Below are 144,179 nucleotides of genomic sequence, written 5' to 3' on the forward strand. Positions count from 1 at the left end.
TGTGAATCAGTTTGAGGCATTGTATCCGCTATTGTCTATCATTGTCTTAGATCAGTTCCTGTAAAGAGATTAAGTTGGAAGTTCCATAAATATAAGATGAGGATGTCCACAGAAGCCTTTAAAGATGGATATGTTTTTTTCTTGGAATTTGGCTATGTTGAATGCTAGGGATCTCCTGTTGCTATGCTTGGGTCTGAATTTCGGAAACACAGCTGCGAGTTATCCCCCTGAAACCAACCTTTAGCCGAGCTGAGTTCTGCAGGTATACTTCTGCCCCTAGCTGCTGAAAGGTGGCAAAGAGTCGTTGCAGCTTCCACCTGCACTCCAAAGTGGTATGGGCATGGTCTGGCCTCGTAAAGAAACTCACCACATAAAATTCTTTCTTAGCGGTCAGTCTTGCCAAGTCATAGAGAACTGGCGGAGTGACCAGCGTATGTTCTACCAACCTTCCTGACAGCCCCTTGTAGCTTTTTTTGCAGCCAGGCGTGCTCTACGGTTATCTATCTTCACCTCCTCCTGAAAGCTCTTAATTGATTATAGCACCACTTCTAAGGGAGGTTTATTCTGAAACCCCAGGCCGCCATCCATTGCGTTGGCAGAGATAGTGCAGTTTACCCATGAGCGAAAGGTTTGATCTGCAATAGTAGTAAGTTGCGAAGCCGAATAATCCCATCTTAACTCTCCAGCAGGGATCTTGTGCCTCTTTCTCCAACTTCTTTTCTTTATCTAATGTTTATTCTGTCCAGGGGACTTTGGGAAAGTTTCTGAATCAGATCTACTATTCCAGTTGCGCCTGCTTCATCACAGGAAGTGCTTTTGCTCAAGTCTGAAATTGCAGATTCGTCAGTTAGGGAATAGAATTTCTCCAGTATATCAGGTGTCTTAGGCAGATGTGGGGGGGTATTTCCAATTTCATTTCCTTGGTCCTTGCTGGGAAGGAATAATTCATTTTTAGCTATTTCTACATTTTTGTGGGTGCTTCTGCTGCCCATCTCGTAGACCACCAATAGAATTTCTAAAGATAGTCTCTTCACTTTCTAGTACTAAATTTAGAGTAGAGCCCGGTTGGAGTTTAGGCCCTGGTGCTACCTCAGGAGTTGATGTGATGGCCACAGCTGTAGGAGTAATTTGTTCATTCGGCCAGCCTTCCTCCTGCCTCTTTCTCCCTCAAGAGCCCTAAGCGTGCTTCCCTTCACTAGGCAAAAAATGTTAGTGATTAAGGGCTGGCAGTTGCCTAGGTCTCATGTAGTCATGGGCAGAGCTTTCTTAGTTGTTTCTAGCTTCTCAGTGTTATCGCCTTTTTCATTTTCTGCCCCCTTGGCCTTACCCCCACGTGTGTCAATCCACTTTCCCCGATTCTCTACAGTCATTGTGATGAGTTGGTTAATTACGGTTGCTGGAGGCAGAGAAGATTGTGCATTTTTACCTCTGGTTTTCTTCCCACCCCGTCTTGTCAACTTTACTTGATTTGTGTAGAGTACTCACTTAAAACTATGTTTCCTCTGCAAGCCGTTCTGCCTCAGTAGCCAGAAAGCAAGGAGCACATTCCGGGGCCAGCTGTGTTGCACAAACTAAGACAAAGGATTTTGCTTCTGAGCCAACAAAACCATGGGGTTTGCCGAGAGTATTCCCAACAGCTGCTCACCAAGATCGCACCGCAGGCCAGAAGATGTCAGTTATGCTGGATCAGGCAGCGTAGGTGCAGGAGGCGGCGGCGGTGCGAGTAGCTTGCATTCCTTGTGTATACCAGATTGAACATATCCACGCCCAGTAAAGATCACAATATGAAGGTATTTCATCTGCAGTTTGCTACGTGTCTCCGATGCGCTTTGCCGGGGCATTCTGTAGTTGTCTTGGTTATTTCGGGGGATTAGACCAGTAGAGTACCATGGGTGAGATGCTCACTCTGACGCCATCTTGTCCCTCATGGGTTCATCTCTCTATGTTTGTTGATGTGATAAGGTATATTGAGTAGTTATTGCTTAATATGGTTGCTACTTCTTCACAAGATCCTCCAATCCCTGGAACTAAATGATCTATTAACTTTGTGTACTGTTTTTGCCACTGATATTAATAATTTCCGTTTCTATGATATTTTAAGCTGTTCCATCCATTCCACAAAGACAATCCATCACTTTTATGTTGGTACTGTATGCAAAGAGAGAAAGGTGGAGTCTGTCAGTTTTTAATTTGTTGTTGTTGTACAACACAGACTGGTGCAAGACACTGATGCACACAGAGTCTATATGTGTGCTTGCAAAGCCTGATTTTGATTTAGAATATTGTGTTACTCAGTATATATAGGTACGTGTAGGGTATTAACCTTGACAATATAATAATAATAATCTTTATTTGGATATAAAATAATATCCTTAAAAGGAGCACCAACAACAATTCACATTGTAAAGGCTAAAAAACAAACATCCGTGGATAGATACAGGTTTTCCACATTGCGTTATGCAACATCCTATTGTGAACAATCCACATAACATTAAACAGAGCTTTAAAAGGTAGGAAGGTTGTGGTACCGTTGATTAGCAGTGTTGGGCTTGTAAAACAATCTAATGTTCGACAAATAATTACAAGTTTTAAAAAGTGAGATCAGATAAAAAATAGTAGAAATAGTTCAATAGCAGCAATTTGTGATAAAATACAGAAAAGTAAAAAGGAAAACTTTTTTTTTAGCAGCTTAAAAATAATGCAATTTAATTTAGGCTGTTGCCAACAAAAGGGGTACATACATAAAATTGCGGTATGCAAGGCGTATAAAGATGGTGAGGCCTATATTGAAAGCTGTGTTTTCTGGGCTTAAGGCCGCGATGATTGCCTGTCTGCAAGACCGGATGCCAAGCCTGTTCCACTCCGCTTTCAATTTACGTCTATGCTGTGACATGAATGCTGGACAAAGACAGACCACGTGCTCCAAAGTTTCAGCCGTCCTGCCGCAACCTCTGCACCACAAAACATCTGACGTACGACGCCAGCCTGGCAGATCTTTTAAAAATTGCCAGTCACCAAATCTAATGGCCATAAAGCTAAGTTTTAGATGCAGGTAGCAGGTGCAGGACAGATAGGTTGGGGGAGCTAACCGCCCGTACAAATTCATACTTGCTAAGTATGTGCGAATTTTGCGAATTCACAATTTGCGAATTTGCGAATTCGCGATCCGCAAAATTAGCGAATTTGTGCGAATTTGCGGATTTGGGGTTTTTTTGCGTGTTCGCGGAGCACTTTGCATGTTCGCAGGTTTTTTTTTGTGCAAGACCACTCGTTGTTGTGCCCTTCTGCCCTCTGCCCCACTCGTTTTTGTGCCACTCTGCCCTCTGCCCCACTCGTTTTTGTGCCTTTCTGCCCTCTGCCCCACTCGTTTTTGTGCCCTTCTGCCCACTGCCCCACTCGTTGTAGTGCCCTTCTGCCCTCTGCCACACTCGTTGTTGTGCCTTCTGCCCTCTGCCCCTCTCCTGTTTTATTTTAGAATGGCGCCGGCAAGCTTCCAGCGCCATTCTAAAATAGTTACTAAGTTAGCTTCATCAGCAAGCACTAATAGATAAAATAAAGCAGGTGCTTGAATTCAGTTAAACTCGAGCACCTGCTTCTATTAGTGCTTCCTGTTGAAGCTAACTTAGCTTCAACAGCAGCTTGCCGGCGCCATTCTAAAATAGTTACAAAAAAGTGACGTTACGGAGGCCCAAGGAGTCTCATAATTGAGGCCCTTAATTTCTAAGGCAGGGGCAAATTACTTATTTGAATAAAGAATCTTAGCAAACTCTATATTCCTAAGATGTAATACCCTAATTAATATTTTATTGGGAAGCCTTAAACAGTAGTGTTCAGTGCTCACATTCAACTCATCTAGGGCAGCCCACCACCATGATACGTGGGCGGGTCCTCATCAGGGCAGACTGATGATGAGACTGTGAATGTATAAGAAGGTAAGGTCCAAAGTTAGATGGCATAAACTATACTCACAGAGCAATGTAAAATTAACAATTTGGGACAATCATGGGACATGAAATGGTACAACAGGCCTCACCAGAATAGGGGGACCTATCTGAGTTGAATGTGGTCATTGAATAATACAGCTTAAAGCTTCCGAACAAAATATTAATTAGGGTATTTTAAGAAGTGACACATGTCATTTATTTTCCTTGAAGATTTTACAAACATTGATTGGCACAATCTGAAGTACACATATTTGCCAGAAACTGCTGTATACAAGGAACAGCCGTTGAATCATTTATAGCTGCAGGCCAACAGCAGATACTGTAATTGTTTGACAACTTGTAGAATAAAATATAGTATAGCCACTGTTTGAAAAATAATATGAATAAGAGGAATTGTTATGGTCGAGTGAGTATTGTACAGTTTGAGAAAGTGTCTGGTTAACTATCTTTGAAAAACAATTTATCAAGAAGGTTATTTTCATCATCCATTGTCACTATTTGGCTCCATCATGCCCATAATCATCTGTATGTTGTGATTTAGTTGTACTCTGTCGAAGGATGAGAGGATATGAGAGTCTGTAAGGCTGCAATAATAATGAAATGTAATGCTGATCTAGACTAGAATCACCTTCAATCCTCATCCACACAAACAAAGCCCTCCACAACACCAGACCAGCATACCTGAACAGCCGACTCAAATTCCAGGCACCCCAAAAGAGCCTACGATCATCCCGGCTCTCCTACGCCGTGATCCCCTGCGCCAGAAATACCAGATGAGGAGGCCGCTCCTTCTCCTTCATCGCGGCCAAAACCTAGAATGCCTACCACTCCACCTCAGACAGACAACATCACTCTCCATCTTCACGTGAAACCTCAAAACTTGGCTCTTCGACAGACCCCCCCTTGTTGGACTGGAACCTGTACCTCCCCTCCTCCCAAGCGCCTTGTGACCCATACAGGTGAGTAGTCGCGCTTAACAAACACATGGTTGATTGATTTATTGATAATGTTTTTTAGATGACATCTGAGCTTTATTTATACTGTATATGGAATGTTATGTAGATATTGATTTTGAATAATAAATGTATTTATTTTGATATTTACTGTGTCCTTGGTCATTGCAATTGATGCCCTAGCTTTACTAAGATGGATAGTACATATTAGGAATATAGAGTTGCCTTAGATTTGTTTACTGCATGATTCAGGCTTGTATGGAAATAGTAGAAAGAGTTTCACATGATATTTGCACCATTTTCAATAGTATCCCATCAGGGGATAAGTGACATTTTATTTCCTCTGGATCTTGAATAAGTTCCTAGCATCAAGTTATATCTGTCCACAAAACCCTGTACAAAACACAGCACAGCGGATAATGCTGCAAGCAAATGTGGCACAAATGTCATTTCCATGCTTGGAGTGAACTTTTCCTACTGGAGCAGGGTCAAGACTGATTTGCATATGACTTTGTCCAAACTGAGGTGGAATGGTGGGCAAAATAACAATGTGACAGAATGCTACCCCAAACAATTGCTAGTTGTTAAGACTCATTGCAAGCATTCTTCCCATCACCTTTTATGTGTTTAATGTATTGTGGTGTAGGTATGCACAGATGTGGGTACCTTGGTTGCTGTGCCACTGAATCCAAACATCATCTGGCTGACAAGCCCCAATCAGGGTTTAAACAGCCTGAGATTGATTGTGTTCCATTTCAGATAGAACCTTCTTTGATAGTTCAGTCTGGACTGTTCTTATTGGATCAGGGTCAAGAATAATGTGCATGATTTGCATATGACTAGGTCCAAACTGAGGGACATAGTGGACAAAAGAAAAAAGGGTTGTAATGCTACCCAAGCAATTGTCAATGGTTAAACTTATAGCACGCATTACTCCCATCGCCATTTGTGTGTTTGAGGTAAATCAATTGCCACCAGGCAAGCCGAGATCTCTAAATATTGCAGGCAGTAGTCAACTAGGGCATTGGAATAAATGCCTCCTTATTGCACATTGCCCTGGTGGAACTTAGAACAGCCAACTGGAGTCTTATTGACCCCAAAACCTTGACGTCTTCATACTTGGTTGTGAACTGATTTACCACAATCAGGATGCAAACAGGTTCTGATGTAATACTTAGTTGTCTATCAAACCGAGTTTAACAAGGTAAGTAATAGTTGGCCAATCAAACAGAACTGGGCCATGTAAGAGGAATAATCCCTAAAATTATTGGAGATCTCAGTTGGAGAAACAGCATCTCAGTTGCGGAAGCAGCCTAAAAGTCAAATGACTGTAAATAAAGTAAATAAATTAGAAACAATATTGGAGGTAAAGGGTACTCCAGTAAATATACTTTTACAAAGAAGAAGATGAATTGTCAATCCTGGCTAATATTTGGTGCAGTGCTTCAGCTTTTCCCATGGCTGACACTAGTGTGAAATGCAATTATGAGCTAAAATAGCGCAGAATGTCAATTGCAAGCTTAGATAGTGGTATTCAAGCCGAGTTTATATGTACCGCTTGCAGGGTTGATTAAATTCTACATTATTTGGACTTTGGGTATCAACAAGATGAGAGCCCAATGTGTTTCTTTCAAATCTTAGGGAAACTGAGTAGCTTTTATGCAGTGCAGTGCTGCAACCCACCTTGCTGCACTGCAGGAATGGGAAATGGCAGGAATGCTCTGTATTTACCATAATATAATGAATTCTTGTCATCTCCTTGCACTGGTGCTCTATTAGTACATGGGGGCCTGAGTTGTAAGCAGGATTTGTTGTCCTGCAGGAACCTTCCTAAATTAAAACAGTCGCCTGTGGCAGTTTTCTCTTTCTATGTGCACTGAGGAATGCGACACAAATAGAAAGATGTAAAATTGTGGAGAAATTAACATATTTCTCCTTATTAAGGCTCCCCTGGGTTGGCGTAGCATTTACATGCATTTCCCTGTTTAACATTGTTGGAAAATCTTGGAATTCACCAAAATCTATGAGTGGACACGTGGGAACATCTACAAACCACCCATGGAACGCCCCCCTGTGGAATGCCCCCCTAAGGCAAAGTAATGTAACACACCTATTTGCACTGTGTTGCGTTACTCTTTATATATGAAGCAACACAATGCCATGCTAGGTGGCTTTGTGTGGTTTGATAAATCAAACTTAGAAGTTGTGTCACTCTTGCGCTCCTTTGCATGCCACAATACAACTGCTGCAAAAATATATAGTACAGGTGGCCTATGCACACGTAGCCTTTGTCCGCAGCACAAATACTGCATGTCTAAGGTTCAAACATACATATACACAACATTATAATAGTGATCCAATGTTGCTTTCTCTCTTTGTTTAATGCAGATCAGATGCCCAGACGTATTTCGTCAAGGTAGAGACCCACAACTTCTACAGGGCTATTGGACAGATGGACTGCGTGGAGACCAATCTCTCCGCTGGTTGCACTTCCGTCCCGGCTGAAATGGGCGAGTGCCTCCAATAGATGGACATCAACTTGAAGTGTGGCTGGTGCCACGAGGAGTGAACCTGGTACAAGTGTGACCATGGTTTATGATATTGAAACATTTTTGGGACGTACATGAGTATTGTAGGGTATAATTCAGGAAGTTCTTAGTTAGTTAGTTAGCAAGAGACCGTAATGCTGCCCAAATGAGATGTCGATGCTGAATGCTGCAGAGCTTGGTATGCTGTTGGAGTGCGAGAGAAGCTGAAGAAGAATCGAATGCAGAACCACTTTATCTAAAATTAATTTACTTAGAAGAAGATTGCGGAAAAATCTTGAGGAGGAAGAGAGTATCAGAGAGGGTTTTTATGCAAGCGTCGGTGGTAGAGAGGTCATCTATCCTGTCCTGATTCCTTTGTCACTTGCTACTTTTCGGGGACCCTTCCCAGCTCTGTGGCCAGGGGGCTGGTTTTCACACCATCCTTGGTAATTATATTTTCGAGTATGTGCAGATGTGCTTTTTTCTCTATTCTCTCCTTTCTGAGCAAAGTCATTGCAGAGAATAATATACATTTGTTTTAACTGATTGATTAATTAAATCTTCCTTTCTATGAGTGACGGTGACTGTACTGTACTTCGTAAGTGGTTCACATGAAAATAATTTAGGTAAAGATTGAAGTTATTTCCATCAAATGCAAGTAAATTAGATTTATGTCATTTCACCATCAACTAGTTCAACTAATTTGGTACATTGACCAGAGGAAAGAACTTTTTGATCAGTGAAAGATTAGTTGAGAATGAGAAGAGACTAATCGAGAATGATAAAAAGTACAAACATTTGAACCCACGGATTATTTCCAGGTAGTGTGAATGTGTGTTTATGGGCCCAGGTGAGTATATAGTAATAGAGTACCTGTTGCTGGTAACCTACTGGATCAGTAGTCAACACTGATAAATAGCTCTATCTACAACCACAAATTAAAAAGCCTTTACCTCATATCAAGAAAATGAACATCCCAGTTAGAAAAGTGTTTTTTGTAGTCCTTGATCAAGAGTGTCATTGGCCTTAAGATGTAAAATAATATATCCCTACAGCTAGGGACCCATTAGGATGGTGGGCGGAACGCTCCGCCAGGCCGGCGGTAGACGCCGCTGGCCTGGCGGGGGCGATCTGCCCGCCATCTGTGCCAGAATGACCCCAGCCATATTACAATGGGAATTTTCAAATGCCTTTCCATGGGTGCATTAAGGCATGCTGAGTCTGCTCTGGGACCCGCAACTCCGGGGGGCTGGGGGTGCACATGGGGGGTACCTATGGTACCCCCCTGCATTACAAAGAACAACGTGGCAGGCACCACGCAGTGCCTATCACGTTGTGCTTTAAAATGCGCAACATGTATTTTTACCATTGCCGCCCGCCACAATGGTAAAAATACAGGATGCGCCCGCCACTGTGGCGGCCGCATCCTAATTTGTCCCACGGGCACCCTGTTCTTATGGCGGGCGGTCCTTGTCCACGATGGGATGGCGGGCGGACAAAGTCCGCCCGTCATCCTAATGGACCCCATAGTTGGGAAGTGTAATACAAACATATGGGAGAAGATGTGGTCTAACGGTCAGTGGTGCTGTTCTTGTAACTTGGGAACAGGGTTTGAGGCCTGGTGTTTGCTCACATTCCACTGATCTTGGGCAAAAAATGTCATGCCCCGAGCCTATATAAGGCGCGTTTAATACGTGAGGTCATAAGCAGTGCATTGTGGGGACATAAGTTAGAAGTTAGCTCAGGTAGCTGTAACTGACACATTTTACTGGTTTTCTATTAGGAAAATCTGAGCCTCAATGTACCTTTCCTGCAACCTTTGTTTTTTTTCTGTAAATTCCGAAGATTTTTCAAGATTTATTTTCTAATTAAAACAAACCAGCAACCTTAGTTTTTTTTAAGTGAATTCCCTTTAAAAAAAAGATATATATTATGTAAGGGGGGACATGTTGATAAAGGACCCAAAATAGCAGTAAATGAACTCCAGCTCAGGGACGGAGTGAGTCCAATTCCACACATATCCCTTGGCTGTTAGTACAACACCCTCTGTTACAAAATTATTGAAGGCAGCAGGGAAATAAAATAAAACCCGTAGGAAAAAATGCTGCATTAAATTAAATCAAATTAAATTAAATTATATAACATAGAAATATAAATCATTTCGATATAATATTTACAAATGTTCTAAATAGTGAGTGTTCTTGAATTTTAACATTCTTTATTAGCCATTTACATTTAAAAATGAATGTAACATTTTTTATTGAAATATAGGTAATTCATTTTTAATGAATTCTATATATCACTTTTACTAATAATTAATACATCATCAATATATAATTCTGTTCCTGTAGGTGGGCTTTTAGTTTTTCATTTAAATTGAGGAAAAATCAATGTAGAATAGTTACATTTTGAATTTAGACTAAGTTATTAATGCTGATGCCATTTCTTTATTACATCCTACATTTAAAATAATTATAACATTAATTTACAGTCATATTCAACATCAAAATACTTTTAATAATTTGATCAAATTCTACTTTTTTTACTTTCTTCTGTCCTTTACCATAGGAATATTTCCATCACAAGTGCAGGGATCTCCCTATAGTATTGTATTGGGAAAATCCAAAAAGTTTTTTAACTTATTTCAAAGAAAATTACAAAAAATATTTTTGTGTTAAATTCTATTGCAAATTTTTTTTTTTTATCATACAGTTAAAACTTTATACAAAAATGCTACAGCACTATTTGAATTAAATAATTAATCAATTAATTAATTTAAATATACTAAATTAAACTAATATTCTTTTGTTCAAAAACCTTTATTTCGGTCGTTGAGACCATAAAAGTATACAGAAATGACAAACATAACATTGTAAATATAAAGCAGACCGTACAATAAAACAACGTCTATTTAAACAAGGGCAAATTGACTGCGCATTCCAACATGACATTTCCATCAGTGAAAGTACCAGTGCAATAGTGGCGTACAAGACAAATGGAACAATACATGGGCAAAAATACCAGCTAACAATCAGTTAATTTAGTGAAAATCAGCTAGTGCATAACAAAATAATAACAATTAATAGAATAAATATTTAAAACTGGGAAAATCAGTTAAAATCATAGTTACGTATAAAAACAATTAAGAACTGTTCTCCATTATTATAACAGTAAAATAATCTATGCACTAGACACTTAAGTTGATATTGTTATCTGTTTGTTTTTCCTTTTCTAATAATGCCCATCTCCTCCGCCACTTTGCATTTAGAAATCGAGAGACAGAAAAGAAAATAGGCTTAGAGGGATCGTGCTTCAAAACTCTAAATGCCGCCTGGCAATGCACAAACCCCAAATTCCGACAAAACTGTATAAGCCAACATCGCCTTGCGACTTTATACCGGGACAAAAAAATATAACATGCATCTCTGACTCCTCCTGGTAATTACATGCTGGACACCCCCGTTGGGGCTATCCAGCCCATTTGGGAGTAAAGGCCCAAAGGGGTAAGGTGCTGTATCTGAACTGGACATATAGTTTCCTAGCTGAGAACGGCAGGATGTCATCCAGGAAGGTTTCTAATGTATACTCATCTTTTACGGTGAGAAATTCTGTGGTCAGATCACCTATATTCGGCTTGCATGAATGGCTTCCAGTTATTGAATTCGATAGGTTCTCACCAGCTCAGCTCGAGAGACTATAGAGCTACTTTCTTCGGGATTACTCCAGAGGGTTATGTTGCCTATCCTTACACATGTATCCCTTATATGTGCAAACCAATGAATTTTTTTTAGTACCCCTGGGAAGTCTAATAGCTCTTTAGTTTCTGCTTGGTACTCTACCAATTCCGGGGTCACCCACAGCCTACGCCAAATGGTTAAGGGTCTCAAAGCAACCTCATCTTCAATCGGGCAGATACCCAGGTCCAACCGCAAAGGGATTAATGGGGTGCTAAGCGGGAGGCCGAAAATTTGACTTAGGAAACTGTTCTCAACTTTGCTTAAAGGGGCAGGAGAAAAATGGCCCCAGAGTTCAGCCCCGTAAAACGTGTCTTCCCACGCCTGCGCCCTATAAATCTTTAATGATCGATTCCCTTGACAATTTAGCTATCCCCCACAGAAGTCTGGGCTAATTTTAACTTGGCTTTGGCTATTTGGGGCCCCCAATCCATATTTTCTGTAAGGGTAACACCCAAATTGTCAAATACAGGAACCCTATCCAGTGCAGTGCCATTTAGTTGGGGGTTTTGGCGTGTTTTCTTGGGTGGATTAACTACCATGAACTTGTATTTCATAGTGTTCATCTCCAAGCCCCTGTTATTATAGAAAATGACAAAACTGTCCAATATCCTCTGGATACCCATCAGTGACTTTGACAACAAGAGAGTGTCATCAGCGAACATTAATGCTGGAACCTTTGAGTTTGATAACTTGGGGGCATCATTGTCCTTGACCTCTGTAAGTTGGGCAATGAGTGCGTTGACAGAGAGGCAAAACAGGGTTGGTGCAAGCTCAGAACCCTGCCTCACTCCTCTGCCAACTGGGAGTCTGTTGGTTAATTCCCCCCCTTTTCCACATCTTACTCGAGCATAGTTGGCATCATGTAACTTAATAAGTATGCTAAGCAAGAAAGTGGAAATCCCCAGTTCTCTAAGCCCCCCCGGTAATATGATTCTGGGCACCAAATCAAAAGCCGTTTTCAGGTCCACAAACATCAATTAGAGGCTGCCACCCTCCAATTATACAGTTTTCCCTAAAATAAGTTGTAGTCTATATTTTTGGTCCACAGTAGAAGTTTTCTTCCTGAATCCGGCTTGGTAGGGGCTTATGACATCATTTTCTTGCATCCAGCCCTCGATCTAAGAGTACTTGTGCAAACAATTTTTAAGTGACATCGATCAAACTGATCAGTCTGTAATTTGCAGGTAGCAAGGGAGAGCCCTTTTTGAAGACTGGGACAATTTCTGCCCCAGCCCAAGTATGAGGGATCGGCATGCCATTCATAATGGCGCTAAATAGTGCACACAAATAGGGACCCCAGATGAATGGTTCTTCCCGGAATAAATCCCCTGGTAGCCTGTCTAAGCCAGGTGCTTTACCTGCTGGAAGTTTCTCAATTGCCTTAGTGACCTCAAGGAGGGTTATCCCAACAGCCACCTCGTCAACATGCTTAGGTGCAGTGGCAAGTGAGTCCACTACGAGACCGATGTCTACACCCAAGTCCCCTTGGGGAGTGCTATGGTTACTGGAACATTGATCGGTATCAATTTCTACTGTATACAACGCCCACTTTTTTTTATACACTAATATTATCCCACCTAAGGTAAATACTTATATTATTTATCATTTATTAAACATTGAAAATATTTAAATTAACTTTTTTTTTTACAAATTAATGTTAGATAAATTTTTTAATAAAAAGGAATTCATTTTTTTAATAACTTTATTCATATAGAGTTCTAGTTTAATTCACTGCCTCCTTTATTTTCTTTAAGAAGGTGTTGCAGTATCAGTGGTTTGCCATGTGTGGTGCAGGACCCAATTTTGCTCCTTTTTGGCAGTAGTAACTCATAGATTTGGTTCCACCCTGTTTCAGGGAGTGGAGACGTGAGTCTACACTATTAAGTAACTTTGAACTTCGGTTTTGCAAGTAGCCTAAAGTAGTAAGGTTACTCAAAAGTGTAGGAGTAACCTTACTTGTAATAGGCCCCACAGGACTGAAATATGTGCAGTTCTAGACTAATGCAGTACTGAAAAAATGTCAAGCTCATGGCATGGTCACCGGAAAGCTACCTTTTTGATCTCTTTATTAATGACACTAATGCTGTTGAGGCCCGCCACCCTGATTCAGCCGCTTCTGCATCTGAGTGTATTGTTCTCATTTTAGGGGCCTATTCTGATGTCGGATAGACCTAAGTCTGTCTGACATCGGCCAGGAGCTGCAACCGACTGACCTGCTGTCGTCGGTTACAGCCCTGCTAGTACGATGCAACCGAACAGGGTTCGGTCGCATTCGTATACCTTGCAATGCAAGCATGCTTTCCAACCAGAAAGCATGCTTGCAATGTAGAAAGCAGGGGTGCAGTTCATCCTTGCACCCGGTGGCCGGCACCCCAAGGTGCCTGCCGCCGGGTGCAGGGATCAACGGAGGGGCACCATCCGGCAACCTCACACCCATGGGGGCCCTGCTGGGGGCCCCCAGAGACAGCTAATGACTGCCTTTTCGTGCCCGACAGACCGGCTCAAAAAGGCCGTGAAAAGCTGCCATCGTACTCCCACAATCGCACAGAGGCTAACAGGGGAGTACTGGAGGATTTCCGGACTGCGGACAGGCTCTCCGAGCCTGTCGCTCGCAATCCGTAAATCCGAGTCAGATTCCTTCCCTAACGAGCCCATCGGAATGGCTCGGTCAGGAAGAAATCCAGCCGGCACTGACCGATTCGGTCGGAAGGGCTCCTAACATGGTTCAGAGCACTTCCGGACGATATCGGAATCGGCCCCTTCGTGTCCTGGGAGGTTGGGAACCAGCAAACCCATGCCTTCCAAAGCCTTAATAATTGCACTTACTAGCTTCATCAAATTCTGGCTTCGTGAAGGTTTGAAAAATATATCCCAAATGGATTTAACCGCTTTGAAATTCTGCTCAATAAATAACTTATTACAGATCATGCAATTTATTTCCAACATATGTGTTTTTTCAGAGCTTTATTCATATCTTTGTTCCTAAGGCTGTAAATTAGAGGATTAAAAATTGGGATGAAAGCAGTGTACACAATGGCAAGCAGCTTATCTTTATCTGGTGAATAGGAGGATGCAGGACGCACATACATGCAGATCAAATACACATACAGAACAGTGACAACAGAGAGGTGAGAGGTGCAGGTAGAGAAAGCCTTATGCCTCCCCTCAGGGGAGCAAATTTTTAGAATTACATGAATTATATAGATATAAGAAATAATAGTTATTGAAAAAGGAATGAGACCTGCAAATATAGCTTCAATAAGAATCAGAGATTCAATGTTATGTAGATCACTGCAGGAAATCTTCATCAGAGCAATGAGATCACAGAAGAAGTGGTTGATGAGTCTGGAGCCACAGAAGGACAATTGTGATCCCACAACAGCAAGGGGAAAAATGTTCAGAAAACCAAGCACCCAGGAAAAGGCTACCAGTAGTAGGCAGGATTGCTTGTTCATGATGTCAGTGTATCGTAAAGGGTGGTGGATGGCCACATAGTGATCGTAAGCCATGACAGCAAGGAGGTAACCTTCTCCGCAATTGAAATACAGAAAGAAGAACACTTGGGTTATGCAGCCAGCAAAGGATATAGTCCTGCTTTTTTCTATTTTATCTATGAAAATTGCCAATAGTTTTGGAAAGGTGAAATTTGTGCAAAAAATATCTAAAAAGGACAGGTTCTGGAGAAAGAAATACATTGGAGTTCTCAGGCAAGGATCCACAATTGCAATCACTATGATCAGAAGGTTTGCACACATGATTAAAAGGTATATAAATAGGGACACTATAAAAATCAGTGGCTTTAGCTTAGGTCTAACAAAGAAACCCACAATTATGAATTCGTTCAGGGTTGTTTGATTTTCCATGTTCTCTTCAGGCTTTATCTCCTGGGAAAAAAATGTAGAATGAAAATAAGAATTAAATTATTGACTGCATCATATGAAAAAAAGGTTTACTGTCATTCAAGTGTTAAAGAACTGAAGGTGCAGCTAGACATGAACTGCATCTGCATCTGCCTGATTCATCAACTGCACTTTGCAGCGCAATAAAACATTTAAAAAATGACAATTCACACAGTACGTTTAGAGCTTTATGCATCCACAGGACCTATACACATTTGTCTGGAGTTCTCCACCCTGACTGTAGAGACTCTGCAAATGCAAGTATAAGTAAGTCAGTTAAACATATATTTATTTAGACCCTGGTCTTTTAAAAAGAAGTTCTTAAAAACACAGTTAACAGATAAAATCCAAAATAAGTGACCCTCAATATCAAAACATAGTTCAAACGGAATTTATCCAAAAAATAAAAATCTACATATCAGGGGTTAAACATTTCTACTCACCATTCTTTTACAAATGTATCAATTTTACAGCATCCACAGATAATAAAAATCACCTCATAGCACACGTCCCGTCCATTAATCTAATTTCTACCAAAAGTGTAATCTCCTGCTCCTTATCCTTAATACTGTATTAATTAAAAACAGGTTTTAATAGTAACTTACAGTTATCTAAAAACCACGACAGTCCTCAAGGGTGTGAAGTAGGTCACCCCCCATGTTAAGGCCACATTTACAAGTATCATTTAACAAAATTCAACGAGCTTTGGATATCAGAACATGATTTACGCTGCATCTAAATCTCAGGAATCTTTGGTGCGTCTTTATGTTGAGAAGTTTCTTCAAACAGGGGAAGGCCTCATCTCCCATCCATGATTTTATTAGGTTGCAAACAGATTTCTTCTTCTTTAAATATATAGGATGCTCATCTCTGGAGGCTTGTTTTGTTGTTTTCTTCAACTCTGCCTTGCTCACGCCTATGTGATCAATACCATCTGCTGTTATAAGGTTTAAGTTTTAATTCACTACACTAATTAAGGATCCTCCCTCTAACTTCTTGTGGCCAGGTTGGCTTACTTTGCAATATCTCTCTTTTACATGGATGAGATGCTTTGTGAATTTCTTCACAATCTATGCATACCCATATTTTATCAACTCTGCATGTGATAAGTAAGTCCACCACGTCAGGCCCATTTCTACTCTGACTGCCTGGACCATTGGAGAAGAAAGGAGAGTAAGTATTATTTTTAGGCACCTTCCTTCTTCAAGGTCCTAGATTTATTTGACTCCTATGCTGACCGCCTTGTTCTCAAATAACTGACTCACCCTGTGATACATAGGCCTCACTCTTGTTGTGGTTGCCTTGGCAAACAGAGAAGACTCTTCAGTCAGTTTCCAGGCATTATTCTTTAGCCCTCCCCGGACGAAGGCGGGACCATCCCGATTGACTGGAGGGAGCTTTAGGCTACTTCAGGTTGCAGGAGGTTGGCGGTCGGGTCGACCAGCCTCAACTACAAAACCAGATACAGAGCGGTGTGTCAAAGGCATACCAAATGCAAGCCCGTCTGCGCCCATCTGCACCCGCCTGTCACCAGGTGTCACGAACCAAGACCAGACCACCGAAGTCGATGCTGTACCCAATGCCCACTCACCAGTGCACCACCCGATGGGCTAAAACACTTCTAGGCAGCACACCAGCAGGGGGGAAAGGGGCAGTGGAGAACAAGAGAGAGACAGCCTGGCGTCGTGATTGATGTTGAGCACACAGTGGAACAGCTGAGTTATGCGTTGTGCCTGTAGTGGAAATATAACCCTTTTAAGCATACATGTAAACTGCGTTATTTGGTACTTTAAATTAAATTCCTGCACCCAAATTACCTATTTTATCCAGGCCTTAGCGTCTCTCTGATATGAACTGCATTTAAAGAAAAATTTCAGTTTCCTGTTTTCTGAAAATACAAAACTGCCTATAACTCTACTTGGTCATTTACAGCTGTATTACATATTGTCAATTTTCTTAACCACTAAATACCTCTTCAACACACAGCTCTGTAGTTGTCCAACATCCTTTGTCCTAAATTTGAAACTAATAACGTCTTAGTTTCTAACTGAAAATATATTTGCAGACTAGTTGGGACTATAGACTCGAAAATTCAAAATACAAGAAGCTTGTCGATAGCAGTCTAAATTGGTGTGTACACATCTCACCACAGCTACGCTGGAACTTGATACAAAGTTGTCTTAACAGGCTGAATTCTGGGTTCTTGACTTGATCCAGAGATGCGGCGTTGAAATCCCACGTTTCGCATGCGTTTTCAGGAAACACTCACTCCGGAAGCTAAATGCTGTACGGGAATAGAAGTCGCAACAAGAGTCAGTGCTTCTGTTCCTATACCAAAACTATATCACAAACTCGAATATTTCAACGAGGAGCACAAAACTGAGACACCTTACTCAGGTGTGCTGATGGTTGAAGTGCGCAGTTAATTTTCAAACCAGGCATAATAAGCACCTGGAGGAGCGCGAGTCAAAAAAGACTAGAATGCTAACTCCTGCCTGAGAGGATGTCCGTCTCTGCCATGTTGGATTTCTGTAGAATTAAAATGCATTGTTTTAAAAAGAGTCTAGTCACCTTTAATTTGTTTCTCTTGCGCAAGGCCTTCTGATTTCTTTTCAAACTTGTTTTTCTACATTGTGCTTGCTTCTTGACTGGAACTGTTTGACAGATCATGACACCAGGAGCCAGGAACCCTGCTCTTTTGACCCCAGAGCAAGAAGTAGGTTCCAAAAGTGTATATACCAGCAGCGACCTACTGAAGCTAAGAGGTCAGTCACACACTGGGTGCAATCTACTCAAGCAAACAGAGACCATCAAAAACCTAGAGGGCCCTTTCGCACGCAGAGCCTGCAGGTTTCAGAGAAACATAACAGACCACATGTCAATCAAGCTGGGTAGTTGCATTGCTTTCGGACAGGCCGAAACAGCTATAGTTTTACAATAAATGGGTTGGTAGTAGCATTCCCTAAAGGGAAAGACCGTACTTCAAAAAGATTAAAGAGGCAGTGTGGCAAATTGATAAGTACATGCGTGAGTAGTAATCCAAAAGTAGGTATGTTGGGGTGCTAAGGTAACACTGAGCACCAACTACCAAACGTGCTATCGGCAAGTTACAAAGAAAATGCACCTGAACATTAAAAAAAAAGCTGTTAACGCACACCCTTACTAGTCACAATAAATCCAAAAAGCGTATAAACTAGTCAGATCCTAAAGTCCAATGGCGAGTTTAGTATATTCCACTCCCATAGAGGTTTTCAGAGGTACTCCATGAACATCATCCATAAAAAAAAAAATATTGATGTAAATAAAGTTCCCAGCAGCTATTCAAGCCAACACGTGTTTCGTCTGTACACATCCATATTCAGAGTTTCTCAAGGCAAGTTAGCTATGCTGTCAGCCAAAGGTCCACGACGCAAAGGGTCATCGGTATGTGTAGTCTATGGTATGCACTGTAAGTTCCTAACGCTAAGTCACAGCTCATTCAGAGATCCTGGTGAGTCAAAAAACTGTTGTGCGTTTTCAAGCATCAACGGTCACCCATGTATAGTTCTTACAGCCTGATTCATCAAGCCGAAATCGGCTCACAAAGGGCCAGATTCTGAGAATCTGGCCCTTTGCGAGTGCAATTTTTGCATTTGGGATTCATCATCCCAAATGCAAATAATCGCTATTACCGAAATCGCATATTTGCGAGGAATTGGATTTAAGGAATCTCTAAGTATCGGCTAATAGTTAAATGAGGACTGGTGTACATCAATAATGACGACATACTGAGTACCAGTCGTGTTTTGGACAGTTGTACGCGAGCAGTGCAGTGTGGACTAGTTCATCCTGTCAGGTGACGGACTTATCATGACTAGTTTGGGTTACGAGACTCTAATATCCAATAAACGCTTTTTGGATTTATTGTGACTAGTAAGGGTATGCGGTAACAGCTCTTTCATTAATGAAACTGCTATAGTAACCACATCCATCTTTAAAGAGACAGGACAGGAGTCAGGTAAAATCCACAAATTTTCCAGACAAGAGTGGAAAGGCTTTCTCTGTAACTTAAGATCACTTCCGAAACATGCTATAGAAATTTGGGATTTGCTTGTGTCGGAGAACCGGATTTAGGATTCCTGACTGAGACATGACTAAAACCTGGCTCTGCTCCTGCAAAAACCCCCCTTTTCTGAATCATTTTGTGCACCATAAGCGTGGAAGGGTATGCTCAGACATGAGTCCCTTGCTCACTGCACCATCAGGATTCAAGCAAGCCGGGCCGAAGACGGCTGTAATGCCAGAAACCGGTCCCCGGAAGCTTGTTTCCTTTCCAGTCAAAGAATTGGCTTGGTAGTTTGGTCTGCCCTGTTCCCATGATGCACTGGGCCAGGGAAAGACTAATTTGCATTAAGCCAGGTTCTGAGCTGGGATGGTGCAGTGAGCTAAAAAACGGTGATGGAGCAAGCCCTGATCTGTTGACTGGGTGGGAGTGTTCTGCTTAATTCAGATACTCTGTCCATCACCACCCCCTTTTCTGAATCGTTTTGTCCACCATAAGCGTGGAAGGGTATGCTCAGACATGAGTCCCTTGCTCACTGCACTATCAGGATTCAAGCAAGCCGGGCCGAAGACGGCTGTAATGCCAGAAACCGGTCCCTGGAAGCTTGTTTCCTTTCCAGTAAAAGAATTGGCTTGGTAGTTTGGTCTACCCTGTCCCCTTGATGCACTGGGCCAGGGACAGACTAATGTGCATGTAACCAGGTTCTGAGCTGGGATGGTGCAGTGAGCTAAAAAACGGTGATGGATCAAGCCCCGATCTGTTGACTGGGTAGGAGTGTTCTGCTTAATTCAGATACTCTGTCCATCACCACCCCCTTTTCTGAATCCTGCAAAAATTACAGCACTCCCTGAGGGATATAAGATTTAAAGCCTGGACAGACAGCTTAAGGTGGGGGAGGGATAGCTATTGTTTATAGAGACGAGGCCACAGCAAACATCTTGGAGCAACAAAGTAATGAAAAAATTGAAATCCTAATATTCCGGTTAGATCTAACCCCACAGCACATCTAGAAAGGAGCCTTAGTCTACCGTCACCCGGGCCACATCGGAGATTTTTCATTGCAGCTGTTGGAATTGGTAGCTCCGCATGTAATCTCTACCAACATTTTTCTCCTACTTGGAGATTTTAATGTGCACAGCGAGTGTATGGAGGACACGGAGGCAGCAGCTCTTCTGACCAACCTCGCAGAAGGCTCAATCCATACAGCTAGCCACACAATAGATATTATATTCTCGAACTCGCCCCATATCATCTGTGAAACCCCATGGCCTGAGAGTCGGTCTGACCATGCACTTATCAATTTTCAGATTCAGGGACCCAGAGATAAGGAAAAGACTGGCCTTGATTCCAAACACTCATTTAGACAGTGGCACAAAATTACTCCAGAGGCTTTTTCAGCTACCTCTCCAGTGGCATGGGAGGGAAAACACGAAAAGGTAGAGGAGAGACTAGCCCACTTGAATGCCTTCGCTAAAGCTGCAATTGACCAACTAGTGCTGTTAAAAACTTCAAAGGGCAAGCCAAGGCAGGCTCAAGCAGCTTGGTATACCACTGAACTACGTAGTGAGCAAGGCTGCTGCAAAAATCGGGGGAGGCGGTGAAGACGGACCCATAATACAAGGGATAAAGAACAAGCACTGGCATAGCCAATAGGTCTCGCCTTTGGGACTTCATAAGTATTTAGCTATGCAGCACAATATCCTCGGTGCAACAACATTAACTGTTGCATGGCTAAACACTTATAACATCCCAAAGGCAAGACCTATTGGCTATGCTCTTAGCTCCAGAACCCACAGAATGCACACTTGCCATGCAACCCACAGCTCATGCATCAAATGTAATGCTCATCCCCTCACCTTTGATGCAACAGACTGCCTCACAAATTACAACTGATGTCACTAGTAGAATGACATTTTGCTTTACTGTTTGTATGAGGAATGGCAGGACTGTGGTACAGTGTGACGTGTGTGTGTGTGAGATACTTTAATGACGCAGTGTAAAATGTTGTCATATATTTTTATAAATATTGCGAGGTCATAAGAAATACATTTTGAGTGTGAATTATGGTTTTGTGCGGCAGGTATGCAAACTATGCACCGCAGATGGATTTTCACAGAATTTTGTGTTGTAAGTTATGATGACTCAATAAAAAAATCCGGACTCCAGATGGAAGTCAGCAAGCCCACAGTGGTGTATCTGTAATTAGGTAACTAACCTGAAAATAAGTTCAGCATGCCATGATCTTTGTGTAGGGAAAACATGATATATATATTTTGGTGTTGACAACAACTGTATTATGTGATAATGTCCACTGATCAATTTACACATATCAGTGAACCGGCCATCTGCAGACTTGCAGTAACAGAGAAATGTTTTGCCTCAGGATTTGGCATAGTGGTTCATAGATTATAACTGTACATCACTGGAAAAGCAGTGCGGCAGCTACAGTTCACAATGAACGCAGTTTGTGATCTGTTGTCAGGATTGCAGTTTGAAGGCATAGCATCATGATATATACAGACAGACAGACTGGTTAGTAGCTGAGAAACACCCCTGCCTCTGTTACCCATTGCAAATATCCAAGATCAATCAATTAATCAACCAGTACTTGTAGAATGTGGCTTATCACCCGTGAGGGTATCCAGGCACTGGGTTGTTGGGCTCGTCAAAAAGCTAGGTCTTGAGTCTCTTTCTGAAGTCCGTCGGCGAGGGTCAAGTTCAGAGGCATAGAGGGAGGGCATTCCAGAACTTGGCAATGAGGTGGGAAAAGGAGTGGCCTCCGCTGTGGCCCTGGCCGATGCATGGTGTCTGTGCAAGGGCGAGGGAGGCGGCGCAAAGGTTTCTGTATGGTTGGTGGAAGATCAGGTGGTAGTTCATGTATGTTGGTCCTTGGTCGTGGAGAGCTTAACAATAATTAGGCATGTCTCCTGCTCTCGATACTATGCCGCATGTGCTGCTTGCTGATTGAGCGCCGGGACACCTCTGTTGTTGAGGTAGCTGTTCACGCTATATAAAACTTCAGTATTATCATTAGTGAGGTTTCTTCAATTTCCAGATAGACCGCATTTAGGATAAGATCTAATTGGACTCCAGTATATAAAAATAATAATGAAGAATTGGAAAGGGTACGACTATCCATCATTTTCAAATGGGTGCCAGCCAATTCAAGAGAAGCATTCACTCATATGGCCACACCAGTGATGTCTGATTGAGTGGGTCAGAATTAAAATCTATGTTGCACTCGACGGTTCTCAGATAAAATATGAGTGAACAAGTTGTTGTTATCCAGGGAAGGGTTTTGTGACATTCATTATTCTACTGAGCCAGAATATGCAGAGTTTCTTTGATAACTCACTGCAATGACCATGAAAACTCCAGTTTCAGCAGCCGACAAGTAGTGTGATGCATCAGACCTGTGTACATCATTAGCTTACAAAGGGGTGACTGACTCAGGGGTAATATGCTGGAATCGTGCGACGGAATAATTTGAAAAGCCGCCCCATGAACTACTAAAGTGAGCGGTGATGCCATACTAAAGGCAGTCTGTGAGATATGTACATGCTAGTTAACAACTATAGTGTAACCCGATTCATCCTTCAGAATGGGAACTACAAATTCCTAGAAAAGCATAGTAAACTTGTCTATCTAGGAAGGCTGAAAAAATGATGGTTCAGTCACCAACTGAGAAAACAATGATTTCATATGCAGGCTTCTAACAGACAGGCATGTCTGAAGAAAAGTAGGGTATACACATACATGCGCACATCATGTTTTACATCAAGACTTTATTAGTTGGGGGCGTGGCTTTGACGCTGCAGCGAAATGGCGGATCCTGCGTGAGCTCCACTTTTCAGTGGATCTAATATCCTTCTACGAGCCACTTCTACGCTGTCTTCGTTTCCCGAAGAAGTTGGCTTTCGCATCAGAAGATGTGGCACACATATTGGTGGAGTTTTCGGCGTCTTTCCGTGCTGGACGCCTGAGTTGCTGTTCTTTGCTGCTTTCTCCACACCACGACGCGGGCGGACGCCATTTTTGGACGCCATACTCGTGTCTCTTCATACGCCAGTAATTTCAAAGGAACTTTTGATCTCTTGTGGCTCCGATCAACGGAAACATGGTTTGAAATGCATGTTTGTCCCTATGGCTTCCTGTAATATTTGTATGGTGAATGTTTTGCATCTCCTCAAAATTGTGGATCTCAATAGCTTTTCTCCTCAGGACAGATGTGGTTGGCTGTTATTCTGAATTGCTGTGTAATTTTTGGCACTGTTTTTTACTGCTATATTTTTGAGGAATTTCTTTAGCATTATCTCATTAAATAATTTCAAATAAAGAGCGCTCTGGGATATCAGCACTCTCTAGACTTCATCATTAATTCCAAAGTTAAGGGGAATTATTACTACTAATGAAGTTAAATACTTGATTTCCTGGTCTCCTGCATCGAGTTGGGTTTGCACGGACTTGAATTTTTACTACAGTCTAACTTTGCTTTCCTTGGCAACCCTTCTCATGTTGAAGTTGTGTGCGGCTGCTATTTTATAGCCGCTGAGGACACCCTCTTCAGTACCATATGGACTTCCACTGTTATTTTCAGATAGCTTCCACTGTGGTTGGTCAAAATTTCAACCCTATGTCTCTGATATCACCTATTCTTAATGTTTCTCCGTTTGTTGAGTTGACCACTAAGATCACTGTTTCTCTTTGTGGAATTTTATTTGTGCATTCTCTGAGTTTTTACTTTATGTCTGCACTCATTTCAAATTCCAATTTTGCTGCATCAGTCTGCTGAGTTCTTCACAGAGCCCTATTGCTATCCCTACTATTATGGCTAACGACTCACACTCTGCCAGGTCTTCTGTCACAGGCGCAAAACCAAAGCAACATAAAAATTTCCCCCTGTCTACCATTCATTCCTCTCAGAATCCTGTTCTGGACTCTATCCTGGATGAAGTGCGGGGACTCCAGCCTTTTATGTCTGCAACAAATGAAAAACTGAAACAAATTGAGGAGAGGTGGATTGTTATGGAGAGTAAAGTGCTGGACTTAGAACAACGTGTTGGCGTCCTACATGATGTCTCCACAAAGATTCCAATTTTAGAGCAGAAAATTCATGAATTGAAAATCCACACAGAGGATTTGGAAAATCGTAATTGTCGTAATAACCTACACCTTTATGGTCTTCCGGAAAATGTTGAGGGCTTCAACATGGTACTCTTTCTTCAAACATTTCTTCCAGAGCTTCTTAATCTTCCGTCTTCAAATATTCCCCTCAACATCCAAAGAGCGCATCGCCTGGGTCGTCCTACCTCTAACCCCGCGAGACCACGTGGAATCGTTATGCTATTCCTGAAGTTTACTGAATTGATGACTGTCCTGAGAGCTGTTAAACTCAAACCTCGTCTTATTTGGTCTGGTCACAACATCATCATCTCGCAAAACATCTCCAATGCAACCAACGCACGTTCAAAAGAGTTTCTAGCCCTGCGCCCTCAGATGAGACATCTTAATATTCAATATGGAATACTTCATCCATGTCTCTGCAAGATTACTCATGATGGGTGCTCACGATCCTTCGATGATCCTGAAAAATTAAAACTTTTTCTTCACTCCTTTTCTTCCTCTGGAATGGATACTAATATCTGATTTTCTGTGTTTCTCCTCTCTTTCTATCTCTATATAAGTACCTTATCAGCTCTGTCTTTTTGAATTCATATGTTTTCCTTTTTTCCAGTATCTTTGACATGCATTACTTTCACTTCTTTTTTCTCTTTTCTCTCTCTATATCTTATACATGATTTCCCTCTTATTGAGGCTCTCGTTTTTTTTTCTATATTCTTTATTCATCCTTATGAGATCCGCTTCGCTCTGCGTCACCATGCTTTCCCCTCATTGTGTTTTCTTCTCCTTACAGGTCTGGCTGTTTTGCCCTGATCTGTTTGTTCACTTCATTCTCTGTACTCTTTCTATTTTTCTTTCCCTTTTTGTCATGTTCTGCTCTATTCTTCTTTTCATGTTTTTCTATTCATTTTATCTTTACCTGTTCAACACTCTCTTCTGTCTTTGTTTTCTTATCAATATATCTTGTTATTGTGGGAATCTTTGTAGTATGTTCTTTATGTAATTTTTTCTTGTGGTGTTTTTTATCTTGTGGTTATACCCCTGAAGTGTATCAACTCCAACTGTGTTATACGCTCCCATCCCTCCATTATGTGTAACCTTGTTATGTGGAATGTCTGTGGTCTTGGCAATCCAGTCAAAAGGCAAAAGGTACTGTCTCATTTATCAAAACTCAATTCACAGATTTATTTTCTTCAGGAAACTCATTGTACGGATGTGAAATCCCTTAAGTTGAAATGGCAATGGGTGGGTCAGGTTGTTTTTTCACCTGCTTCTAACAAAAAGTGTGGTGTTGCGATATTGTTTCAGAAAGCTTTGGCAGTACAAATGTTATCCACACAAAATGATGACGATGGGTAATGGCAAAGATTGTGCTACAAAACAAAACAATAGTCTTACTAAATATTTATGGTCCTGTTACACCTGATCCTAAATTTTTGAATGATATTAAAATTCTTCTTTCTTCAATTGATTGCCCTAATATCATTGTTGATGGTGGCTTCAATCAATGGTTGGATCCTTTCTCTGATAGGTTATCTAAATGTAAAATTCAACCTGACAAAACTCATAAAGCTTTTCAATCTGCCATTGCCTCTCGTTCCTTATATGATGTTTGGAAGACTTGTAATCCTGATTTACGTGAATTTACTTTTTTTTCTAATGTACATCACACCCGTTCTAAGATTAATTGAATTTTGGTTAGTAAACTCTTACTTCCTTCAATCCAAAACTCTGAAATTGGGTCCATTTTTATTTCGGACCATGCCCCTGTTCATGCTGTTTTGGACCTTTCACTTACTTCCTCTCAATTTAGCAGATGGAAATGTAATACTTTTTTATTATTAGACACGATTTTTATCAAGGAAGTTACCACTTTCATTAAGGAATTTTTTACTATCAATAACACATTGGATACCTCTGTCTCTAATAATTGGGATGCTTTTAAAGCTGCATTTCGTGCCTTCACTATCTCCTATGTTTCGAAAAAGAAGAAATCCACCAAGAAGAAATACGAAGATCAGCTACACAAACTTAAAGACTTGGAACATGTGTATTTTACCTCTCGATCACCCTCTGCCCTTCATGATTTGATTAAAGCAAAATCTGAGCTTAATAAGTTAGCAACAACTGAATAATTTGGGGTCGATTAGGATCGCGGAAGTAAACGTGTCCCGTCCGCCGAGGAAGGTGGCAAGATACTCCGGACCTGTCCGCGGAAAAACCGCAATAGCGATTAGGATACAATATGATTGCATCGCCGATCGCGGCGGACGGAGCACACCAATCCCCGTCCGCGGCGGTCGAAGTACACCTGAGCCCGCGACAGGCGGACGGAACCGAAAGAACACCGACCGCCTCGTACGCACATGACCGCGAAAACATCCACTTCCCCCGCGATACCTGCGTAGTGTCCGTGTCCGCAATTAGGATAACTCCGCAAGTACCCCGGTAGCCACCGCGATCCACGTCCGCTGTGGTACCAATGCTACGAGAAACCGTGCTCCACAGCGGAAGGCCAACACAAACAACATCCCTACAGTCAAACCAATGGCATACATTGCGACGGAAGTAAACACCAAACACAGGAAAATCAACGACACCCACCTGAAACATCTAAACCAATCACAAGACACAATGACCCACCCCCAAGTACCACACAATGCACACCTGGCAACACACCCACCTAGCACCTGACTGCCAATAACCATTCAGACAAGGCCAAGACACAGACTATAAAATATCTCCCACCCACTCCAGAAATCCTCTGCATCACAGCATAGCTGCTAGCAGGAGACACCACTTAACTTACAGCAAACACAGATATCATACACATAACCCACACCCAAACACACCCACTACACAAAGAACCACCACACCATTCCTACACACCACACACCTGCACCTCCCTATTTACTCAAACCCACACCCCGAGCACAAAAACACCATGGCACCAAAAAAAAACCCAAATTCACTGACACCGAGTTAAAGGTTATGGCAGATGAGATAATATGTGTAGAACCCCACTTATTTGGGGCCCTAGTGCAGCAGACCAGCATAGCCAGGAAAAACAGCATGTGGGACCGGATAGTCACCAGGGTGAATGCTTCCGGGACCGTCCCGAGGACGAAGCAGGATATTCAGAGGCGGTGGCATGACCTCAAGAACCGAGTGAAATCCATCCGAGCCAAGAACTATCTCTGGGCAAATCACACAGGCGATGGAACACCCCCGGAGCCCTTGAACCGATTGGGAGGACAAGGTGCTGACCATCCTGCACCCTGAGAGCCTTGATGGACTTGATGAGGGAGAAGAGGCTGGTAAGTACTAACCAAGCACCGCAAGTACACCAACATGGTGTGCCCCACACAACTCCGAAGACACATCTCCCAGACCCCAACCCATGCATGCAGTCCACATACTCACCAATGTATAAACCATTCCAACAGGCCCCCATGTGCATCAGAATGGCGGTGGTGGTGGGTGGGTTGTGTGAGAGGACGGCACTACAACTCCCCACAGGCCCCCATGTCCATAGGGAGGGCGGTGGTGGTGGGTGGGTTGTGTGAGAGGACGGCACTACAACTCCCCACAGGCCCCCATGTCCATAGGGAGGGCGGTGGTGGTGGGTGGGGTGTGTGAGAGGTCAGTAGTCTAACTCCCCACCGGCCCCCATGTCCATAGGGAGGGCGGTGGTGGTGGGTGGGTTGTGTGAGGGGACGGCACTACAACTCCCAACAGGCCCCCATGTCCATAGGGAGGGCGGTGGTGGTGGGTGGGGTGTGTGAGGGGACGGCACTACAACTCCCAACAGGCCCCCATGTCCATAGGGAGGGCGGTGGTGGTGGGTGGGGTGTGTGAGAGGTCAGTAGTCCAACTCCCAAAAGGCCCCCATGTCCATAGGGAGGGCGGTGGTGGTGGTTGGGGTGTGTGAGAGGATGGCACTACAACTCCCCACAGGCCCCCATGTCCATAGGGAGGGCGGTGGTGGTGGGTGGGGTGTGTGAGGGGACGGCACTACAACTCCCAACAGGCCCCCATGTCCATAGGGAGGGCGGTGGTGGTGGGTGGGGTGTGTGAGAGGTCAGTAGTCCAACTCCCAACAGGCCCCCATGTCCATAGGGAGGGCGGTGGTGGTGGGTGGGTTGTGTGAGAGGACGGCACTACAACTCCCCACAGGCCCCCATGTCCATAGGGAGGGCGGTGGTGGTGGGTGGGTTGTGTGAGAGGACGGCACTACAACTCCCCACAGGCCCTCATGTCCATAGGGAGGGCGGTGGTGGTGCGTGGGGTGTGTGAGAGGTCAGTAGTCCAACTCCCCACAGGCCCCCATGTCCATAGGGAGGGCGGTGGTGGTGGGTGGGTTGTGTGAGGGGATGGCACTACAACTCCCAACAGGCCCCCATGTCCATAGGGAGGGCGGTGGTGGTGGGTGGGGTGTGTGAGGGGACGGCACTACAACTCCCAACAGGCCCCCATGTCCATAGGGAGGGCGGTGGTGGTGGGTGGGTTGTGTGTGGGGACGGCACTACAACTCCCAACAGGCCCCCATGTCCATAGGGAGGGCGGTGGTGGTGGGTGTGGTGTGTGAGGGGACAGCACTACAACTACCAACAGGCCCCCATGTCCATAGGGAGGGCAGTGGTGGTGGGTGGGGTGTGTGAGAGGTCAGTAGTCCAACTCCCAACAGGCCCCCATGTCCATAGGGAGGGCGGTGGTGGTGGGTGGAATGTGTGAGAGGACGGCACTACAACTCCCCACAGGCCCCCATGTCCATAGGGAGGGCGGTGGTGGTGGTGGGGTGTGTGAGGGGACGGCACTACAACTCCCAACAGGCCCCCATGTCCATAGGGAGGGCGGTGGTGGTGGGTGGGGTGTGTGAGAGGTCAGTAGTCCAACTCCCAACAGGCCCCCATGTCCATAGGGAGGGCGGTGGTGGTGGGTGGGGTGTGTGAGAGGACGGCACTACAACTACCCACAGGCCCCCATGTCCATAGGGAGGGCGGTGGTGGTGGGTGGGATGTGTGAGGGGACGGCACTACAACTCCCAACAGGCCCCCATGTCCATAGGGAGGGCGGTGGTGGTGGGTGGGGTGTGTGAGAGGTCAGTAGTCCAACTCCCAACAGGCCCCCATGCCCATAGGGAGGACGGTGGTGGTGGGTGGGGTGTGTGAGAGGACGGCACTACAACTCCCCACAGGCCCCCATGTCCATAGGGAGGGCGGTGGTGGTGGGTGGGTTGTGTGAGAGGACGGCACTACAACTCCCCACAGGCTCCCATGTCCATAGGGAGGGCGGTGGTGGTGGGTGGGGTGTGTGAGAGGTCAGTAGTCCAACTCCCCACAGGACCCCATGTCCATAGGGAGGGCGGTGGTGGTGGGTGGGGTGTGTGAGAGGTCAGTAGTCCAACTCCCAACAGGCCCCCATGTCCATAGGGAAGGCGGTGGTGGTGGGTGGGGTGAGTGCCAGTGCCGACTGAATTGTCAACAAAATGAAAAGAACACGTAATGGCCACATGACTCACCCTCACATTTTTGTTTTGCAGGTGATCCTAATCTGATAGCTGGAATCAACACCCGGCCTCCAGACTCGCCACACTCAGAAGTCTCAGGGGACGATTGGCCAGCCACCTCCGGGGCTGAGGATGGTGCCACCACAAGCAGGCAGCCAGGGCCATCTGGCTCCCAGGTCACACCTGCACCAACTACTACGGCCTCTGCCATTCCGACAACACCGGCCACTGTGACCTGCACAGCCACCACCATGACCACCTCCACCACCACCACTACTACCACCACTTCTGCCCCAACGCCATCCCAGCCACGCAGGGAGAGTGTGAGGCAAAGCAGAGATGCAAGGCCATATCCGGCAGGCAGGAGCACAGCACAAAGACGTCATGAGGAAACAAACACACCCAATGCCGTGCAACAGTCACTGGAAGCACTAGCCAGGGACGAGGAAATCTATCAACGTGGCCAGGCACAGGCAGACCGGTCCCACCAGGAATTTGTTGAGAACACTGCAATGTTGGGGGCCATTGAGAGGCGGCTTGGCCAACTAGTGGACATATTTACCATGACTAATACCATGTGGATGCCATGGATATCCGCCAACACCACCCTCCCCACACCCCCTCAAACAACGCCACTGCCACCACCACCGCCACCACCACCGCCACCTGCTCCCCGGGCGGCGGATGTGGTACCTGATCAGCCTGCGCCCCCAGCTGACTCCGTCCCGACACAAAGACGGAGGGGCCGTCCGAGGCTGGAAGTGGGCGAGAGCACTGTGGAAGCTCCTTCCTCACGCTCCAAGAGGAGCCGACAATGACTGTTACAGTACCTGAGCCTGCCATTCACCCTGCCAACTATCCGGTCCCACCTGGCACAGGCCTGCTGCACTAGGCAGACACCACCCTATGTGGTGTCTGCACGGACATTTCATCTGCCATAACCTTTAACTCTCACTCCCCCACCCCTTCACTCATTTGTAAATATGCACCTACACCCATGCACAATCTGTAAATAAATACCACTTACTCACTCAATGATGTGTTGCCTCCATGTTTATTCACTTGATTGCATCAGAAACACATGTTACCAGGTTCAGGGATCCAACTGGTACAGAATCATGCCGCAGTGGGAGTGACCTAGGGAAATATAGAAACCGCAAAGACACGTCAGGAAACATGATCACACTCATCACAACACACTGCAGTGCAACATTCCAAAAACCACACGCATCACAACAGGAATGGATGAGACTACACACATCATCGAGACGTGCATGTACTAATAAATGAACACACACACACATGCATACATCACATTGCAAAACACATAGATGATGCACACCACAATGACACAACACCAGCAAACATACACAGGGCATACACAAGCAGCACAAGAGGAGCACACTCACAATCAAGGGAAGTAGCGATCAATGAGCTGGCGCCTCTGGTCCACACCTTCCTCCTCACCACTATCCTCATCAGTCGACATGGGTGGGTCGGGAGGGCGAGGAACTTGCTCTTCATCAGGGTCCAAGAGCAGTTCAATGTTATTGCGCACAGCCAGGTTGTGGAGCATGCAGCAGGCAATCACGATCTTGCATACTTTGCCTGGTGAGTATGGCAGGGCCCCTCCAGTCTTATCCAGACACCGAAACCTAGACTTAAGCAGGCCAAATGTTCGTTCTACCACTCGACGTGTCCTTCCATGGGCATCATTGTATCTCATTTCTCCCGCTGTAGTCGGATTGCGTATGGGACTCAGCAGCCAAGGCCTGCTTGGGTAAGCCGAGTCGCCTGTGTTGGTGGAAGAGAGAGAGAGAGAGAGAGAGAAACATCACAACCTGAATTGGTGGCCACACCATGCCACACAGATATCACTCCTGTCACCACAGCATACTCACCAACAAGCCACGCTTGTGCCGGACGCAGATTTGCCATCAGTTGGGGGACAATGCTGCTCCGCATGATGTGGGTGTCATGTGCAGAGCCTGGAAATCTTGCACACACATGTGAGATTATGTTTTCGGCCTGGCACACCACCAGCTTCACGTTGACGGAATGGAAGTGCTTCCGATTCCTAAACACCTGCTCACGTGCCCGTGGTGTAATGATCGCGATGAATGTGCCATCAATGGAACCCACAACGTGTGGTATCCGACCCAGTGCATAGAAGTCTGCTTTGACCGCTGCTAACTCTGCCGCCTGTGGGAAATGAATGTAGTCATGCTTGTACAGCATCATGGCTGTCAGTACATCCTGAAGTACCGTGCTGAACATGGCCTGTGACATTCCCCCGGCATGTCCAACTGTGTACTGAAATGTGCCTGTTGCAAAGAAATGGAGTGCCGCCATCACCTCTTGCGTGGGTGTAATGGAACCTGGATAGGTTCTTCGCGGCTGCAGGTGAGGAGACAATAGGTTCACAAGCTCCATAAATCGACGTCGATCCAGCCTGAATTTCCTGATCACCTCCTCGTCCACCATATCCTCCAGCACAGTGTATGGGCGATGGACATTTGGAGCCCTCCTGTGTGGGAGTAGATGGAATGGAAGTCAATTCACATACAACGCATGTCTGTGCAACTCACTCACATGTCAACGAACTCTACCAACATGTAATATGCAGTGTATAATTGTCATATGTGTGACATCTCTGATTGTCACTACAACATGGATTGACGTAGCAACAATGTGCAGCCACTAGCAACATGATGTGTTGCAACATGTGCAATGCACTTTTTCTCACCTCAACATTACTGCCAACAAGACATGTGACATGACCCACATGTGTATGTGCAACATCACATACACACATGCAAGTGCATGCACACAAACGAAAAGATGCACCAATGGCAACACCAATAATGGTGGCCATACGGACATCACATGCATGGTGACACAATAGGCAACACACATGCACTGAACACAAGTGAACCCCCACCATAGTCAATATCACACATATACCACTCACTGACAACTGAATCACAAGGTGCCGATACATCCGGGATCTACTGTGTAGATGTGAGGTACGATAAACTTGTGTAGGGAAATACCCGATGTCGACATGCACATGTGATGGACATTTGTGGCACACCGATGGCCATGGTATGGACACACATGGGATAGAGCATGACATGTGGAGTCACGCAATCACGCACACAACCGTCATCAGGCAGCTGCAGACAATGGTACAAGGTGCATCGTCAGCAAAGATGCAATCATTGACCCCGCCATGGCGGTGCACTGCTTCCGCTGTTTACGTCTGGGCATACGCTGCCCGCTTTCAACATTCACATTGTCTGCACGTGCACGGTCCGTCACGCTCACACACCGGCAAGTGCATGTGGAAGGTTCCGGGACGGATGCTTCATTTGCAACACTGTTCTATCACTGGCGCCAACATGGCGGGGCACGTATTCGGCGGCGTAGGTGCAGGCCAACACATCCATAAGCTGATGTCAATGCACATGGCAGGTCATGACCCCCCTTACAGTGACATTGCATCATCCAGCCTACACCGGCCGGCCCAGCCCTGCCCAGGACCGCCGTGCCGGCCATGTCAACCACCGCCGTTTCAGGCCCCGTCCACTACCGCCGTGCCAGGCCCTGCCCAGGACCGCCGTGCCGGCCATGTCAACCACCGCCGTGCCAGGCCCCGCCAGGGCATGGCGGTAGTGGACGGGGCCTGAAACGGCGGTGGTTGACATGGCCGGCACAGCGGTCCTGGGCAGGGCCTTGCACGGCGGTAGTGGACGGGGCCTGAAACGGCGGTGGTTGACATGGCCGGCACGGCGGTCCTAGGCAGGGCCTTGCACAGCAGTAGTGGACGGGGCCTGAAACGGCGGTGGTTGACATGGCCGGCACGGCGGTCCTGGGCAGGGTCTGGCACGGCGGTAGTGGACGGGGCCTGAAACGGCGGTGGTTGAGATGGCCGGCACGGCGGTCCTGGGCAGGGCTGGGCTGGCCGGTGTAGGCTGGATGATGCAATGTCACTGTAAGGGGGGTCATGACCTGACATGTGCACCTCCCCCGCCGAATACGTGCCCCACCATGTTGGCGCCAGTGATAGAACATTGTTGCAAATTAAGCATCCGTCCCGGAACCTTCCACATGCACTTGCCGGTGTGTGAGCGTGACGGTCTGTGCACGTGCAGCCAATGGGAGGTGTCAACAAGGGCCGCGTGTGCCCAATAGAATGTACCGTATGCTGTGCACCGCAACACTAGGGCCAGTCATTGGCCCATTTCCAAACACGCTTCCAGGGCTGACCAATGGCTGGCGCCGTATGCCACTCACATGGCTACAGGGCCCTATATATGTGTCATGTGCAAAAGCACACATTCTACGATGACCACCGACTGCTGCCTGTGACCATCACCTCCACCTGCTGCAGCAGAGCTGACCACCGACTGCTGCCTGTGACCATCACCTCCACCTTCTGCTGCGGAGCTGACCACCGACTGCTGCCTGTGACCATCACCTCCACCTGCTGCTGCGGAGCTGACCACCGACTGCTGCCTGTGACCATCACCTCCACCTGCTGCTGCGGAGCTGACCACCGAATGCTGCCTGTGACCATCACCTCCACCTTCTGCTGCAGAGCTGACCACCGACTGCTGCCTGTGACCATCACCTCCACCTTCTGCTGCGGAGCTGACCACTGACTGCCGCTCTAGTGCCATACTCCGTGACCTTGCCATGTCGAGAGTCAAAGAGATCCGGTCTCGTCCCTTCACCGCCGCGGAGCTGGATGTCCTCGTGGACGGTGTGCTCCGCAACTACGGACGCCTGTACGGCGCACCCGGACAGGTGGTAAGTGCAGTGGGGGACAAGTTGGTGTGCATGAGGTGTTCCATGACACCTGGGCTCTGGAATCTTGGCGGTGTGATGTGGGACCAACACATGAGTCGAAATGTGCATGGCTGCTGAGAGTAACGTGTTGCCCCTATCTGTGTGACAGGCCAACTGTCCACTGACTTGCACCCTTTTGTCTCCCATCATGGTAGGTCAAGCTGCACCTTCGCAAGGACGTGTGGAGGAGCATTGCACGTGATGTACGAGCAGTGGGGGTGTCCAATAGACGACATTCACACTGCCACAAACGCTGGGACGACATTTCCAGGCTGAGCAAGAATGCAGCAGAAGTGACACTAGGGAGGATTCCGAGAACGACACGTCTGGCCCGACGCTCAATGACCCCTCTCATGCACCGTATCATTGCAGTGACGCATCCTGACCTGTCCGAGCGGTTGCGTGTGGATGAACAGCAACGTGGCGGTAAGCATACTGTCAGTGTATGTTGCTTGAGAGTGCAATGCATGTTTTGTTGCCCAGACACATTAGTGACTTCCGTGTATCATGCGTCTCGTTGCAATGCCATGTTGGTGACATTGGCGCAGTTAAATGTCACTTCCCGGTGCGGCATGTTGAGACGCCACTCGCTAAGCAGTTTAGTGTTGATGCACATGCTGTAGTGCTCCGTCACCCCATGGCAAGACTGGTGTGCAGATGTAGTTGCTCATGCCCTGTCCGCATGCTGTACATGTAGCACGGCCAACGCCACTTATTTCCTGTGAGGATGACTGGTAGGGGTGGCCCGTGTGCAGGTTGGGGGATCGATGTACATTGTCATCAATGGCAATAGGGATTCCGTAGCAGTACTGTACGTGAGTGTGCCCGTGACTTACACCTCTTTTCTGTGCATTTCAGCTTTGGCAGAGGGCACTCAGCCACAGACCGAGGAGATGATTGAAGCCAATGCATCCGGATCAGATGTCGCGCACACGCAGACTGACAAAGAAGGGGGCAGTGCCGGAGAGGGGGACAGGACCGTCCCGGAGGACTCGCATGTGGAGACAACATCGTCATCATCTTCCGACAGTGTTGGTGAGTCAGCACTGTTGTCACAGACTGGGAGTGGGCAATCAATACCTTCGGTCGGGACACAGCACACAGGGCCCACCCTGCCGCCAACTGCACCATGTACTGTTTGTGCACGCAGGAGTAGGGGGAGCAGAGTGGCGTTCGGTGTCGGCACCGCTGCCCCAGCCTCCGTGAGCCGAAATGCTCTTTGTGCAGAGGCTGTTGATCTGCTGCGACAGCTGTGTGTGGGGCAGACCAATATGATAAATGCTTTCCAAGACCACGATAGGAAGTTGGGGCAGGTGGTAGCTTTCATGGAAGGTATGCATGGTGATCTGGCTGGTCTACACAGGACAGTGCAGTCATTGGCTAACAGTGTGTCGTCTGCCATTGTACAGTCGCATGGACTGGGTGCTACTTCTGTTCCACCATCTACAACACTGGATGTCTCAGGGGGGAGTGAATTTTCTGACCAGGACTCTAATACAGGTTATTGCACTAGAAGCAGCGTCAGCCAGCACGTCAAGGCACGGAGGGCTCAGACACCATCCCCTAGGTCAGCTAAATCAGTTCACAAAGACACCGTCAGATACAGTGGAGTACACACACGTGATCCAAAAGAGGGGTTGGGTGTAATGGCTACACATGCTGCACAGGCATCCCACACACAAGCTACTCCCAAGGCAAGCCTTACTCCCAGTTCCATTTACACTACCTTGGACAAGGACAGTCAGAAGACGAAGGCACCTCATGAGAGCTGGGACACTGCCAAGGGCAGGGAGACTAGGAAGGAAGGACCCACTCCCAAGGGCAGGGAGACTAGGAAGGAAAGAGACACTCCCAAGGGCAAGGAGACTAGGAAGGAAGGACCCACTCCCAAGGGCAGGGAGACTAGGAAGGAAGGAGACACTCCCAAGGGCAGGGAGACTAGGAAGGAAGGAGACACTCCCAAGGGCAGGGAGACTAGGAAGGAAGGACCCACTCCCAAGGGCAGGGAGACTAGGAAGGAAGGAGACACTCCCAAGGGCAGGGAGCCTAGGAAGGAAGGACCCACTCCCAAGGGCAGGGAGACTAGGAAGGAAGGAGACACTCCCAAGGGCAGGGAGACTAGGAAGGAAGGACCCACTCCCAAGGGCAGGGAGACTAGGAAGGAAGGAGACACTCCCAAGGGCAGGGAGACTAGGAAGGAAGCACCCACTCCCAAGGACAGGGAGACTAGGAAGGAAGGACCCACTCCCAAGGGCAGGGAGACTAGGAAGGAAGGACCCACTCCCAAGGGCAGGGAGACTAGGAAGGAAGGAGCTTCTACCAAGGGCAGAGACAAGGACAGTCACAAGACAAACGCACCTAAGAAGAGCACGGACACTCCCAGGGGCAGGGACACACACAGGGAGAAGGTGTGTCCTGGGGATATGTACACCACAGACGACAAGTCTGCTGCCTGGAACAGGGCACCATCCAGGGAACAGGGAAGGTCCACAGACAACATTCCTCCTACGGAAATGGAACATCCACGGGCCAAGGCATCTCCCATGGACAGTGGCGCTGTCAAGGACAGGCATACATCACCCCTTGATGCACTGAGGCTGCTGTTTTCTGGGAAACGGTATACAGATGTCTCCGCAGTGGAGTCACCCCTTACCTCCACTCCCATCAGGGCCCGTCAGGAGCAGATGGAGGTGGACCCTGTAGTAGCATCCCCCATGACACATGTTGCAGAGGCCAGAAGGCAGCCACACAGCAAACGACAAGCAGGCTCCAGCACGACCCCAGAGAGCATTCCCCCGCCAGCAGATGCACCTCCCATGGTGGGTGATATTTCTTCTCAGTCCGGCCCACTTGCCAGTCCTGTCCTGTCCAGGGTACAGTCACATGTCCCCAAGAAACGTAGACACACAGCATTGACACATGCCCAACCCGTTGTCGGCCAATTGCAACTATCCCCCGCTCCCAGAGCCACCCTGCCTCCTGGACCATACAGCCCTGTGGCTCATCATTTCAGTGGTCCCAGTGGGGCCACTGCAGTTGACTCGCATGTGTCAGGTAGTGGCACTGTGTCTGTTGTTTGCTGTCATGCATCATGTAGTGGCACTGTGTCAGTTGTGCCCTATCCTGTATCAGGTGCTGGCAGTGTATCTGGGTCTATGGCCCATGTGTCAGTCACTCGGGCTGTGGCTGTGTCTCACACTCCTGTATCAGGTGCTGGCAGTGTATCTGGGTCTGTGGCGCATGTGTCGGTCACTCGGGCTGTGGCTGTGTCTCACACTCCTGTATCAGGTGCTGGCAGTGTATCTGGGTCTGTGGCGCATGTGTCTGTCACTCGGGCTGTGGCTGTGTCTCACACTCCTGTATCAGGTGCTGGCAGTGTATCCGGGTCTGTGGCGCATGTGTCAGTCACTCGGGCTGTGGCTGTGTCTCACACACCTGTATCAGGTGCTGGCAGTGTATCTGGGTCAGTGGCGCATGTGTCACTCGGGCTGTGGCTGTTTCTAAGACTCCTGTATCAGGTGCTGGCAGTGTGTCTGGGTCTGTGGCTCACGTGTCAGTCACTACATCTGTGGCTGTGTGTCACACTCCGGTTTCTGGTGCTGCCAGTCTGTCCGATGCTGGTACTTCACGCAATCCACCTGATAGTGTGATGTAAGGGGCTGTTGTCTTCACTCACATGTCATTGGACATGGTGTGTACATTGTCCATTGTAAACAGTCTTCCACTGCTGTGGACCTTGGTACGGGTTAATAGTGATTAGTACTTGTGGTGCCTCAGATACTGCATTGTGCCCTCTGATGTACTGCCTCTGATGTACCTGCTCTGGTGTCCACACTGCCCTGTTGCTGTTCTGATACTGCTGTATGCCCTCTGATGTACCTGCTCTGGTGTCCACACTGCCCTGTTGCTGTTCTGATACTGCTGTATGCCCTCTGATGTAATGCCTCTGATGTACCTGCTCTGGTGTCCACACTGCCCTGTTGCTGTTCTGATACTGCTGTATGCCCTCTGATGTACTGCCTCTGATGTACCTGCTCTGGTGTCCACACTGCCCTGTTGCTGTTCTGATACTGCTGTATGCCCTCTGATGTACCTGCTCTGGAGTCCACACTGCCCTGTTGCTGTTCTGATACTGCTGTATGCCCTCTGATGTACTGCCTCTGATGTACCTGCTCTGGTGTCCACACTGCCCTGTTGCTGTTCTGATACTGCTGTATGCCCTCTGATGTACCTGCTCTGGTGTCCACACTGCCCTGTTGCTGTTCTGATACTGATGTATGCCCTCTGATGTACTGCCTCTGATGTACCTGCTCTGATGTCCACACTGCCCTGTTGCTGTTCTGAAACTGCTGTATGCCCTCTGATGTACTGCCTCTGATGTACCTGCTCTGGTGTTTACACTGCCCTGTTGCTGTTCTGATAATGCTGTATGCCCTCTGATGTACTGCCTCTGATGTACCTGCTCTGGTGTCCACACTGCCCTGTTGCTGTTCTGATACTGCTGTATGCCCTCTGATGTACCTGCTCTGGTGTCCACACTGCCCTGTTGCTGTTCTGATACTGCTGTATGCCCTCTGATGTACTGCCTCTGATGTACCTGCTCTGGTGTCCACACTGCCCTGTTGCTGTTCTGATACTGTTGCATGCCCTCTGATGTACTGCCTCTGATGGAGCTGTGCCTTGCCATGGACTGTTGGTGCACTTAGCCCCTCTGATGTACTGCCTCTGATGGACCTGTGCCTTGCCATGGACTGTTGGTGCACTTATCCCCTCTCATGTACTGCCTCTGATGGACCTGTGCCTTGCCATGGACTGTTGGTGCACTTAACCCCTCTGATGTACTGCCTCTGATAGAGCTGTGCCTTGCCATGGACTGTTGGTGCACTTAGCCCCTCTGATGTACTGCCTCTGATAGAGCTGTGCCTTGCCATGGACTGTTGGTGCACTTAGCCCCTCTCATGTACTGCCTCTGATGGACCTGTGCCTTGCCATGGACTGTTGGTGCACTTAGCCCCTCTGATGTACTGCCTCTGATAGAGCTGTGCCTTGCCATGGACTGTTGGTGCACTTAGCCCCTCTGATGTACTGCCTCTGATGGACCTGTGCCTTGCCATGGACTGTTGGTGCACTTAGCCCCTCTGATGTACTGCCTCTGATGGACCTGTGCCTTGCCATGGACTGTTGGTGCACTTAGCCCCTCTCATGTACTGCCTCTGATGGAGCTGTGCCTTGTCTGGACTGTTGGTGCACTTAGCCCCTCTGATGTACTGCCTCTGATAGAGCTGTGCCTTGCCATGGACTGTTGGTGCACTTAGCCCCTCTGATGTACTGCCTCTGATGGACCTGTGCCTTGCCATGGACTGTTGGTGCACTTAGCCCCTCTCATGTACTGCCTCTGATGGAGCTGTGCCTTGCCATGGACTGTTGGTGCACTTAGCCCCTCTCATGTACTTGCCTCTGATGGACCTGTGCCTTGCCATGGACTGTCGGTGCACTTAGCCCCTCTCATGTACTGCCTCTGATGGAGCTGTGCCTTGCCATGGACTGTTGGTGCACTTAGCCCCTCTCATGTACTGCCTCTGATGGAGCTGTGCCTTGCCATGGACTGTTGGTGCACTTAGCCCCTCTGATGTACCTGCTCTGGTGTCCACACTGCCCTGTTGCTGTTCTGATACTGCTGTATGCCCTCTGATGTACCTGCTCTGGTGTCCACACTGCCCTGTTGCTGTTCTGATACTGCTGTATGCCCTCTGATGTACCTGCTCTGGTGTCCACACTGCCCTGTTGCTGTTCTGATACTGCTGAAGGCCCTCTGATGTACCTGCTCTGGTGTCCATACTGCCCTGTTGCTGTTCTGATACTGCGGTATGCCCTCTGATGTACTGCCTCTGATGTACCTGCTCTGGTGTCCACACTGCCCTGTTGCTGTTCTGATACTGCTGTATGCCCTCTGATGTACCTGCTCTGGTGTCCACACTGCCCTGTTGCTGTTCTGATACTGCTGTATGCCCTCTGATGTACTGCCTCTGATGTACCTGCTCTGGTGTCCACACTGCCCTGTTGCTGTTCTGATACTGCTGTATGCCCTCTGATGTACTGCCTCTGATGGAGCTGTGCCTTGCCATGGACTGTTGGTGCACTTAGCCCCTCTGATGTACCTGCTCTGGTGTCCGCACTGCCCTGTTGCTGTTCTGATACTGCTGTATGCCCTCTGATGTACCTGCTCTGGTGTCCACACTGCCCTTCTTGCTGTTCTGATACTGCTGTATGCCCTCTGATGTACCTGCTCTGGTGTCCACACTGCCCTGTTGCTGTTCTGATACTGCTGTATGCCCTCTGATGTACTGCCTCTGATGTACCTGCTCTGGTGTCCACACTGCCCTGTTGCTGTTCTGATACTGCTGTATGCCCTCTGATGTACTGCCTCTGATGGAGCGGTGCCTTGCCATGGACTGTTGGTGCTCTTAGCCCCTCTGATGTACTGCCTCTGATGGACCTGTGCCTTGCCATGGACTGTTGGTGCACTTAGCCCCTCTCATGTACTGCCTCTGATGGAGCTGTGCCTTGCCATGGACTGTTGGTGCACTTAGCCCCTCTCATGTACTGCCTCTGATGGACCTGTGCCTTGCCATGGACTGTTGGTGCACTTAGCCCCTCTGATGTACTGCCTCTGATAGAGCTGTGCCTTGCCATGGACTGTTGGTGCACTTAGCCCCTCTGATGTACTGCCTCTGATGGACCTGTGCCTTGCCATGGACTGTAGGTGCACTTAGCCCCTCTGATGTACTGCCTCTGATGGACTTGTGCCTTGCCATGGACTGTTGGTACGCTTAGCCCCTCTCATGTACTGCCTCTGATGGAGCTGTGCCTTGCCATGGACTGTTGGTGCACTTAGCCCCTCTGATGTACCTGCTCTGGTGTCCACACTGCCCTGTTGCTGTTCTGATGCTGCTGTATGCCCTCTGATGTACCTGCTCTGGTGTCCACACTGCTCTGTTGCTGTTCTGATACTGCTGTATGCCCTCTGATGTACCTGCTCTGGTGTCCACACTGCCCTGTTGCTGTTCTGATACTGCTGTATGCCCTCTGATGTACCTGCTCTGGTGTCCACACTGCCCATGCTCGAGCCTAGACTGTGATGTTACCCCGATTATGTGTAAATAAACTTGGCAATCATGTGTCGTGGGTTGTCGGAGTCATTCTTGCGTGTGTGATGCTGGTGTGTATTTGTATTTACTTCAAGGCAGTGGGTTCAGATACATGTGACTCCCCCCTACCTAGGTCACGACCCTTGCAGGTGCTGCCCTCCACATGTATCAGTAGTTTCCGGTACATATCACTCCCCCTCCCTACGTCACGGCCCTTGCAGGTACTCCTCTCCAGACAGTGAATGGTTTGTTGCCTACCTGCGTCGTCCTCGATGGAGGGCCAAGACTAGGACGTGGTGGATCGCGAAGAGTATCGGGTAAGCGTTTAGTGCAGGGTCCATGTCGGTGAGCAGCTCGTGGTGGGTATGGTCGCTGTGGGGCATCCGCAGTGTTCAGGCAGGTTGTTTTTCCGCAGCGCTTTTATGTGTATTTTCCGCCATCTTGATTTGGAGGACGGTCCTAGACGTCAGAGTCTCTGGATTTGTTACGTCCGCCGTGTGGTTGGGTGTAGTTGGGCGGCGGAGCGTGATCTACCGCCACGGACGGTTTTTGGCCCATATTTCCTATCCTATTGGACAAAACTCAAACTCAAGGAACTTGTGACCGTAATTTCCCTTATTGCCTACATTGTATCACAAGCAGAAGTTGATATAGAGCCCTAGCATACTCGGAGTATGAGGAAGATGGGTGCCTGAGTGAAATCGACTAGGAGCAAGGGTTGTCACACAGCCTGTCCATACTATCTTTGAATATAAATGGTTATAAAAGAATAGTAGCCCAAGAAAGTTTTAACAATTCTTGAGAGCAATGACATTGTGTGCTTGCAGGAGACTTGGCTTTGTGACGAAACCCTAGTTATTGAATGCTTTGCCCATCACTGGAAAGTAGTAAGGATGAATCCTTTTGGTGGACCCTTAGGAGGACAATTGACGCTGATATCCACAAAAATTGCCTGGAAAATCGAACCCCTTGAATTAAAATGTAAATGGGTGCTAGGTAGTAGAGTGCTGCCATTGAATGTTGACCCATGCTATGAAGGTATATATATTGTTAAGGTGTATATGCAGAAGGGAAAGGAAGATGATTACAAGGTGGACCTGGGAAAGTTAAAAAAGGATATGGAGTCTATAAGGGATACCTACCAGAAGGATGTGTTCCTGTTATTGGGCGACTTTAATCACAGATTAGACCCCGAAGAATAGATGCATGGTGTAAGGAACTGTTAAGCGCGTATAATATAGAGACTGCAATCTTTCCAAGAGGAGTCATTTTGACCCAAGATTTGGCTCTCGGACAATTGCTGGGTTCCATGGGCTTCCAATGTGTAAATGGTAGAATGGAAGCTCACCGGCCGGCTATGCGTACATTTACGATAGGCCAGTAACCTTGCCTGATAGACCACATGTTTACACATGCCTGGAGCATGAACTAATTAAGCATTTCGAGGTAGTAAGAGTGGAAGGTAGTGACCACTGCCTTCTGATGACAAAATTATATGCAAAACGCAGTAATCAGAGAGAGCCGGTTCTTCAAGTAAAAGTGGACCACCCAAAGCGGCTTAAAACCCGACTCTCAAAGGAGCATGTTACAAAATTAAATACTGTTCAGCAGACTCTCTAATTAGAAAAACCTCCAGTGAGGATGACAATGCCTGGTATAAAAACACAATAAGACAATTGGTAGAATGCCTAAGGGTTAAAATGATTAGTGGTAAACTCGGGGCAGCCAGGAATAATAGCCCCATACCAATAACAGACCTTGGTTCAATGAGGAATGCTGCAAAGCAAAAGCTTGTATTAGGTAAAAGGAAGGAAGACTTAGAGTAAGGTATAATGATGAACTGTTATCGTCTCTCCTGAAACTAAGGAAAAAGTATAAAACAATCATTAGGAATAAAAAAGAACCCATAAAGACAGTTGTTGGGCAAGTTTGCTAGCGGTAATTGAAGCCAAAAATGTGAAACGTTTTTGGAAGTTGATTCCAGAAAGCTCCGGTAAAGTATTAGGGTCTTTGCACTGTTCGGTTCCCGAAGATAAATGGGTAGATTATCTGGGGGAAATGTATGGGATGTGGCCAATGTTGGAGAAAGCAAGTTCAATAACATTGACAGAAGTGAGGGAAGGTACACATTACCTTCAGCTACATAAGAAAAATAATATTTATTTTAAACCTAACTAAGCCGGAGTGGTGGTCAGAGTTCTTTGTGAATATGTTCCAGGGGATCCTTAATACAGGGATTGTGCCAATTAACTGGAGAGGAGCTATCGTAAGGCCAATCCACAAGAAAGGAGATGTAAAAGCCGGCAAAAATTACAGATTAATAAACCTTCTAGACATAGGTGAAAAAGTTTTAACCAAAGTTATTTTGGGATTACTCAAGGACTGGGTGGGAGGAAATTGGATTGTGCCCCCAGAACAGGGAGTGTTTAAAGGGGGACACTCAACGGTCCATTGCGTGGAAGTCAATTTAGCAGAGGGGAAGTTTGTTCTGCTGTTTCGTGGACTTTCACTCAGCATTTGATTTGGCGGACCAGGAGCAGCTATGGGAGACTTTGAATGGGTATAATATCCCAGGGGATTTATTGGGCCTGATTCAAGCGCTGCATACTGAAAATTGGGCCCAGATAATCCTAGATGTAGAAGGGAGTTTATCTAAAAGAAATTCAGATTGGTAATGGGCTGAGGCACGGGTGCATATTAGTCTACTTGATGCGGATGACCTGGTAATGCTCCGTTATGGGGTATCTGTTTTCACAGTTAATTAAAGATTGACGATGTTCTTGTATACGCATTTTGAGGCTGCGTACAGTGCTGCCTTATATCATGCCACACTAACATTCCAGAATATACACTACATATTGTGTTTTACAGTTTATGAAATGCTTGATTCTGTATACACAGGTGGTATTGTAAGAAAAATCTTTATGTTTGTTTTGGCCAAGGTGACAAATTTTGCTGTTGGTGCACGTGTAAAAACCTTCTGTAGCTGGTGGCATCCAGGTGGTAATGGCTGCTTTGTGGGTTGTGATGTAACTAGGACACAGAGACCTCCTCAGTTTGCGTCCCTTCCTGTACACTAAGGAGGGATTCTCATTATTAAAAGGGAGCAATGTTATGGACATACAGGATTACATGGGAGAGATCTAGTGACAATTGAGCGACCACCAGTGTTATGAGCCAGTCACTTCTAGCCCAATTGGTGAACTACGAATCACCATCAACATGAGAATCAATGAATGGAGGGATGAATGTTTGTTAACCGATGATGAGTTTAGATACTTGCATGTCGACAATGCACAATTCCTGTGGAATATACAACGGTCCCTAGTTGTAGGTTAGATGCCCTATAACACTAATTTACCACAGATCACACAAAGTTTTGATGGCATATGTGTTCTCAGGAGTGGCGTATTGGCATTTTTGCTTATAGTGCCACCACCGATCTTTGATGGTGCGGTCCAGACATCATATACCAACCCTCGGGCCCATTTCATTTTTTTTACATTCAAATTTAGTCCCGCCCTTTCTAAACACAATCGGGGGCAACATACACCCCTTCGTGGAAATATATTATTATTTCTTTGGTCTTTCATTGTTTCTGATTCCATGTGGTATTGCAATGATTTTTTGATATGGCATGTTTTTCTGATTCAGGTTCACATACCGCCCTTATTAAGGAGGCCCTGTCAGAATGCAGTGCTATTAGTTTAGCAGTCATTTTGTTTCACTGATGACATCATTACCATTTAACCAAAGTACTGAAAGACCCTGTCATGAGGCGACCTTGAATTCACCTCTTTTCCTTGGAGTACTACCACTCACTCTCTCTCAATGTATGTGTCTAACAATGTTGTTGATCTCACAGTGCACTATAAATCACATCTAGAATAAAGTACAAAACACTTTTTTATTTTGGAAATAAAATACCTCCCAATGAGTTACAATCTAAAACAATTTCATTTCTGGGATCATACAAAAACATTAATTCTTAAAAAATAGTCGATTTGGCGTTTCGGTGTACAGTTTGTCTTTTTCCACCTTCATCAGGACGAAAACATTTTGAAATCTAGACCTACATTTTGTAAAAATTTTTAGGTACCTAATGCAATCTGTGGATCCTATTAACAATCTATACAACATTTTAACACTGGTACATCTCACTTTGTCTTATCTACCCACTTAATAAAACTTATTATAGGGCACCCGCATTGATCATAAACAGTTTTTTGCCATCTTAATATCAATTAATTACATTTTTAGAAAAAGAAGTTTACCCCAAATGGTTATTTAGATATCTCCCTTAAGAATGGAATTATTTTCACTCATGTCGCTTTAATAAAAAATTTAATTTTTAGATTAGGGCATTATTACCTGATTAGGTTATAACGAAGTCTGATTCTTCAATTTCAGAATTCCATCAGTATTGGATATATCCTCTGGCTAATTTAATAATGCCTTCGAAAGTAAATAGGTATTCAATAAATAATAAACCAATAAGAAAGGCTGCGCTAGTTTTATGCATGCCTTTTGTAAGAATAAAATTATCTTATTGTTCGATTCTCTGTGTGGTGTAATTAATTACCACTGTACGCTTGGAGCCGCACTCTTGTGTGTTAAGTTACAGATAAAGGCGGACTATTCAGTGTATTTTTGGTCTGTTTGAAGAAGAATAGACCATTCTAGAAAAAGGCTACGTTATTACAATTTTATCTAGAAGCAAAAAACATATTACAGGTTTTTTACACTTACCCCAAGATCCTAATGTTGCTCATACATTATATATGTTTCTCAATTTGCCGTATAATGTTGTATGGGAGTCTTCTTCAATTAGAGATGGCTTTGTCGGATCTAGGATTGAAATTCGGATGGTTGTCAAACTTCTAAACTGCTTGCCTGCACTCTTAAATCTATACACAAGTCTTTGAATATTAGTATATGATTATGCTCGTTTTGCACTTTGGCAAGTATCAATCTCGTTAGAAACAGCCGGCTTGTCTCCACTTGTACTAAGTACATTATGGGTATGTTATGCTATAGCTAATAATATCCTAAAGGTGATATGGATTCCCCAATTTTCTAGCTAGATATAGATTTATACTCGGGCGTTGTTGTTCTATTGCATGAACTTCTGCCTCATGCTGAATGTTATAAGTGTTATGGGTCATGTATTCAACATTCAGATGTTTTACCATTCATTATTCGACTATTCTGTATAATACGCAGCAATATTTTGCTATTCAAATACTGCTTGCGTATTATATAGGGCATATGGAGTAATTCCAAATATTTAGCGTTTATACTATTAGTTTTCACTTGCAACTACTCAGTAAAACACAATACTCACAGTAAACCATAATACACGTGGTAGTTATTACGCTGTTCTAATATTGCTCGTTGTTACATCTTGTACATACCATATAGTGCGGCTGCTGAAAGTTAGTTTGTCTCAACAGGTGGACATCTATCGGGCTTAATCTGTTCGCCTATTACGATTGTTCAGAAGCCTTTAAAGGCGCTTTTTATATATCCATTTACAGCATTTTTAAGATCGTACCTGTGTGTTACGATATGGCCTCCCTGCTCCAAGCGTCCAATCCGTAAGTGACTCGGAAAGGAATACTTCCGGGAAAGTTCCTTATTTATCCTCACGTGAAGTATGGCGACCCGGAACTTAAATATTGAATCTATTTTCTTGTGAGGCCTTAATTTTTTCTCGATTATTTATAATACCAAATTTAATTTTTTAATTTTACCGTACTGTATTTAACACGGTCTGCAGGGTAATTGATATTCAGAACATTCCCTATTAATGATGTTGGGACACAATCGTGTTCTGTGGCAGCCATCTTAAGATGTGTTTGATGTACCTAATCTCTAGTATATGTTCCCATTCGGTCTTCATTTCTTTTTATGACCAAATGTATTGCCCTACCGACATTACAATATTAATTTTCTCCTTATAGAATAACACGGCATCTGCCTTTAAAAATGTAACAATTTGCATTATGAATGCGTATTTCTTGTACTAACATAAAAGTAATCAGATGCAGCATTTAAAAAAAATTAGAGGAACTAAATGAATTAAATGTGGTTTTCTACTGAACAATCACATTGCGCGATCATAATATCATATCTTTACAATAATATACAGACGAATACAGAATTCATTATCTTATGGTATATAAATCAACATTCTGGGTACATCTCTACTCAATTCCCATATTGTCGATGTTCACCTGGAAATACATATAAGTCATCTATACACATATTATTACTCTATTTTCATATACATACATCCACTAACTCCTACAGTTATCCTGTGCTGGGTTGTACCTGCTTCTACGTGGTACATCACTTATGAAATAATTAATCTTTCCCACTCTTCTTTGTTATTCAAACCAGTTCTGTATGTGTTAAAGTGTGACATATAGAATTGTTCTCTATTTTTCCATTTCACAAGATCATTGCCACCTCTTATACTATGTTGTATAACTTCAATCCCACGCCACTTTAAATCATCTATTGTGTGGTTGTGGGTTATCCAATGCTCTACAAGCGGCGCTGTACGTTTTTTTGTTCTTATAGCAGATTTATGCTCTGTGATCCTGACCTTGAGTTCCCTCGAAGATTCCCCTATATATCCTTTGTTACAGGGACAAGTTATCAGGTAGGTCAGATCTTTAGTTTTACAGTTGATGAAGTGTTTATTTATGTGTTATATTATTATATACTACTTTCTGTCCCTTCATCATACTGTCACAGTTTTTGCCCATACAGCAGGCAAAGTTCCCTACCGGTAGGGGGGCATTGTTGATAGTGGATTGTCTCTGTGTGTTGTCCTCTCTATATGTATGGACCAGTTTGTTTTGAATCGTATGATTCCTTCGGAAACTGAACATAGGTTTAGGGAGTTTAGTAGCTTCTGTTTCATTCAATAATTGCCAGTTTCTATTTATGATATTTTTCACTTTGTTACTTGCACAGCTATAAATAGTGACAAAAAGCAGACGTTGTTCTGTTTTGTCAATTTTACCTACTTTTTCAGAAAAAAGGGATTCTCTGTCATAATATTTTGCCCTTTTGTAGGCTCTTTTCACTACATTTATGGGATAACCTCTGGTCAGAAGTTCCTCCGTCAGCACATCTGTATGTCTATTGAAGTCTCTTATATTTGTGCAATTGCGGCATATTCTTAGATATTGCCCAAATGGAATATTGTCTTTCTGACAATTGGGGTGATTGCTCCTATAGTGGAGCATTGTATTCCGGTCAGTGGGCTTTGTATATAGCTCTACATTAAGTTCCCCATTTACATGTTTGATCTTGATATCTAAAAAGTCAACGCTTTATTTTGCGTAATTTGAGGTAAAATGCAAATTAGCATCACCCAAATTAAGCCATTTGATAAAATCCTCAAGTTCATCCGATGATCCTGTCCACAGCAAGATGTCGTCGATAAATCTTGACCAACATGTTATGTTCTCATAGGAAGGTGCTACTCTATTGAAAATATGTTTATTTTCAAAATCAGCTACATACAGGCAGGCCAGGCTGGGATCACATAAATAATCGAGAAAAAATTAAGTATTACGAGAAAATAGATCCAATATTTAAGTTTCGGGTCGCCATACTTCACATGAGGATAAATAAGGAACTGTCCCGGAAGTATTCATTTCCGAGTCACTTCCGGAATGGCACGCTGTGTTGGAGTGTGGCTCAATGGTTAGAGCGGCAGACCCTGATGCAGAGTTCTGGCCAGGGACCAGGGTTCGATTCCCACCTTGGCGGGTCTCGGGCTTAATTTCCTTGGACCTGTTAATTCTCGCCTCAGTGCCTATTCTAATCACGGGCCCCATGCTGCAACTCTGGGCAATAGCTTGCTTAGCCTCCACACCGGCCCAAACAGCGCTAAGGATGTCTGGCTTCACCCTGGGGGTGCCAAGGAGTGGACACTTCACGGGGAAAGCCAGAAGGGGTTCCACAGTGGTATGAGTATCAGCACCAGGAAGCCGAATAGGCGACACCGCAAGGTGACCGTCTGGTGACAGTGCGCTCTATAAGTACCATGACATTTACATTTACATTTACGCTTGGAGCAGGGAGGCCATATCGTAACACACAGGTACAATCTTAAGAATGCAGTAAATTGATATATAAAAAGCGCCTTTAAAGGCTTCTGAACTATCGTAATAGGCGAACAGATTAAGCCCGATAGATGTCCATCTGTTGAGACAAACTAACTTTCAGCAGCCGCACTATATGATATGTACAAGATGTAACAACGAGCAATATTAGAACAGCGTAATAACAATCTCGTGTGTTATGGTTTACGGTGAGTATCATGTTTTACTGAGTAGTAGCAAGTGAAAACTAGTAGTATAAACGCTTAGGGCCCCATTAGGATGACGGGCGGACATTGTCCGCCCGCTACCCTATCGGAGAACGGGACCACCCGCCATAAGGGCGTGGGTCCCGCGGGGGCAATTAGGATGTCCCCACCACAGTGGCGGGCACATCCTGTAGTTTTAGCATTGTGGCGGGCGGTGCAGTCTGCACCGCCCGCCACAATGAAAAAAAATGCTTTTTCACATTTGCACATGCAAAGCGGCAGGCACCGCGCGGTGCCTGTCGCTTTGCATATGCAAATGTGGGGGGGTACCATATGTACCCCCCTCTGCTCCCCCACCTCTGCCTACCAGGGGGGCCCGCAGGGGGCCCCTGCAGCAATCACCGCCTGCCTTTCCGTGGCGGCATTGCCACCGCGGAAAGGCACCTATGGCTGTGCATCATAATATGGCTAGCGGTGTCCATTGGACACCGCCACCATATTATTCCCTTTCCGCCACGGTCGCAAGGTGACCGGGGCGGAAAACAGGTGGGCGGTGTTTGCCACCGCTGCGGTCCCCCCGCCATTGTAATGTGGCGGGGGGAAAAGGGTTTCGGGCGGGCATTTCTGTCCGGCGGATCGCCACCGCCACCATGGCGGTGGCGATCCGCCCGACATCCTAATGTGCCCCTAAATATTTGGAATTACTCCATATGCCCTATATAATACGCAAGCAGTATTTGAATAGCAAAATATTGCTGCGTATTATACAGAATAGTCGAATCATGAATGGTAAAACATCTGAATGTTGAATACACGACCCATAACACTTATAACATTCAGCATGAGGCAGAAGTTCGTGCAATAGAACATCAACGCCCGAGTATAAATCTATATCTAGCTAGAAAATTGGGGAATCCATAGCACCTTTAGGATATTATTAGCTATAGCATAACATACCCATAATGTACTTAGTACAATTGGAAACAAGCCAGCTGTTTCTAACGAGATTGATACTTGCCAAAGTGCAAAACGAGCATAATATTATACTAATATTCAAAGACTCGTGTATAGATTTAAGAGTGCAGGCAAGCAGTTTAGAAGTTTGACAACCATCCGCATTTCAATCCTAGATCCGACAAAGCCATCTCTAATTGGAGAAGACTCCCATACAATATTATACGGCAAATTGAGAAACATATATAATGTATGAGCAACATTAGGATCTTGGGGTAAGTGTAAAAAACATGTAATATGTTTTTTTGCTTATAGATAAAATTTTAATAATGTAGCCTTTTTCCAGAATGGTCTATTCTTCTTACAACAGACCCATAATACACTGAATAGTCCGCCTCCATCTGTAACTTAACACACAATAGTGCGGTTCCTAGCGTACAGTGGTAATTAATTACACCACACAGAGAATCGAACAATAAGGTAATTATATTCTTACAAAAGGCATGTATAAAACTAGCGCAGCCTTTCTGATTGGTTTAATATTTATTGAATACCTATTTACTTTCAAAGGCATTATTAAATTAGCCAGAGGGTATATCCAATACTGATGGAATTCTGAAATTGAAGAATCAGACTTCGTAATAACCTAATCAGGTAATAATACCCTGATCTAAAAATTACATTTTTTTATTAAAGCCACATGAGTGAAAATAATTCCACTCTTAAGGGAGATATCTAAAAAACCATGTGGGGTAAACTTATTTTTCTAAAAATGTAATTAATTGATATTAAGATGTCAAAAAACTGTTTATGATGAATGCGGGTGCCATACAATAAGTTTTATTAAGCGGGTAGATAAGACAAAGTGAGATCTACCAGTGTTGAAATGTTGTATAGATTGTAAATAGGATCCACAGATTGCATTAGGTATCTAAATTTATTTTTAAAAATTTGGTCTAGATTTCAAAATGTTTTCGTCCTGATGAAGGTGGAAAAAGACAAACTGTGCACCGAAACGCTGCGTCGACTGTTTTTTAAGAATTCATGTTTTTATATGATCACAGAATTGAAATTGTTTTAGATTGTAACCCATTGGGAGGTATTTTATTTCCAAAATAAAAAAGTGTTTTATACTTTATTCTAGATGTGATTTATACTGCACTGTGAGATCAACAACATTGTTAGATACATACATAGAGAGAGAGTGAGTGGTAGTACTCCAAGGAAAAGAGGTGAATTCAAGGTCGCCTCATGACAGAGTCTTTCAGTACTTTGGTTTGGTAACCCCATCCCTGATATTAAGTACAGGGGTACCTTCCTCCCTCCCTTTTTTACTGATATCATTAACATTGACACATCGTGCACTTTACCTTTCATCCCAGACTTTGGGGAACAAATGATATTGGATCTCTGTTAGATTTCAGCTGCAATGCTGCATGTATTTGTCATAACTCACAGAACTTAGTGTGCTACAGTCTCTTTACACTGTGACCCCTTGGCTCCCTTCCATTCGGGATGTATCGAACTATCACTTTGGGCATCCTTCCATTCCACTGCTTTTAAACTCTTAAACTGTTTTGAGATTTTTAAATGATTTTGCACTTTAGTTTTTGGATGGTTAACGTGCCATCACACCATAGCACACGTTTTCACATGGATTCACACCCAGCACTCTTCATGCAGTTTGTGCTCAAACACAGGTCCAAGTACACCTCTTACATTTGAGCACCACTTAGAGTGACCAATACATGGGCATCACACTGGGTATGTATGTTAACCATTAGGATTAGTCCAATAAGGGTTTCTTTGAAGTGTGCTCATTCTGTTGAATAGATATGTGATACTTGTCAGATGTCTTGTCTGTTCTTTGTCTAAAAGCATGACATTTTGTCTGTTTAAATGTATAACACTATGTCAATCTTTGTATATGTGTTTATTTTTATGTTATTTATATTGTACCATTTCAGCCCTGATGAAGTTCAGTCTTTATTGAATGAAACGCGTTGGCTGGAGCTCATGTTGTCTATTGACTTTTGAAATAAAGAATTTCCTTACGTAAAGGAATTAGTCAGTCTTTATTATTGGAAAAGTCTTTCTGGGAGTGCACCGACCCATGTTTATTCATATTTACAGAGATGTGAAGCATTTCTGCTCTCTCCTTGTGCAGGCACCCTTGCAGCATATTGCAAGGGTGCCTGCATTAGGGATATGATTGTTTTGTGCAGGAAGACATACATTCCCAAACAAAAACAATCGAAAGAGGCATGTTCCTCTTTCTACGTGTGATGAAGTGTACACCATGCATAGAAAGAGGAAATATTGAGGAGAAGAAAGATTGTATTACCTAATTATGCCATCACCTGGGAGGGATACTGATTTGATACATTCCCAGTTAATGGAATTGCAACCAATCCATGATTCGATTCACAGGAACACCCTCACTCCACTGATCGCCTCCCAATTCGAAACTTAGTGTAATACAGTGCAAGCTGCATTGCAATATATTTCCTTACAATGCCACACAAGGCATGACATTCGCCCCTTGCATGGCCTTCTAATTCTGAATAAACAAATTGTGCTGCCCTGCAACACCCTGCGTGATGCAAGGATAATGCATTTGCCTAATAAATGTGTTCTGACGTTTCTTTATGGATGTCCTCTAACTTCTCCTCATATCCCCTAGTCAAAGAACTTTGTCAGATGACCTCAACTCAGATCCATCCTCACTGCAAGACTGTTTCCCAACCCCGACAACACCGGCAACAATCATTGGGAAAGCAGTTGCCATCGAATTAAAGAATGCCTTTACTTATGGCCTGGATACCCGTCACCCCCTCCCAACACAATCCCCAAGAATGGGAAGACGGATACAGTTCTTGAGCTTTTGGAAGGCGGGAGGGAGTTACCCTCCCGGCCGTATTTATTAAAATATGAAGCAAAATTAAAACATTAAAATAACAGTTTCATATCATGTACAATTTCATTTATACATTACGATGTTTATTGGCTAACCTTAACATATCTCTAATACAAAGGTTCTCCTAGCCGATTCTAAAACATCCTGTAAATGCATTTCTCAAAATTCAAATTGTACATCCTAACATTACGGGCCAACGGCAAGGTCGTAACCGGTGTCAGATCCCTAATACCAGAACTCCCCCCCTTACTTGTGAGGGGCGGGCGCACAGAGGACTGTACCTCTGTGCCAACTTCCAATTTCCCTTGTCTTAACGGGGGCCCATATTTACTCGACGCCATCTTGGTGGTCGTCCGAGGACTCGTGTGAGGTGTCTAGAAGGTAGCGTAGACCCCCCTCCCACCCCACACTGCTTACCACATCCGCCGTCGCGGATGTCCTGGCCCCGGGAAATTCCAAGGAGGGGACCCGTAGCCCCTCCTCCCCAGGGAGGGGTCTTGACCGCCTTCCCTTTCGGCGGTCCCATCCTTAGAAGGGTACCGCCTCCCCGTGTGAGGGGCCAATGGCCGCCTCCCCCCGGGCGCTCCCATCCATAATGGGTGGCGCCCCACCTCTAGGGATCTTCCAATTACTGCTCACCGATCATGACCTTACCGCCCGACCAAAAAATAAATACGACATTGTTTAATCTAAAGAGAACGAAATAAACAGTTATACTAGCATTTCAAGTATAAACTTTTATCTCTACAATACACTTCTTTCATCACAGCTGCGATACTCGCCTGAGTTCATGCTAAAGAGCAACCATTTATTGTATATCAAAACTTCAAACTTAATTAGAAACAACCTGAAAAAGAGATAATATCATCATCAATCTACTTTATTGCAATACAAAACGCTGTCATCAGGGGCTGGTGGGTGGGTCGAAATTGGCTCTTGTTCCGTCAAGGGCTCACGTGCAACGAAGAGGTGCAGCTTCCAAGCACAGGAACAAGAGGATGCTTCCTTGGATTGCTGCTCGTTTTATTCTTCTCCGGGAGGGCGTGGACCCTCCTCCTACCGCCTACAGGGCGTGGCCAACGGTGTAGGTGTCTAGGACAACCCCTCTTGGGCGGGAAAAGGCGCGCCCCGGCTACGCCGCTTCGGGCATACCAGCCGTGACACGCCTCCCGCCCAAAATGGTTTCCCGGGGGGATCGGGGCACCCGACCATACGTTCGGGGGGACCGAGTGGTCGCCCCTTTCCATTTAGACTACTCTTCCTTATTAAAAAAATGTTTACAATTCTTTATGTGAGAAAATACCTGAAAAAACGATTAAACGATCCTTCATGAATTGTAATGAGGTCTTAGGCACATGAGAACTAAGAAGACATGCATTTTGGTCATTTGTGGGCTTTTTCTTAGAGAACCACACTAAAATCAGCACTATTAGATGTCCCAAAAGAATCACGTATCCTGTTCACCATATTGCTAGTGCATTATCGCTTATGGCACATGTTTTATGGAACATTTGTGAAGCAGTATCTTGCCTGCCAAACTCTAATTAATGCGTCGTACATATGATTATTTTTAAAAATATATATTATAATTTTGCCTCTCAATGTTCCTTTAATTCTCACTAATCTGCCTTCCACGTCTCTTTGTGCTAAGCTACTTCAGCTCTGAATAACATTTCAGCAAAACTTATGTTTTGCCAAGTTAGAGCAGAAACATTGCAATGGAAAACCATTTGAGCATACCTTGTGTATACATGTCCTTGATGATGAGTTTCCCTGAGCATTTCCTCCAAAACTAACTTATATTCAAGCCAATTCATTTCTATAGAGCCTGGTGACGACAGAGTTGTTTGCGTGTTAAGGATATATTACCATCTTGAATATTAGTGCCACCATAGAACATTTACTATGAAGTAGCTTCCCTCCTGACATTTATAGAGGGAATGTAACACATACTTCCTCTCCTGATCACAAATGGCCTTTTTAGCATTTTAAATTGTAGTGCCCTAGCTACACTTCATGTAGTACTTAAGCATAAAGGTGAAGGTCCTGTGAAAAATGTGGAAACTTTGGGGCATATGTATCAAAGGATACATTTGCGATTCTCAAATAGCGATTTTTAGAGAATAGCTATTTGAGAATCGCAAAACACTATCAGCCTGATTCATCATTGTTAAATCCGGTCGCAAAGGGCCAGATTCTGAGAATCTGGCCCTTTGCGAGCGCTATTTTTGCATTTGGGATTCATCATCCCAAATGCAAAAATCGCTATTTAAGAATTCGCATATTTGCGAGGAATAGCATTTAAGGAATCTCTATTAGAGATTCCTTAAATGCTATCTTGAAACATTTTTAAATTGCGAATTCGCAATTTCTAGGCGCAATTTACCGCGAGGTCAGACCTCGTGGTAAATTGCGAAAACTCAGAAAAATGCATTTAAATGCATTTTTCTGAGTTGCATGTTACACACACACATGTCCTTTGGACATGTGTGTGTGCAACACCTGTGTAAAATTTCATTTGAGGGGTGCCACAGGGTGTCCTTTGGACACCCCTGGCACCCTTCAAATCGTTATCTTATTTGCAATTAGCAAATTGCTAATCGCAAATAAGGAATACTCACCATTCATTCCTATGGGCCTTTTCGCTAATTTGCTAATCGCAAATAAAGAATGTGTAGGAATCGCAATAAATATTGCAATTCCTACATGAATCCCGTTTTGCGAGTCCTTAATAGTGATTCGCTATGAATCGCTATTAGGGCCTCACAAAACGGGAGAATGATGAATCAGGCGGTATGTATGTAGGATTTGCAAACATTTTGCGAATCCTACATATTCCTTAATTGCGAATCGCAAATTGCCATTCACAATTAAGGAATACCTTGTCATTCATTCCTATGGGCCTAGAAGCCTAGAGGAATGAATGGGAAGACATTCTCAATTTGCGAATCTAAATTAGAGAATCGCAAATTGAGAATGCAATTTCAAGGGTGCCAGGGTGTCAAAAGGACACCCTGTTGCTCCCCTGAAATGTACATGTGTGCACATGTGGTACACATACATGCCCTAATGCAAAACAGTGAATTTTTCAAAGAAATCGCAAATTACCACCAACTTGAAGTTGGTGGTAATTTGCGATTTCTCACGGCCAAATTGCACTTTTTCTGTGCTTCATACATTGCATTTAAGGAATCGCAATTTGCGATTCCTTAAATGCAATTGCAAAATAGAGAATCGCAAATTTTGCGATTCTCTAATTTGTGATGCCCTTTTGGGATGATGCATCCCAAATGGCCTTTTCCCATTTGCATAGGGCACGATTCTGAGAATCGGCCCGTTTGCGAACGGGAAAAGTGCTTGATACATATGCCCCAGTATTTTTTTCTGGTAGGGGAACCACCGCTCTATGTTGTTTTAAAGAACATACCTGATCAGGACAAGAGACCAGGAGGCCTATTTAAAAATTCCCAGGATGGTAACTATGTTAGCCACTACAGAATAGGTAACAGAAACCTGTGTGGAGTTTTTTGAAGGTACAATTCACCAGGCTACTAATAGGATTTTGCGAACCTCACTTTAAATTGGACTGCAGGAATTCATTTTCTGCGCCTGAAATCTATGCAAGATACTGACACAATTCTGTGACACAGTGACGCAATGCACAACGCAGGGCAGAGAGTTTCAACCGCCACATTTGCCAGGAGCGAAGCCTTTACAGTGTTGACTGCGGCATTTCCTGTGTTCCCTGCTGCCACATTCCCCTGTTTTGCACACCATCGGAGACACAGTCCGAGAAGTCAAATGGGTCAGTCAGTGACCTGAAGCAGGGCGACAAGCCCAGACAGGAAGTTTTGAGGGGGCCTTGAGGGCTGGCAGCTAGAGATGCAACCATGCCTACAGGGCCCATAGGATGCAGAGGCCAGAGGTGCAAGGCCTCTTTGGGGACATTGATCAGGGGTGGGGATAGAGGTCGTCTACGCTTAGTTGTTCAGTTGATTGGGTTGAGCCCTGTGTCATGGAAGCAGCCAGGCTAGGTCTTGGTGCAAGTTGCAACAGGTAAGCTTCCCAACCACAGCAAGCTGCTGGAGGGACTCCTGCAGCCCTACAGATCTTTACAGTCCTGCAGACTCTGCATATTTGTGCATTGTGCATCTATTTGCACAGTAACTACTGTGCTTGTGTCCCCCCTGCTCCAACATTTAACTAGAAGAGTGACTCTAAGGGGGGGGGGTGAGGTGGCACCTTTGACATGCTCATGCAACTCTTAACCACACAAGAAGTGTAGAAAGTATATTGTGTAGTAATGTGCTTGTGCCCCCACCTGCTGCAGCGCTCAAAGAGAACAGTGACTCTAAGTGGGGGTCAGGCAGTGCCTCTGGCATGTTCATGCCCCACTTCCCCACACAAGCAAGCAATAGAAGTGGTTGACACAGGGGCAGCGCTTGGAGGCTGTGGAATCCTGAGTGAATACAGCTGCAGAAGGGATTGCACCAATAACCCCGGCCCAGGATGTAAGCCCAAGTTTCAAGTCACCAGTGTGACATGGCATGCTCGTGCACTCTGGAAGAGTAGTGGTGCCAGACAGCTTCAAATCTGTGTCAACTAGTACTTCTGGAAGCCAGCTGCTCCCACAGTCTCTACTCTTCCCAGTGAGCTGCCTCCTTTGCCAGCTTTGGTCCCCTTTCTTCAAGGACGTTGTAAACTCACTTAATCTTCAAATGATGTACCAGAAGTGAGATCCAGCAGGATAAGGTGTTAAAAAAACTAGCCCCTAACAAAAGGAACTGGGAGGCAGGGATAGTAGAAACAGCCAAAAAGAAAGGCGCAGGTCATGACTCCAGGCCCCCTCCTTTCAGATAATAGTGATCTGGCAATGAAAAAGGATGCAGTTACAGCTGAGAGTTCGCAGGATCATCCCTTAGTGGAAAATGATCACATCTTGGAATGGATTTAAAGATGAATCGCTCTGCATTAAATGCTAAAGATATCTGACTTTTTTCATTTGGTAAGTGGCAAATGGGACATGGCATTGACAAGTTGAGGAGAGAGCCAGCTTAAAGGGGTATATGGAAATCCTGCTTCCATCCCCGGCCAGTCTACTCAAGAGGCCCCTGACCTCTCAGACAAGGCGAGTAATGCAGTCATACCAGAAGTTGCACCTCAGGTCCCCCTGACACAATTGACCCTTAAAAAAAATTGTTCTCATAGCTGGCCTGGGGAGAGTGACCTGCCAGGGGCAAGACAAAGTAATATTGTTTCAGCAGAATGGGAGCCCATAAGGCTCAATATTCTCCATGATATCTGCAATATGAGGCAGAAAGGTTCCCCTTGATAATTTCAATACCCCAAAGCATCCCTAGTTTGTGTCTCACCCGTTCTGTATGTTTAAAGCTAGTAGTGCAAAGGAGCTGGACTTGCTGGAGGATAGAAACAGCAATGGTGGAGGTAGCCAACACTGCATGCGTGCACAAGAGGGAATCTTGGGATGGTGCCCAAGTCAAATTACAGAGGAAGACACATATAATGGGGACACACAGACCACAAATGATCCCAGCAATATGTGGGGAGCAATCTTGACCTCAATAAAAGTGGCAGGCATGGCCCTCAGACACCATGCAAACAAGATGGATATCTAGGTGGACTTACTCAACACCATGGCAGTCCTCATCTCTGGAATCAATCATAAGCTTCCCAATGAGCCACCATAATGACTTCACCATATGTTCTTCCAATGAGGTAGTAGACAAGAGGGTGCAGCTCCAAGTGGTTTTTCAGAAAATTCTTGCATAAAGCCACTATTAACCACCCCATCGGTTGAATGCAATGTTAGTAGTCTGCCTGCAAAGAGTGGGTGGGGCATAAGAATCAACCACCACACAGCTCCCGTAGTTGCTGTTGATGCAGGTATAGGACAGAGAGAAGCTGCTATGGTCCATAGAGAATGCCCAATGTGTACCAGGATGTGACATGCACGTTGAGCTTGCATCAAGATGTAATTTCAGTCTCAAGTCAAATGCCAAAAAGGGAGCGGTAGTGCACAAGGAAGGGCAGGAACAAAGCCTGCCCGACCTGTCGGCCCTGTATCAGTGAACCTTAACCAAACACGTGAGAGAGAAGAGGACGAGGAGGAGACCTCCTCATAAGATATCTCCCTGTTGATTGAACAGGTGCCAGTTATCAATGCACTGAATTCTGGGCACACACCTGGTGCAAGGGCTCCCCTGCAAAGTAAGGAGGGTGTCAACAAGCCTATTTACCTGGTTCAAGGTAAAGAAGGTGGAACCATACTGTAGTGGAGGAATCCACACAAGACAAGGAGGTCCCTAAGGATGGTGGCCCAGTCAGAAGTCTCAATGAAGAGGCAAGTCAAACCTCATTCATCACAGACCATGTATCCCTCAGACCTGGCTGCCATTAACTATGGATATAGCCATTGATGCAGAGGTTTCCTAGCAGGCAAAGAGGGCAGAAGGAAGCTCTCTGAAGCTTCCCATATTCCATACGTGCCTAAGGGAGCGTCCATCGGCAAGTTAAGCCCAGCTGACACTAGTTGCGTGTCGATTGTTTTTAATTACCTCGGTTGTCGCCTTCAATGGATCCCAGAATTTAAATCAAGGGGACCACAGGACTAACTAAAGCGTATAAACATTCTAAAACTATAAAGGCGCTACCAGACTTTATTTTATGTATTTATTTATTTTCGTTTTGTAAATAATAAAAATACAAACAACATTGCTGCACAGTGTAGGATCCAGACAAAGCATATGCAGTCAACTGGGGTCAGTTAGGTGCAGAGACACCAAAAACCACAAGGCACATCTGTAAATTAAATAAACACAGAGGTGGCAGACCCATGCATTGAACTAAATTCCAAAGACTACACACCCACCTCTGCTCAGGTATGTGATATGTGAAACGGGATATGTGAAACTGTGGCCTCCCAATGTCCAGACATTCTGCTCGTGATAGAGATCCAAAAGCAGGTCAATTGAGAAGAGGAGGGATAGTGTTATCTGGAGTGGTGTTACCCATATCGTTCGTGTCAGTTACTCTGGTAGACAGGTATGCCATGTAAAGTTCCCAGAAGTTCTTGGGGCGATTCCAGGGGGGTAGTAACTAGCAGAAATGTTCGGTTTGCGTACTGCAATAAAGCATGTCGCATGACAATTGTGCCATAGTGGGTGTAGGGCCCCTAGACCAACTGATCACCACCCTTCGTTTTTCAATGAGGAGCGCCATATTAACCAGTCTCAGAAATGTTCCTGGGAATCTGCTTGGAGTATCCCAAAAGGACCAGTGCAGGGTCCGGAGATAAAGCTGAATACCTGATTTTCCCCAGCTCACTGAAGACTACGTCCCAAAACTTTTGCACCCCTGGGCAAAACCAGGCCAGGTGGAGAAATTAGCCAGGCGAGTGTGGCACCTTTCACACACACGGGGTAGACTTTTGGCCTATGCCCATGCAGTCTCTCTGGGGTATAGTATACCCTATTTAAGAACTTAAAGTGGATAAGCCTATGCCTGCCATTCAAGGAGACACGACATATGTTAGTGCAGCAGTAAGTCCACATGTCATCCTCCACAGCGCTCTGCAAGTCCAGTTGCCAGGACAGCCTGGCTTTGGTTTAATGGTTCGCCCTATGTGACATCAATAGTTTATATATGTTAGAGGCGATCTTTCGGGGGGACTTAGCTTTAATTATATAGGTCAACTCAGGGGGTTCTTGGAGATCATCCGCCAGTAAGTCGTGCAACGCGTGCCGTGTTCTGTGGAACTGGAACCTCTGTAGGAGCAAGGCAGTTGGCAACAGGGCCTCTATATCCTCCCCTGTTTTTTAACCATCCTGTTCATAAATAGGTCCCCTCCTGTCTGGATGTTTAAGGATTGCAACGCACGGAATACAATTTCAGAATCTGTGTGTATCTGTATACCTAAATAACGTATTGCCTCCGTGTACCATTGTACTGGATAATCCTAGTCAAAGGGGATCGTGGCCGGGGTGAGTGGGAAAACTAAGGACTTGGGCCAGTTCACACACAATTCTGACAGTGCCCTGAAGTGCACCACCTCCCGTAAGACTGAGGAGAGATTATCTTCAGGGTTGCAAATGTACAATGACGTGTCGTCTGCATACGTGGACAGTATGAGCTCATATTTCAAGAAACGGATACCCTTATGACTATGGTACTCCCTCAATGCGCACGCCAGGGGCTCGGCAACCAGAGCATATACTAAAGGGGACTGCAGGCAACCCTGTCGCGTCCCTCTAGAAATGGGAATGGGATCTGTCACCAAGTTCCCTATTTTTATTCTGGCAGACTGGGCGTTGTATAGGATGCCAATCAGTTGTAGGAAGACTGAGCCCAATCCCATTCTGGTCAGCACGTGGTGCATGAATGGCCATTCGACCGAGTCGAAGGCCTTCTACATGTTGAGAAAAACCACGACTGCCTTAGAGTTCTTTTTGATATGTTGTATGGCCTCGAATACCGTGCAAAGATTGTAAGGGAGGTTCCTATCTGCGATAACTCCTGCCTGCTACCAATATCGGAGTTAAAGGGACTAAGCGGTTAGCTAGGATCTTGGCAAAGAATTTAGTGTCCACATTAAGCAGGTGGAGTGGGCGATAAGATCCACATTCCTCCGGGGGCTTCCCCGGTTTGGGGATGGCAACTATGATTGTCTCTCGCATCGTGGGTGGCATTCTGCCAGAGACACAAATGTCCTCAAAGAGGGCAGAGGAAGTGCGGGAGTAAAACATCAGTGAAGTCAACCGTAAGGCCGTCTATGCCAGGAGCCCCGAGGCCTTCATACCCAAAAGGGCCAATTGAATTTCATCTTTTTCTATGGGCCTCATGAGAAACTCACAATGAGTGTTGGTGAGGAATGGCAATTTAATATACGCAAGGTAGTCTAAAATTTCTTCTGCTCCCCCAAAAGAGATGTGTAGAGGACGGTATAAATTGTTTAAACCTATCCGCAATTTCCGTTTCTTCAATTTTCGGGTACCTGTGTTTTACCGAGCTTTTTCTTCAATATTTGCGCCAGTATGGCACCCGGCCTATCACCTTCACCATAAACCCGCGCCGTGTGTATTTACCTAAGTGTTTAACTTCGCTGTCAGCCGCATCATGGTATTCAACCAGCAAGTCTTTTATTTCACTTGTTATCACTTCATCGGCATGTGTTAGATGACGCTTCTCTAAAACTCCCAATTTCTTTTCCAAATCGACTAGTCCCTGTCGAATGGACCGAGTGTTTGGTCATGGCTTTGCTGTGTATATATACCTTGAAGGGCCCCCAAACTACCTGGAAACTATCTAGGGACCCCACATTGATGGTGAAGTAAGTTTCTATGACTTCAGTCAGGTCCTCCTTAAAGACCTGGTCTAGTAGCAGATAAGGGGGAAACCTCCATGTGAATGGCGGAATAGTTTTCCAGGGAGCGGTGATGAATAATAGCAGTGGGGAATGATCCAATAGAGAGCAAGGAAGCACTAAGTATTCTCTAACTTGGGTGGTGAGTGGGGAGGAAGCCAACCAGTAGTCAATCCGAGTGTACAAATTATGAAAAGCCATCTTGGGGGTGGCGAGTTGCAAGGGAGACACTTGTTTGAGCGCTCTAGCTCTTGCGAGGACCACAGGTGAGCCCTATTTAATGCTCGCTCCCTGCGCGCAGCGGTGACGCGCAGCGGTAGCGCCGGACTCTCGCCGGAGTCAAGCCAGAGTCCTGCCCGTCTGCGCCCGTCAGCGTCCCGGAGGCGAGCGGAGAGGCGGGTGGGGCTCTACCACCAGGGATGTGTCCTCCTGGGGTACCATTGCTGCGTTATTCCTCTGTGGAACTTCGCTCTTTTGACACCCCGGTCACAGGCTGTCGCACTGTCTTTCCCGGACGTCATTGCGGGAAATCCTGCTGCCCGGGCTGTGGCTGGCGCCCCAACCGCTCTCTGTTACCACGTCCCAATAACAACATCCTTAGTGTGGGCTATCGCTGCATGTTATTAAACACCAGGTCAGCGGCTAAACATGCGCAAGACATTTTTGAGCTCCTAGATATAGTGAAGCCACTTTGTCTGATGCTCACTGAGACGTGGTGGGGTGAATTTTCCAACCCGGATGTCGTTACAGCAATCCCGCCTGATTATAACATCTTCAGGAAGGATAGAGCTAAGGGAAGGGGAGGTGGAGTGGCACTGGTGGTCAGGAAAGACACCCCCTGTGTGATCCTGCCAGCGAAGGACATCCGAGGTTCGGAGACCCTTGCCTTTTCTATTACTCTGTCCCCTCATCAATCTGTTAAGGGATTACTCGTGTATAGACCACCTGGCTCACCCGGCACGTTCTTTGAAGATCTGGACTCTGTGCTGCTGGGGCTGGCCCTGAAAGCGGAACATTGTATCGTGGCAGGGGATTTTAATTTTCGGATGGATGATCCGACCGACCCTGCTGCCATCAAACTTCACGAGGCTATGACCCCGTTGGGACTGATCCCTCATCTACAGGAGCCTACGCACGAGAAGGGGCACACTCTTGACCAGGTATTCTCGTCTTCCCCTCTCGAGGAGATTGAGATTACTCCAGTACTATGGTCAGACCACTTGCTTGCCAATTTTACGATCAAAGGCATAGCTAAACCGGTGGTTGCCCTGACCCAGCAACAGGGTCGTGTTTATAGGGCATATCATCGAGTGACCCCAGAGATGTTGGCCCTGGCCGCTGTGGATCACCCATGTTCCCTCTCGGGTGATCTGGACAGGGATCTGGAAACCCTGCAAGACTGGCTCCTAAACAGGCTAAATGATCTTGCCCCGGAATTGACACTCCGCCTGACACCGAAACGGGTCTCGGCGCCATGGTTTACCGCAGCACTGTCGGCTACACGGCAGCAGTGCAAGGTAGCCGAAAGAGCCTGGCGGGCTCAATATGATTCGGTAGCCAAATTGACCTATAAGACGGTGGTCAAGGCCTATTACAGGGACATCCGCCTGGAAAAAAAAGCATATTTAGCTAGGAGAATAGAAGCTGCGTCCAACTCCTGCAAGGAGATTTTCTCCATTGTGAGAGAATTTACTTCCCCATGGTCTAACACCTCGGATGAAAAACCGTCTGGCACCTGGGCTTCGGATCTTGCTGATTTTTTTACGAGCAAGATCCAACGCATACAGGATTCTTTTCCATCACCTGGGCCCATCGGCCAGACTAATCCGGTGACCACCTTATCCCCGCGGGCTTGGCCAGGGGTGACGCTGAGCGTGTTTCCACCGATCTCTGTCCCTGACTCTTTAGCGCTAATGGGCAATCTTAAATCGGGTTCGCCCCTCGACCCATGCCCTGCTAAATTTTTAGCGAAAGTTGCTGAAGTGATCAATCCTCTGGCAAACCCGCTGCTGAATCTTTCGCTGAGACAGGGAGTGGTCCCGCAAGCCTGGAAGCAGGCGATGGTAATTCCATTGCTTAAAAAATCAGGCCTAGATCCAAAGGCCCCGATTAATTACAGGCCCATCTCCCTGCTGCCGGCTCTCACGAAGATTGTGGAAAAGCACGTACAGGCTGTGCTTTCCAATTTCCTTGAGACCAACGAGATCCTGCATGCCACCCAGTCAGGTTTTCGTCCCCATCTTAGCACAGAGACTGCGCTCCTTGAGGTCTCAGAAACCTTAAAGGGGTTCTGGACTCTGGGGGCAAAGCCATGCTAGTGATGTTGGATTTGTCGGCGGCATTCGACACCGTCCCCCATGATGGTCTTCTTGCAAGACTCTTTGAGATCGGTCTACGGGGGACGGTGTTCGACTGGTTTACTTCCTTTCTAGCCGGCCGCCGGCAAACGGTCTGGGCGTCGCCAGATTCCGCCGTGATGCCGCCTCTGGGAGTCGGGGTCCCACAGGGCTCTATTTTGAGCCCGACCCTATTCAACATCTTTATGACCCCATTGGCGGCGTTGGCGGAGTCGTATGGCGCCCAGATCGTATCCTACGCGGACGACACCCAGCTCCTCTTCTCTTGTAAGAGAGGAGGAGACTTTGATGAGGAGAGTATCCGGGATTGCCTTGGGGCTGTTTTTCAATGGTTCCAAACTGAACAGCCTCAAGTGCAATTCCGATAAGTCCGAGGTACTCTTCTTCGGGTGTGACATAGAGCCAGACTGGCAGGCCTGGTGGCCGATTAATATGTTTCCCCCGTCTTGTTCGTCCCAAGTCGCCAAGAATCTGGGGGTCAAGATGGATAAGGGGCTAACATTGAAATCTCAGATCCTTGGGGTGGCGGGCACCTGCTTCGGCATCCTTAGGATGTTGCGGACGTTCCTTCCCTTGTTGTCCGAGGAGCACAGGAAACTGACAGTGCAGGCTTTGATTCGGTCCAGGTTGGATTATGCCAACATTCTCTACCTGGGCCTACCAGAGTACTTGCTGCAGCGGCTCCAAGTGGTGCAGAACGCTGCTGTGAGAGCAATCTTTGGATTAAACAGACGGGCCAGTGCATCGGGCCTGTTGAAATCCTTGCACTGGCTTCCTATCCGGAAACGGATCGCTTTCAAGGCTCTGACTCTTGCCCATAAAGCTCTCCACGTGGTGGGAGCAAAATACCTTCAAAAGAGACTGGCCTTCTATCAACCGACCAGGTCTTTGAGGTCGGAATCTCTGTTTTTTGCGGTTGTCCCGCGCGTGAAGAGAGCGCGTTTGGGAGGCCGCTCTTTTGGACTGCTGGCGCCACAGTTGTGGAACTCTTTGCCGCTTGCTCTGCGGGGAGCTACTAGCCTACTTGCCTTCAGAAAAGGCCTTAAAACCTGGTTGTTTAGCCAGTAGCCTGTTTCTCCTGTATTTACTTGTTTGGTATTTTTCCTTTCTTTTATCGGTGTTATGTTATTGTGCTGCAGCCTTCCTTTTCCAATAAAGCGACGGGACACTCTTTTTGAGTAGCCGTGCGCTATACAAAAGAATAAATAACATAACATAACATAACAAAAGCAGAGTAGTGAGTGTAACCTCCCCTATCTGGATACCGCATGCGCCAGACATCGCATAGGTCATAGTTGACCAAGGCGTCCTCAAGCGCCCTAGCTGCGGCAGAGGGACATCTCACGGGGTCCCCCGATCTATCTATACTTGGGTGTCTGACCAGGTTCAGGTCTCCCCCCACAGAAAAATCCCCTCAGAGTAACTACCAACGGTGTGTGCTAGTGTTATATGAAATTCCGGACAGTCGATGTTAGGTCCGTATATGTTAACAATCACTAATTCCATACCTTTTCCGCGGCATCTGGAAGTGACATAACAGCCATTGCTGTCTGTGTTTAATGGTGTCAATGAGAACTGGGATTTAAAGTTCACCCATGTCAGCACTCCACTCGCGTGAGTAGTGAAGCCTGAGGCGCGTGTGTTATCTAACAACCCTCTATGTCAAATCAGTGCGCTATTGGGGGGAAGGTGCCTCTCCTGAAGCAGGGCTATATCTATATTCTGTCTATGTAAATAATTAAACACTTTTCTGTGCTTCCTGTGATCGTTGAGTCCCCTAACATTCCAAGTGAGGGCCTGAAGTGTATCAGAGGACATAGGGGCATCACCGTTATTTGGTCCCACCATTGTGTGTGTTTAAGTGTATTACGCAGTCTGACCTAAGCCGCCAGCAGCCAACTAGTACATCTTGTGCATACTGATAGAAAACATCAAACAAAGAAAACCACATTGCGAGACAACAAACCCTACCTCCCCCCACCCATGTCAGACCACCCCCAACTTGTCTGAGATGCATCCCACTGGACCACCCAACATCCCTCCGCCCCGCCCCAGAAAAAATACCTTCCCTATTGTGATTCACATGTGGGCAGACGTTGCCCAACCCAACAAGGAGTGCTATCCAAACATCGAAGAGCCCACCCGGACCCCGTCTGTCAGTTATTAAGCAGTTGCATTACACCAAGTGAAACAAGTCTTAAAAGGATTCCAAAGCATATCCCTGTATTCCCCGCCGCCAGATCCAGATGAAGATCAGCCGGAATCAAGGTACTCTACATAGACTCTGGAAAAGTCTCACTGCGATCAAGTCCCCCACTTGCCACTGGGCTCATGCTCGACCCCACCCTAAAACAGCCGCCCCCAAGCAAACCCAAAACCCGCTCAATGGAATTACGATAACCAAACCAAAGGGGGAACCCTCCTCATGTTGTCAGCCTACCTCTGGGGAAGCGACTATCTGTGTCTGGTAGACAGTGGGCCCACTCGGGAGACAACTCCCCACGCATCCTCCTCAACAATTAATACTTATCAACTGGAGGTGTGTTGATGCACTCTGTCTTGTTCCCTAATGATCCACCCACTGCTTCATCGAGAAGGTGCCGCTTCGGGCTGTGGCATGGTTCCTTGGACCAGTCTTTCAAAGCCCTTTATAAGACCTTGGGGCCGGTGAAGATGTGGGAGCGGCCCTGTAACTTGACTCGCAGACTCACTGGATACCACATGGCCTAGTTGATGCCCAGGTCTCATAGCTGCTTCCTCATTGGCATGAACTGACGGCGCACATCCTTCACTTTGATGGTAAAATCCGGGATAAGGGATATCGTGGAGCCCTCAAATGCCAGCGGTTGCTTTTCTCTTGCCAGTTTCAGCGGAGCGTCTCTATCTCGGTAGTTTAGCAATTTAGCGATAATCGGCCTAGGCGCAGCACCCGGGGGGCAGGCGAGGCCCCAGGGAGTGGTGGGCCCTCTCCACCACAAACATCGTGGAAAAAGTTCCTTCCCCAAGCAGGGAAACCAGCAATTTCCCGATTAATTGTTCTATGTTGCCAGTGGGGCTGAACTCGGGTAGGCCTGTGATTCTTAGGTTGCAGTGATGAGAGCAGGCCTCCAAATCCTCAGTTTTGTCTTGCAAGACAAGTAGGACTCTACCCAGCTGTTTATGTTCAGTGTCTAGGGTTGTGTGTGCTTCCTCTACCTCCGTAATCCTACCTTCCAACATATCTAGTCTTTTGGCATGTTTATCAAGATACTCTGCCATTCTGTCCTTTTTGTATGATAATGCATCCATCTTAGTGCCATGTGATGAGACACCGCTTTGCAGGCTCTTCTCCATGGCCACCAGCTTGCTGCGGATGTCAGGACAAGTGTCTTCTGCTGCTGCCCCTTTCCATTCTGTCAGTGCCCTCCGTGGAGGTGTCTCGAGATTTTGATTTATTCTGCTCAAATGAGAGTTTCGGCTGCCCCTGCCCATTCTGCCCATTCTGCCCATCTCTGCCGCCAATACGTCCCCACCGCGAGGTCAGCGATTTACCCCCTCACCGGAGCACAGAAGATACAGGTCAAGTCTGTCCACCAACCAGATTGACCTTCGCTGGCTCACCACTCCGATTAACAAGCAGTTTGAGAGGCACCCGAGTCAGGTAGCGGAGGACTCCTGATCTATGTGGTCAGGCGGGCCAACTGAACCCTACATCGCCAGCCAGAGCTCAAACAGCAATGTGCTGCAGGGCAGTCCCCATGTAGGCACCTCAATCGCAACAGGGTGCCCAGCCAGCACTTTCTCAGAGCGACCGTCATCCACTTCCAACTGCCAGTGACAGGTCTCTGCTTCCAACAACAGTTCCCTCTGATCAACAGTTGGCCACAGGGGGTGTTGGGGGGGAGACCATGACGAGACAGTGAACCCCGGGCCTTATATAGGGTAGATCGTGCCAAATAGAGCCCTGCGGGCCACCATCTCCCGAAGGGGTGTGGAGCACCGGGAGGGGCAGCTGCTGAGCCAACCCCGCACCAGGCGCCTTTGCCGAAATAGTATTTGGTAGCACTCATGCCGGGAAAGCAGCAAGCATGTCGCCAGCCAGGTCCAGGGACACAGGTCTCACCTCACGCGGCAGGCGCCTCACAATGTGGCCTCAATCTTGCATTCGCACAGTACGTTGCCCCAAAATTCCAGACTTTTAGGTTTGCATATTGCCCAGGGTTCCCAGGTCTTAGGGAGCGACCGCAGTGGCCCAGTCTGTTAGTGAGGCAGCTCTCAGCACCAGCTCGAAGTCACGAGGAAGGCAGAGTCAGTTTTGCCGCGGGAGCCCGGTGAAGCGAGACGCCAGCAGCGCACATCGTAGATCCTCTGTGCGGCCCCAGGCAGCGCGTCCGCCACCACCGGGCCCTACCAGCAGTTAAGGCAGCAGTTCAGGCACAAATCAGCTATCAGTAGGACGCAGCCGTCTCGGGGGCAGCTGGTAGCAGCCGCGGTAGGGTGCGGTGACCGCTCCTCGGAACCAGCAGCGGCCGCGCACCCAGGCGAGCTCGACTTTAGCCGGGGGATTTGGGCCCAGCGGGGCTTACAAAGGCCGGGTGCCGCAGCTGGTTTCAGTCTCAGCAGGGTCGGAGTTTGCGCAATCCCTTCCTGCGAACCTCTGACGACAAGATCAGGTTACTTAAAGCGATTTATGTATGTAACTGCCAGATCATTAACAGATTGTGTGACGAACCACGGAACTCATGGCTCAAGCGGCCATCTTCGTCACGAGCAATCAGATTTAGATCATGTGGTGTCAGAGGATATACATGCCATTAAGTTTTTACCAGCCAGAGGAAGACAGTACTCGTTACTAACGCTTGTCACATTTTCTACCCCAAATCTCCCGCCCAGGTCTTGAGAAGGAAAAAGTTGCTGAAGTCGTTGGGTATTGAGGTGATAATATTTCAGGGTGATCATTACACCCACCCGAGCAGTGGCATCCTGTCAAGACGGCAGCCACTGCTATATCAGTATTGAAAAGGTGCCAAGGAGGGAGCATCCTTCCATGTAACACTTTGCAGGTGTGTTAAGGCACTTTAAAAAAAGAATTCAAATACCCAGTAGCAACAGGCAGCTTGGGGAGCAAACAATCACAACACAGCATGAGCTGTAAAATGGCTGGGGTTGGCGGCTGGATGCTCTATCTAAGACAGCAACCATTTCAGATCGAATCGTGGCACAGCGGATCACTTTCAAATAGGATTGCCTAACCATCTGCTCCTGAAACATGGGGAGGGGTCTGCAGGCACAAAAAGAAGACACTGCTTTTGTACATTTTTTGAATACATTCGATATGGTAATGGTACACAGAAACCTGTGCAAAGTCTGTGTCTCACTTAAGGAGTTCAGAGAACCTAGCAGGCTGGCACAGAAGACCAGCCCCTTCGGCAGGGCAAAGGTTGCCATGTCAATATATGTCAACTCCAACTTGTCAGCAAGCATCACAGAGCTTAACATAGATGAACCTGGCCCTGCATATTGATAGTTGGACTAAACATGTATACAACCTCCTGGTAATCGTGAACATGCACATTAATCTGAACAGGAAATCTTCAACCGCAGAAGTTTGTCACACATATGGACTAGCTGAAAAGCATGTCCCATCCATCATACTGGCAAGTTTCAAGGGACTTTAACCCTAATCTGTTCCACCACCCAAATGAGGAGCACACATGTGTAACTGGGCACCTCTGAGATCAGAGTATGCCACACTATAACTGTCAGGTCAAGATTGGAGAAAAACTAGCCAAATCGTGCAATTTCACTGGTCTTACTGCTCTGAAGGCCTGCAAGCCAGGTGACATTCCACGAAACATGGACTAGGGCATCCAGTAACTTGGTCTTATACCTGGATTATATGCCTGTAAAAATCCCACTATATGACCAGGTGAGGGAATTTAGAATAACCCACCACCAAGAGAGTGTACATCATCCACAGGTAATGCTGCATGAGGCCACTTTGTGTAAGCATGAGGCAGCAGTAGCTCTCTGTATATAACAAGTTCAGTGACTTGGATGCGCTGCACACTGTACACATCAAGGATTGAAACAATATTTTTAACTCGAAATTTAACAACCGCTACTTTTTATTCCATTTGAATACCTATTTTTATTCAAACAGTAATCATATGTATTCTGATTGATCCTTTAGAATTCACAATGCCAAACATTCTCAGTATCATAAATTCTCTTGAGAACATTGATTAACCTAAATGGAACCTCAAACACATAAGCAAACATAACATTATACACAATCTTGTAATAATGTTCAATTTCATGCCCAATGTATTTCAGGACTTCAATGTCGTTCCTCAGGGGAAAATCTGTAAACGTCCTACTCACTGTAGAAGCCATATGCAGTAAGTGATTTGAGCTCCGAGCTTCAGGCTGTTGGCGATAGACAAGTCAGTGAACATGTTATATACTGAGTGTTATTTGTGTACTTGTTTTGAAAGCACAAGTAGCGCTGGAGCACCATTTTTGAAAACACTTTAATTGAGTAGCATTTATAAGTAGGATGAGGAATCACCCCAAAAACCCCTGACGATGCAGCAGTAGCTCTGCCAGTAGATGATGGGACTGGCAATTTAAAAAGTCTAAAGTGGAGGTCTAGTTTTTATATGGACCAGACAGAGGAAGTGGTGGGCACCCTTGAGTCCATGGCTCTAGCAATTTTCTTAATAGAACTAACTTTTGATTTCCTTATGTGATGGTGTTGGAAAGATCTTTCGCAAACTGCGGAATCACCTGGCAGTCTGGGTTGATGTCAATAAGATCTTATTGCTGTATCAAGGAGGTTCAGAAAAGCTATTAATTGGTCTATGAAATTGTATTACATAAGTCTGAATTAGGTATGTATAAAACCATTGCCGCTGTACATGATGTTCATGATGTTCATAGACAGGTAAACATTATTGATTTGGGCCTTGGTCACTTCTATGGAAGAGTCTGCAAGAACAAGGCCTCCCAAAGAAACTTTTAACTGCTTTAAAGCAATCTCACCTGGGAAACTGAATCACAGAGAAGTGTGAACCCAAATGAGAAACTATGCCTAGTTTTGGAATTAACACCGGGGTAAGGGAAGGCTTTGTGTTAGCCTCTACATTATTGAATATTTCCATCAATGATATTGATAAAGGCCTTCTTGCTTAGAAGCTGGCTGTACCAACACTGGGGAAGGGGAGAGGGCAACATTCCTGTGCTTCTGCTTGCAGAAAAGAATGTGTTACTGACTAGCACTGAAATATGAATGCACAGGCTACTCAAAGTCTTAGAAAATCATTGTATAATCAATCAATCAATCACTCAATCAATCAATCAATAACTTTTATTTCTGCTACAAAGCCATAAAAAGTTTACAAACACATAAAAACTGATATAATCAATATTTTGAACAAGCTTCCTATTTGCACGAGTTAAAAACTATACCTAAAATTGGATGGTAGTTATTCCAATGACTGTTAATGTTGGTACTATATTCATCTTTATGTTCTATTCAAATAAATTAAACCACAGGTGGAAATAGCAATCTATAACATTATTTATACATTTAAACATAATTCATAACCCAATGCTTTAAATAGTAAGAACCCAATGAGAGTAAAAAGTAACCAGGTCATCTTTCTAAGGCTTTATTTAAAATACCGATGGAATTAATCAAAAGAAAAAGGACACTTGTAACAGTTCTAAACCATTGGTTAGAACAATGAAACACCCTCAAAAACTCAATGTTGTTCGAATAAGCGGTATATATGTTTCATCCGCCCCACATTGAAGTTATGGCAGTTATCATTGGATGTTCCAATACATGCTCATTGCTAGCCTCATCCAGAGGCACCTCTGGTTTAAGAATGCAGTGTCCAGAGATTGAGGGTTACCACCACAAAAGTGTAAACAAAACATGAACAAGAATTCTTGAAAAATTAAAAAGGAGAAAGTCACCCTTGTGCTTTAATGTGAGGTGAGATTCTACTATCATAAAATAGACTGACACTACAAAAAGATCGAGTTACTGGATCTTTTAGTATTTATAAAAGGCTTGTCGACATGTTTCAGCTCCTTTTCGCCCTACAGGGTCTATGGAGCTTTTGTCAGGACTAACACACAAAAAAATTAGTTACTCACACGATTAGTGTAGTATTTTTGAGTTTTCACTTTTTGGCACTCAGTTATGGAAATTTTACTCTCCGCAATCTGTAATAGAAAGAGAGAAATATACAACAGTGCAAAAAATTCATTCGACTGTTATAAGGGTTGGGAGGGAAGGAACAAGGAGGAGGTGCATTGATATCATCCTTTCAAGTATCAGCGTTTATTTCGCTTTCGTATTCATTAGAAATGGTTGGAAGGGAAATTGTTGGGCAATGGATTGAGAGTAAAATATGCTCATGCGGGTTTATATCATTACGTTGCAATTAAATGAAAAAGTGACAGTGTTAACGATTGGATCTCACTAACCCAAATCTTAAATAGTGTGTTGTCAGCTATTATGAGGTTCGTTTCTGGCTAATTGCTGGTGTACTGTATAGCGATGTTATCATATAAGGTAAGGTAAGTGGTGGCTCTGGAGGTCTCACCCAAACGTTATATAAAAGGGGTCTAGACTGTTATGTGGTTCCTTTCTGGGTCCTCTATAATGATGTTGCTAGATAATTAGAGGCTCTGGATGTCTGACACACAAGTTATATTACTGAACTGTCTACAGGAGGGCAGTCTACGCACTAAATGATTGTATTTTTATCTTTATAAATAGGTTTTGATTACCTCAATTACTCAGGTCTCCGTATCTTTAGACTTATCACACATTTGTAAGTCGTTACGGAGCGTAGATGTTACTAAATAATTTCGCTCCAGCCTGAATTCTTTCATTCATGGGTAAACATACTCACACGGTTAATCCTACCTGTTTAGGGAAAGTCGTAATCTCCATCAGGGGGGACCGCTTCATTGAGCGCAGAGCTGGAGACAAGGGAGCGGAACATTAGAATTGCTGCTATTACATCTTACCGGTATGTCTGAAGAATGGAACGGAGCCGCCTTTACCCGGGTGGTGTTCAGTTCTCTGACTTGTGCTGACTCTGCCCCCGGACGTCCGTTCTACGTATTGAGCTCCTATTAAAGGGCCACAGGCTGTATTGGGAATAAGGTTTTTTATGGAAATAACTTTATGTGTCGCTGTTACAGCTTTAGCGAGCAGTGGTATCTACAATATAAGAAATGTGAATACAGTATCCATCCGATTGGACATAGGACTGTAGTTCGTTAATTCCGCTGTATGTTGAACTAGTAGTGCAGATATTATTCTTTTCTTATACAAATTATCAGTTAACATTGTTATTTAGCGAATTGATGCCACGGTACATTGTCATTAAGGCCTTGCTGATAGGTTTGGAGGCGTTTCACCCACCTCTGTTCCTTTTCATAGAGTATTTTCTCTGAGTCCTGTGTTTTTTCTGATAACATTTCTATCACAGTCCAGTGTAGATCGTCACAGGAATGGTTCATTTCTACGAAGTGCGTACATAATTTCGTGGTGTTCTTTTTCAGTCTTATGTTGCTTCTATGTTCCCCGATTCTTGTTTTGACTTTTCGGCAGGTCATCCCTATGTATTTCTTCAAGCAAGGACAGCTAACCATGTAAATAACCTGTGTTGAATTGCAATTTAATAATAATAATAATACAGAAGCTTATTGAGCGCGAACAGCTACCTCTGGAGAGGTGTCCCGGCGCTAGCGAGTCCTACAGCAAGAGTGAGTAGACAGGAGGGAGAAGGATTATTGCATAAAAAAACAGGTTTTTAGGAGTTTCCTAAAGCTGGCTTCTGACGTGGCGGATTGGATGGCAGGGGGCAGAGTATTCCAAAGTTTCGCCGTGCCGGCTGAGAAGGACCTGCCTCCAAGTCTAGCTTTCCTCACGCGTGGTACAATTAGCTTGAGCAGGGAGTTTGAGCGCAGCTCTCGTTTTTGGTGGTAGCGGGGGAGTCGGAGTTTTAGATAATTGGGACACGATCCTTTTAGCGCTCTGAAAGCCAGGGTAAGCACTTTGAACTTAATTCTGCTTGCCACTGGCAGCCAATGCAGCTCGTGCAGATGCGGAGAGATGTGCTGCCTAAAAGGGACACGTTTTATCAATCTCGCAGCCGCATTCTGCACGATCTGTAAGCGTTGCACCGCATATTTAGGTAGACCAAGATAGAGGCCATTAGAATAATCGAGTCGAGATGTGATTGTTGCGTGAACCACCGTTTTTCGACACTCGACTGGTAGCAGAGGCAGAATTTTCCGCAAATTTTTGAGTTTATGCAGGCAGCCAGCGGTAAGCTGTTGTATATGCGGCAAGAAAGACAAGTTCTCATCCCATTTTACTCCTAGATTTTTAGCCTGGGTGCTGGGAGATGGGGCAGGGCCCATTTCCGTTGGCCACCACAGATCCGGAGGGGGATGTTTGAGATTTCCGAAGAATAACACCTCCGTTTTGCTCGCGTTCAATTTGAGCTTGTTAGTGTTCATCCATTTGGCCACGTCTTGAAGACAGCCCCTGATATTGCTGAAGGCTGCCTCGGACGTGTCTGTATATGGGAAGACTAATTGAGTGTTGTCCGCATAGGATATTGCCTTGACCCCCCATTTGGCAATCAAGGTGAAAAGCGGGGCCAAATAGACATTGAACAGCAGGGGGCTGAGTGCCGACCCCTGTGGGACGCCACACCAGAGATTTTTTGGTCTAGAGGAGAAGGGGCCCAAGGCCACTTTCTGGGAGCGATTAGTGAGATAGGAGAGTAGCCAGTTGAGTGCTTTGTCTCCAAGGCCTATGTCCTTAAGACGGGTTAGTAGTCTGCTGTGATCTACAGTATCGAAAGCAGCTGATAGATCCAGGAGCACCAGCATAGCTGATGCCCCTGAATCTAGGGACCACCTGATAGACTCTGCAACCTCAATGAGGGCCGTCTCGGTACTGAAGCCGGCCCTAAAGCCTGACTGAGTTTCATGTAAGGCGCCGCTATCTTCAATAAAGTTTTTTAGCTGCCTCTGAATCATTTTTTCAAGCATTTTGCCGGGGGCTGCAAGAAGAGAGATGGGTCGGAGATTGTTCAGATCATCCGATGCGCCTTGGGGTTTTTTTTCAGCGGGAGAAGAGTGGCCTGTTTCCAGCAGTCCGGAAACGTGCCCGTAACAATGGACATGTTCCATATGTGTAAGAGGGAAGCTGCGACATTAATTTCCACAGTTTAAGTGGACAGGGATCATCCGGGGCTCCCGATTTACATTTTTGTATTTCTTTTACTGCCTCAGAGAGGGTAATAGGCTGAAATTGATTTAAGGGGGTAGTGGGACATTCAGAAATGCTTAGCTCATCCATTAATGTCGGCTCGGGGTCCGTAAGAGTATCATAGACTTTTAGAATTTTGGTGTCAAAAAAGTCTGAAATGGATTCGCAGAGTCTTACCGAAGGGATAATATCCGTCTCGATAGCTCTGGGTTTGAAGAAGGATTGAACAATCTTGAAAACTTCTTTACTCGATTGTTCTGCCTGTAGAATGGAGGCCTCAAAGAAGTTTTTCTTGGCTTTTTTGATAGATAAATGTAGAGCATGAAGAGCATTTTTAAAGCTGGATTTGGCTGAGTCGCAATAATTTGCTCGCCACCGGCGTTCCAGTTTTTTACATTTACTTTTTTCGGCCATGAGTTCAGGGGTGAACCACGGTGCAGAGGGCGATTCTCTGCGTGATGTAACAGTGCTGGCCGGCGCTATAGAGTCCACTATTTTGCTTATCCACACGTTCAGAGATGCAGCATCGGAGTTTGCATCCGAGGTAAGGGGTAGGGGATTTGCCCGAAGTGCTGGACACAGTATGTCAGCTGTTAGATTGTCCCATTTTCTCCGCACATAGGATCGTTTTCCTGTGATCTGAGATTGGAGGGGGATTGGGATTGTCATGGTGATTAAGTAGTGGTCCGTCCAGAGCAGTGGTAGCGGAGAGAAGGCTGTTGTGTTCAATATGTTGGAAAAGAAAAGATCCAGCATATTGCCCGCTCGATGCGTGGGGCCTGTAATAGCTTGAGTTAGATTGGCCGAATGCATGGTAGAGATAAGATGAGAGGCCTGTGGGCAGTCAGGATTGTCGGCGTGAAGATTAAAATCGCCGGCTACGATAAAGTAAGAGTGGTCTAGAGAGTTTAGAACAATAAAGTCCATAAGCTCGCACAGGGCTGATGTCGGACAATCCGGGGGTCTGTAAATAACTAGGCCTATAAGAGACAGTTGGGGGGTAATTTGGAGGCAGAAGCGTAGCCCCTCAATGCTTGGGAATGTGGTGGGAGTGGAGGACAACAATGTGTATTTCTCGTTGTAGATGAAAGCCACTCCACCTCCTCTTCGGCCCTCCTTTCTATTGGAAAAACTCATTTTAAAGCCTGGCGGGATTGCTAGCGAAATGGATGCCATGTTGTCTTCATTGAGCCATGTCTCTGTGAGGCACATGGCGTCCCATTGTGAGTCCGTTATGAGCAAGCATAGATCAACAGCATGCTTGGGAAGAGATCTGCAGTTAAGTAGTCCGATCCTAAGTTGGGTGGGGGGGGTGTTACGCGAAGGTTTACTAGCTTTCTTGAGAAGTGAGGTTGTTTGCAAAGAAACGATGCCTAGAGACTTATGGCAGCGTGGGCAGTGGGAAGGGAGATCCAGAGTCATCAAATTGAGCTCAGGTGACTGACAGATGGTGTCAGTATTCATAGACCGGAGCTCCGCACTGGACCAGACTATCCTTTGTTTGTGTGCAGTGGCACGGGCAGCATGGCTGGCGCTGGTCGCAGGTCGGTCGCGGACGGGCGCAGACGGGCTTGCCTTAGGCGCGCCTTCGGCGCGCAAACGGCGCTCCCGCTGCGCTCGTCCGCTGCGCTTCCTCCAGTGGCACATTTTATAGTGTGGGGAGGCGGAGGGGGCTTGGCCAGAGAGGGGGCATGGCCTCGTTGCACGCCGTCAATGGCGGCGGCCAGAGGGCGATTTGACAAGGTGAGGGAGGTGCTGCTCGTGATCAGCAGGCTCCCAGGGCAATGTCAAGAGGTCTTGAAGCTTGGTAGATTCAATTAAAATACATAGTTATTCAGCACACTCAAAGGTAAAATGTTTTAAAAACGATCAAGGAATACACCTCCCGGCTATCCGCCTCAGGAGTAGGAGTCATGCAAATGCGCTCGCATTCAGCGCTTTTAACTCGGCGGGGGGCGTGGCCAGAGAGGGGGCGCGGCCAGAGAGGGGGCGTGGCCTCGTTGCATGCCGTCAATGGCAGCGGCCAGAGGGCGATTTGACAAGGTGAGGGAGGTGCTGCTCGTGATCAGCAGGCTCCCAGGGCAATGTCAAGAGGTCTTGAAGGTTGGTAGATTCAATTAAAATACATAGTTATTCAGCACACTCAAAGGTAAAATGTTTTAAAAACGATCAAGGAATACACCTCCCGGCTATCCGCCTCAGGAGTAGGAGTCATGCAAATGCGCTCGCATTCAGCGCTTTTAACTTGGCGGGGGGCGTGGCCAGAGAGGGGGCGTGGCCAGAAAGGGGGCGTGGCCTCGTTGCACGGCGTCAATGGCGGCGGCCAGAGGGCGATTTGACAAGGTGAGGGAGGCGCTGCTCGTGATCAGCAGGCTCCCAGGGCAATGTCAAGAGGTCTTGAAGGTTGGTAGATTCAATTAAAATACATAGTTATGAAAGCCTGTCTTTGCGTCCATACTAGGGTCTCTGATAGTTGTAATGTTTTTGATGCTCTGGTTGTTTTACATGCTACACATGTGCCACAGGGGTAGTGACCTGTTATGGGTGTCATTGAAATATCTCTTATTTGCGCTGGTGGTTTTTTTTTGTAGGTCGTGTATGTACCACTACATCTTTTAGATTTTTTGTTCTTCTATTAGCAAACCTTGGTTTAGGCCAATCAAATCTCCCGGTGTTCAATATATGCTAGTTTTTATTAACCAATTTTTGCACATCGTAGGTGGAAGGGCAGAATGTAGTTACACAGGTGGTTAAGTTTGGTACTTGTTCTTTCGGGTGTATTTGCAGGAGACATTCTCTAGGTTGGTTGTTCGCTCTTTTTCTACATTTCGAGATGGTTTTCCGAGTGTAGTCTCTGTTTTTTAGTTTCTCACTGAGTTCATGGGCCTGCATTTTATAATCTTCGTCTTTACTACAGTTTCTTTTCAGGCGTAGAAATTGGCTGTATGGGAGATTGTCTCTCAGGGGCTTTGGGTGATAGCTTTTATAGTATAATAAGCTATTTTGGGCTGTTGGCTTAGTGTACGTTTTGGTTTGCAAGGTATTGTTTTCTGTGAAGATTGTTAGATCAAAAAAGTCTAGTTGTGTGTTGTTGTCTGTATAGGTGAATTTCAGCCAGGGATCTAGTCTATTGAGCCAGTCCATGAAAAGTATTAGGTCCTGTTCTGTATTCCAAATTAAGAAAATATTGTCAATATGTCTTTTCCAGTATAAAATACTGGAAGAGAAAGGGTTTGACTCATTTAGGACATGTTGACTTTCGAATTGACTTACATACAGACCCGCCACCGACGGCGCAAATGCACTACCCATGGAAGTACCATGGATTTGTAGGTACAGGTCTCCATTAAATTCCCAAAAAAATTCTTTTAGCGCTAATTTGCAGCATTCAAGTATGAAATGTCTCGGGGTATTATGTTGCCAATCTTCCATAAATAGGATGTCTTCTAACATCTGCATGGTTTCGTCTTGGTATACAGCGATTCCACGTCTAGATCGACAAGGAGCATTTTGTCAGGGTCAAAAGTTTTGTCTGAGATCTGTATTAATAGATCCCGTGTATCCTTCAGATATGTTTGTGTTTTTTGTACCAAGGGCTTGAGGTACTCATCTGAAAACTTGGACAGGGGTTTTAAAATCGACCCAATACCTGAAACTATTGGTCGTCCAGGCGGGGGAGATCTGTTTTTGTGGATTTTTGGAAGCGAGTAAAAGTACGGGGTCTTCGGTTCTTTTGTTAGTAAGTAATCCGCTTCCTTTTTTAAAATCCACATATTTGTCTCAGCTTCATAAACCATTATTGCTATGGTGTTCACGAGTCTCTCTGTTGGGTCTAAAGTGATCTTTTCATAGAATTTTGAGTCTGACAAGAGGGCGAGACACTGTTGGTTGTAACCTGCCTTACTTAGAATTACAATGCCTCCCCCCTTGTCAGCTGGTTTGATTACTATTTCCTCGTTTGATTGTAGAGCTTCCAATGCCAGCCGTTCTTTATTATTTAAATTTTGGAAGATTTTTTTCTTGTTTATTTACATGTTGTCTACACCTTTTAAGCGTGCCTGCTCGAAAGTTTGTAGTTCTGGGGGAACACTGCCTGGTGGAGAATTGAACGTTGATTTTCTTCTAAGAGAAGTGTCTCCTTCTTGTGTTGAATCAGTGCTGTTTGAAAAGAAAGCTTTCAGTTTTAGTACTCTGCAAAACTCAGCTAATTCGCATTTGAGTTTACAGGTATCAAGTGGTGGGCTGGGTACATATCCTAAACCTCTATTGAGGATCCTGATTTGGTCTTCAGATAATTCAGTGTCTGAAAGATTGACTAGCAATGATTGTTCTTGCTGGTTGAAGGTTGTGCTGCTGACATGCTCCTTGTCAGTATGTTCCTCAGTTGGTCTTGCCAGGTCAAGGACTTTTTTCTGCCTCGCGGTTGATTTTGGCCCCTGGATAAAAAAGGCTGTTCTTGTTGTTGTCGATTTTGTTGTCCTGTCATTTGTGGGTTTACCATTTGAGACATTTGTTGCATTCCTTGGTTGTGTGGATCCATCCACCCTCCATATTGTGGAATGAATGGTTGGTAATATGGTACATTGGAACTGGGATAATATGGTTGTTGCCATCTGTTACCCCTCCTGGGGCGTTGATATCGGTAGTTGTTACGGCCTCTTTTCAGGGTATAGTCTTCTGAGCTGCTGACGGAATTGTTAGAGGAATTCTTCCCAGTCGACTCATTGTCCGAACCTGGATCTGGGAAGGCATAGTCTTCTTTTGTGTATGGATGCATTCGTTCTTGGCTGAACTTTTTTAGGTCTTTCCCCAGTTTTTGTAGCTTACTTTGCATTATGAATTCTTGTGTCTCTTCCATCTCCTTTGTTATTTCTTCCAGCTTCTTTTTATATACTTGTGGGTTGATGCCTTTCTTTAGTTCGTTTTCACAAGCTTGGATCTCAACTAATAAGGCTTCTGAGAGTCTCTTGGCTGTCTTGATAATTAGTGGACTCACAAAGAATAATGAGAGGTGTTTGCTCAGCTTGAACATATAAAAGGTTCACTGGTATGATGGTCTGTGGCGTGCTGCCAGGGATGACGCTGTCTGGACCGGTCAGCGTTAACACAGAACGACTACTACAAGGCTTCCCCCATTGAGAGGAAGACTCCCCGGTGCACTGCACGAAAAGAGACTAAGAGAGTCTGAAGTTTGAACTCAAGTTCATGAAAAGTTAAATCCACAAGGTTAAGTCTTTTTACACATTTAATCCATGTGCTTTATGCTTCATGTATAGTTCATCAATATTTCAAAATTCGCAAAATAAGCATAATCCACGAAATTGTAATCCAATCATCAAACATCCCAATGCATTTCGGGCTGGTATCAAGCCCTTCCTCAGGGGATAACTCTACAAACAAAAGGAAAATAACGAAATGAGGCCATATTAATGCACATTACCACAGTCTCTAAAAATTGTACTGTGAAATCCATAGAGATGACAAGAATAGTGAACATGGTGTGTGAAATATAAGCGCTAAAATCACCAGAAAGATCATGCAACTGTAGATTATAGCAACAATAATCAAATGATAAACAAAGAGTGTGTGTGCAAGAAACCAAAAAGAGACAAAGATTGCAGCATTAAGCTGTCAAGACACCAAGTGAACAACAACGATAACATTCCTCAGTGTGTCAAAAGGGTACTCGCATCGTACACCGGAAAGTTATGCAGAGAAGTAAAACTCGTGTGAGTGGCTGCATGCACCCGTAATATCACATTGACTGAAGTCCTCAGTAGAGGCACTTACTCAATTCGATGTCCGTGGACTATGATAAACTGCTGCCGGGCAACGCCGATCAAGCTCGTGATGCGAGAGTGAAGTTAATAAAACGCACGGCTTGCATGATAAAAATAAAAGTGGGACTAAACGGCACAGAAAACGTGGACGCCATCTTAGAAAGGTGTCGAACTTAATAAAAGATAAACGTGTGAACAGTCGCCACCACCACCCGAAAACTAGTAATGGCAAGACGACACAATGAGGAGTAGGTAACGGAAATAGAAAAACACAGAGAAAATATGTAAACACAGTAAGAAATAAATGAGCATGAGGTAAATTGCAAATGTAACAGAAGGTAATACAGCAAATCAAGGAATCAAAGATAACATAAGAACTCCATCCGATCATTGAGTCCATGTGGCTGCATCGTCGCCATATAACGGATCCAAAAGTTCTCTCTTTTCAGCAAGGTTTTCTTGTTATCATGTGTCAGAGGTACTTGCTCCAATATGAGGTATTTCAACTGAGCAACAGTGTGTTTTAGTTCCAAAAAATGTGTAGCAACTGTCGATTTAAGGTTACCAGTTCTTATGTTGCTTTTGTGTTCCAATAGGCGTGTCCTGACCTTTCTCTTGGTATGACCAATGTAACATTTTCCACATGGACACTTCAACATATAAATGACATTTGCGGAATTACAGGTAGCGTTGACACGAAGTTTGATAGGATAACCCTTCATGGGATGGTTAGTACTGTTTCCTGAAATGCAATTGTTACAATTACTGCAATTGTAACACGGTCTGAGTCCCTTGAAGGTGGTTTGTTGATGCTAAATGTTAGGTTTGGATAACATCTCTTTCAAGTTGCGTCCCCTGGTGTACGCAAACAGCGGTTGCTGTGTGAAGATTCCCTGAAAATCAGGCTCCATGCTCAATAGTGACCAATGGTTAGTAATGATTTTTCTAAACTGATTGCTCAACACAGTGTATTTGGAAACTACTACCATTCGTGTATTCTCAGTTTTTGGTCGGATTTTTAAAAGCTCATCGCGAGTCAAACTACTGCATCGGGTGACAGCCTTTTCAAGGGTTTGAGACGGATAGCCACGGGCTTTGAACCTCTCCACCATGTTAAACATCTCCAGTTGGCAAGAATCCTCAGATGTTACAATGCGTTTGACACGCATTAACTGTGAAAGAGGTAGATTCTGTTTCAGTCCAGGTCGATGAAAGCTCTGGTAATGTAACATTGAGTTACGATCAGTCGGTTTCCGATACATAGTGGTGGTTACTATGCCTGCATGTCGTTCTACCTTAACATCAAGAAAATGAATACATTCTCTGTCAAAGCTCCAAGTAAACTATGAAGAACAGAATAGACTACTTTGGAGGCTGACAATAACCCAATATAAGAAAGAGATTGCCACAGCCAAAGCAGAATACTTTGCTGCCTTTATCCTAAAAAGCTCTAACAAATCACGCGATATCTTTAAAATTGTGAAAGATCTGTCCCACCCTGCCTGTACCAACAGCAATATCAAGCCTTCACAGGAATTATGTGATGGTTTGGCTTCCTTCTTTCAGGAAAAAATCTCCAAACTCATAGAAAGCATGGAGGATGCCCCCCCCTCCATAGTGCAGCACCAAAGCAGCATGGAGAATGGTAAGAAGAATGAAGAAATGGATGAACACCTAGTACCAGGGGCTATCCTGGATACATTTGTTACCCCCACAGAACAAGAGTTCACGCAATTAGCCCTCAATGTAACATCTGGATCCCCATTGGATCCTCTACCCCATAAAATAGTTAAAGAATTTGGGGCTGAATTCTTTCCTGTGCTCCGCCAGCTATGTGTCCAATCCCTCGGCACAGGCACTGTGCCGAGGGAGTGGAAACAGGCAGTTGTCACACCGCTGCTAAAGAAGTCTAATCTGGACCCCAATTGCCACAAGAACTACCGGCCTATCTCACTCCTGCCGTACCCAGTTAAGATCATGGAACGGCTGGTCAGTGGGTCCTTGTCCCTCTTCCTGGAAACAAATAACATCCTTGAAGAGGAGCAATTCGGTTTCAGACCAGCCCATGGAACCGAGTCAGCTTTACTGATGGTACTGGATGACCTGAGAATGAGGGCGGACAGGGGAGAATCAGCAATTCTGATTCTGCTTGACCTGTCCGCCGCATTCGATACGGTGAACCACGACATCCTGCTGACTAGGTTGAAAACCTTTGGAGTACAGGGTATGGCACTTGACTGGCTCCGCTCTTATCTGTCAGATAGATGGCAGGCAGTGGCATTGCCCCCGTATCAGTCTGAGTTCGCTATGGTCCCACATGGGGTCCCTCAGGGGTCTGCGATTAGCCCGATCCTTTTTAATGTTTATATGCAGCCCCTGATGGCCATCATCAAGGCTCACGGCATTAGCGTGATCAACTATGCGGATGACACGCAGCTGATGATTTCCCTGGATGGTGCCCATGTAGAATCTCTTGAGACCTTCCACACCTGCATAATGAAAATGGCAACCTGGCTAAAAAGAAATTCACTACAGTTTAACAGCAGCAAAACTGAGATAATGCAATGCAAAGTGGGAAGAATAGCCAGAAACCTGCCTGTTGGCTTTTGGCCTCTAGACTCATGTGAGCCACTGGCACCAGTAAAAACAGTGCGGAATCTGGGGGTCAGTCTCAATGACAACCTGAGTCTGGAGACCAACGTCAACAGACAGGTGAGCAGCTGCTTCGCCTTAATGCGGGGCCTTCGAAAGCTGCTGCCTTTACTTCCAGCACACACCAGAGCAACCGTGGTCAGAAGTACCATCCTCAGCCGCCTGGATTACTGCAACGCTCTGTTACTGGAATCTCCTGCCTATCTGATCTCCAGACTCCAGAGCATCCAGGCGGCAGCTGCAAAGATGGTGCTTTCTCGAGGACGTCGATCCTCCACCTCCCTTGCTCTAGCTGAGTTGCACTGGCTGCCCGTTCATCAGAGGATCCGGTTCAAATCCCTGTGCACCGTCTTCAAGGCAGCGCATGGTTTGGGTCCTAAGCCCCTTCAGGCCAAATTCAAGTGGTATGAACCCACACGGACCCTCCGCTCCTCATCCACTAACCTTCTTAGTATACCTAGGATTAGGAAAGCTACTCATGGTGGCAGAGCTTTTAGCATAGCTGCAGCTCATCTTTGGAATAGCCTTCCCTTGGCAATTAGGAAAACCAACGAACTGTTGCTTTTTCGCAAAAGGATAAAGACTTGGCTTTTCCCCAAAATCACACTTCCCTAGAGCTGTTCCACTCACTTGTCCCTTTGATGTTCAGTTTTTTCTAGTTGCATTTTTTTTCAGCGCCAGGATGCCCGTAGGGTTGCAGCGCGCTTTAGAAATGACATAAATAAATAAATAAAATAAATAAACTGAATACGGTCATTGATTTCATTCCACGATTTTAAAAAATCTACAAGAGCATGCTCAGTTCCTGCCCATAGTATGAAGATATCGTCGATAAATCGCAGATAGAGCTTCCCACAGTTTGTCCAAACATTCTGATTCAATATGTGTGATTCCTCAAACGATTTCATGAAGGTGTTAGCGTACGACGGCGCTGTACAATTGCCCATGGCCGTCCCACATAACTGGTGGAACCACTTGTCAGATACTGTGAAGTATAACGTGAATACCAACAGTTCCATCAACAGTACTTGCATGTCCATATCCAAGTTGGAATTAGAAAGTTCGTGTTCAACGGCCATTATGCCAAGGTCATGAGGTATAGAAGTGTATAGTGAACAGACGTCCACTGTACACAATATCAATTCTTGATCTTCCAATGCCATGGTAGCTTGTTTTAATTTGATCAAAAAGTCAGTTGTGTCTCTGACATATGATCCAGTGCTCAAAACGAACGGCTGTAAATACTTGTCCAAGGATTTACCGGTGTTCTCATGGATGCTACCTTTAGTCGAGACAATAGGTCTCATAGGTGGTCTGGTGGGGTGCTTGTGCACTTTAGGCAACATGTACAACACAGGAGGTTTAGGATTGATAGGTGTGAGATAACGTCTTACTCTGTCATTAATGGTGCCATTGTCAAAAGCTTGACCAATGATCTTCACAAGGATAGAGGCAAACTCGTTGGTTGGATCAGCTGGTAAAGATGCATAGGTGTTAAGGTCAGAAGTGTGTATCAGAATTTGTTCCAGATAATAAGTGGCATCCATAATCACAAGGGCGGAAGCCTTGTAGTAGTTGTCTTGATAATTAGCACAAGATAGTCTAGGGTACACTTCCAGGAGATGGAAGACCAGTCTTTACGAAACACAAGATCATGTAAAAAAATTCTAGGGGCATTGCTTACCCATAGGCCTCTTGGTGCTGGTTTTGATCTTAGATATTCCGTCATGATGATGCCATGAATTGCAGTTCGTATTTTGTCTCTTTTTTTCTCAGTTAATGTGTCCCAATCATCCGTCTGGGCCAGGGCTTCTGTCAAATCTGTATTTTGTAGAAGTGGTTGGGCTGCCAGTATTTCATCAATGTCACTCGCATCAAAACTCAATCCCACATTGCCTTCCATGATCCCTTCTCTCCAAAATAAAGAAGTTCGTAGAGACGGATTGTCTCTTAGAAAGATTCCCGCAGCTGCACGCTGCATATATAATAATTAATCAACCATTAATCAACCATTTACCTTACCTTATATGATAACATCGCTATACAGTACGCCAGCAATTAGCCAGAAACGAACCTCATAATAGCTGACAACACGCTATTTAAGATTTGGGTTAGTGAGATCCAATCGTTAACACTGTCACTTTTTCATTTAATTGCAACGTAATGATGTAAACCCGCATGACCTTATTTTACTCTCAATCCATTGCCCAACAATTTCCCTTCCAACCATTTCCAATGAATACTAAAGCGAAATAAACGCTGATACTTGAAAGGATGATATCAATGCACCTCCTCCTTGTTCCTTCCCTCCCCCAACCCTTATAACAGTTGAATGAATTTTTTGCACTGTTGTATATTTCTCTCTTTCTATTACAGATTGCGGAGAGTAAAATTTCCATAACTGAGTATCAAAAAGTGAAAACTAAAAAATACTACACTAATCGTGTGAGTAACTAATTTTTTTGTGTGTTAGTCCTGAAGAAAGCTCCATGGACCCTGTAGGGCCAAAAGGAGCTGAAACATGTCGACAAGCCTTTTATAAATACTAAAAGATCCAGTAACTCGATCTTTTCTTAGTATCAGTCTATTTTATGATAGTAGAATCCCACCTCACATTAAAGCACAAGGGTGACTTTCTCCTTTTTAATTTTTCAAGAATTCTTGTTCTTGTTTTGTTTGCACTTTTGTGGGGGTAACCCTCAATCTCTGGACACTGCATTCTATAACCAGAGGTGCCTCTGGATGAGGCTGGCAATGAGCACGTATTGGAACATCCAATGATAACTGCAATATCTTCAATGTGGGGCGGATGAAACATATATACCGCTTATTCGAACAACATTGAGTTTTTGAGGGTGTTTCATTGTTCTAACCAATGGTTTGGAACTGTTACAAGTGTCCTTTTTCTTTTGATTAATTCCATACTCACCACGGGAAATAAAATGGACACAATTGTTTCCTCCTCCATACCGGTTGATTAATTATTTATTAAAATACCCTCATGATGAATACCCATGAAGACAAATGTATTATCATGAATTTGTTCAATTCAAGAAGCAATCTGAAGAGCATATTTGAAGTGTATTGCAGGCATCGAAAATGACTACATAACTATGAATATTTATGGACCAATGGTGAAGAGAAACTGCCCTGGGCCAAGGAGACAGCAAAAATCTAAGTTAATATGAGAATATATGGCAACACTGACCCACAGTTCTCCCAAAAATTATTTGAACATAAATAGAGCCTGCTCTTCAAATCTACTCAAAGCTGGCTCTTAGAGGGCACAGCTATGGGTACAACAACACTGCAAGAATAGTACATGATCCAGGTTATCCAAAGTGTGGGACAAGGAACTCCCTAACCCTGCAGGTAACCAAAGGGAAATATTGGTCCCTCCAGAAAGCGAAGCAAGGACTAAAACTAATGTCACAAGTTCAGGAAATCATATTCAGTCTCAAATTCGAAACTATATGTACCATGTTTTCCCTGATATAAAGAATAGGACCTGTGAAAACAAATTGGCTAGTAAAAATGTATGCACAAGCGTCTGCATTTGTAAGCAAAGAGGCAGCAAAACTTTTCTGCATTTTATGTTACATTGCACTAGCTCTATGCTAGCAAAGAGGCAGTGTCTTCACACCCATTCAACTAATCTATACTAATATAATAAAGAGAGCCCAAACCTTTGAGGCGGGTAATCTCAGGAACCACAGCACCAATCACAACACCCAATACAGCGTTGGAAAGGGTAGTTACAGCAGAAGGACATAGGCTATGCAGACGCCCACCATATACATTTAAAAGGTAAAAGAAGCGTGCCAGCAAAGTAGTCCCTTGTGGGTGTGTCTGCGTTGTGCTGTGGGCGTGTGCTGGGGGCGTGACAAATGCTGGGGGCGTGTGGTACGTTCGGCCCTTCATGCCATGTCTCATATCGTGTGCTGTGGGCATGTGCTGGGAGCGTGGGCGTGTGCGGGGAGCGGGATTACGGAAAAAAAAGCGAGCGTTGTGCCCAATATTTCATTGGGCCTCGCGCCATGCACATCCGGACACAAGGCCCGCCTCCACTGAAATAGCAAGAAAGGGACTATCCCTCCCCCGGGAATATGTGATGATATTTCGCAAACCATCATCCCGCATACCATCACTCTGCAATTTTTATAACGCAGGACGATTACTCCGCAAAGACATCTTTTCTAAAACTTTTACAATGCATGTGACTTTATCACGCATGCCATTATAATGCAAATACATGTGTGGTAAAGTCATATACATTGTAAAAGTACATTATTAAAACATCAAATATATGTTTGTATATATGTGTATTTTTATATATATATATATTCACAGAAAAAACCATAGGTTATAGACCATATATAGTTAGGAATTTGCATTTACAAAACCTTGAAAATTCACTGAAAAAACCATAGGTTATAGACCATATATAGTTAGGGATTAGCATTTAAAAAACCTTATTTTATTTGCACAAAACCATTGAAATTCCATATATAGTTAGTTGCACTAACTATATATCGCGGACCCGCAATCCACTGCTAATGATGTCACATATTACATCATTCATGACATGGTCAGTGACATCACTGATGACATCACTGATGACATCTCAAATGACATCACTGATGACATCACTGATGACATCTCAAATGACATCACTGATGACATCACTGACATCTCATTTGACATTACTGATTACATCACTGATGATATCATTTATGTGATAATACATCTTCAGACTCTAATATAACCTTTGATACACTCAGTGTAAACAGGCACTCACAGACTGTCACACATCCATGGAGTTACTCACACACCTATTCAGTCATGCAAAGAATCAATCACATCTCCATTTCCTTAACTATACAGTTATACACACCTTACTTATTCAAACATATACTAACACATATTTACTCTCTTATACAATCCTTGATACAAGTTCACAATGATTCATACAGCCACTCTCACATTCACTGACTCTTATGTTCAGTTATTTATATATGTCAACTCTCACATGGAGTGTGTTTTACATATGTACTTACTTTGACATGTAGAACTGAGATATCCATTCACTCACCAATATACTCATGCACACAGTCAACTGTCCATACAGCTGTTTCTACATGCACTTTTGAACCCATACACCTAGGGAATCAACCGCTCACACATCTATGCACAGAGTTATACACCTCCCAGCCACCCACACACACACTCAGTCTCCCATACAAATACTTGGGCAACCATTCAATAACCCATATAGTTACTGATATAGCTACTGATTTAAACATGCAGCAGTTTACAGAAGAACATAAATATTGATTGCCAAATTAAGACACTTTAATCACTAACCCATGCACTCAGTGAGACACATTTAATCATTCTCTCATACAGTCAGTCATGCACCTACTAAATCCTTCATCCAGACACTTATACATCCACTCATTCTTCAATATGTAAGACATATTTTAACTTTACAGAAACATACAGTCACTGGGTGTTGTCATCAGTGATGTCATCAGTGATGTCATTTGAGATGTCATCAGTGATGTCATCAGTGATGTCACTGACCATGTCATGAATGATGTAATATGTGACATCATTAGCAGTGGATTGCGGGTCCGCGATATATAGTTAGTGCAACTAACTATATATGGAATTTCAATGGTTTTGTGCAAATAAAATAAGGTTTTTTAAATGCTAATCCCTAACTATATATGGTCTATAACCTATGGTTTTTTCAGTGAATTTTCAAGGTTTTGTAAATGCAAATTCCTAACTATATATGGTCTATAACCTATGGTTTTTTCTGTGAATTTCATTGGTTTTTTAAAAGCTAATATCTATAGCTGTAAAATATATTCTTTATTAAGTGACGTATCACGTAGCCCGTGAGACGCCTCATGATGCATCGCATAACCGTGACGTATCGTCTCTGCAGCGCAAACCAAACCCAAAACGTAAGCGCGCCAGAACACGCTTAAAGATATATATATATTTTTTTAACCTTAATTAGACAAAATCCACACGTGCACATATCACAAACGTTCAAAAAACACAATATGTCGGACTCCCGTTACGCTGCCGGTTAGCTGCCCGGTTAACGTACCAGGAAGCACCTTTACCGCGAAAATCGCAAATTTTTTTTTTTTCACCCCCCAGGGAACTTTAATAGCCCCCTCATCAATCCTAGGGGTTCAGGAGGGGTCTGCCTTACCCCTTTCATTCATTTACACCTTTTTTTTTTCCACCTCTTGTCTCTCGATCCCACAGAGAGACAAGATGGCGGCCGCTCCAGACTGTTTACAATGATAACAGCCAATCAGCTTCTCCTCAGACTCCCGTTACACTGCCGATTAGCTTCCCGGTAGCTGCCCGGTTAGCTGCCCAGTTCGCGTACTAAGACGCGTCTCTACGGCGAAAAAATCGGATTTTTTTGTTTGTTTTTTTTTGGCCCCACGTGGCTTTATAATATCCCCCTCATAAATCCTAGGGGGTCAGAAGGGGTCTACCTTGCCCTCTTTCCTTCATTTCCCCCTTTGTTTTGGCCTCCTCTTGTCTCTCGATCCTACCGAGAGACAAGATGGCGGCCGCTCCGGACTGTTTACAATATTGACAGCCAATCAGCTACTCCTCAGACTCCCGTTACACTGCCGGTTAGCTTCCCGGTTAGCTGCCCGGTTAGCTGCCCGGTTCGCGTACCAAGACGCGTCTCTACGGCGAAAAAATCTAATTTTTTTTTTTTTTTTGGGTTACACTGCCGGTTAGCTGCCCGGTTAGCTGCCCGGTTAGCTGCCCGGTTCGCGAACCAAGACGCGTCTCTACGGCGAAAAAATCGGATTTTTTTTTTTTTTTTTTTGGGTTACACTGACGGTTAGCTTCCCGGTTAGCTGCCCGGTTAGCTGCCCGGTTCGCGAACCAAGACGCGTCTCTACGGCGAAAAAATCGGATTTTTTTTTTTTTTTTTTGGGCCCGGCGTGGCTCTATAATATCCCCCTCATCAATCCTAGGGGGTCAGGAGGGGTCTACCTTGCCCCCTTTCCTTCATTTCCCCCTTTGTTTTGGCCTCCTCTTGTCTCTCGATCCTACCGAGAGACAAGATGGCGGCCGCACCGGACTGTTTAGAATGTTGACAGACACCGGAGAGCCAATCAGCTTCGCTTTGCAAAGTTCCGATACGCGAAAAGTTCGCGAACCGGAGCGCTGCCCGGAGCGCTGTTACAGATATATATCTTGATTTAAACGTTAATTTCTCAAAATCCACTGAAGCACATATATTGAGACCTAGCAAAGGCACATCGGGCTAACAGTCCCTACAATTTTGCCAAGTTTCGTGGAAATCCATTCAGCCGTTCGGGCTAAAAGTGAGTCCAACCGCCCTATGGAAATTAACATGGGAAAAACGCGTTTTGGGACCCCCCTTTTTTCTCGGCCCCCCCTTGACGAACCCCCCCCAAATTTTCAGGAGCTGCTCAGAAACAAAATGTGCCATTTTCCTGAAAATTTCAGCCGATTCCGTCCACAAACGCCAAAGTTATTAGACATAGAATTTTCAAAAGTCCCATAGGAAAAAAATCCTAACTATATATACCTACTGGCTATCGCCAGTAGGTAATATATATATATATATATATATATATATACACCATTTTTTAATTTAATTAAAACATTTATTCTTTTAAATTGATTTATTTGTATTATTTTTATTTATTTTATTTTATTACCCTTTACACCCTAAAAACTAATCCCACCCTGCTCCCTTTAAATACCCCTGTACCCCGCGATCATAACCCACCCATACTCCTTAAAATACCCCAACACCCTTAAACCCTAACCCATCTTAACCCTATAAATATACCCTGTACCCCAAAACCCAAACCTATCCCAAAACCCTAAAAATACCCCTGTACCTCAAATACCCAAACCTAGCCCTGAACCCTATAAATACCCCTGTACCCCAAAACCAAAACCTAGCCCTGAACCCTAAAAATACCCCTGTACCCCAAAACCCAAGCCGAGCCCTGAACCCTGAAAAATACCCCTGTACCCCAAAACCCAAACCTACCCCTGAACCCTAAAAATACCTCCGTACCCCAAAACCCAAACCTAGCCCTGAACCCTAAAAATAACCCTGTACCCCAAAACCCATACCTATCCCTAAACCCTAAAACTACCCCTGTACCCCATAACCCAAAACTATGTCTGAAACCTTAAAATACCCAAACACCCCAAAACATATACCTCAGTACCCCAAAACATATACCCCTATACCCAAACTTACCTTATCCAAACATTAAAAAAAACATGCTTTTACCATTCATGCATTTACAACGAATTTCGTTGTAAATGTATGCGTGGTAAAAGCATATAAAATGTAATGCCATGCGTTATAATGGCATTGCGGAGTCATGGTACTTTCCTAATGAAAGTATGCAGAGTGATGGTATGCGGAAAGAAAATTGCGGAATAATGGGTGTTTACCCTCCCCCGGTAAGTACATTGGTGGCACGGTGGCCCACATCTCCAGCAACATACTCATATTTTTCAACACCCATTTGAAAAATGCATAGGTCTCTCTCGTTGATGGCAGGCACCGACATACAATTTTAGACACACCTCCCGCCACAAGTTCTAGAATTGCGAACTTTAGAGCTGGGGAGCTACGTTCGAATCTCGGCATCAGCTCAACATCCTGTGATTCCAGGCAAATCGCTTTGTCTCTCCGTCCCTACCACAAATTAATGTGTTCTTCTGTAATGTAAATTGTGCTCATGCCATGTTGTCGAGTTCACGCTATGTAATATTGCAAGGAAAAATAAAGTAGGGAAACTCGAGTTCACACACTACTGAACGCGCACTCTTAAGTGCATCAGCAGTGCACTGTGAATCAGAGCGTTTCACAGGCCTGTCACAGATAAGAAATGCTATCAAAACGAAATCCTACAAAACAATATACTACTGGCCGGCAGCAATTCATACCCGGACAACGTCGGGACGGGCTGCTGGTACTGCATAAGATAGAATTTCCCAAACTGTGGGTAGGCATTGGTGGGTCTCCAGAATAGTTTTGGTGGGTTGGGAAACGTCAGAGCAATAAATAATGATGCCTTTAAATTCGGTGTTGACATTTTGTGGTGCTTCAAAGACAGAGGCCAAAGGTTAAGCTATGCCTCTGACAAACTGCTGCCTATTCTTTTAACGTGGGATTGGTGTTGACATTTTTTCTTTGACTGGAAAATGAGTGGAGGTTTTAAACTGAATTACGTGACAATCTTGCTGGAGTACAGGAAGTGTGAAAAGAAAGGCTGTAGCGTTTTATTTTTTGCAACACACAACAAAATGTAAATACCTGTAAATGAACAGTATGTATTCATCAGTTAGGACAGAAAAATAAAGCACAATTATTTTATTCTTTAGGAAACAGAGATTTTAAAACAAATCAAGAAACTTTACATGATGAATCACAAATGATGAATACATTTACAGAAAACATGATTTAACTTACCATGCTTTAGTTACATTACGAAAACCGTCCTCCTCAAGTCCATTAAACATTTTGAAAGTGTGTCATTCTCAAAGGTTGGGAAGGTGTGGCGAAGGATGTTGCAAGGATGTCTTTATGTCTGAATTCTGAATTTTGTTTTGTTTGTTCATTTTGGCATCTTATATTTACACCACCTCGATGGCTACTAAATATTGTCCTTCAATGGTAGACAGTTCATATATGCCAATAGATATATCAGTGCATAGCTCCAAGACTAGGATAAACTTAGAAAATCATGTTATTAAGGTCTCCTTGTGTCACTTATACAGGTCCTGATATTCCACCCTTAGGTCCTGGTAAAATGGCTACCAAAGACAAGGGCTCAGCTACAGATCCATCTGATAAGGCAATTGAAATTGACAATAAAGATAACATTAGACAAGTTCAATGCGGCACACTGTTTTGGAATGGCACATGCATTCGGACGAAGCTCGCAAATCCCCTATGGTTGGACTTTATTGGCACCTTTAATATTCTCTGCTTCCAAGAAACCTGGGCAGAGATTATTATGCATAATAATGGTTACAGGACCTTCCACACTGCTGTAGTACAATTTGCACAGGAGAGACCTAAGGGTGGGCTATGCACGTATGTATCAATATATGTGAATGCCACCAAGATAACATTGACGATATCTGTAACCCATTATCAGTTCGTTACTATCCACATATTTGATAAATATGACTGTATAGTACAGATATATTGTTATAATAATACTCTGCCCATTCAAATTGTGGGGGTTTTGAAAAAATTGAGTAATGATCTCAAAAATTTACATAATGATAGTGTAAAAGATGTGTTTGGCCTGTGGAGTGGGGATTTTTTTTGTTTAAATATTTTTATTAAAAGTTTTTTCACCTTTTCTACCAATAATTATACATCATAGCACAGCGTTATACAGTACATCCGAATCATAAAGACTTATATACAGTATAGATTAATTACAGTTGAGGTACATTACAATGCGTTACAATAATATAAGCGATCTAAGCCAACCAAAGAGGGATCGAGCATTCCAACCTGGAGACACTCTTATAATAATAAAAAGGAAAAAGAAAAAGAAAAGACAGCGATAACTAAGAGAAAAAAGAGAATACGCAGAAACCGGTATATACATCAAACAACGGCAGGTTCAGTTATTCCAGACAATCAGGTCAACACCAATCCCTCCTTCCTTCTCCTAACAGGATCCCAAATTCTCAGACCAAGCTGCATCCCTTTCCTGCCTTTCCGGGCATAGATTGATTTTTCCAAATTAAAAGCAGCCAAAAGGTTTGACAACCATAATTGTAATACCGGTGGTCTTTTATCCAGCCAAGCCCTGGCTATAAATATTCTATAGACTGCCATAGCTACGAACATAAATTCCCGCTGGGGGATGTCGACATCATTAGTTGAGCCCCAATAGTATCAAGGTTGGTGTAAGTGCTTCTTGAATGCCAATTGATCTATCGAAGAATAACTCTAGATCTCTAATAAGTGTATGTAGTTGAGGGCAGGTAGCAAAGATGTGTACAATATCTGCTTCTTGGAAATTGCATCGTGGGCAACAGATCCCAAAGGTACCACCCGATTGTGCTATCCTTGCTAGGGTGAAATATAAAAAATATACTGTTTTGTAATGCTGTGCCTGCAAAGGAGCTGAGCAGAGAATTGTACAACCCAAGTCTAATGACTCCTGAAACCTGTGTGTGTCGATACTCAATTTCTCAGCCCATTTAGCACCGTATTTACATAAGTCATCCGGTTTCCCTGCTGCTAAGCTTGCATAGAAACTACGGATCGTACAGTCACCCCCTTTCCCTATTTTGTCCAGAATTTCATTAATACCAAACCCTGCAGGCCCACCCTGTTTAGTATTCAAATAACTTCTAACCTGTAGGTATTTAAAAAAAACTCCTAGCGTCTATGCCGTATTTGTTTATTAATTCTGTGAACTGTACAACCCCCACCAAATCCATGATATCTCCGATCTGAACTACCCCTTTATCAGCCCAAGCTGCCATAGTTGAGTCCGCAAAGACCGCCTATGGGAAATATCTATTCTTGTACAACCGCGTGTACCTATTATATCTACCCAGACCACATTTTTTCAAAAAGGCAGTCTAGATCTTGATAACAGTACTAACCGTCTTGAACCTCGTCCTCTTGTAATATACGAAATCAGTGCAATTTGGAAAACAGTTTTCTGCCTCTATCCCAAAAACCGCTGCATACACATATGTGGAATTATTAGTAATCCTTTGATCTAAACCACTGCCTCCAATCAAGCCCTGCATATATTGAAGAGCCGCCGCCCAGTAGTATAACCTAAAATCCGGGGCACCCCACCCACCTCTATCTCTTGGGAGGGAAATAAACCTGTATGCCCTCCGTGTTTTACCATGAGCCCAAATAAATCTGTTCAAAATTGACTCTAGTGCTTTAAATCACCTAGCCTCAAAGTATAAATGAATGGCTCCAAAAAAATAAAGACATTAAGGCAAATTATCTTAATGACATTGGTGCAGCCTACTAGGGATAGATGCAGATTATTCATTCTTTCTAGGTCTTCCCTTACTGTAGCCATTAGAGGAGCCATTTGTTCTCCACTACCTTATCCAAATCTGCAGAGATCTCGACCCCCAGATATATTGCAGAACTAGTGACCCGTGTATCACTACAACATGTATGGATATTTTTCACAATCTGGGTCTTAGTTCTATTAAGTCTATAACCTGAGACCTGCCCGAAATGCTGAGCTTCGAGTTCCACCTCTCTGATAGCTATAGTCGGGTTTGATGTTAGAATGGCCACATCGTCTGCGTAAGCCGATGCTTTTACCTCCTTGCCATTTATCCTTAGTGGTGGAATATCAGGATTAGCTTCCAGGCTACGCAGCAAGGGGTCCATATAGAGTGCAAACAACAAGGGAGAGGAAGGACAACCTTGTATGGTTCCCCTGCAGATCTTGACCTGAGTTGAATACCCTCCATTAACTCTAATCCTGGATGTTGGTTCTCTATACAGGGTCTGAATAGCCTTTATGTAGCCTTCCCCTATGCCATACCACCTCATTGCTGTCCACAGATAGTCCCAGGAGACCCTATCGAACGCCTTCTCTGCGACTAATAACAGGACTGTCATAGGGTCTCCTGGGCCTCCCACCGCATCAAACATTGTGACTACCTGTCTGACATGCTGGGTAGTGCTTTTACCAGGGATAAAACTATTCTGTGATGGGCTTACCAAGCTCTCAATAATTCTAGCTAGTCTTTTCGCTAGTATTTTAGTTTTTTTTTGCATTAGCATTCATTAAGCGGATTGGTCTATATGATCCAGGTGCTTACGGGGGTCTCCCTTTCTTTAATATTACTATGATGTCCACCCCCCCCCCCCCATGAATTAGGAATCGACTCCCCCCGCTGTGCCTGCATCATGATGTTAAAAATATCAGGGATCAGTACTTCTTGGAACACTTTATAAAATTTGACCGGGATCTGATCTGGGACGGCAGCCTTACCCGGTGGGAGGCTGCCCAGAGCTACCGTGAGTTCCTCTAGTTGAATTGGTGAGTCTAAAGCCGCCTTCTCTTCCTCGGGCAGGATCAGGGGTTGAATGTCACTAAGGTACCCTGCTATGTCTGACGCCCCCATTCCACTAACCGAGGTAGCACGGTCGCTCCCTCCACGCTCCCTGACCCCAGCTCCTGCTTGCTGGTGAGACCGAGACTGCAGATTATTTAAATAACCTCGCGCTGTTGTGTATTTATCTAGCTTGACTAGCGCTGTGCATTAATTATCTATTTCGACTCGCGCTAGAATTAATTAATTATTTCAAGTCGCGCTAGGATTTAATTATTTATTTAGAGTAGCGCTGGGATTTATTTAATTATTTTTACCGAACGCTGGAAACTGATCTGTGCCGTGGTACTTCTGCTGCCCCTGCCATAGTCCCCCTTTGACCCTCCATCTTGTTTACTCGCTCCCTAGCCCGCCCCTCCTCCCTGCTACCGCCTCCCAGCTGCTGCCCCTCCCACGCTCCGCCCCCCTCACCTTCCATTTATGGCCTAATGCCCCCACGCGCAGCGTCCACGCGCTACGGACACGCCGAAGGTGCGCCAAAGGTAAGCCCGTCTACGCCCGTCCGCGCCTGGACCGCGCCCAGCGCCAGACCCCCTGCCCCTTGCGCTGCCCAGCCCCCCCGCGTTACCTACGATGCCGCCACCCTCCTAGCCCTTAACCCCGGTCGCGCCCCCAACTGCGTCCAAGCCGCTCCTGGACACACCCATGGACCTTTCTCCTGCTACTCCTGCAAATTTAGCGGCACCGACAACATCTCCGCTACGACCACAACACAGATTCCCGACCCCAACCACCTAGAATGCATCCTTCTCAACACCCGCTCGGTCCACAGGCACGCCCTTGACCTTTGGAACCTACTAGACACCATCTCTCCTGACGTCGCCTTCCTAACGGAAACGTGGATGAACGCTTCCTCCGCCCCTGACATCGCCATCGCTATCCCTGATGAATATAAGATCACACGCAAGGACCGCACCGACCATACAGGAGGTGGAATCGCTATCGTCCATAAGAAAACAATCCGCATCTCAACCAGCTCTGATGCCAACTTCGCCAACTCCGAACACCTTCACTTCCAGATCCACATCGGCCCCAAGACCACACTCAGAGGCACCCTCCTTTACAGACCACCAGGACCACGCGCAAAATTCAGTGAAGACATCACGGACTTCATCACCCCACACGCGCTCCCCTCCAAAGACTACATCCTTCTGGGAGACCTCAACTTCCACCTTGAAAAGAACAACGACCGCAACACCGCCACCCTCTTGGACAACCTCGCCAACCTCGGACTTAAACAACTGGTCACTTCCCCCACCCACATCGCAGGTCACACTCTCGACCCCATCTTCACCTCCAGCAACCATGTCTCCTTCAGCCACACTACGGATCTCCTCTGGACTGACCACAGCTGCGTTCACTTCACCTACAACAAGCCGAAACCCATCATCCACCTCCAACCAACTCTACAAAGAAACTGGAACAAAATCACCACAGAGCAGATCTCCACATCGCTCCTTCAAACCTCCCCAGCCCTCTCTTCTAACGCCAACGAAGCCGCCTCCAACCTCACCCTTTGGTTATCCAACACCGCCGACACCTTAGCACCACTGAAAAAACGTCAACACAAACTTGGCATCAAGAAGGCCTCATGGTTCAACGACGACCTCAAGAAGTCCAAGAAACTGTGCCGCTCCCTTGAAAAGGCCTGGAAAAAAGACCCATCCACCAGCAACAAGGACGCCTTCAAAAGCGCCATCCGTACTCACCACCAACTGATCCGAAAAGCCAAGAAAACAGCATTCAAAGATCGACTTGACAACAACGCCCACAACAGCAAGGAACTTTTCAACATCGTCAAGGAATTTTCCAACCCCTCGGCCAACTCCAACGACATCACCCCCTCTCAAACCCTCTGCGATTCCCTAGCCTCTTTTTTCCACAACAAGATTGCTGACATCCACAACAGCTTTGACAACCAACCCGGAAACCAACACACCCTACCATCAGCTGACCATCTTCCCCCCGTTAACACCCTTAACGCCTGGAACCCAATCTCCACTGAGGACACCATCCGCCTGATGAATTCCATCCACTCTGGGTCCCCCACAAACCCATGCCCTCACCACTTCTTCAACAAAGCAGACTCCGTCATAGCTCCGCACCTCCGAGACGTCATCAACTGCTCCTTCAACTCCGCTACCTTCCCAGAAGACTGGAAACACGCTGAACTCACCGCCCTTCTGAAAAAACCAACAGCAGACCCCACCGAACTCAAAAACTACCGCCCCATCTCGCTTCTTCCATTCCCGGCCAAAGTCATCGAGAAAGCTGTCAACAACCAGCTCGCCGCCTTCCTCGAAGCCAACAAATCACTCGACCCCTCACAATCTGGCTTCCGAGCCAAACACAGCACTGAGACCGCCCTCATCGCAGCAACAGACGACATTCGAACTCTACTGGACAATGGAGACACAGTCGCCCTCATCCTCCTCGACCTCTCTGCAGCATTCGACACAGTCTGCCACAGCACCCTTTTACAACGCCTCAGAAACATCGGAATCCAAGGAAAGGCACTGGAATGGATCACCTCGTTCCTCACCGGAAGAACCCAGAGAGTCCGCCTCCCACCATTCAAGTCCGAGGCCTCTGAAATCATCTGCGGCGTACCACAAGGATCCTCACTCAGTCCCACCCTCTTCAACGTATACATGAGCCCCCTCGCGGCCATAGCCCGCCAACACAACCTCAACATCATCTCTTACGCGGATGACACTCAACTGATCCTATCTCTCACCAAGGACCCCAGCACCGCCAAAACTAACCTACACGAAGGAATGAAAGAAGTCGCCGAATGGATGAAACAAAGCCGTCTGAAACTGAACTCAGACAAAACAGAAGTCCTCATCTTAGGTAAATCCCCCTCTGCATGGGACGACTCCTGGTGGCCGGAAGCCCTCGGAAATGCACCCATCCCGACAGACCACGCACGGAACCTTGGCGTCATCCTGGATTCTTCACTCTCAATGAACAGACAAGTCAGCGCCGTATCCTCTTCCTGCTTTAACATTCTTCGCATGCTCAGAAAAACATTTCGCTGGATCCCCTCCGAAACAAGGAAAACAGTCACCCACGCTCTAGTCACGAGCCGACTGGACTACGGAAACACCCTCTACGCAGGTACCACCGCTAAACTCCAGAAGAAACTACAACGAATCCAAAACGCCTCAGCCAGGCTCATATTAGACATCCCACGCAATGAACACATCTCTGGTCACCTTAAAGACCTCCACTGGCTACCCGTCAATAAGAGGATTACTTTCCGACTGCTTACCCACGCACACAAATCACTCTACGACATCGGACCAGATTGCCTCAACTCTCGACTGTCCTTCTACACCCCCTCCCGCCAACTTCGCTCTTCCAGCCAAGCCTTCGCCACTGTACCTCGCATCAACAAGACCACCATGGGAGGCAGATCCTTCTCATACCTGGCTGCCAAAACATGGAACTCACTCCCCGCTTACCTTCGCCTCACCCAGAATCACCTAGCGTTCAGAAAACAACTTAAAACGTGGATATTTGACAAATAATCCTCCTCCCCTTCCTAAGCGCCTTGAAACCCTCTGGGTATGTAGTGTGCTATATAAATATTATGACTTGACTTGACTTGACTTGACTGAACACTTCTCTCACATTATTCCGTTCCGAAACACTATTGCCCTGCCCATTGGTGATCTTGTTGATGTCAGACGAGGCTAGTCTCTGTCTAGTACGGATGGCTAGAATGTGGCCCACTCTCTCACTTAACCATTATGCAGTTTCATTCTTAGTTAGGTAATTCACTGCGACTTTACTGGCGATGCATTCTGAGGCTTCCGCTCTGAGCGCCACGATTTTAAGTAAGTGCTGCTCCAGTGGGAGTTGCTGCTGAATATCTAAAGTTAACTCTCCTTCTGCCTTAAGCAGACTTTTACTCAATTCCTCTGCCCAAGTCTTTTCTCTCTTCTGCTTATGTAATGTAAAACTCAATGTCTCTTCCCTGATTCCTGCTTTGAAAGCATCCCACACCATACCTGGGGCTGCCGTCCCTCTGTTTATTTCCCAGAAATTCCTAATCAATACATCCATATGCTTAATATATGCCTCATCTTTCAGCATTGCTCTCTCAAATGTCCACTGCGTATCCCGTCTTTGTGGCTGGCCTACTTTAATCGTTAAAACTAATGGATTATGATCTGAAATAACCCGGGCCATTTTTCAATCTGGGAACCAGCAACAAGAGAGCTGGATATCAAGAAATAGTCCAGCCTAACCATAACTTATGGGGAGTCAAAAAGAATGTGCTGCCATCTATATGCGGGTGAAGCTGAACCCACGGATCTACCAAGGAATTATGCTGTACCATGTCAGACAATGCTCTATAAGTTTTCTTCTTCCTCCCTAAGTAGTGTCCCCCTACTTGTGTGAATGAACTAGCGGGGTCATGGATAATAAAATCACCGCAACAGACGATGGGTTCAGGCCACTGAGCCAGCTCTGCATCTAGGAATTGAAAAATATTGGGATCATCCTCAGTAGAGCCATAAATTGTGGCCAGCGTGAACTTCTCTCCTCTTTAGGTTATTTCCAACAACACCCACCTACCCCATTGATCCTCTTTCTTTCTATTAACAACCACATCCCTACTTTTACCCAACACAGCTACTCCTCTGGTTCTTGACCACTGCTCGGTGTTTGCCAATAGTGAGAACCCCAGCTGCTCAAAGAGATACCCCTGCGCCCCCTCTATGTGTGTTTCTTTTAAGCAGACCAGGTCCAAACGAAACGCTTTAAGAAGGGCAGCAACTCTAACTATTTTGTTAACATCATTGAGCCCACATATGTTAATCGAAGCAATTCTGCATGTCATTAGAATACATTAAATGTCTTGCCTGCAAGTGAAAATGACTCATTAAACATAACAAAACGAGAAAAAAGACAATTATGCTGTATTGTATGTACTGTGAAAGCTGTGCAAACTGTTCGTGCTCCCCCTCCCTCTCCCCCCCTACCCTCAGCCCCCCTCCTCCTGCTGTCCCCCCCGCTATGGGCAAATAGGTCAGGCATGACCTATGTGTGATTGCTTTAGAATGCAGCCGTCGCCTCCTCCTCCCTCCCCCAAGTAACTCCAAACCAGGACCCAATCCTCCCCCTGTTCTGTGGTCTTTTACTGGCCCTATATTCACTACATTGACCCATTAGTACCTGAAGCTTGACGTGCTTTTCTTAATGCCCTCCGCCCTTGTAGCCCAGCACTTCCTCCATATATTCTTTCGCCTTGACTTCGGAAAAAAACATTCTCACCTGCCCTTTAGTAATTACTTTCAATTTAGCAGGATCTAACAGATAGGCTTCGGAGCCAAGGGCCTGTATGGGGGCAATAAGCTGCCGCATTCCCCATCTACGCTCCACCGTAACATGGCAAAAATCGGGTCTGGCAAAAATAATATGTTGTTGAATGAGCGCTTGGCCTCTGGCTTAGCTTTCTCTAGGATTTCTTGTCTCAACAAGAAATTGCCTACATACAAAAGAGTAGCTCAAGGCCTACCCTCTGATGCGCTCTGCCCTCTTCTAACTGTTAGGGGAAAGAGATGTGCCCTTTGAATTTTGCTTTCCCAATGCCAGGAAGATAGATCAGGAAAAGCCCCTTTTAGCAGATTCACAACAAATGATCTAGGATCCTGCCCTTCAAGACCCTCTGCCAGACCTAAAAGTCTAATGTTGTTACGGCGCTGGCGATTTTCATAGTCCTCGAGCTTCCACTGCATATCCTCAGCCACTTTCTGCTGCTCTTTGTTTGAAGGACTGGAAGCTGTTGAAATCATCCTCCAGTTTCCCTGTCCTCTCTTCTACTTGGGAAACCCATTCTGTCACCTCCTCATATAGCTTGTTCATCTTTCTTATGGAGTTCTGGATCTTCTTTGTCCCCTGCCTGGCCCTACGGCTTTCAGTCCTTGCCTCGCTTTGCATATTTTTAAGGGTGCTGAATAGTAGGTCCAATGAAACTGACTGGGGCTGGGGTGGAAGCTGGGGTGAGGCCTGGTCTCCAGGAGTCAGCGTGCTACCACTAATGTCCTGGAAGGTCTGTGTAGTGGCCGAATAATCCCAATCCAGTTTTTTAGCAGGGTCAGAGGGGCTCCCTGAGGGGTTAGATTTCTTCCTGGACCTGCATTTTTTTTGCGTGCGCTTCTGGGCATCGGTGCTACTCCCTGCCTTAGAAGACTCCTCCGAGCTAATCTCGCTTGAACTTAGTGAGCATGAGTCCTCATTTACCGAGAAAAATTGTGAGGCTGCCCCCCCAGGAACACCACTCTCCAGGTACTTTGCAGGGTTAGCATCCTTAATACCTTGTTGATAAGCTAGCGCTGGATTACTTGCCCAGGTGCTCACTCCGGATCGTCCCGATTGTGCCCCTTCCAGCTGCAATGCTCCCCCTGACTGACCCTGCTTCCTGCTTGTTCGGATATCAGAGCACTCAAGGTGAATGTCCAAATTGTCCTCATCTCTGCTTCCAGCTATTGCACTCTCGGCCCCTCCGCTTTCCTGAGCCACTCCATCTCTCTCCGTCTTCTCCGATGAGACTGCCGCCACGTCTGTCTGTTTCAGACCGTGCTCCACGCCTGCTCTGGTTGCCTGGATACCAACGTTGAAGCGTCCTTGAGGACATTCAGTAAGCTGGAGCCTCCACTGTCATTCCTTGCGCTGACTTCCGCATCGTCCAAGGGCTTCACATGTTTGGGTGCAAACGCTTCTGTCACTGTAGGCTGGCGTAATGTGATTTCCTTCCCTTTTCCTTTATTCTGGGCAGATCGCAACGCGGAGGGATCACGAACAATTCCGGGGGTGGGTGCCGTCTCAGTGTTTCCCCGTTGTTCGCCCGACTTTTTCCCCAGAGGTTTCTTAATAACATTAGTTATTAGTCCTCGCTGTACTGCGGTAACAACTAGGGGTTTAGGCTCATTTTTCTCTCTTACTGTTGCCTCCTTCTGCGTTGCCGAGCCTTTAGCCTCATTTTGTTTAGTTGCGCGTGGTGGCATGCCGAGGGTCACCTTTAGAACCAGCGCTGCGAGCTCCGCCATCCTTTTCCGCGCTCTGCAAATAAATCCTTTCGCAATCTCGTGCCGCCACAATCGAGCACCTGGGGTACTAGCGTCCCAGTTTCCACAAGCCCTGCGATCCGTTATCATCGCCTATGTGGGGAGGTGAGTTTAAACCATCAGCTTGCCATGAGAGAGAGGAGGAGTGAGATGCGACTACTCTAACCACCAACGGCCATCTTGCCCTCAGGAAGTGCCTTGAGTGGGGATTTTAAACCTGAACTGTGCTTGAAGTGCATCAGTACCCTTTAGCCACACGTTCAACAGGAGAGGTATGATTTTGACTATCGATTACTTAATATGCCTAATGGACACTCAATAGGACTTAAAGCTTTTAAAACACACAGAAATGCTCCCAGCGACCATTTTCTATTGAGTGTAGCCTTCTTACTCCCTAGTAATGTGATAAACACCAAGGGCAAGTCGGTACATTTGGTTAAGGATATAGCCTTGAATAAAATCAATGGTTATTCCCTATGTTGGTCCAAGGTGCACCCGGCTGAATTTACAAAGAAAATATTGGTCAACCGTCAAGCATCCTTCTTAGCCTGTCTTGAAGAGACAACTCCCTAGAATCCTCTGCACAGATTAGTCAAGAAAGAGAAACGCTTTAACAGTAGAGAACAAAAAAGTGTACGGGAAAAATCAAGGTGGTTTGACTCTAGATGCACAAAATTGAAACATGCTTTACATGAACCTTCAAGAAATAGCTAAGAAATAAAAGTGATTAGAGGGGAATATAAACTGAAAGATCGTAACCGTGAATTAAGAGAAGAAGCATGGTTAGCTTTGCACGAAGCCACACTGGCAAGAGATAGCTCAGCTTTCCGGTGGGCTGTAAACTCCCCCTTCCTCATAGCTCAAGATATACCCATTATAGAGATTGCTATAGACGAGCATCAATGGGTGGAACACTATTCAAATATATACAAAAATACACCAGACAAGACAGCCATGGATGTCTCATTGATGCAGGGAATAACCTCCCTAAGGAATCACCCTATAGACCTTCATTTCACCACAGAAGAGGTCAACCGCGCAATTAAGACTCCTAAGCGAGGGAAAGCATCTGGTCCTGATGGTGTCCCCATAGGTCTTTGAAAATGTAATTTGTCCCTATGAGGCCTTCTTGTAACTCAGGTATTTGCAGCTTGTTGCTCGTCTGGTTTTAATATGACATGGTCGAAATCCATACTGGTACCGATATTCAAGGAAGGTGACCGCCAGAACCCTGCATGCTACCAGCCAATATCACTGTTAGATTCTTTGGTCTAGGTTGTGGTGTACATCGTACTTAGTAGACTCCAGGACCGGGCTCAAGATAATAACATTCAATATGACCTACAATTCGGCTTTCGGCAGGGCCTAGGTACAGTGGAGCAGGGACTACATTCAAACATTTTACTGGGAAAGTATACCCTGGCTAAACAGGGCAGACTATACCTGGCGTTCGTAGATTTAACTGCAGGTTTTGACTGTGTCGTATATGGCAAACTTTGGAAGATACTAGTTGATATGGGTGTGGAAGATCCACTTGTACACTTCCTGAGACAGCTTCACTGTGAGGCGAAAGTAAGGGTCCGCTATGGATCTAGGGGTCAATGCACTGCATCGTTCAATGTAGAGGGGGGGGTAAGACAGGGCTTTACACTAATGGATTGGTTCAAGCCTTGTTGCAGTACTATATGGCCCGAATGCAACTGGGGTTGAAAAGGGTGCTGATAAGTTTCACTGTGCATATGCAAAATCTGGGTCCTAGAGTTACTATTTTAAACACTTTTATTAGGAAGTGCAGGAAGGGCAGCACAAAATGCATATATATATATATATATATATATATATATATATATATATATATATATATATATATATATAAATATATATATATATATATATATATTACCTACTGGCTATCGCCAGTAGGTATATATAGTTAGGATTTTTTCCCTATGGCATTTCTGAAAATTCTATGTCTAATAACTTTGGCGTTTGTGGACGGAATCGGCTGAAATTTTCAGGAAAATGGCACATTTTGTTTCTGAGCAGCCCTCGAAAATTTGGGGGGGGTTCGTCAAGGGGGGGCCGAGAAAAAAGGGGGGTCCCAAAACGCGTTTTTCCCATGTTAATTTCCATAGGGCCTTTGGCCTCACTTTTAGCTCGAACGGCTGAATGGATTTGCACGAAACTTGGCAAAATTGTAGGGACTGTTAGCCCGATGTGCCTTTGCTAGGTCTCAATATATGTGCTTCAGTGGATTTTGAGAAATTAACGTTCAAATCAAGATATATATCTGTAACAGCGCTCTGGGCAGCGATCCGGTCCGCTTACTTTTCGCGAAACGGAACTTTGCGCGCAGAAAGCTGATTGGCTCTCCGGTGTCTGTCAACATTCTAAACAGTCCGGAGCGGCCGCCATCTTGTCTCTCGGTAGGATCGAGAGAGAAGAAGAGGTGAAAAACGAAAGGGGAATTTAATGAAAGGGGGCAAGGTATCCCCCTCTTGACCCCCTAGGAATGTTGTTGGGGTTATTAAAGGGTCCCGTGGGGAAAAGAAAAAAAAAATGATTTTTCACGGTAGAAGCGCTTCACGGGCCGCGAACTGGGCCGCAAACTGGTAGCGAAACGGGAATTCGCCATTTTGTGCTTCGTTAATTAAATTATTAGGTATAAGGGGGTGCGGGAGACGTATCCTAATCCCCTATGTTTCCTGAGGGTGGCTGAGGAGGCTGATATATGTTGATACATCTCTTCCAGCGGCTGTGCGTGAGCTTTTTTTTTTTTTGCTGCGTGACAGTCCGGAGCGGCCGCCATCTTGTCTCTCGGTAGGATCGAGAGAGAAGAAGAGGTGAAAAACGAAAGGGGAATTTAATGAAAGGGGGCAAGGTATCCCCCTCTTGACCCCCTAGGAATGTTGTTGGGGTTATTAAAGGGTCCCGTGGGGAAAAGAAAAAAAAAATGATTTTTCACGGTAGAAGCGCTTCACGGGCCGCGAACTGGGCCGCAAACTGGTAGCGAAACGGGAATTCGCCATTTTGTGCTTCGTTTTAATTGTTTAGAGATAAAAATTATCGCCGCACATCGGCCACAATGCATGAGTATCGTTGAAAAGTCAGCGATATTCATGCATTATCCAGCAAATGCTCTTAGCCGTGTTATCCACCTTCCATTGGATAACATGGTTAAAAACTGCTCTGTGCGTGAGCTTTTTTTTTTTTTTTTTTTTTTTTTTGCTGCGTGACGTTTGTTAACGTTCGATTCGATGGAAATCAGGAAGTGTTGACCACCATTTTGTCACTGCGAGTAAATATTTTGTTATAAATGAATCCTTATTGAAAAACATTGTCTGCGCCATCTTGCCTTTTTGTCCAATGCCACAATTTTGTCGTGCACGGCAGCCATTTTAGATGCCTTGACCAGGCCCACTCTCTGCACGCCGCCGATCCTCAGCATGGCTTCCCACCCTCGCAAGCATCTCCCCCACGCACTGGTCATCCCCGCTCTCTCTCTCATGCATGGGCCATATACTTCCCCCCATCTGCGCTGCTCTTCTCTGAGAATCACACCCTGTGCCCTCCCGACACCTCTCTTTCACCCTATTCACTACCGCACCCTCTGACACTCCTCTTCCTCTGTGTCCGATTGTCCAGGCCGGTACCCCTGCGGATGTAGTTTATGGCCCCAGCTGTAGAGAATTCAGACATGCCAACCCTCCCGATTCAGGCGTGAGACTACTGATTTCAGTGCTAGTCTCCCGCCTCCCGATTTCTGCAAGCAAAAACTCGGGGGCATATTACGAACAACTAGCGATAATTTTTGTCTCTAACTTGTTTAGAGACAAAAATTATCGCCGCACATCGGCGATTTTTATCGCAGATAAACCTTGCTATTATCGCAGAAAAGTCAGCGATATTCATGTATTATCGAGCAAATGCTCTTAGCCATGTTATCCACCTCCCATTGGATAACATGGCTAAGAACTGCTCAGGGCAGGTGTTAGATTTTGGAGATATTCGCGCTTAGCGCGAATATCTCCAAAAGTTGGTAATAGGAGATAGCGATGTTAGGGACTGTTTCCAGTCGCTAACATCTTGGCACGCCCGCTTTGCATGTCATTAGTGATAAGTATCACTGACATGCAAAGCGGGGCCCAAGATGGTCGCTATCTCCTTTTAGCTGTCACTAACTGGTGTTAGCGACAGCTTGGTAATAGGGAGATATTTTTATCTCCGCTTTCTTGGCTTTTAAAGCCAAAAAAGCGGAGATAAACCCCCTTGATAATATGCCCCACGATTCCTTGGGGGTTTCAGCTGACAGGGCTTGGTATTGTGTTACATGGTAATTTTTCCAAGAAACGTCAGAGGGTCGATGCAGGGGTTCTAGAAGAGGTGATAAACCATTTAAGCCTCATGAACAAGCGCATGGTCTTTTAAAGATTTGTGAAGTACTCGGGGCGGCGGTGTGTGTGTGTCCTCTTTCAGGAGCGGGCGGGGGGGGGGGCACTGCCAGCAACTTGCCAGGTCAGGTAGTGTTCAACACGTGCATCACCCTTTCTCTGCCTGCTATTGCGCTCCATGCTTCGGAAAGGTAAGAAAAAGAACGTGCATTTGAGTTTGAAATGTCCGATCCTGCAGCAGCACACTTCCAAAGCCCACACATGACAATAACCCGATTCAAGGCCCCATTCACCCGTTTTTAAAAAAATAGATAACACTCCAACAAAGTAAGATTATAAAACTTTATTAACTATTAACTATAACGAACGGAACAAAAACTAAAAACATTTAAACATTTTTCAACACAAAAAGCAACAATGGTTAGAAGCTGTCTTTTGTGCGAATAGTCCCAAGGCAGCACAACATGCAGAGTTCTGGACGGCACCCAGGTGATGTCGCCTGGGTGCCGCACTGGTTTTGGGATCCTACAATGCAGCACAGAAAAACAGCGTGGGGCGTCCCGGGTGGTGCGGGGGGAGGCCTCGTCAGTAGCGGTCTGTTGTGCGAATAGTCCCAAGGCAGCAGAACGCGTTGAGATGTTGATGGGACTGTGTCCAGTGTCACATGGCTGACACAACATGTACGACAGGCACCCAGGTGATGTCCAGTAAACTGCCGCACTGGTTTTGGTATCCTACAATGCTGCTCCGAAAATTGGCGTGCGGCGGCCCGGGGGTGGGGGAGGCGGCGTGAACGGGCCTCCCCAGGTGGCGGCCATCTAGCTAAGTTGCGCTCGCTTTTGCGGCTACAGCGTCTCGCTCACCATGTTGTTGAGTTGCTTCCACTCTTGCAGTGCAGCGATAGGCGGCTGCCACATGGCTCTTAAAATGGCGGACGGCTCCTCGGTTTTGGGCCTGGTCCACTGAAATGGCCCTGGGACACCTTGGAACTCGGACGCTTGCCTGCTAGGGCTTGGGCTCCATTCTCGAAAAGCGTCCCCTCAGCCGTGAAGATTCTACAAAAGTCTTGGGGGCCCCCGACTCCCGCAGGCTTCCGATGGGGAGCGGCTGCCATGATTGCTCGCGGAATGACCACGACGGAGCCACGAGATGGTGGTGCTCTCATGCTGACGCCAGCTTCAGTCTGAATGATCCAGAAACAAGGTGGGGCTTTCATCGTTTGGGAAAAAAAAATGTTCTAAACCAATGAAAAGTGTTATTTTTAGGTCATATGACCAAGCCTTCCATCTTTAGGAAACCAAAAGTAAAATGAACCAATGAAAAGTTTTATAAACAAGTCACATGACCTGTTATGCGGCATAGGGCTACAAAAAGCGTAGAAAATCCGTTGGCACGTGAGGCGGCGTCAGTAGCGGACCGATGTGCGAATAGGCCGAAGGCAGCACAACGCGCCGAGATCCGGATGGCACCGAGGTGGTGTCCAGCAAATTGCCGCACTGGTGTGGCCATCCTACAATGCTGCGCCGAAAGACGGCGTGTCCAGCTGAGTTGCGGTCACTGTTGCGGTACAGTGACTCGAACGCGCCGAGATCCGGATGGCACCGAGGTGGTGTCCAGCAAATTGCCGCACTGGTGTGGCCATCCTACAATGCTGCGCCGAAAGACGGCGTGTCCAGCTGAATTGCGGTCACTGTTGCGGTACAGTGACTCGAACGCGCCGAGATCCGGATGGCACCAAGGTGGTGTCCAGCAAATTGCCGCACTGGTGTGGCCATCCTACAATGCTGCGCCGAAAGACGGCGTGTCCAGCTGAGTTGCGGTCACTGTTGCGGTACAGTGAGTCGAACGCGCCGAGATCTGGATGGCCCCGATGTTGTGTCCAGCAAGTTGCCGCACTGGTGTGGCCATCCTACATTGCTGCGCCGAAAGTCGGCGTGGGGTGCCCCGTTGGCTTATGAGGTGATGTCAGTAGTGGACCGATGTGTGAATAGGTCGGAACCAGCACAAGGCGCCAAGATCCGAATGGCAAGTCCTGGATGTTGAGTGCCTCAGTTGAGAGTTCTGAGCAGTGCTTGTAAGACCATCTGAAGTTTATTATAAGAATCAGAGTAAGTTGAAGACTGTCTGAAGCTTATTTGCACCTTTTGCAGCTTCACTATTGCCCAAGGTGGTGTTCAGCGGAACTTTTTTCCTTTTCCTTTCTGCTTCTTTTCCTACAATCCGTTTCATCTGAAGACACGACCAGGTCCCTGAATGTGTGTAGGGGGATGCTATTGAGTGAATGAAAATGGCGGCTTGTCCAGCTGAATTGCGGTCACTGTTGCGGTACAGTGAGTCGAACGCGCCGAGATCCAGGACCGATGTGTGAATAGGTCGGAACCAGCACAAGGCGCCAAGATTCGAATGGCAAGTCCTGGATGTTGAGTGCCTCAGTTGAGATTTCTGAGCAGTGCTTGTAAGATTGTCTGAAGCTTATTTGCATCTGCTGCAGCTTCACTATTGCCCTTGTGTGGCCAAAGGTCGCACATGACATAGGCGGCCGGCTCCCGAGGTCCGGCGGAACTTTTTGCCTTTTCCTTTCTGCTTCTTTTCCTACAATCCGTTTCATCTGAAGACACGACCAGGTCCCTGAATGTGTGCAGGGGGACGCTATTGATTGAATGAAAATGGCGGCTTGACACAAAGCTGACTCAAGCGTTACTGTTGATGCTATACAGACAAAAATTGGTTTTCAGTTTGTACATTCTTCATGTTTTTTTTTTCCATCCAAGTCTGATTGAGAGTTTGTAGAAAAATGGCTTCAGATTTTCCACATACTACTCTTCAACATTCTTCCTAAATGTAACAATGTGAAACTCACTAGGAGAACGGCTGTTTCTGTTTCCTTTCAAAATGCTGCCAACAATATTTTCTGAATGGAAGACACCATCTTGTAGCATAAAGGGCCGAAAGGGGTTCTGGTCTGGCCGATGGTTGGTGGAGACATTTTGACTATATCTTGGACCTGCCCGGCCTCGCCCAAAATGGCGCCGGTATAAATGGGACTCGTAACTCCTTGCCCGCAAATGTATATCTAGAAAATGTTATTGTAAGTGGCCCTGTCCTATTTTAATTACAAAATGTATGTCCACCGATTCCGCAACTGTTAGACACCTTAGTTCTTGCAACCTAATGGCCCGCTCGTTACGTTCCTCTACAGTGTAAATGTCTCCTCATTATATACGATTTCAGTTTGCTCCGTGGCCGGCCCACGTGGTTATAGGCCCGTATTTGTATACTGACATTTTCACAATAAAGGTTTTTAAAACAAAACACGGTAGTAGTATTTACATTGGTAAAGTTTTTACTTTTAGTCACTGTTTTCGAATCAGTAAAAGGCAAGTGAAATAAAGCAGTCCAATTACATGACGGATAAAAGGTATAATATGTAGGAACGCAGTAAAGATAAATGGTCAAGGACAGTTGTGTTTTTCATGTCTGCAACATAAAGTGATCGATAAGAATCTGATAATCAGGCGTATCGGCGACTAAGACAGCAGGCCGAATCTCTTTTACTCAACGGTTCCGTCATGGAAGGAAGAAACGCCCTTTTTCTCGAAAAAGGAATATATTTTACTTGCAAGACAGTTGTAAATTTTCCGGGAAAGTACATTAGCCTGGAATATTATAACATATGTTTGAAAAAAAAATATTGTTCGAAAACAATAAAAAGCGTAATTTTTAGGTCATATGACCAAGCTTTTCATCATTAAATTAACCAAAGTAAAATGAACCAATGAAAAGTTTTATTAACAAGTCACATGACCTGTTATGCTTACGTTACGCGCTGCGCGCCGCGCCTCGGATCACTTCCGGGTGCGCTAACGCGGCGTGTCATATAACGCATTACGCGACAACGTAGGTCAAGAATATAGTCAAAATGTCTCCACCAACCAGCGTTCAGAACACAACCCCTTTCAGCAGTCCAAAAAGTTCTGTTAAATGACAACAGAGGGGACAGGCAACAAGAACCATCAGTCAAAGAGGGGAGGGCAAGTTCTTCTCTTCCGGGTCATGTTGGGTCGCTACCGGAACTGATCGAATTGGTAGTCTACAGTGTTTCTGGATGTTTCAGACTAAAGCTGGCGTCAGCATGAGACCACTACCATCTCGTAGCTCCGTCGTGGCCATTCCACGAGCAATCATGGCAGCCGCTCCCCACCAGAAGCCTGCGGGAGTCGGAGGCCCCCAAGACTTTTGTAGAATCTTCACGGCTGAGGGGACGCTTTTCGAGAATGGGACCCAAGCCCTATCAGGGAAGCGTCCGAGTTCCAAGGTGTCCCAGGGCCATTTTAGTGGACCAGGCCCAAAACCGAAGAGCCGGCGGCCATTTTGAGAGCCCTGTGGCAGCCGCCTATCGCTGCACCGCAAGAGCGGGAGCAACTCAACTACATGGTGAGCGAGACGCTGTAGTCGCAAGAGCGGGCGGTAAACAGCTGAATGGCGGAAGAGGCACAGTGTAGCAAAAGCGGGCGGAATGGCAACTAAAACGGTAAAGGGGCGCCCCACTACAGCTTGTCTTCAGGTGAAACGGATTGTGGGACAAGGTCCAGAATTGAAGAGTCATCAAAAGGCAAAAAGTTCCGCCGGACCCCGGGAGCCGGCCGCCTATGTCGGGGGCGATCTCAGGCTACACCAGTGCTATAAGACTTGGGGAGGGTGTCGGAGCCAAGCGTCTTCTCCGAGTCCATGGCCATCACACCGCCCAAGTTTTCTAATGCAGTCAGGTCCACAAACGACACTCACTTACTTTGAGAATAGTGAAGCTGCAGTAGGTGGAAATAAGCTTCAGACAGTGTTACAAGCGCTGCTCAGAACTCTGAACTATGGCACCCAACATCCAGAACTTATGCTATTTGAGAATGGCAGTGACATCGAAGCATCTCAGGGACCAAAACCATTAACGTACTTTCACGTATGAAAATCTTACTTGGGGAGGGGGCAGGAGCGAAGCGCCCCCTCCCAGTCAGCGCCACCACACCGTATGTTGAAAATTTGAAGCCATCGTTCTACAAAGTCAACCAAACTTGGATTGAAAAATCTAGAAAAATGTACAAACTGAAAACCAGTTTTGGTTTGCATAGCATCAGTAGCAACGCTTGAGTCAGCTTTGTGTCAAGCCGCCATTTTGATTCAACAAAGCACAGGCATTGAAAAAGGCTCAAATTCAGAACTCTAAACTATGGCACCCAACATCCAGGAGCTTGCCATCCGGATCTTGGAGCCTTGTGCTGCTTTCGATCTATTCACACATCGGTCCACTACTGATATCATCTTATAAACCAACGTTATGTAAATAGTTTTTTAATAAAATGTTTTACCCTGTTTCTTTGCTGGTGTGTTGTCTATATTTTTAATATTTGCATAGGGTTTGTCGTTATTTTGTGCGGGATGGGTGATGGAGCCGAGCTGTCTTGCAGCCCTCATGGTGTGGAGCTCAGTTCATCTCACTATTTTCGTATTTCTCATGTATGGTTGTTCCTAATATTTCTATTTTAGCGAGGTCAAAAAGAGATCCAATTAGTGGCCTACTGATTTTGCTCGATTACTTTTATTTTTTTTACACGATTTTTCACTATCTGCAAAGACTAAACAGAGTATTGCGACTTTGTGCTTGTTTGTAAATAGAGAATGATCCAAAGAGAACCAATTCTAAAACAGTAAATGCTTGGACAACAATCAATCAAATGGAGAGACAAGCAGGCACGACGGATTAAAAAGGGGGGAAAGGCTTGCGTTAACTACCGTTCACTATCTGCAAAGAGAGAGTACTACTAAGACAAAAGAGGGGAGGGGGGGGGGTGCAGCGTTCAAAGCACATCAGCGTGCATAAATACGAAAATGTTTTCATCTATTACGTACTTGACATTTTAAAGCTTTTCATATTTGCTATTAAAAAACCAATGAAATTCACAGAAAAAACCATAGGTTATAGTGGATATATAGTTAGGAATTTGCATTTACAAAACCTTGAAAATTCAATGAAAAAACCATTGGTTTTAGGCCATATATAGTTAGGGATTTGCATTTACAAAACCTTATTTTACTCGCATAAAACCATTGAAATTCCATATATAGTTATAAGCGCTAACTATATATCGCGCACCCGCAATCCACTGCTGATGATGCCACATATTACATCATTCATGACATGGTTAGTGACATCACTGATGACATCACTGATGACATCTCAAATGACATCACTGATGACATCACTGAAAACATCTCATTTGACATGACTGATAACATCACTGATGATATCATTCATGTGATAATACGATGAACCTCTTCAGACTCTAATATAACCTTAGATACAATCAGTGTAAACAGACACTCACAGACTGTCACTCATCCATGGAGTTACTCACACACCTAGTCAGTCATGCAAAGAATCAATCACACCTCCATTTCCTCAACTATACAGTTATACAAAATTTACTTATTCAAACATATACTAACACATATTTACTCTATTATACAATCCCTGATACAAGTTCACAATGATCCATACAGCCACTCACACATTCACTGGCTCTTATGCACAGTTATTTATATATGTCAACTCTCACATGTACTGTGTTTTACATATGTACTTACTTTGACATGTAGCACTGAGATATCCATTCACTCTCCAATGCACTCATGCACACAGTCAACCGCCCATACAGCTGTTTCCACATGCACTTTTGAAACCATACATCTAGTGAATCAACTGCTCACACATCTATGCACAGAGTCATACACCTCCCAGCCACCTACACACACACTCAGTATCCCATACAAATACTTGGGCAACCAATCAATAACCCATATAGTTACTCATATAGCTACTTATCAACACATGCATCAGTTCACAGAACAACAGACATAATGATGCACAAATTAAGACAGTTTAGTCACTAACCCATGCACTCAGTGAGACACATTTAATCACTCACTCATACAGTCAGTCATGCACCTACTAAATCCTTCATCCAGACACTTATATATCCACTCATTCTTCAATATGTAAGAGATATTTTAACTTTACAGAAACATACAGTCACTGCATGTTGTCATCAGTGATGTCATCAGTGATGTCATTTGAGATGTCATCAGTGATGTCATCAGTGATGTCACTAACCATGCCATGAATGATGTAATATGTGACATCATCAGCAGTGGATTGCGGGTGCGCGATATATAGTTAGCGCTTATAACTATATATGGAATTTCAATGGTTTTATGCGAGTAAAATAAGGTTTTGTAAATGCAAATCCCTAACTATATATGGCCTAAAACCAATGGTTTTTTCATTGAATATATATATATATATATATATATATATATATATATATATATATATATATATATATATATATATATATATATATATATATATATATATATATATATATATATATATCCAATCCAGAACTAGTCCCTTGGCCACTCGTGACCAAGGGACTAGTTCCCGAAATGCGTCCAGTGGATTTGCCTATGGATTTTGCAAAATAAAACACTGCTTTTCATGCAAGTTTGAGTTTGTGTCGTACTGTTTCCAGTGGACAGCATTGGGAAAAAGACAGTATTTTCTGGATTGGATTTTAAGGTTCACCACCTTTACACAAACTTCTGTCGTAAGTGGCAGGGTCATGGCTGTCGAGCACAACGAGTAAGATATATATATATATATATATATATATTCACTGAAAAAACCATAGGTTATAGACTATATATAGTTAGGAATTAGCATTTAAAAAACCTTGAAAATTCAATGAAAAAACCATAGGTTATAAACCATATATAGTTAGGGATTAGCATTTAAAAAACCTTATTTTACTCACACAAAACCATTGAAATTTGCATATATTGTTAGTTGCACTAACTATATATCGCGCACCCGCAATCCACTGCTGATGATGTCACATATTACATCATTCATGACATTACTGATGACATCACTGGTGACAACTCAAATGACATCACTGATGACAACATCCAGTGACTGTATGTTTCTGTAAAGTTAAAATATGTCTTACATATTGAAGAATGAGTGGATGTATAAATGTCTGGATGAAGGATTTAGTAGGTGCATGACTGATTGTATGAGAGAGTGATTAAATGTGTCTCACTGGGTGCATGGGTTAGTGATTAAACTGTCTCAATTTATGCACCATTATGTCTGTTGTTATGTAAACTGCTGCATGTGTTGATCAGTAGCTATATGAGTAACTATATGGGTAATTGATTGGTTGCCCAAGTATTTGTATGGGAGAGTGAGTGTGTGTGTGTGGGTGGCTAGGAGGTGTGTGACTCTTTGCATATATGTGTGAACAGTTGATTCACTAGATGTATGGGTTCAAAACTGCATATGGAAACAGCTGTATGGGTGGTTGACTGTGTGCATGAGTGTATTGGTGAGTGAATGGATATCTCAGTGCTACATGTCAAAGTAAGTACATATGTAAAACACAGTACATGTGAGAGTTGACATATATAAATTACTGTGTTTAAGAGCCAGTGAATGTGTGAGTGGCTGCATGGAACAAAGAAAACTTGTATCAGTGATTGTATAAGAGAGTAAATATGTGTTAGAATATGTTTCAATAAGTAAGGTGTGTATAACTGTATAGTTGAGGAAATGGAGGTGTGATTGATTCTTTGCATGACTGACTAGGTGTATGAGAAACTCCATGGATGAATGACAATCTGTGAGTGTCTGTTTACACTGAGTGTATCTAAGGTTATTTCAGAGTCTGTAGAGGTTCATCGTATTAACACATGAATGATCAGTGATGTTGTCAGTGATGTCATTTGAGTTGTCATCAGTGATGTCATCAGTGATGTCACTGACCATGTCATGAATGATGTAATATGTGACATCATCAGCAGTGGATTGCGGGTGCGCGATATATAGTTAGTGCAACTAACTATATATGCGAATTTCAATAGTTTTGTGTAAGTAAAATAAGTTTTTTTAAATGCTAATCCCTAACTATATATGGTTTATAACCTATGGTTTTTTCATTCAATTTTCAAGGTTTTGTAAATGCTAATTCATAACTATATATAGTCTATAACCTATGGTTTTGTTCAGTGAAGTTCAATGGTTTTTTAATAGCAAATATCAAAAGCTGTAAAATGTATTATTCCTTTAATTGAAAAATATATTTTATATGTTTTTAATATAATTTTTTTATGCATCTGCCAAACCCTGACCTCTTAATAGTGCACTGTGGTGGAAATGATTTGGGCACTATGACTGGGGTTGGTCTGGAAATGCTTTTAAAGGACACCTTTCATCAATTGATGACACTTTTTCCCCAAACTTCCTTGGTATATTCCAATATATGCCAAAGACAGAAATGAAACTAGTTCAACCAATTTTGTCCACAATTTGAGAAATCACGGAAACATGTGAATAAATCTTTTTCTGCTTACATGAGAGACTATGGAATGGGTTCAATAATCAACAATAACTTGCGTTTCAACATGCAAGACATCTACAGAGGAGATGGTGTGCACTTGTCAGATGAGGGGAATAGAATATTCCTCCTGAATTTAAGACTGTGCATTGTAACCTACTTGAAGGTACCTAAATCAGCCAGAGAACCCAATAGCTCTTTTCAGAGCTACCCTACCTCTGATCATTCTAAACATTTATCTTTTTCTAAGTTTTTTCACTATTTTTCACCCAAGTACGCTCCCCGGTACGCTTACCAGTGCGCGTACCGGGCGCTCTCCATGCGATTATTTATTTATTTGCCTTTTTGAGCGTCATAAGCCCCCCTCAGAAAACCTAAAGGGTCAGGAAATATCTACAGTGCCCCCTTCTACCCATTCCGAACATTGTTTGCCCTCCATCTTGTGTCTCAATTCTACAGAAACACAAAATGGAAGACTCCCGTAACGCTGCCGGTACGCGTACCGGTGCGCGAACCGGTAAGCGCTCGTTAAAAAAAGGTGGGAAAGTAATTTACAGAAAAACCACTTGAGACACTTTCATCAAATATAGAATAGGCCCTACTACATAGCAGTCCCTACCATTTACCCAAATCTGATGGAATTCCATTGAGACATTTATGCTGTAGTCCTGACTAAATGTCCTGAGGTAAATTACATGACAAAAACACTTATGAAGTGTTAGAATTGACAACCAATTAAAATGTTACTTTCATTTTCTACTATTATAGCATGACATTTGATTGGTTATGTACCTGAATATATATAAAGAAAGAGAGAGAAACACAGCCATTTTGACTACTACTTCCTGAAGTACATTTGAAGAGCATTTTCACTGACAACTTAAACTTCTTTTTGAAAGGTAAGAAGTTATTTAAAAAATTTGAAATCAGAACTATGTTATGGTAATTAGTGAAAACGTTTTCAGATAGTTATATACTGTCCCTCTGTAAGAGTTAGAGATTGAGATAGGCTTCTCTGTTATAATTATGGATTGAGTTAGGCTTCTATGGTATAATTATGAATTTACTTAGTCTTCATCACAGGCATTTTTTAATAGTTCTACTTCCTGCCTGAATCCATACAGTGCCCAAAGATAACTTCACTGTTAAAAACTCACAAGTACCTGTCTGAACTTTAACCCAACAGTAACCTATCTCTACTGATATATTTATTTTTTATACAATTTACAGCAAGAAAATGGAAGCACAACAGAAAGAAAATAATATTTCCTTTCAAATTAAGATTGGAAACAAACCAAATGAAGAAAATGATCAAATTGACTTTTTGGATGACACATTAGATAAAGAATGAATTGAATGTGTAGAAGAATATGATTCATGGAATGAAAAGGAGGACATACCTGATGAATTGATGTTACAAATTCTTCTAGATTTTGAAAAATCTGAACAATAAATTTAAATTTTAAAAGTTAAAATTGTTTGAGACATTATTATTTTTTTTTAATTATGAAATAGTACCCAAAAAGATATAATAAAAAGTGAGACTTAAAATATACTGGCAACTTTTTTGTGTAACAAAATGTGTATTTAACATCTCTTTATCATCTCCTGCCTCCATATTGTTTCTGCTTTCCTGACAGACTATGGTATGAATTCCATATACCACAATAACTTCTGAAACAACTTGCAAGATATCTACAAAGGAGACGGTGTTTATTTATTTTTAGACTCTGCATTGGTACCTACATGTTGCTACGTAAATAAAAACAAACAAAAAAAAAACAACAAAAAGAACAATCAATAAACATACAATATTTGAAAATGCTATCATTCTTTTTTCCCCATATTACACTCCCCGGACCGCTTCCCGGTGCGCGTACAGGGCGCTCCCCCCGCAAAAAAATGAAAAAAAAAATGTTTTTTTTGCCCCGCGTGTCCCTTTTAAAGCCCCCACATCAAACCTAGGGGGTCAGGGAGGATCTAATCTGCCCCCTTATGGTCATTTCCCCCTTTGTTTTGTCCACCTCTTGTGTCTCGATCCTACCGAGACACAAGATGGCGGCCGCTCCGGACTGTTTAGAATGTTTACAGACACCAGGGAGCCAATCAGCTTTCCTTGCGCAAGTCGCATACCGCGTACCGGGGCGCGCTTACAGATATATATATTTTTTTGAACCTAAATTACTCAAAATCCACTATTGCACATATCTTGAGACCTAGCAAAGGCACATCGGGCTACCAGTCCCAACAATTTTGCCAAGTTTCATAGAAATCCATTCAGCCGTTCCAGCTAAAAGTGAGTCCAACCGCCATATGGAAAACTCGCGGATAAAAACACGTTTTGGGACACCCCTTTTTTCTCGGCCCCCACTCCACGAAACACTCCCAAACTTTTAGGGGACGCTCAGACACAAAATGTGCCATTTTCCTGAAAATTTCAGCCAATTCCGTCCTTCAACGCCAAAGTTATTCAACATAGAATTTTCAGAAATCCCTATTGGCGACCGCCAGTAGGTAATATATATATATATATATATATATATATATATATATATATATATATATATACTTAGCTGGTATTAGCGCCAATCAGATTGACAAAGGCTTCCATGAAGCCGAAACGCGTCTCTTGTGCTTCTGGGTGGAGGGTGACCAGAAACAATAAAAGAAGCCATATCCTAAACAGTGGATGTTTCTGAGGAAGCTGGAGTGTTTGTTCATACATATATATACATATATATATATATATATATATATATATATATATATATATATATATATATATATATATATATCTCCAACTCATTCCACAGTTCAATATCACGCTCTCAGAATGCCAAAAACGCCAGAAAAATCAGCAGAGTCCAAGGGTGTTTATTGACACCTTACTACATGTTTCGGCTTCCACGAAGCCTTGATCACATAAGTTTGTGCATAGCATGTGTGCAAAGTAAATACTTCTCAGAAAACATAAACAAAGGACTCAGGTCGCACATCAAGAAAACAAATGAAAGAGTGTCGGCCATCTTTGAACGGTCTGCCAATATGCCGTTCACAAGGGAAATATGACATCCATAAATGATGGATATTGTGCAGCGGCATACATGCTAAACAATAGAATGAAAAGCCTAAATTGTATGTTCGATCAATTATATCGTGTAAATTTTATAAAATATATGTGGCTCCGTGTGTGCCGTGCAGCCGCCACTTGAAACGTCCGTATAAATAACACGTAGTTATTAGTAAGCATGTGGATAGCAAATTCAATTGCATGATAACAAAACAAACAGATTGCCACATGTCATGCAGAGATATAATACCCAATATCTGATCACTCTTCAGATAACATCATAGGTAATCTCATCCCCGAGAGACCAAGTATCACATACAGAAAAAGTAAAAACATAAGAGACATATGGCCGGGATGCCCGCCACCCCCTCCCAACACCAATCCCCAAGGATGGGAGAAGTCGGACACAGGTTTGAACTTTTGGAAGGCGGGAGAGAGTTACCCTCCCGGCCGTATTTATTAAAATATGAAACAAAATTTAAAACATTAAATAAAAGTTTCATGCTTATGTACAATTTTACATTTATTACATTTCGATGAAGACATGTTCTTTGGCTAACCTTAACAGCTCTCTAATACAAAGGTTTCCTAGCCAAGTCTAGCATCCTGAAAATGCATACATTCTAAAATAAAATTGTACATCCTAGCATTAAGGGCCAACGGCAAGGTCTTAACCGGTGTCAGATCCCTACTACCAAACTCTCGCCCTCACGGTGTGAGTGGCGCATGCGCAGAGGACTCTACCCTCATTGCCAACTGTAACTTCCCTTGTCGTGGTGGGGGCCCCCTTTCCACTTGACGCCATCTTAAAGGTCGTCCGAGTTCCCGTGTGAGGTATCTGTAGGAAGGACAGCGTGGACTCCCCCCCATCCCCACACTCTCTATCCGCCGTCGCGGATATCCCGGCCCCCGGGAAATTAATAGGAGGGGCATCTAGCCGCCTCCTCCCCTGGGAGGGGCCTATGGCCGTCTTCCCCTAGGCGACCCATCCTTAGTGGGTGCAGCCTCCCCGTGGAAGGGGCCAATGGCCGCCTCCCCCCGGGCGCTCCCATCCATTAGGGTGGCGCCCCCCTCTAGGGACCTTGAAATTACTGCTCACCAATCATGACCTTACCGCCCGACCAAAAAATAAATACGACAGTTGGTACCTACTAAGGAAAGAATATACTGACATGGCCTCGATGTGTCATCCACTGCTCTCTCCTACAAAGGAAAACATTATCCTAAAGGCAGAAGTCACATCCTTATCTTAAACATTCCTTTACTTCTTCTACAAAGGAAAAAAGGCCTATACATCTATCTCTCTGCAAAAACTTTATTTAAACAAACATTGCCATAGGGGCTGGTGGGTGGGTCAAAATTGCCGCTTGTTCCGTCGAGGGCTCACGAGCAACGAGTGGGTGCAGCCTTCAGAGCACAGGAACAAGAGGACGCTTCGGATTCCCGCTCTACTTATTCTTCTGCGGGAGGGCATGTACCCTCCTCCGGTACGCCTACTGGGCGTGGTCTTCCGTGTAGGTGTCTAGGACAACCCCTCCTGGGCGGGAAGAAGTCGTACCCCAGCTACGCCACTTCGGGCATACCAGCCGAGCCACGCCCCCCGCCCAAAATGGTTTCCCGGGGGGATCGGGGCACCCAACCATACGTTCAGGGGGACCGAGTGGTCGCCTCTTTCCATATGGCCGGGATGCCCGCCACCCCCTCCCAGCACCAATCCCCAAGGATGGGAGAAGTCGGACACAGGTTTGAACTTTTGGAAGGCGGGAGGGAGTTACCCTCCCGGCCGTATTTATTAAAATATGAAACAAAATTTAAAACATTAAATAAAAGTTTCATGTGTATGTACAATTTTACATTTATTACATTTCGATGAAGACATGTTCTTTGGCTAACCTTAACAGCTCTCTAATACAAAGGTTTCCTAGCCAAGTCTAGCATCCTGAAAATGCATACATTCTAAATTAGAATTGTACATCCTAGCATTAAGGGCCAACGGCATCTTAAAGGTCGTCCGAGTTCCCGTGTGAGGTATCTGTAGGAAGGACAGCGTGGACTCCCCCCATCCCCACACTCTCTATCCGCCGTTGCGGATATCCCGGCCCCCGGGAAATTTATAGGAGGGGCATCTAGCCGCCTCCCCCCTGGGAGGGGCCTATGGCCGTCTCACCCTAGGTGACCAATCCTTAGTGGGTGCCGCCTCCCCGTGGAAGGGGCCAATGGCCGCCTCCCCCCGGGCACTCCCATCCATTCTGGGTGGCGCGCCCCTTTAGGGACCTTGAAATTACTGCTCACCGATCATGACCTTACCGCCACAGGCCGGATAGTTGACCGACTATCCGGCCCCCCCTACTCCTCCTAAAGGTCATGCTTCCTCAAACCCCTTAGCCATGCTATGAAGTCTCCTATGAGTAAGTCATTCCCCTCCCTGGACAGATGAACCCCATCATTCAGATACATGTGATCACCCCGAATACACCCATGAGGAATGCTATGCAACTGCGAAGAGCGGAACAATTTACCAATTTTATTGTTAACCCTTTTCACTGAATGGTTCAGTGCTGACACCGACAGTCCCCCCGCAATACCTTACTTGGAATCATGTGGGACCAGGCAATCGTGCACCCCGGGACACTTTTAACCAACCAGCTAACAGCCGACAATATATGTTCCAATAACACTCGTCTACCCAGTGTCACTAAGTCATTGCCCCCCAGGTGTACTATGACTACAGATGGCGGTGACCTTTGCCGCCCTAAAAGACCCTCAAAGAACGATTCAAATTGGTGAAAACAGAGCCCGCCCTTCCCATGGAAGGTCACTCTGTACCCGTATTCCCCACCTGCGTGAGTCGCGTCACCTGTCTGGAATACGTCCCCGGCTCGTCTCACATATGAGTGGCCCACGACCCATACCACTCTCTCTCCAGTCAGTGATCCTTGACCGCTGGTCTCCTGGTGCTGGGTCGACTGCAAATTCCGCCCCGCGTGACAGGCTCGCAAAACTGTAATTCAAACAAAAGACAAGATGCGTGAGTGCATGTCAATTGATTCTTACAACATGTGCAATCGCACATACCTCTTGAAGCAATTTGAGGACCAACGTCCCAACTGTTTTACTTCCTCTGCACTCTGACCCCTGGCTGTAGCCTCAGTAGCAACCCCTATCCTAAAGAAGTGGGTCCCAAAATTGCACGGGTCCATGCCCGCGGCAGCGATTGACAGTGCTAACACCCTCTGAAACTGAGATCTCGTCACTGGGGTGCCATCTTTGTGCCTAAGAAACCCCCCCCCCCCATGTAGCCGTCCTTAGTGCCAAGTATTCCTCTATACACTTTATCGGGCACGTGGGGGACCATCTGAAGCCGCTGGTGGCTTGTTCCAGACCACTCGACCGTTGAAGTCCGCCAGAAATGCCAACCAAATGCGCATATCCTGGCGAACCTCAGCCGACAGTCTCGTACGGTGGTGTCCCTCCTTGAGACCCACCATAGCTTGTGCAATCGAGCGGAAGAAGGGGCGGGCCATTGGCATCACCCTCAAGGCAAAGTTAAGCTGACCCACTTTTTGCTGTAACTGGTGCAGGATCACTTTCTCCTTGGCCAGACATTGCCTCAGGGAAGCCCCAAATTTGGCTACTTTCTCAATCGGTATACGGAAACATCCTTCCACCGAATCGAGCTCAATACCAAGAAACTCCAGTGAAGTAGATGGTCCGACCGTCTTACCTGGTGCCAGTGGGACTCCGAACTCCTGCATGAGGCTGCAGAAATCCCGTAGCGCCTGCGTACAACTCGTATCGCCGGCTGCACCCAAAAACAGGAAGTCGTCTAAATAGTGCATCACATGCTTATAGCCTGTAGCCTCAGTAAATACCCATTGTAAAAAACAGCTAAACATTTCAAAATTAGCACAAGAAATGGAGCAAGCCATCGGCATGCATTTATCCATGTAATAATTCCCTTGAAATGCAAAACCTAGCAAGCGCTGATCCTGTGGGTGTACCGGGAGCTACCGGAACGCCGATTCGATATCTGATTTCGCCATCAGCGCTCCGGGGCCCAGGCGATTTAACATGGCCACGGCACCATCGAACGATGCGAACCACACTGAACAAACTTCCGGGTTAATGGCTTCGTTCACCGAAGAACCCCTCGGGCGGACAAGTTATGGATAAGACTAAACTCCCCAGGGCCCTTCTTCGGGACAACCCCTAACGGGGAACATATGAAATCCGCCACCGGCGGGCGATGAAAAGGCCCCGCCACCCGCCCCAAGCTGACTTCTTTTTCAATTTTCTTTGCTGCAACGCTCGGGTTGTGTAGGACAGATAACTGGTTTTTACAAAAGGAGTCCCCCCAAAAATCCCCCGCCGGGATGTGGAAGCCATGTAAGAATCCCTTCCTCAACACCCCATCGGATACATGATCAGGGTATTTGTTCAACCAAGGAGTCAGAGCCATGATATCAACAGGTATAGGCAATTGGCTACAAAGTCCTACCTCACTCTTGCTTAGACCCCCCTTTTCCTCCTGTCCCACTGTTGTTAGATCGACAGCTACTCTCCGGGTGTGAGGAGTTCCCACAGCCCGCATACTTATGCCTGAACTTACATGCTCCCTGAGGTCTGTTACAGTTGCCTCTATTGAAGCCCCAACAAACCCCACGCTTGTCGCCATTCCCGCCGGTCTTGGGCTGATAGTCCCCACCGGCGCCTGCTCGAAAGGGCACCGCGGGCTTTTGGCGGACGAACCCCGACCCGCTCCCGCTCGGCGAGGACGTACCTGCCGCCCCTGGCAAGAGCTGCTTGTGCCATGACACCGAGTCAAGGCAATCCCAAGTCAAAGTAGCATCAAATTCTTTCGCTTTCCGGAATTTCATATCGTAACCTTTCCATTCATCCCCCTCATACATGGAATAAAAATCCATAATCCTATTCTGATAACAAGTCAACTCGGTCATCAATTCAGGCTTTCGTTCCCCCATGACTGCAACAAATATGGAGAAGGCCTTAACCCAATTCGTTACCGTCTCCTCTACCCTGAATTCCGCCATCTTGGCGCGCCATGCACTAGGATGCCATAAATCTTTCTGGGATTTTGCATATTCAATGTCACGATGGTCAGTCAATAATGAAAACATTTCTCCCCCCATATTAGTTCCTTTGTGGCCAAAAGGCTGTGCTGTGCCACCCTTTCCCACCTCGAGGGTAATGAACCCTCCCCGCCATTGGCAATGTATGCTTACCAGGTTCGGCTGTTGTCTCTGCGGCCTTTTCCTGGCTTACCGCAGGTCCTCTCGGCGCCACCTGTGGGGGAACAAGAGGAACATTCGCCGTTGCAGCCTCTCTCGACTGCCGCAACTGCTCGATTATTAGGCTGGCCTCCTCGGCCGGGTCCCCCGTGGACACTGCCCCCCCTGCTTTCTTCTTGAGCCATGGCAACACTGCCGCTAACTGGATGGCCAACTCGGGAGGCATCTCCTCATCATTAGCGGGAGTAATTACAACCGGGATTGGCTGGCCTATACCTGAGTTCGGTACCGGGATGTCTGCCGGCGTGACGGGGCGACGGGGCGACTGGGGGCACCACAGGAACCGGGACCTCCCCAGAAACCGCGCTCCTCTTTACCCGCTTCCCCATAACCTCGGGGATGACTCCCAGCAAGGCCGGGCCTCTTACCTTCTTAGGACGACCTGAGTTGTTCAGGGCCGCCAACTGTTTCTTCACTTCAGCCAAACCTCGACCGATCGAATCCACTTTTCCGAGCTTACGGTCCATGCCAGCCATTCGGTTCGACAACAGGCGCAATACTTTCTAATCTCGGACCCTTTTCATGCTTTCATGCCATCCATGGTTTAGAGTAATTGGCTCTAAGTCGATCAACGAGGTCCTGGATCCTTCGTACTCCAAATCACTGAAAGAAAAACAACAAGATTACAAGTTCTCAAAATTGCCGCTTGTTCCGTCGAGGGCTCACGAGCAACGAGTGGGTGCGGCCTTCAGAGCACAGGAACAAGAGGACACTTCTTCGGATTCCCGCTCTACTTATTCTTCTGCGGGAGGGCGTGTACCCTCCTCCGGTATGCCTAATGGGCGTGGTCTTCTGTGTAGGTGTCTAGGACAACCCCTCCTGGGCGGGAAGAAGGCGCGCCCCGGCTACGCCACTTCTGGCATACCAGCCGAGCCACGCCCCCGCCCAAAATGGTTTCCCTGGGGGATCGGGGCACCCAACCATACGTTCGGGGGGACCGAGTGGTCGCCCCTTTCCATATGTGTCCGCAGTGACATTACTGATTACTCTAAGAACAAAGGCCTAGACCTAAAAGGGTATTTTCCTTGCGGCCACTGCAAAGCCTGTAAGAACAGCACTTTTTAATCAAACAGGTAGAATACAATGGCATAAAGAAAGAGATTACACAATTTCTCACCTGCAGCACCATGTTTGTGGTGTATGTGATTGTCTGCCCATGTGAACTGTGGTATATCGGCAGTACCACTGCCCATGCCAAGAAACGCATTCTTGAACACTATCGTGCCATCATCCACAAGGATGCTAAATACCCTGTGGCATGCCATTTCAGTGAATTCCATTTTTCCGACCCTACACTCATGAGATTTTTTATCTTAAAGCAGATCGATAGGAATCCTTGGGGTGGTAATAGAGTATTGAAAATGAGACAAAAAGAATCAAGATACATAATTAATTTCCAAACGAAGGCCCCTGGGGGCCTGAATCATGATGAGGAATTGGCAATTCACCTCAAAGAGGATTATCTCTAGGAGGCTTTAGTGTTCTCTTCTGCATGCTGTATTGTAATACTTGCTGTGTTGATCAAAAAAACACTTACAGTGTTGATCAAATCTTCTTCTTCCATGCGCCTTAAATCTGTTTATTGATTTCATGCATACGCTGTTTGTCATGTTTGATTTTAAAGTCTGTTTTTTAATTTACAGGAACATCACAGGGACTGAGGCCACTCACTGCACTCGTACCAGGCGCATTGTCCTTTCACTTTCCTGCTAATAATATAAGAGCACGCCTATTCGAGGCTTCACTTTCAGGCACTGACATTTGCGGAACCAGGTCGCTTAACAGTATCATTCTAGAAGAGAGACTTTGTTTGCGGCATAACAGTTTCATCTCATTATTGAGATGTTTCTTTGCCATTCTGGCATCTTTTACAAGGGTACACAAGCATCTAAGGTATTTGACCTGGTAACCTGTAATGACACATTTGCATTGTCCATCACTCTGCATGTTCATGCTAGCTCACATATTTTCTGACACAGAGGTCGGGTCATACAGATATCCACATTATATATCCATGACCAGATATTGGGTATTCTATCTCTGCATGACATGTGGCAATCTGTTTGTTTTGTTATCATGCAATTGAATTTGCTATCCACATGCTTACTAATAACTACGTGTTATTTACACAGACCTTTCAAGTGGCGGCTGCACAGCACACACAGAGCCACATATATTTTATAAAATGTACACAATATAATTGATAGAACATACAATTTAGGCTTTTCATTCTATTGTTTAGCATGTATGCCGCTGCACAATATCCATCATTTATGGATGTCATATTTCCCTTGTGATCGGCATATTGGCAGACCGTTCAAAGATGGCCGACACTCTTTCATTTGTTTTCTTGATGTGCGACCTGTGCCCTTTGTTTATGTTTTTTGAGAAGTATTTACTTTGCACACATGCTATGCACAAACTTACGTGATCAAGGCTTCGTGGAAGCCGAAACATGTAGTAAGGTGTCAATAAACACCCTTGGACTCTGCTGATTTTTCTGGCGTTTTTGGCATTCTGAGAGCGTGATATTGAACTTTGGAATGAGTTGGAGTTATTAAAATACCGGCATGCTCTGCCGGCGCTCACGCCACTTCCCACGGGGCCATCCGCAACACTTTGGAGCAACTTCTTGTGTTTTGGATATATATATATATATATATATATATTACCTACTGGCGTTCGCCAGTAGGTATATATAGTTAGGATTTTTTCCCTATGGGATTTTTGAAAATTCTATGTCTAATAACTTTGGCGTTTGTGGACGGAATCGGCTGAAATTTGGTGGGGTTTCGTCAAGGGGGGGCCGAGAAAAAAGGGGGGTCCCGAAACGCGTTTTTCCCATTCATTTTTCCATAGGGCGGTTGGACTCACTTTTAGCTCGAACGGCTGAATGGATTTGCACAAAACTTGGCAAAATTGTAGGGACTGTTAGCCCGATGTGCCTTTGCTAGGTCTCAATATATGTGCTCCAGTAGTTTTTGAGAAATTAACGTTCAAAACAAGATATATATCTGTAACAGCGCTCTGGGCAGCGATCCGGTCCGCTTACTTTTCGCGAAACGAAACTTTGCGCGCAGAAAGCTGATTGGCTCTCCGGTGTCTGTCAACATTCTAAACAGTCCGGAGCGGCCGCCATCTTATCTCTCGGTAGGATCGAGAGAGAAGAAGAGGTGAAAAACGAAGGGGGAATTTATTGAAAGGGGGCAACGTATACCCCTCTTGACCCCCTAGGAATGTTGTTGGGGTTATTAAAGGGTCCCGTGGGGAAAATAAAAAAAAAATGATTTTTCACGGTAGAAGCGCTTCACGGGCCGCGAACTGGGCCGCAAACTGGTAGCGAAACGGGAATTCGCCATTTTGTGCTTCGTTAATTAAATTACTAGGTATAAGGGGGTGCGGGAGACGTATCCTAATCCCCTATGTTTCCTGAGGGTGGCTGAGGAGGCTCATATATGTTGATACATCTCTTCCAGCGGCTGTGCGTGAGCTTTTTTTTTTTTTTTGCTGCGTGACAGTCCGGAGCGGCCGCCATCTTATCTCTCGGTAGGATCGAGAGAGAAGAAGAGGTGAAAAACGAAGGGGGAATTTAATGAAAGGGGGCAAGGTATCCCCCTCTTGACCCCCTAGGAATGTTGTTGGGGTTATTAAAGGGTCCTATGGGGAAAATAAAAAAAAAAATAATTTTTCACGGTAGAAGCGCTTCACGGGCCGCGAACTGGGCCGCAAACTGGTAGCGAAACGGGAATTCGCCATTTTGTGCTTCGTTAATTAAATTACTAGGTATAAGGGGGTGCGGGAGACGTATCCTAATCCCCTATGTTTCCTGAGGGTGGCTGAGGAGGCTCATATATGTTGATACATCTCTTCCAGCGGCTGCGCCATCTTGCCTTTTTTCCAATGCCACAATTTTGTGCAAATGCTCTTAGCCATGTTATCCACCTCCCATTGGATAACATGGCTAAGAACTGCTCAGGGCAGGTGTTAGATTTTGGAGATATTCGCGCTTAGCGCAAATATCTCCAAAAGTTGGTAATAGGAGATAGCGATGGTTAGGGACTGTTTCCCGTCGCTAACATCTTGGCACGCCCACTTTGCATGTCATTAGTGATAAATATCACTGATATGCAAAGCGGGGCCCAAGATGGTCGCTATCACCTTTTAGCTGTCACTAACTGGTGTTAGCGACAGCTTGGTAATAGGGAGATAATTTTATCTCTTTTTTTTTGGCTTTTAAAGTCCAAAAAGCGGAAATAAACCCCCTTGATAATATGCCCCATGATTTCTCGGGAGTTTCAGCTGACAGGGCTTGGTATTGTGTTACGTGCTAATTCTTCCAGGAAACGTCAGAGGGTCGATGCAGGGGTTCTAGAAGGGGTGATAAACCATTTAAGCCTCATGAACAAGCGCATGGTCTTTTAAAGATTTGTGAAGTACTCGGGGCGGCGGTGTGTGTGTGCCCTCTTTCAGGAGCGGGCGGGGGGGGCACTGCCAGCAACTTGCCAGGCCAGGCAGTGTTCAACACGTGCGTCACCCTTTCTCTGCCTGCTATTGCGCTCCATGCTTCGGAAAGGTAAGAAAAAGAACGTGCATTTGAGTTTGAAATGTCCGATCTTGTAGCAGTACACTTGCAAAGCCCACACATGACAATAACCCGATTCAAGGCCCCATTCACCCGATTTTTTAAACATATATAGCACTCCAACAAAGTTAGATTTTAAAACTTTATTAACATTTAACTATAATGAACGGAACAAAAACTGTAAAAACATTTAAACATTTTTCACCCAAAAAAGCAACAATGGTCAGAAGCTGTCTTTTGTGCGAATAGTCCCAAGGCAGCACAACGTGCAGAGTTCTGGACGGCACCCAGGTGATGTCGCCTGGGTGCCGCACTGGTTTTGGGATCCTACAATGCTGCTCCAAAAATTGGCGTGGGGCGTCCCGGGTGGGGCGAGGGGAGGCCTCGTCAGTAGCAGTCTGTTGTGCGAATAGTCCCAAGGCAGCAGAACGCGCTGAGATGTTGATGGCACCCAGGTGATGTCCAGTAAACTGCCGCACTGGTTTTGGTATCCTACAATGCTGCTCCGAAAATTGGCGTGCGGCGGCCCGGGGGGGGGGGGGGGGCGTTGGGGAGGCGGCGTGAACGGGCCTCCCCAGGTGGCGGCCATCCAGCTGAGTTGCGCCCGCTCTTGCGGCTACAGCGTCTCGCTCACCATGTTGTTGAGTTGCTCCCACTCTTGCAGTGCAGCGATAGGCGCCTGCCACAGGACTCTTAAAATGGCGGACGGCTCTTCGGTTTTGGGCCTGGTGCACTGAAATGGCCCTGGGACACCTTGGAACTCGGACGCTTGCCTGCTAGGGCTTGGGCTCCATTCTCGAAAAGCGTCCCCTCAGCCGTGAAGATTCTACAAAAGTCTTGGGGGCCCCCGACTCCCGCAGGCTTCCGGTGGGGAGCGGCTGCCATGATTGCTCGCGGAATGACCACGACGGAGCCACGAGATGGTGGTGCTCTCATGCTGACGCCAACTTCAGTCTGAATGATCCAGAAACAAGGTGGGGCTTTCATCGTTTGGGAAAAAAAAATGTTCTAAACCAATGAAAAGTGTTATTTTTAGGTCATATGACCAAGCCTTCCATCTTTAGGAAACCAAAAGTAAAATGATCCAATGAAAAGTTTTATAAACAAGTCACATGACCTGTTATGCGGCATAGGGCTACAAAAAGCGTAGAAAATCCGTTGGCACGTGAGGCGGCGTCAGTAGCGGACCGATGTGCGAATAGGCCGAAGGCAGCACAACGCGTCGAGATCCGGATGGCACCGAGGTGGTGTCCAGCAAATTGCCGCACTGGTGTGGCCATCCTACAATGCTGCGCCGAAAGACGGCGTGTCCAGCTGAGTTGCGGTCACTCTTGCGGTACAGTGACTCGAACGCGCCGAGATCCGGATGGCACCGGGGTGGTGTCCAGCAAATTGCCGCACTGGTGTGGCCATCCTACAATGCTGCGCCGAAAGACGGCGTGTCCAGCTGAGTTGCGGTCACTCTTGCGGTACAGTGAGTCGAACGCGCCGAGATCCGGATGGCACCGAGGTTGTGTCCAGCAATTTGCCGCACTGGTGTGGCCATCCTACAATGCTGTGCCGAAAGTCGGCGTGGGGTGCCCCGTTGGCTTATGAGGTGATGTCAGTAGTGGACCGATATGTGAATAGGTCGGAACCAGCACAAGGCGCCAAGATCCGAATGGCAAGTCCTGGATGTTGAGTGCCTCAGTTGAGATTTCTGAGCAGTGCTTGTAAGACTGTCTGAAGCTTATCTGCACCTGCTGCAGCTTCACTATTGCCCTTGTGTGGCCAAAGGTCGCACATGACATAGGCGGCCGGCTCCCGAGGTCCGGCGGAACTTTTTTCCTTTTCCTTTCTGCTTCTTTTCCTACAATCCGTTTCATCTGAAGACACGACCAGGTCCCTGAATGTGTGCAGGGGGACGCTATTGATTGAATGAAAATGGCGGCTTGACACAAAGCTGACTCAAGCGTTGCTGTTGATGCTATACAGACAAAAATTGTTTTTCAGTTTGTACATTCTTCAGGATTTTTTTTTCTATCCAAGTCTGATTGAGAGTTTGTAGAAAAATGGCTTCAGATTTTCCACATACTACTCTTCAACATTCTTCCTAAATGTAACAATGTGAAACTCACTAGGAGAACGGCTGTTTCTGTTTCCTTTCAAAATGCTGCCAACAATATTTTCTGAATAGAAGACACCATCTTGTAGCATAAAGGGCCGAAAGGGGTTCTGGTCTGGCCGATGGTTGGTGGAGACATTTTGACTATATCTTGGACCTGCCCGGCCTCGCTCAAAATGGCGCCGGTATAAATGGGACTCGTAACTCCTTGCCCGCAAATGTATATCTAGAAAATGTTATTGTAAGTGGCCCTGTCGTATTTTAATTACAAAATGTACGTCCACCGATTCCGCAACTGTTAGACACCTTTGTTCTTGCAACCTAATGGCCCGCTCGTTACGTTCCTCTTCAGTGTAAATGTCTCCTCATCATATACGATTTCAGTTTGCTCCGTGTCCGGCCCACGTGGTTATAGGCCCGTATTTGTATACTGACATTTTCACAATAAAGGTTTTTAAAACAAAACACGGTAGTAGTATTTACATTGGTAAAGTTTTTACTTTTAGTCACTGTTTTCGAATCAGTAAAAGGCAAGTGAAATAAAGCAGTCCAATTACATGACGGATAAAAGGTATAATATGTAGGAACGCAGTAAAGATAAATGGTCAAGGGCAGTTGTGTTTTTCATTTCTGCAACATAAAGTGATCGATAAGAATCTGATAATCAGGCGTATCGGCGACTAAGACAGCAGGCCGAGTCTCTTTTACTCAACGGCTCCGTCATGGAATGAAGAAACGACCTTTTTCTCGAAAAAGGAATATATTTTACTTGCAGGACAGTTGTAAATTTTCCGGGAAAGTACATTAGCCTGGAATATTGTAACATATATGTTTTAAAAAAAATAATGTTCGAAAACAATAAAAAGCGTAATTTTTAGGTCATATGACCAAGCTTTTCATCATTAAAATAACAAAAGCAAAAAGAACCAATGAAAAGTTTTATTAACAAGTCACATGACCTGTTATGCTTACGTTACGCGCTGCGCGCCGCGCCTCGGATCACTTCCGGGTGCGCTAACGCGGCGTGTCATATAACGCATTACGCGACAACGTAGGTCAAGAATATAGTCAAAATGTCTCCACCAACCAGCGTTCGGAACACAACCCCTTTCAGCAGTCCAAAAAGTTCTGTTAAATGACAACAGAGGGGACAGGCAAGAAGAACCATCAGTCAAAGAGGGGAGGGCAAGTTCTTCTCTTCCGGGTCATGTTGGGGCGCTACCGGAACTGATCGAATTGGTAGTCTACAGTGTTTCTGGATGTTTCAGACTAAAACTGGCGTCAGCATGAGAGCACTACCATCTTGTAGCTCCGTCGTGGCCATTCCACGAGCAGACATGGCAGCCGCTCCCCACCAGAAGCTTGCGGGAGTCGGGGGCCCCCAAGACTTTTGTAGAATCTTCACGGCTGAGGGGACGCTTTCGAGAATGGGACCCAAGCCCTATCAGGGAAGCGTCCGAGTTCAAAGGTGTCCCAGGGCCATTTTAGTGGACCAGGCCCAAAACCGAAGAGCCGGCCGCCATTTTGAGAGTCCTGTGGCAGCCGCCTATCGCTGCACCGCAAGAGCGGGAGCAACTCAACTACATGATGAGCGAGACGCTGTAGTCGCAAGAGCGGGCGGTAAACAGCTGAATGGCGGAAGAGGCACAGTGTAGCAAAAGCGGGCGGAATGGCAACTGAAACGGTAAAGGGGCGCCCCACTACAGCGTGTCTTCAGGTCAAACGGATTGTGGGACAAGGTCCAGAATTGAAGAGTCATCAAAAGGCAAAAAGTTCCGCCGGACCCCGGGAGCTGGCCGCTTATGTCGGGGGCGATCTCAGGCTACACCGGTGCTATAAGACTTGGGGAGGGTGTCGGAGCCAAGCGTCTTCTCCGAGTCCATGGCCATCACACCGCCCCTCTGGGGCCTCCGTCAAGCTGTTTAGGAAGGTAACATATCACATTGTTTTCTAATGCAGTCAGGTCCACAAACGACACTCACTTACTTTGAGAATAGTGAAGCTGCAGTAGGTGGAAATAAGCTTCAGACAGTGTTACAAGCACTGCTCAGAACTCTTAACTATGGCACCCAACATCCAGAACTTATGCCATTTGAGAATGGCAGTGACATTGAAGCAACTCAGGGACCAAAACCATTAACGTACTTTCACGTATGAAAATCTTACTTGGGGAGGGGGCAGGAGCGAAGCGCCCCCTCCCAGTCCGCGCCACCACACCGTATGTTGAAAATCTGAAGCCATCGTTCTACAAAGTCAACCAACCTTGGATTGAAAAATCTAGAAAAATGTACAAACTGAAAACCAGTTTTGGTCTGCATAGCATCAGTAGCAACGCTTGCTATCAGAGTGCATGAGTTTCATGCTCGATCGATTGAGCTAGCCGGATCGGGCAATAAAAAGTATAAAATAGTTATGTAAATAGTTATTTAATAAAATGTTTTACCCTGTTTCTTTGCTGGTGTGTTGTCTATATTTTTAATATTTGCATAGGGTTTGTCGTTATTTTGGGCGGGGTGGGTGACGGAGTCGAGCTGTCTTGCAGCCCTCATGGTGTGGAGCTCAGTTCATCTCACTATTTTCGTATTTCTCATGAAGGGTTGTTCCTAATATTTCTATTTTAGCGAGGTCAAAAAGAGATCCAATTAGTGGCCTACTGATTTTGCTCGATTACTTTTATTACTTTTATTTTTTACACGATTTTTCACTATCTGCAAAGACTAAACAGAGTATTGCGACTTTGTGCTTGTTTGTAAATAGAGAATGAACCAAAGAGAATCAATTGTAAAACAGTAAATGCTTGGATAACAATCAATCAAATGGAGAGACAAGCAGGTACGACGGATTACAACGGGGGTAAAGGTCTGCGTTAACTACCGTTCACTATCTGCAAAGAGAGAGTACTACTAAGAGAAAAGAGGGGAGGGGGGGTGCAGCGTTCAAAGCACATCAGCGTGCATAAATACGAAAATGTTTTTATCTATCACGTACTTGACATTTTAAAGCTTTTCATATTTGCTATTAAAAAACCATTGAAATTCACTGAAAAAACCATAGGTTATAGTCGATATATAGTTAGGAATTTGCATTTACAAAACCTTGAAAATTCAATGAAAAAACCATTGGTTTTAGGCCATATATAGTTAGGGATTTGCATTTACAAAACCTTATTTTACTCGCATAAAACCATTGAAATTCCATATATAGTTAGATGCGCTAACTATATATCGCGCACCCGCAATCCACTGCTGATGAAGGCTGCATGAGGAATATCACCATTTCAAGCCAAACCAAGAATATTAGAAAACATTCTAGAATTGTCCGCAGCAAGTCTGCCCTGAAAAAACAGATTGGTCAGGTTTAGCAAGAAGACAAAAAACAAGCTGGAAGAGGGAAATAGCAGGAATTGTAACAAGTTATGCAGAACAGTAACAATTAGGATTTCTTTTCAATTATGTTTTATTAAGAATCTAAACAGCAATTACAAAATAAGTAACACATGACATTTTAGTCATAAAGTAAGCATATTGCATACATGAGAGAAGGAAAAAATGCATACGCAATGACAGAATTTTGTTTTGCCAGTTTATATAAAAAAGAAAGAGAGAAATAAAGGTTAGGAAGAAGAAAGAGGAAATAGAAAGAAAAGAAGGGAAAAGACGAAAAGATGAAAAGGAAGAATGGAGAAGTAAATTAAGATATTGCTCCATGCAATGAGAGATAAGTAGTAAAGGTTAGTTTTGGACGCATTCCCAGGCTTACGATTTCTGGTAAATCTGGGAATGTTTCAGGAACACCCAGAGCAATACCCAAGGAATGCCCCTTTCATTCAGTTTTTTGCGTGAAAGGGGCACAAATTTATAAGGCCATAAAAAGCCATGTAAAGTGGCTTTACATAGCCTTATAAATATGCAGTGGAAAATTGTGCCACCAGAACATCAAAACAACAAAAGTGACATTCCGGTGGCGCAAAAGTGCTGATAGAGCCACATAATTGAGTCCCACAGTATGTATTCTATGCTCATCACATACAAAATTCCACCATGTTATAATAGAAATTTTAGAAACATCTTTCCAATAAGAGAGTTTAACTTTAAAAGTAATTGCAATAAAGAGCTCAAGCATTAGAGATTTTGGAAACAAATGATCAAAATTAGGTGAAAAAAACTTAAGAAAACTTTTTTCAGGGTAAGCAGAACATTACATTGAAAAATCTTTAAATAGTTAGACTGCATTGAAGTCCAGAAATTACATTAGTAACATGAGAACAGTTTTATAACATTTGAATTGAAGAATAGGACCAGTATAACCAGGAAGGAGATCAGTCAAATTAAAAAAACACATTCTGGAGTTTTACCAGCTCTATTATAAACTAGCAGCCCGTTCCGACGTTGTCCGGGTGCAATCATGGCTCAGGGCCCCCGCCCGCCCTGACGGTGTGCAGTATTATGCCTCTATGTTTACTTTGTATGCTTTTGTAACATGCCCACGTCACTGCCCACGTCACTTTTACCTCCTGTAATGCCCCATTTGGTACCTTCTCCCGATTGTCATTTTAGCTTTAAGCTGACCGCTCCACTTTGTACGCTTTTGTAACCTGCACATGTTTCTTTTTACTCCTGTAATGCCCCGTTTGGTACCTTCCCACGTCACTTTTTCCTCCTGTAATGCCCCGTTTGCTACCTTCTCCCGATTGTCATTTTAGCTTTCAGCTGACCGCTCCACTTTGTTTGCTTTTGTAACCTGCACACGTTTCTTTTTCCGTTTGGTACCTGTGGCACGCTCACTGCTCCTCTCGGCCGCCGCTCCTCCGTCACATTTGCTTTGCTCACTGCTTACTTGGCGCTCTACCTCATCCGCCGCTCACCGCTCCTCCCCGCCGCCGCTCCTCACTGCCTGCCCGCTGATCCTCACCGCCTGTCCCCCGCTCATGTCCGTTGCTCCTCCGCTCGTCACTGCTGCTCCTCCCCGCGCTGATCTCCGCCGCTCCTCGTCACTGCTCCTCCCCGCGCTGATCTCTGCCGCTCCTCCCCGCGCTGATCTCCGACGTTCCTCGCGCTCATGTACGCCGCTCCTGATATAAGCATGCACGTCGCGACCGGCGCTACTTTGAAGGGACTACTTTTTTTTAACTTATATTTTTTAAATAACATATTTATTTTTAATTTATATAGTCTATGTCCATCTGCACACCCTGAGGATTACAACGATGTATCGGGTTTTTTGGATTGGCGCTGTGGTTCCCGAGTTTACCCGCCTCAAAGCCTCAAAGTTCTTCCTTTATAATAGTAGTATAGATAAACAACAGGGAGTGTGTAATGCGAGCAGTATATAATATTTTGAGCCAAATATGTCCCAGAATTGTGATGAAAGCAAAGTGATAGATCAGTGTCCCATAATTATTGAGGAGAATGTTTAGTTCTAATAGAAGTAAATTTTATTAACGTTTTGAATGTAAGGGGAATTTTAGGTATGGGGTCATCGTAAATCCTTTTTAAAGGTATCACAGGTACAATGAAGAGAAGAGAAAATGTATCTTTTATTCCCCAAAAAAGGAGTCAGGTAACTAATAATGTAGGTGAAAGTATTCAAAAAATATGATAGAATTGTCTTCCATAAACTGGTGTACATACATAATACCATTCTCCTTCCAATGTTTAGCGTAAAATGATTTATTGTGTAACTTAAGAAGTTAATTTTACCAAATTGAGGAATATAGGAAACAGTGTTGAAAGTTAAGGGCAGCATAGTTTAAGGGATGGAGTAAATGCTGTGAATATTTTAAAACAGGATTAATGGATATTAAAGTACAGTTAGACACATGAATAACATCTTTAAAGAAAAGGTCATTCAGAAAGGAGTGTTCAAATGCAATCAATCATGGAATAGGATGATCTTGAAAATTGTTAATCATAGCATAAAGTAGTTGGATCACAAAAACAAGTCTGGTAAAGCTTAAAATCAGGGAATCACACATCCCCTTCACATTATGGATGTTTGAGTTTACAGAGAGCAATATGTGGGCACTTATTATTCCATAGGAATTTTGTACAAAAAAAATCAATGTCTTTAAAGTAGTAGTACGTAATTTTAAAGGGTAATATAGAGATGGTATACAATATGTGTGTTGCAATCATAATTCCGAATCAAAGATTGTTAATTTTAATTTAACATAGTGAAGTTTTGGTGAAGCATGTCAGATATGGTAGGGGAAAACCAAACACAAAGGTATTTAATTCTTGAGGGACACAATGCATAGTTAGTATTGTCAAACATATATTGATAGCAAAAGGAGTTCAATGGTAACATTTTCGTTTTAGCAAAATCATTTTTATAGCCAAAGTACGATAAAATCTCTTGTGAAAAAAAGGGCCCAGGTAGGTGAAAGGATTGGACATCTGGATTAAAATGCTATCTGCATAGTCGGATAGTTTAACCTCCAGGGAGCCCTATCTAAATCCAGAGATAAGGGTATTACTATGTATGTGTTCAAGGACTTGTTCTGAGCAGATGACGGATAGCAAAGGGGAAAGGGAGTGTTCATTAACACAATCACAAGCACAGTGGTCAGAATAAAATCATTTTATAAACTAGATAAATGTTGGGCCAAAACCAAACCAGTGAAGGGTAGTAAACAAAAATTGCCAATTCATGTGGAAGAGTTGTGGTGCAGCGTCCAGGGTGCCTGACTCCCGACAATGGGGTTCATGGTTTGATCTCCGGCTACGGCGGAAGGTTAGCCCAACACCATGTCACTCTGGGTAATAGTTCACTTAATCTTCCCGAGGGCCCTCAGCGCCAGGACAGCACTTCGGAAGTAGCTGTGCGCTTGACAAATACTGGTATTTCATTTAATTTCAAACTGAAAATAAGGCTGCATGAGGAATATCACCTTTTCAAGCAAAACCAAGAATATTAGAAAACATTCTAGAATTGTCCTCAGCAAGTCTGCCCTGAAAAAACAGATTGGTCAGGTTTAGCAAGAAGAGGCACAACAGCTTCTAGGTGAGATGCTATAATCTTGGCAAATATCTTGCAGTCATAGTTGATCAGGGAAATAAGCCCATAATTTTGACAGAGGTTTGGATCTTTATCAGGTATGCAGGTTATAATTATCAAGGCATCTAACAAGGAGCCACTAGTTCTAATAATCTGGGAGCAAACAATTAGGAAAGGTAGATAAGAGTTCAATAGAGAACCCATCCGAACCGGGTGGGTTAGCTCTTTTTAGCAATTTGATTGGTTCTAAAATTTCTTGGCGTAGAACATCAGCTTCTAACTCATCAAATGTATGTGTAAAGAATGTAGGATTGGGTAGACCATCAAAAATTGTTGTATATTGGGTCTGAAGAGATATTATCTTCTGTATATAATGTTTTATAAAAGGACTAAATGGTGGTGGAGATATCGTAGTCGGAGAATACAGTGGAATTATCAAGTTCATTTATTATAGAGGCAATGGTGTTACACTTTATTTTCAAATAGTTAGCAAGCATTTTACCATATTTACTTTAACCTCCATGGAAATGTGATTTATTTAACATGTTGCAGGCATCAACAGTAGCAAGTTTGTTAAGATCAGATTTGGATTTGATCCAGTTATGCAAAAGCATCTTAATGTGCTGGAGAAAAAGGGGATATTGAGAATTCAATATTTCTATCCTCCCTCCAGAGTAAGCCTTTGTAAAAACCCTGAAGGAGACCTTAAAGCATCACAATTATTAGCAATAAATCTGTCAGTAGTTTGCAGTTATAGATTTTTTTATCAAATAGTATATAGTTATTGAATCTCCAATTGCCAGTTCTTAAGTAATTATTAGAAAAATCAAAAGAGGACAATACTGGTGCATGATCAGACATGAAAATAAAGCCTTTATCAGACGATTGTATAGTAGGGAACATGGATTTAGTGACTGAAATATAATTGACTCCAGACATTGTATGAGACACATTAGAAAAACACTCCACATTGTCCTGGGGGAATGGGGTACTGCTCACCAGTGTCAAATTGACCACAAAAGTCTTGCATCTTGCTACTTGGTTGTCAACTGATTGACTCACAAACAGGTTCTAAACTAATACTTAGCTGTCAATCAAACATAGCTCGACATGGTAAGTAATAGTTAGTTTGTCCATCAAATTTAATTTGGCCTTGCAAGCAGATACATCCCTCAAATGTGTGAAGCTCTCAGTTGAAGAAGCAGCATGAAATCAACTGGATGTAAATACCTTATAAACAATATGGGAGATAAAAGGCACGCCTGCAAGTATTCTTTTACAAAGTGATCCTGTCAATCCTGCCTATTGTTTCTGCAGTGCTTAGGCTTCTTCCCTGCTTAACACTAGTTTGAAATGAAGCTATGAGTTAAAAGAGAACAAACTGTCAATTGAAAGCTTAGGTAGTGTCATCCAAACCTAGTTAATAAGTGCCTCTTCTGGGGTTGATTGAATACCACATCTTTTGGACTTTAGGTATCAGCAGGTGAGTAGCCATTGTGTTTCATTCAATGCTTAGAGAAACCAATATTCTGCAAGTTCAATGGCTGGTTCCACTGATATTACACCAAAACTGTTTACAGCTATCAACCCCTTTCAACAGTGCCCATTACAGCCTCCTCAAATCATCTTTTCCAATACATATCCTGAATAGCCACATAGTCCATCCCATATCATACATTCTTCCTCTGGAATCCTATCCCATGCATATTGTAAGCAGTTAGGGTTATATTAACCTGTAATAGCTTGATTTTGGAAAGAGAAGACATCTATATTAACTAAACTATGTTTACAAATGTGCTATATAGTTATCACATAACTATATAGCACATTTGTACAATAGCTTTGAGCACATCTGTGTCCATCATGCTGGATCCAACAATACTGGGCCGAGGTTGGACATACTTTGTCTAAAACCCCTTTCTTACATGACTTTGTCCATGAGGCAGTTTGTTGCTATTTAGATCTAATAAAACACAATGAGTATAGGTAACACCACTCCCCATTATACCACCTCCAGACCACTGCTTCCAACCTGAGCTGAGCTCCTATGGCAGTGGTGTGGATAGCGACGGACAATGGAGGCAGTGCCCGCAAAGGCACTACGATGCCCCTTATGACCTGCATTTCCTTGGAAAGACAGGTAAGGGACCACAAACAGTCCCCCAGGACGATTTAGCTTGTGAGAATTCTGGGCGGGGTCACATGTTTTGCCCCCCTATGCATGCACTGTCGTACATGCACTGTATGTACGACATGGTGCATGGCAACAGCGGGCCCGACGTGTTAAAGGGGCTACACTGTGGCCCACATTTACTTCAAACTCTCACATGGAGCCAATGCATGCACAGCCTTGTGGACACCTCCTAATGTGGCAGTCGGGATACCGCAGGGTTGGTAGTGTTTTCCCGACTGCTGGTGTGGCGGGCTGTTGTTATGAATGCCTGTTTTGTAATCAGGCCCCAATTGATTTGCCCAGAATGACAGGATGTTGAGCAGCCAATGTCGAGACTCAAACCTAGTTTCCTCAGCTCCGGAGTCTGCTGCTCAGGCTTTTATGCCACATCCTCTCCACCTGGTATTATAGTCACATATTTCCATCTTCAGAACTCAGTATGGGAAACTGATTAGCCTCA

The 144,179-nt window shown here is 45.1% G+C and overlaps 1 protein-coding gene across 1 annotated transcript; it reads right to left on the reverse strand.

Moving 5' to 3' along the window:
- Positions 1 to 14,095: 14,095 nt before the first annotated feature.
- LOC147700680 (olfactory receptor 1F1-like) lies at positions 14,096 to 81,990 on the reverse strand. Its single transcript, XM_086929178.1, has 3 exons — positions 81,457 to 81,990; positions 73,814 to 73,882; positions 14,096 to 15,046 (listed from the first exon to the last, which is right to left on the reverse strand). Exons 1-3 carry the CDS (start codon positions 81,988 to 81,990, stop codon positions 14,096 to 14,098), a joined length of 1,554 nt encoding a protein of 517 aa, XP_086785304.1.
- Between the last annotated feature and the right edge of the window lie 62,189 nt (positions 81,991 to 144,179).

The sequence above is a fragment of the Lissotriton vulgaris genome, chromosome 7, assembly GCF_964263255.1.
Source record: "Lissotriton vulgaris chromosome 7, aLisVul1.2, whole genome shotgun sequence".
Classification (NCBI taxonomy): Eukaryota; Metazoa; Chordata; class Amphibia; order Caudata; family Salamandridae; genus Lissotriton; species Lissotriton vulgaris.

Bases quoted from the DNA above. Each gene is read 5' to 3' on its own strand.
- LOC147700680 (XM_086929178.1), bottom strand. From the start codon at position 81,990: ATGTTCAAGCTGAGCAAACACCTCTCATTATTCTTTGTGAGTCCACTA. The intron at 73,883-81,456 runs GTAAACCCACAA...TTTCTATTACAG, and splicing joins TGCAACAAATGTCTCAAATG to ATTGCGGAGAGTAAAATTTC. The intron at 15,047-73,813 runs GTGAGTAACTAA...TTTTTTTCCCAG, and splicing joins AAAAATACTACACTAATCGT to GAGATAAAGCCTGAAGAGAA.